The sequence below is a fragment of the Perna viridis genome, chromosome 11, assembly GCF_037379345.1.
Source record: "Perna viridis isolate PV_CMFRI_1.1 ecotype Kerala chromosome 11, ASM3737934v1, whole genome shotgun sequence".
NCBI lineage: Eukaryota > Metazoa > Mollusca > Bivalvia > Mytilida > Mytilidae > Perna > Perna viridis.
This window is the reverse complement of record NC_142455.1, coordinates 1,876,302-1,993,509: the sequence shown is the minus strand read 5'-3', so window position 1 is coordinate 1,993,509 and position 117,208 is coordinate 1,876,302. Positions and strand designations below refer to the sequence as shown.

Genomic DNA, 117,208 nt, shown 5'->3' with positions numbered 1-117,208 from the left:
ACCAACAAGAATTTCAGACAGGGACCTTACATGTGTATTACAGATTTTTAGTATATGTACCCGGTAGTCCCTGTTTCAGACTAAAAATCTTGTTTTTTGATGGCTGTCAACCAATATTTTTATTCCGCCACTCCTCACAGTGGATTCACTTGCAGGGTAACTCCTCCACTGTAACTCCACCAAAGTAAAAACTGAGATAAAATTGATCCATTTCAATGCTTATCAATATTTGTTTCTGTCCATATGAAATGTTATTAAACTGGCAGAACCTTTGAAAATATCTTGGTATAAAAATTGGAGAAGTAACTACAGACAATTTTTGAGATGGTGACTCCACTGTGTTAGATGGAGACACTGTGACTGCACTGACAATATTTTCACTAATTAAAATTTGTTTTGACAGTAGTGTATTTAATTGTTTATGAATTATGGATTATTCGGATATTATAAAACATTTTTCTCACATTTTAGTTGTGCTTGTATGTTAAATATAAATAAAGATGCATGTAGCAAAGTTTCAGAGCTACATTTAATGCATTATTAAAACTTTTTGATGAGGAAGGTCCTAGAATTTGAATTTAGTGAACCTTAAATATTACATATTATTTGGATCTGTTACTTGAAAGTTAGTCAAAATATTTTTGCATGATGTTTATAAATCAAATATTGGTTTTATTTAAGAATTTAAGATGTGTTATTGAAATGAGTGGTTTTATACTTTCAATACCAGAGACGACACGACATATATTTTTATTTGTAGATGTTTTGTTGTTGAATAAAAACAACAATTTTGAGGGTAATAATAGATCTTGCCTTTTCACTTTTTTATGTCCTGGCTTATTATTTCTTGAAAATTTCAAGCCTTCCTTTTTATTTCAAATTTGATCCTGGCCCAATTCCACCCCCTCATAAAAATCAAATGAGAGTTCCCTTAGTTTTGTTTTACTTTCAGCATGTTAGAGGTATCAATTCACAGTAGTGCATCCAACATTTAGGGAGATGTCGCTTCGTCTGACCTGGGATAAAATATAACCTGTTATTTGCAAATTATAATTCATGCATACCTTCAGATGAAAATTCAGTTATGTGACAGCATATTGAAACAAATGTTGAGAACTAATGTGGAAATAGTTTAATAAATGTAAAACAATAATTTGTACATATGAAACTGAAAAAAAAATATATAAATTTTTTTTCAATTATTGTGAACTTCTTTATAAAGAAAATAATTTGTAAGATGGCTCAAGTTTGTCTGAGAGATCATAGTGTGCATGCAGTTGTGACGCCCAAGTAGCAATCATTAGTTGTTTATAATCATTAAAACAACTTGAAATAAAATGGGGGAAAAATAGTAAGTAATCAATAAGAAATTAAAATAATTACAATATACCCTTGTTTACATGTACATGTACTTAAAAAAAAACAACCTTACGTCTTATCCATAAGTTCGTGTCTCTTAAGCAGAATTGGAGGATTCCCATTCCCTGTCGCCATCATCATCTTGTTCAAGTTTGATTTTATATAGAAAAGTAGAAAAATAAATCACTGTAGTGTCTTTGTAGTATTGTAACAGGGTATAGATTCTCGTCAATTAGCCTTAACAGTATGACCCACAGCAATATTATTTATTGATGGATAGAGCAGACGATTAGCAAAAGCTTTTGATTGGTCGTGTTTTATTGTTTATGTATCCTATAATAAAACATACGTACATGCATATGATGGTGTAACCCCCTTTTAATACTCGGTACTTTGCCTGTTTTTGAGGACTACTCGGTACTCCGGACATTGAGTATCGTACCCTGAATCTTAAAAAAAATGATACCGGGTACTCTAATATTTCGTATTTGGCACTAAATGCTTACAGTACATTAAGCAGTACTCGGTACAGTTTTACTGTTAATTTCAAAAAGTTTCTAGCATGTCTAATGATTGTTCAATTCCGCTGGCGTTTGATTTTTTTCAACGTTATTTTAAAACGTTGAAGCAACTACCAACAACGATCAACAGTTATAAATAGTAGCCTGCCCACCAGCCCGTGACTGGCTATTTTTTGGCAGGGCTGGCTAATTTTAGCAAAAAATTATATAGCCATATAGTAAATATACTGAACAATTTTGTATGTATAGGTATGGAGCGTACGGCACCGTAGCGTACCCTAACAACTGATTTTAATCAGATTGGTTTTTCCTATCCTGCGATCAATGACAAAAAATGTGCACTGAGAAACAAAACTAAGACATGAAATAAGCCCTCAAGCTAGGACACTGTGCGGGTGCTTGCTGATTTACAAAAGCAAGGATATGGAACCAACCATGAAAAGTACCCAATACGCTTCCTTAATTATATGAAATTCCGATTCTTGGAGTTTCCAATTCAAAATTGCCTTACCTAATCAATCACAACACGTGTAACGGGCAGTAACGACAGTAATATTACAATGTGATTTTCTAATATTACAAATTCATTTTCTAATATTACAAATTCATTTTCTAATATTACAAATTCATTTCCTAATATTACAACATGTGTGATATTTTATAATATTACTAAATCAGGAATTTGTAATATTAGGAAATGAATTTTTAATATTAAAAATGATTTTGCACTATTCAAAAAGTACGTTTTCTAATATTACAAAATAAGTGTTTTCTAATATTACAAATTCATTTCCTAATCTTACAAAATATTGATTTTTGACCGCTTTGGCTTGCCATAGTTAGCTTCAATTTTACAGAAAATGGCAAGAAATAAGGGTAGTGAAATAAAGAACCTTAATTGTGTCCTTGTTGTGTATTACATGTGTAATAACGGTACCCGACTCAACCTTCCAAACCAAGATTTCTTTTGACTTACAGAAAATTTAAATGCTGTTAATAAAATTATGTTCACATGTACTTTAAATATTGTAATTAGTATTGTTAAATTGCATATATGTTTTAAGGTGACAATCCAGTTGTTTCGATATTTATAGTAATAACATTCTAATTCTGATTCATATGCATATATTTAGATCATGGCAGAAGGTAGAAATGCTAAAATATGCCATATTGAGATTTGCATTGCTTAATCCACGTGGCTTAATCACTTATTCATTATCGTGCCTTCTAATTGTTATGTCGTGTCGCAGGCTTTAGAAAAAAATAATAAGTTTGAGTTAAGTTTAATGACTTTAGTTTTTTTGTCAATGGGATGTGGTTTAATTTGTTAAATATCGGATGAAGGAGCGTCTTTTTGTATGAGTCCGCCAACTGACGTTCGGTATAGAAATACCTCCGATTTCGAAGAGCGCTGTAAACAAGTTCAAGGCAACGTCAAGTCCGCACTGGTCGTTATATTTGTATATGTGTAACATTGAATATTGCGATCGGGAACCAGTCTAGAGGACGTGAAACTTTGCTTAGGGACGCACCATTTAAATTCCGTGGGGGGGGGGGGTTCTTTGGTTGTTAGAAATATTTCGATCCTCGCTATGGAGAAAAGACAAGTAGTGAAAATTAGAATAAAAAATAATTCGCTTACATGCGTTAGAAAAGTACATATTTTTGCGCGCTGTGAAGTCAAAAGAAAACCAGGTCCCCCTGAAAGGTTAATGGTCAACTCCTCTTACACCACTAAAGCAATTTGAACAAAACTGTACACCATTGATGTTCGGTAGATGATCGTAGATCCTTTACAACGATTACTATTTTGTTTGATTCATCAAATTAGTACTGTGTCGATCCACACCTTGCTTCATCGACTGCGATTTCGCGAGCACCCTCTGGTGTTGATAAAACAAGAACCTTATTACTTCATTGGCATCGCCAAGATATCCGTGATGTTGTTATAAGGGTAAAATCAAGATGGCCATAGTGTTGTTGAACGGGTATGACCAAGTTTACCACGGTGTTGTAGAATAGGTATGATAAGTTTACCATGGTGTAGTAGATGAGGTATGATCATGTTTACCATTGTGTAGTAGAACAGGTATGATTGTCTTTACCATAGTGTAGTAGAACGTGTGATCATGTTTACCATGGTGTAGTAAAACGGTATGATTGTGTTTACCATGGTGTAGTAGAACAGGTATGATTGTCTTTACCATGGTGTAGTAGAACAGGTATTATCAAGTTTACCATGGTGTATTACAACGGGTATGATAAAGATTATCATGGTGTAGTAGAACGGTTATGATTATCTCTAACATGGTGTAGTAGAACGGGTATGATGATGTTTACCATGGTGTAGTAGAACGGGTATGATCATGTTTACTATGGTGTAGTAGAACTGGCATGATCATGTTTAGCATTGTGTAGTAGAACGGGTATGATAAAGTTTACCATGGTATAGTAGAACGGGTATAAAAAAGTTAATTATAGCACTGTAGTACGATGATCATGTTTACTATTGAGTTGTTGAGTTTACCATGATGGTGTTGAAAGAGGCGTGATAGAGTTTACCATAGTATTGTAGAACGGAATGATCAAGTTTACCATGGAGTTATTGAATGGGCATGATCAACTTTATCATGGAGTTGTTGAACGAGCAGAATCAAGTTTACCATAGAGTTGTTGAATGGACATGATCAAGTTTACCATGCAGTTGTTGAATGGGTATGAAATTGTATTTTCTTTCAGTTGTCAGCATTGTGTGTTGGTCGTCTTTGTTCCGTGTTGTCAAGTTTTGGAATTTTTTTTTTGCTCGGTTGTCTCCGATTGTCCTTCTGGTTTAATTCATCTAGAATTCTTTGCCGATATTCTGATGTCTCCGAACTGCCGTTATGCTTTAGAGCTTCGATAATTGTTTTGTATATATTCGACATAAGTACAGCTAAAGTGTTTTCGTAGCTCTTATCATGAAACTGTTTTTTTAGTCCATGAACTGGGAGTGTCTACTCGTGCACCCTCCATCTCATCAGTTCTATGGTGATTTTTATGGTTTTTTTTATACATCCCATTACCGAATCAATTTGTCGCTAAAATAAAATATCGGATTCTTTTTCAGTATAATCCTATATTTGTACCCCACTGGGTCAAAAAGCCAAGATTTTTGTGACTCAATTGCACGAGCGTCTAAGTTTAATAGGAGCTTTACAGTGTCGGTATGCTGTGAATGAGAATTTTGTTTGATACTGAGAGCAGTTTTTTAGGGGTAGGGGTACTATGTTTAATATATATCGAATTATACCATATTTAAGACTTTTTAGTTGCGCAATAATTTGAATAGTCGAATTCATGCGACTTCTTGCTGAAAAATCGAAAATCTAATTTTTTTGCACTTTCCGATAAATTGTGACTACGAGAAGTCATCAAAAGAACCCAAGAAGTATTGTGATGATACTAAAAAGAAAGTTTCAAATGAGTCATTGTTTTACTGTGAGAAAATTTTTTAGAGGTTTTGACATTGAGAAGTATGTCAATTCAAGCGATTTTTCGGTGGGGTAGGGTATATTTTTTTTCCTTTTACTCAAAACCATAAGTGTTACCGCAACTTTCTTGATACCCTTGTAAAGCTCAGACATTGTGTTACATGTTTATATCTCTATATGCCAATTAACTTCGTTTTGTGGAAGGCTAGGAGTTCGAAGAATCAGAAAATATATAAAACAGATTTTTGCCTCGACGAGGTATAAAAACTAGCTAAAAATACAAAAATGTATCAGTTTATTTATCGGCGACAAAATGACTCGTCAATGGGACGTACTAGTATTTTTAAGGGTAGCTGAAAATCATATTTTGGTTAATGAGTAGGGTGTGAACGAAGGGTTATCTCGGCCCACGTACTTTTTCTTTCATTTTCTTTCACTATGAAATACTTGGTTCTTGATTTTTTTTTCAGAGTTAATATGTATATCTTATGTAATAAAGACCCATAATCAAATTATAATCACCGTATACTTACTGCAGTCCTACGACGGGCACGATAAACAAATCAACCATTCTATCTTCCGTCCCCGTGCAGGTCCGGGTGTTAAAAGAATAGGCCTGCAGCAGCGCTAAGCTTGTCGTAAAAGGCGACTAAATAGTGCTCAGAACCCTAGCCGGGGGCTAGGGCGCTCTGCCCACAGAGCAACTGGGATGTGTGCCCCAGGTGGTGGAATGGGGTACCCCTGGCGTGTTACATGATGGGGTTAGGCTATAATACGGAAAACCTGACTGCAAACCATAGTGGTTCACCGTGCTGGGAAAGATGCCACGTTCCTCGCACGTTAAAGAACCCTACGGTGGTATTCTCCCGGAGTAGGAACCATAGGGCTCCGCCACAGGAGGCTAAATTGCCCGACCCTACCCACCTCTCCCTATTTCCAGTGGCAATCAAGATTTCTCGACCCCATTGTCCTTGTGTCCCATCCTTTTTTTCATTTCATCATCATTTCATGTTCATATTATCATCAATTTCATGTTCATCGTTTGAATATAGCTGAAATATTGCTGCTCGGACGTTAAACTATCTTCCGTCTGTCTGTCTGTCTGTCTGTCAGACTAATCACAGTCTGAGACTTATACTAGTAACGGGAACCAAAATCGAATAAGCATGTTTGTCTGTCTGTCTGACTGTCAAACTCACTTTACTTTTACGATTGTATACTAGTTACGGGAAATATAATCAAATTAGTCTTCTGTCAGTTTGTCTGTCTACCTGCCTGCCTGCCTGCCCGCCATTGTGGAAAAATGAAAGTGTTAGAGTGTTAAATACAAAATAATTGTGACAAAATGTAATAACAACATTCCTTCAGGTTAAATAAAGTCAGTTTTTTTATTTTATTTTGAAAATTGGCACTGTAGCAGGACAAGAAAGACTAACACATCTATTAGATCCAACTCTTTACTTGACTGCTAAACAAACCTCCAGGGAGGGTGAAAAACTGAAAAAAACCAAAAATTAACAGTTCTCAGTAAACTTATCCAGACATACAAGTTATATTACATGAGATTGAAAACATACAAAATAGAAAACACGATAAATCTACTAGTACACTAAAAAATACGAATTTCCTATTCGCGCTATGCATACACTGAATGATTATGGCAATGTGAAAAGTATGAGATAATATGTAATATACAGTTGCTTTATAAACCAAAATACTGGTCACAATTGAATAATACAACTCGACAAAAAAAAACAACATAAAATCGATTCGCATATTCACCTACAGTGATTCAAATTCGACAAAAACATAAAATCGATTCACACAGTCACCTGTTGTATGGCCGAGTGGTCTAGGGCGCTGGACTTTGTGCAGGCGGTGTTGCCATAGATGTCACAGCGGTACGAGTTCGAGTCCCGCGGAGGGAACGACCAAAAATTTGCATCGCAAATTTGACAATTCTAACATCGTTGGGAATTTTTCAGACCTTTCTATGCGTTTACATATCTTCCCTGTATCAATTTGAACCGATGGAGCAGTGTAGCGAATAGAGTCGTCACATTCTGAGACGTTATATACACACACACACACACACACACACACACACACACACACAAAATTCTAAGGGTCATTATCTAGAACGTTAAAAAAATCGATGAAATATAGTTTCCCTAGATAAAAAAATACAAAGTCAGAGGGTAATTAATAATGGTAAACAATATAACAATTCATACAGGTAAGTATGTGACCACCAGAGGACGGGGAAATATGAAGAACGGTAAGTAAACTGGGATACCATGTGACCTGTCGAAGTGCTCAAAAAATAAAGAGAACACTATCTTGAACTATGATGGGTGACAAAGGTAAAATATCAGATTTCAGAGGCAATTTCTGTCCTAATGAAGCACATGTAAGTTCATTGTGAAATACCTGTTCCTGCTCAGTTCGGATAATAAATTGTTCTACCTCTTGACGAGACGGCTTACTTGCCTTGCGAAATCGCCTGACATATGACTTGATAACCAGTAGTGCCCTAACTAGACTATCCCATGACGAGAAACGGTCTGACAAGTTACCATTTTTCTGAACACTAGTTTTGATTGAGATCACTTGCGGACGGACATCTTTGTCACAGTTTGGTTCAACTAACGGATAGTCCTGATGATCAGATTCAGCAGTTTCTCGGAGAAAGGACGGATCACTAATGTAGGCTGAATCCTGTAAGTCAGATGCGTTAAAATGTCTAGTGGCGATATCAATCTAATTGAAACGAATGGTAAAACGTACTTTTGACGAGTATTCAATATTATAGTTTCAATAATAGATTTTTTTCACTATTCAGCGCTATTCAAAAGCAACTTTAAAAAATGAGGATCGATGTGCTAGTTCATGTAAAAATAAAAAAAAAAAAAACAAGCAGTAAAATGTTTTTTTTTGTTTCTACCCTTACCATGTTGATTTCTACTTTCTGGAGTGTTTACAGAAGCGTCAATTGTACCTTGAGATTTAACAAAAGAAACAGACTTTTCATTTTTTTTGGAAGTGTTTTGATTTCTCCCAGTTCTTGGTTTTTCTTGTTGATGGGGTGTCTTGTCAGATTGCCCAAAGGCCTGTCCATTTGACTGTTGACCCCCTTTTTCTTTCTGCTGTTGTTTCATTTTCTGTTGTTGTTTTATTGTCTGTTTTTGTTTTATTGTCTGTTTTTGTTGTTCACATTGTTCTTGTTGTATCTCAGGCTCATCAGCTTTTGTACTATCATTATCATCATTTTCATTTTCACTTAATTCAACATCATCATCATCATCATCTTTACCTTCATTGTCACTAAACATTTCTGGTGTTAATGCTTCTGGACAATCCATTTGTCTGTGCCCTGATTCATTACACCTTTTACATTTCCAATCATTTGGACATTCTAGAATCATATGCCCAGTTTCAAAGCATTTATTGCATGTTTTAACATTTGACTCATTTGAATAACTGTCTGTAGACTTGCCACTGTGTAAGACTATAGCACTGTATCTCCCCATTTTCATGAATTTAGGTAGAGGTTCTATAAAGGTTTTACACAATAGGATCCTGTCTCCATTTTCACAGTTAGTGAGTCTCCCATCAACTCTGATGTGTGCTCTTGTTATGAAATCCACTTTTACCCCTTTAAGTTCTATTGTTCTTTTAATAATGCCATCATCAGCACTAAGAGGGACCCCTTTCACTATAACTTTCATTATGGCCAGGTTTGCAGTCAAAGGGTTGTTTGGATTGTGTGTGTGAATGTTTATTTGCTTGCCCCCAGCGCAATGCCCTTTGTTAACAACGACAAACGACCTTCCTGGTTGTCCATATATATACGCCACATACGACGAATACGTTGGATACCTTTGATTGTACTTGGGTCTACTACTTCGCCGATAGCCTTGTATATTTCAACATGTGTGACAAATGATTCTTTTTTGGGAATTACAGAACCAAATATATCACTGTCTTTTACGAAAATTGGTTTCACGGAATTAGGGTCGTCATCAACTTTTTTATCACCACTAGCGTTAGTGTCTGTTCTCGCAACATCAGAATAGGACGCCTCCATGTTTGTTATTGTTGTTCGTTTAACGAAAAAAGTTATTTTACAATCAGAATACTGCCTTCTAATGTATCAAAATGCATTTACGTGTAAACGTTAATGTCTTAGGAACTTCCAGAACAAATCTAGATAAACAACACTCAATTGAATTTGTAATAAATCAATTTTTGTCGGAGCTATCCTCAATACACCTTAGCAGATCAAGGACTGTAACTCTCATAAAATGTTTTTTTTTAACTTAGGGCTGTTCCATCAAAATCTAAATGGGAAAGGAGGATGCTGATCTTTTTATATTTTTCTCTCTCTTGGTGGGGAGGGGGTAAAATATTTAGTTTATATGTTGGTTAGGGTATGTTTGAAAAAGAAAAAAGAATTATGTTAGTATGGGTGAAATGTCATCTCTAAAATTCAATACACATGGGGATTGAGAGATTTTGATGCTCTGTTTTCCCAAAATTTAATACTACTTGTGCGTTTTTAAACTGATTGATTATTTTATTTTATTTCATTTTTTTGCTGGTGGTGGGCGTATCATGAGAATCCATTATATGTTGGATGTGGAAGTTAGCGATATTTTTTTATATTGGTGGGGGATATTTTACAAGTTTTGCCCCCTCCCCATGTTAATTTAAGTGGAAAAGCCTAGTTTATCCTCTTTTAACGCGCTCTGCCATTACATTGTATGCTGATGGACCTCTTTTATAGGGGCGATTTTTCCTTTGGCGATCTTTTCCCCCTCGAACCTTAGCGTTTCTGTTACCAATCCACACCTAGAATGAGATAAATTATAGAGAGTTTGATTGAGAAGTTATTTTTTCCATTTTGTTTTCATGTAGATTTTGTCTCACAGTTGATATTTCGTTGTCATTAATATTTCATCTATATGTATATGTGTATTCATTAAATTCATAATTTTTTAAAAAAATCTTTGGCATGCAAAATGTTAATTTTTTTTTAATTGCTTTACCCAAAACTTGCCATAATTCTGTCTTCACTGCAGCAAAACTCTTTTGCAAGATGCTTGATTTTGTCCTGACAGGATTTGCTTGTATTTTTCATGCCATCTTGCCAAGCTAATTCAAGCTGTTCTTCCTCCTCTGTGGTAAAGTCCACCCTCTTTTTAATGTGAAATAAACATTATTTCAGTATTGAAGATTTTCTTGTTGTTTTCTTGATTTAATTTTGCTACAACGGTTAATATCAGTAATTACATGTAGTACACAATGACAGTAAATCAGATGTAAGCTTGATTTAAAAAAAAACCAAAAAATGATCAATACCGATTTGACACTTTGCATCACCTTTTTTTCTACTGCAACTAATATTAAAAAACGGTATAGAATTTCCCTATGTTAAAGCAAAAATGTTTTATAAGTTTGCAATATAAAGCTTTGAGTAAAAATTTACTTAAAGATTATATAATTTAAGAGATAGCCTGCTATTTGCTTTTTGATAATACTTTTTGTATATAATTGTATGCAAGGCGCTAAAGAAGTGTAACGTAGAGTATTAGAACTTTCTTTCGAATTTATAACATCGCTTCGAAGAAGAAAGAATATTTTGTTTTTCTCTGTCCGCCATTCTGTCTTCCGTCAATCCGTCCAAGAACTTTCGTAACATTTTCCCATGCACTTCTGATCACAACCACTTGATATTTGGTATGCAGTCTCATTTAGTGGTCCTATACCACGATTAACGATGTCAGCCCAGTTGAACAGGTTTTTTTTTAGAAAATGTGGGGCGTAGTTTTTTCTTGGACCTAGCATACAAGTGATAACAAATTTATAGCACACACCCTCCCCCTGACCTTTAGAATCAATTCATTCAAATTTCATGATTGTGGGGATCATTACTTTGTGTGAATTGTTTTAAGACATAACGGAATCTTATACAAGAATGCAACACTGAATATAAAGTTGTTAGTAGAAAAAAAAGACCGAATTGAGTACGAGTTTTTTTGTTGATGAATGTGTTTTAATGGTGTGTAGAAATTATTATTAGAAATTAAAGGCTTTCATTTAATCTTTAGATACGTTATATAATTGGACCCATTAAAATTAAAACAAAACTTCAGTAAATATCATCATAATGGTTAAATATAATACTTATTGAAATATTTCTGAATAAGTGATGAAATACTTGTAATCAGGGCAATCCAATTTAACTCGTATGAAATGAAAATATATATATGAAAAGGGGCATTAAAAGAAATAAATAATAAGACCAGTATTTATTTTTGCGCTGCATACTAGACCAACAGGGACCTGAAGAGGTTTGAACCAAACATGTTCCTTATGTCTGTACACATACAATAAAGGGACGGCTGGTATTGTTTTAGGGGTAGTTAATTAAAGTGACTAGAAATGATAGGCCAAAATAGAGGCCCGTAATAGTGTACTGATATTGGAGTAATAACTTCTGAAACAATCTAATTAAAATTAATCTTTAATTACGCTACACTCATGTTGTGAAGGGTCATTCCATTCTTAGAGTTACGTAGGCTGAAAGACTATAGTAAATCAACAATGGGTGAAGATGAGAGGGGAAATGTTCTTCCCAGGTTTTTTACAGCCAAAGATTATCGAATTGGGCCATTCAATTTTTTTTTAAAGTAATTCATTCTTAAGGAATTTCAGTCTGCATTCTGTTTAAAATACATATATTACTCAAGTAATGTGTCCATCTATTTAGCCTTGCCGCATACACGTTTGCATTAAAATTTTGTCAGAAAATGTACTGATACGAGTTCATTGAAACAGTGGTAGAGAAACGATAAGTCGTTTGAACCAAGAGTTCCTATAATTTCATAAATGGAAAAAAATGAAATTAAGACGCAGGTTGTCTTATAGTTCTATAACATAAGACCATTTTATGTTTATCTTTCATGTTATCATCGGATATTTTTGTTTGTTTGAAAACATGAAAGATAAACATAAAATGCGTGGTTTTATGTTATAGAACTAGTCTACTTAAATTGATATATTGGTTAAATAATCAAGATAAAAGGAGGATATTGTTCTGGGTATTATTTTGTGAGTTGGATTTCAAAATTATGGTCAAGACTTCCAATAATTATATTCTACCAAACCGTAAAACTATAAGTATTTGGAAATCAAATTTTCTATTCTGAAGACCCCGCCAAATGACCTCAAAATAGCTTGAAGCCGTTTTCCGTCGGAGGGGGCTTTGCCCCACTCGGACCCCACTAAGGCTTTCCTCTGGACACGTTTTGGACCATAAACTGCCCTATACCCCTTGCCAAGATGTCTCATATTAAAAATAGGCAAGCTACGCCACTGAGCTACTACATGTAATTTATACTATAACAGATAAAAACTTTAATTTGAAGAAATGATCTTTATGATTAAGACCACTAAGTCTTCTTTTGGGTCGATTTTGTCGGATGACTTCTTGTTAGAGTTATTGCCTTTGAAGGGCAAAAATTGAACTAGGTGCATGAGCGACTCCGTCTCCTTGGAGCCTCTAGTTGTTTGTCAACGTTTACTTGTAATTATATATAGGCTTCCAAATTTGTGGAATTTTCATAAAGTCTGTTAAATTTTGTAACTCGATTTACCACTTAATTAAATGATCGTTTTCTTTTGTTAAGGACTACCGTAAACCTGTTAATTACAGGTGTATGATACTAGGAACATGTGTAAGATATGCGATATGTGCAGTAATTAAGAGAAAAAACATATTGCGGAGGGGCTTGCTCCCACTATCAAATATATGCAGCCCTACTAGTATATGACCTAGGTTATTTACTAGTGGGGCTACGTATTGATTGTGGGTAACCAAAGGGAATACATAATACAGGGTGACGAGGAGTGACCAAAGGTAAAATGTTGATATAGGGTGACCAGGAGTAACTAAAGGGAAAAGGTACTAAGTTTTTTTTAACGCCCTTGACTACCCTGTCGGGTCTCGTACGGACGGTCCAATTTGTTAGGCTTCAATTAAATAATTTTGAAATGTATTTTAAAAACAAATAAAAGAAATAAATAAATCAGTGAATAAATAATAAAATTAAAATAAGTAAATAAATGTTTAGTAGAAAATTGTAATGAAAAGAAAGCAAAAGAAAAAGGAAAGAGAATAGGTTTGTAAAGAGTGATATTATACTCTAACTTACAAACGGAAGTAATGCACTATATTTTGTCGCGTAGTTATTAGCAAAATAACTTCTTTGCTAGGATGACTTGCGGTCACCTGTCAGCGGGTATATTATCCTTGTGCGTCCTATAGCGGAAATGTCCGAGAGGTTCCGATTGTACTCAGCTAATGCACACTTGCCTAAATAGTAGTCATACGCGAATAAATGTAGTTCTATCCACCAGATGAGGCTGAAAAATTCAGTTAGATATCATCAGAAATAAAGAACAATCAATCTTTCAAAATTTTTGCGTAAAGCTAGGTACTTTGAAAAAAAATGTTATAAAAAAAAATAATCAGTTAAACTCAAATTATACAACTGGTTAAATTCCGGACAGATTCTTCCACCTATTTGTTTTCAGTTTGTAACGAGAAGGTCTGAGGAGTTCCGAATGCTTCGAAGAAGGAATTTTAACACGAACTCAACAAGGAAATTAATTAGAAAGATCCTTGAGTAAACGCTTATGTCCAAATTTTTGGTAAGAGCCTGTATCAGTCTGCGACCAATTTTGCCTTAAATGACCAATTATCGTGGTAAATTTTTCCAGCAAACACTGTACTTCAAGTCATGATCCCGCGTTCGAAACCGAAAGTTGATTTTTTCCAATACATCAGATTTGATTATAACTGAAGTTAGAATGAAATCCTATTCTCTAGTATGTATATACGATATGTTACATGAATGTGTTTCTCAGTAGTGAAACAAAGACTTTTGTTTATGGTACTTAAACGTCGGTGGCACCACTAGTCTCTAGCCCACCACGGGCTTGCTCTCACTTTTAAATATGGGATCTCACTAATTGCCGACAAGAAATTTATTTAGCGACAAGAAACTAAAAAAAAATACCGACAAGAGGAGATAGACTTTATTTATTTGCTGCTTGAATAATAAAAATATATCTTTTTTTAATAGGAGAACTATTACATGCATAGTTGATATGAATTTGTCGTGCCTAAAGTTAACCAAAGTTCCAAAATGATTGGTGTGCGTTTTTTTTTTTAATTTTAAAATGAAATAAAAATGTTAGAACATTTTGAGGCATGTGTTTCGACTATTGAAGTCTCATCAGTAACGCTTTGCCAAAAAATAGAAGAATTCAATGCAAATTTAAAGGACCAAATTATTTTTTCAGATTTTCTTTGTTTTATAAATTTGTAATTTGTTCATTTTTTTTAATTTTGATATTGAAGTAATTTGTGTTTTATAATTTTTATTTTATTTTTGTTAGTCTCAAAATAGTGCTTTGCCAATTTGGAATAGGTATAAAACAAACAAAATGTAAAATACAAAGGAGACAGTTGTGTTGGTCTCTATAAGACCTTGAGCTCCAAATAAGTGTTATTATTTGCTTGGAGCCTTTCTCATTCACACCGACCTTGTTTCTTAAATGCCTTGACACGTTTCTGCTCAAGTGTCGTGTACATAGTATTAACTCGGAGTTAGGAAAGCTTGTCTTGAAAGCTTTCATGGGTGTCTTTTCCTGGTCTGACCCACTGACTATATCATTGACACACAGTAGAGTTTCTGATATTGTACACTCCAGCATAGAAGCAGTGTGCGTAAAGAAACGCTGGTACGTGTGATATAAGCCGTCCCAAAATAAATTGGACCCATTATAATGGGACTGGTACATGTAGTTTTGCCCTTTCGTTTCAGTTTGTTTTTTTGAAACACAGTTGTCGTGACGCAACAAGCACCAAAATTAAATGTTCTGTCAACACCAATGATAGAAGACCTTCATTTGAAAATTAGTATAGCAAATAACATTTGGAGGCTTGTCTGAGGTCTAAACTATCTCTTTTATAAAAGGATGCTCGGCAGAATTGATGCTAATAATGCTTTGCATATCATCAGCGACAACCACGCTTAGAATCATCAACAGTGTTTTTACTTTACTTAGTTTTCTGGTCTATGGCTTCATAAATTATGATGCTAAAAAAAAACTTATTACGGCCAATATTATTTTTAATTTTTACATCAAAATAATCAGTGTGTTTGATTCTGAGGGTTACAACACCAATTCAAGCTACCAAAACTCTTGATTTTGAGATCAAAGGGTGACTGGCTTCTTTTAGGTAATTAATATCATAACTACCTCAATTAACAATTTAGCGACCCACGTGTCACCATAAGTCAGTGATTAACACCTTGTTGATTGGCGCGTGGATAAATGTCATAACTTAATTAATCCGATTGGCTGATATGTGTAAATATACAAATCTATCGGAACTTAGAATGATCTGTAATCCTGACATATCTGCATTCTTTAAGAATGATTCCAAATATTTTTTTGAAAATAAAAATAGCACATAACATTAAAGAAATAGATAACGTAAATCTTAATCTTTTGATAAAACAGCATTTTTAAACTCAAATCTTTTCAAATTACATTATTTTTCACCCTTTTCATCAATTTATTTCTTTATAATATTTTAAAATGTCATTTAAAATGATATATTTGATAAATATTTGTTTCTCAAAATTTTAAACCTTATATGGCAAATTTTACCAGAGACATTAATGTGTATTAATGTCTCTGTTTTTATCAACTTTGCATGTACAATTTTTTTTTTAAATATAACCAGGTATTTATAACTTCTTACAATTATTTCTATTTATTCATCTTTTTATAATTCAAACTGCAAATAAATATAGTCTCTCTCCTGTTGTCGGTATTTTTTAGTTCTTGTGGCTAATTCAAACTTCTTGTCGCTAATTCAAAGTTTCTTGTCGCTAATTGAAGTTTCTTGTCGCTTCTTGACACTTGTTGTTGGTAATTATTGAGACCGCAAATATGCAACCCCACTGCACTTCTCTAGATGAATGCTTTCAGTGCCCTTCTGTGTAAATATTGGTCAATGTTTTCAGTATATCTAATCATAAGGCAGCTGTGACTGATTTTTTGACTCCTTAAAGGAAAAAGTGGGAAAACTTTCCTTACATTTTTCCAAGGTGCATTTCAACTAAATTTGGTCTATAAATATCTTACAAAGCAAAATTTATAAACACTTTGATGGTTAATTCTTGGGGTTAAGATGTATAAATACTTGGATAATGCAACAAACTCTTGGTGTTTTTTTTTCATGTGCCACAACATATTCAAATTTTGCCTGAATCTTAGATGGAGAAGTACTTAACTGTGATAACACTAAGAATACAAATTTTTCCATGCTTTCTATTGTCTGTCTAGTGATGTCAAGGTTACAGTAGTTTCACTTTGGTACAAGTGGTTGTAGAAATATGGAGTTCGAATGTTCAAATCATGGTTTTGATTTAATTAGAAGTATGTGATGGTGATACAATGTATATGTGTTTTCGTTAGATTCATCATTTGTCAGGTAATTGCTAATTTGATATTGAAAAATTTATAAGTCACGTTCTAGACTTACCAGAATTTTCGATGTAGAACATATTGAAATCTGAAGACCTACATTGTATCTGCATTTTCTTGTTTACTTCCGTGATCTCAGGATGCTATATTACAATGCAAAATCTTTTTATTGCTTTTCTTAACACTTTTAACATGTAGAAATATATATTTGCCACTTTTATCGGTATATTTACACAGAAAAATGGTAAACTTTTTAACTCAAACCTTTGTAAATGACAAATTTTAATGCACTGACCAATAACAAGGTAAATACCATGACAAGGTGAATGACCACTGACCTATGACAAAGTGAGTTATCTCTGACCAATCAAGAGGTGAAAGATCATTGATCAAAGAAAAGATAAATGATCACTGAGAAATGACAAAATGATTGATCACTAATCAAACTAATCAATGACAAGGTGAATGGTAACTTACCAAAGATTGGGTGAATGATCACTGACCAAAGATTATTTATTTTGTTATTTTAAACTTGTTTGTTTCAGGAATTTATGCCAACAACAATGATATTTGCATTGTCTGGATACAGAACAGTGCATTACAGTCATCTTTAACCCAGCTAATGATCACTTATAATATGTTAACGATTTAAAGTAAAGACAAAAACATCAGGATGTCATTGTCAGAAGAAGAGGCAGATTTTATCAGACTGGTCATTTTGGAGATAAAAGTGGCACCAAAAGCTGTCAGATATTTGTTTAATCAGAGATTTCCTCCTTCAAACCTAGCATATACCCTTCAGAATAATTTGCTAAACCTGAATAAACTAAAAAATTCAAGGAGACTCAATGCGGCCCAATGGAATTTACTGTTTCCTCCGTCAGGTATAAATTTAAAAGTAGATTTGAGTAGCAGTCTTTCTTTAAATCAGCCATAAGGTGATTCATGCATATCAAAAACCCACCAAATTCAGTTTTATTTTATTTTCAGATACAATTACTGATCAGGTATCCAGTTTTAGTTTTTCATTTGGTTGTTGCACTGTTAAGATAAAATTATATAGATTGTACATGAAATTGGCACTTTGTAAGAGTTGTCATTCTTGATTTGGTTGATTTTAGTGGGCGATGAATGTAGGATTTCCTGAAAACTGTAGATCTGATTGTCGTAATGTTTACCATATGTAGAATTAAAAAGCATTGTTTGTTTGGTGGGTTTGCCTTCACCATGAATCAATTTACCATTGGCAATGACTGAATTTTACGTGGACAGGTACTTAGGTAGTAGGTAAAATAATGTATAACATTTTTATCTTGTAGAACTACATTGTAAATACATGTATATTTGTCATTTTTATTGTCATCACTTTGCACCCACTGGTTGCTTTTTAGGGCATCCTGTACAAACTGATTGTTTAAAATTTTAAAATAATAGAAAAACATGGCTGCTGTTAATAAAGATAGAACATACTTGTAGGGGTTAAAAATACATTTTTTTTGCAAATAACTTAAATATCGTTGAATTTAGCAAAATTTGACTCAGGTTAACTACCGGAAGACAGACCTATGCCGAAACATTCAAGATGATTTGTTGCCTGATGCACTAATTATGGCTCTTGAAACATATTTTTTTGTTGTTTTTCATGTATACAACTTAGAAAATCTTCTCTGAAACTATTCAACAAAATTTTATGAAAGTTTGCATAAGTGTTCCTTAAGGTGATGACAGCAGTTATCAATATATGCTTTTTTTTCAGCAATTTTTGGGTGAAACATGGAAACAAATCATGATACATTTACTTACTTATACACTAATCAGTTAATAAGACATGGTTTGCCAGGTGAGCAATTCAGGCTCTTTGAGAGCCTCTTGTTGATCAGTATTCTTACACTGAAAGATATTTTGCTATTGGTATTGAACTCAATGCTATGTTTATGATAATTCTCAAGTCATTTGAATAGTAGACGAGGACCTATTCTCATGGAATCACAGAGTCGCGTGACAAAACTTAGATACCCTATTCCATAGCACTAAAATATTTTGTGTTCGACTTGTAGTCATGACAACATAAAGAAATTTTAAGATAACAAAAAATATAAAAATCTTAGGGAGTACTCTATTGCAGGGATATATAATCACTACCACCATAGAGAAATAGATGAAGTCTAAAAACATGAAAATGATAATACTCCCCCCCCCTTTTATGCACGTGTGATTTCATCTGTCTTGTGCTGATCCGGGTGTTGAAAGAATAGGCCTGCAGCAGCACTAAGCTTGTCGTAAAAGGCGACTATAGAGCAACTGGGTTGTGTGCCCTAGGTGTTGGAATGGGGTAGCCCTGGCGTGTTACATGTACATGCTGGGGTTGTCAGGCTATAATTCGGAAAAACTGACCTCAAACCTTAGTGGTGCACCGTGTTGGGAAAGAACCCTGCTGTGGTATTCCATAGGAGTAGGAACCATTGCGCTGCACCACAGGAGACTAAATTGCCCGACCCTACCCACCTCTCCTTTTTATCTTGTGGCATCTAAATTTGTTGTCACTATTATCCTTGTGTTTCATCCTTTTTTTTTCATTCCATGATCATCATTACTTCATGTTCATTAGATCATCCATTTCATGTTCATTGCCTGAATATACACATGTAGCTGAAATATTGCTGCTCGGGCTTTAAACCCCAACAATCAATCAATCTTCTGTTAATCTGTTGGTTTGTGTACATATTATCTAAGCACATTGGTTTCTTTGCTGGCTATTATTATATGATGGCAATTATCGTGAGATGTCATATTTGATATACCTTGGCAGTTTCATAAAAAATGTCAAATTGACATTTTCCTCAAACTCTTCCTTAACTCAAATTTCAACCAATTAGATCACTCAAAATAGAAGATTTGAGGTAAACTCAAGGATTTTAGGCAAATCTCAGTTAGAGAACTTTTTATGAAACCGGGCCCTGATCCCCTGAAAAGAAAAGCTGCTACATGATGTGGATCTTTAAAATTCTTGTTGGTCACAAGACTCTGCACATTTGAATTTCTGTACAACATTAATTTCATTTGATTGTTTTTATGTTTTTAAAATACAGGCACTTCAAAATTACTGAGATGCCTAGTCATAAATTTCAAAACTTTGTAGTGATTATATTTTGTTTCTTTTAAATGTAAATAATAGTCCATTTTGATTAAACAAAAACAAAATTGTCAGATCAATTAATGATTGACATGTACATGTATGGAAATGATTTAAGAAATTTTGCCTGATTCTTAATACCGATAATTGACATGTATGGCTATGATTTAAGTTGGTTTGCCTAAATCTTTCAACGGACAGGACTTAAAAAAAGATCTGTTTTTGAGCTTTAGACAAGATCATTTGAATTGAGTTATTTTACAGGAAATGCTTCATGTTCTTCGACATATGATGTAACACTGCTAATTTGCTTGTTACGGAATATTGTACAGCCTCGAGCAAGATTTCCATGTGTACTGGAACCACCAACAGGGTTTGACCGACTACCACCAAATGCTGATTTATCTGAAGGAGCTGACCTTGCAAGAATCAAACACTACAGAAACTATATATTTCACCATAATGAGGGCAAGATAGCTAGAACTGATTTCAACTTGGCATGGACAGATTTATCCGGGGTAATGTTTATTTAGTAGCACTCCAGATTAGAATCATGCAAATTGTGATTGGAAAGCCTTTATATTTTTATTTTTGATATTTTCATACCTGCCAACTTTTGAAAATCCCCATTGGGCTTTTTAGGAGGGACAACATATGAATGGACATTTTTTATAACATATTTTTCAAACTTCATGGATTTTACTATAGTAATATATGAATGAGACAACCACTATAGTGCAGATATTAATAGGCCTTTTTCAGTTGAACAACATGTGCATGCATGTTGTAATAAATTGAAAGAGTAATCAAAGGAACTAAAATTCTAGCAGAAATCAAAAGAATGTAGTCCAGGGTCAAAGACCAAACACAACAAAGAACATCGAATAACTAAAAAAATACATATAAAGTAACAAAAGTAAATGAGCACCTCAGACTCCACTAAAAACTGGGAGCATGGACCAGGTGCACTGATAGGGTAAGTGTCCTCAGTTTTGAAACACCTGCCGAGTTGCTCATAAAAAGTTTGCAAGCCCTTATTTTGTGGTGGATTCCTCCAAACCTAATTAAAATTCTGAAGTTTTAATTATAGCAAATAAATGAGAAAACTTTTTACTGGCTGTAGCTGAAGGGGATTTTAGTTTTGCAATCCATCTGTCTGTCTGTCTGCTTGTCTGTTAGTCTCGAAAAAAATTGGGCTATTGCCATTACTTGGCGTCCGTCATCTTCATCGTCATGACAATTTCTTCAAACATCTTCTCTGAAACTACTGAATGGATTTGGATGAAACTTAATATGATTGTTCCTTAGAGTATTCTGCTCAAAGTGACCGTTCTAGTTTTTTCTATTAAAAAACGTGGCTGTTGTTACTAAAAATAGAACATAGGGGTCAGACAGCAGTTTTTTTGCATATATCTCCGAAACTGTCAGGTTTAAGCAAATTTGGTTGGGTTAAATGTGTTCACCATGATGAGATCAATCTGTGATGGTAATTTTGGTGAAAATCTTTTGACCCATGTTGGAGTTATTGCCTTTTTTGGACATTCTTTTGCTGTTTTTGATGTTATTACTTTCAAAAATCTTCTCCTCAGAAACTACTATGCAGAACTCAATGAAAGTTGGTACTACTGTTTTTTTTTAAGGTATCCTGCACAAAATGACTGTTTGGATTTTTGATCAGTGTAAAAACATGGCCACTGTTACTAAAAATAGAACAAAAGAGTCAACAGCAGTTTTTTTGCATATATCTCCAAAACCGTTAGGTTTGACCAAATTCTGACATTGTGGTTAAAGTGTTTACTATGGTGAGATCTCTCTGTGATGTAATTTTGGTGAAGATCTGTAAACCATTGTATTACTATATATTTCTCAGTGTATCCAGCACAAAGTGACTGTTTGGATTTTTGATTGACAAAAAGACATGGCTACTGTTACTAAAAATAGAACAAAAGGGTTGAAATGTAGTTTTTTGGAAATAACTCAAAAACAGTTGAATTTAGCAAAATTCTGATGGAGAGTAATAATGTTCACCATCAGAAGACAGACCTTTGCCAAGATTTTCAAAATGATTTGTTGCCTGTTGTAGGATTTATGACCCCTGAAACAGATTTTTTTGTCATTTTAATGTGTACAACTCTCTGAAACAAGTTTTAACTAAAATTAATAAAAGTTGGGATAAATTTTTTTAGTTTTTTGTCCACAAATTGATCATTTATAATTTTTCATCAGTCAAAAACAGGGTTCGAAATTACTATAGGTCTGATAGCCTGAGTATAGATATTTTGCTGTTGGTCTACATAAATTTGACTTGTGTTGGACTGATTGTCTAAACGAAATTTACAAGTACCGATTTCGTGATTTTTGATTCCATTCTGACATCGGTTTTTTATTTCTTTTACCTGATCACAAAAGCGCTTTAAATACCCCTGATGTGAAGGCTACGATGTGGAAATACTAGATAGATGTATACTTTTCCTAATTTAAAAATATTTTGTTTTGCAAAAAGATGGGTGAATATCTGGTATTTAAACAAAGTATGTCAAATCATAGACAAAGAAAAACTCTTTAAGACATCACAATTATCTAACTACAAATTCATGGCTTTTCAACAAACAAAAGAAAAAAGACAATACTTCCGTCAAACATTTGTTGGGCTTAACATTTCTTTTCAGGGCTAGAAGGATTCAAATCTGTCTAGCCCTGTTGTCTAGAGTAAAAACCAAACTAATTTGTTACTAAAAATAGTACAAAATGCTTTTTTGCTTTTTTTTCCTCAACTATAGAAGAATAATGAAAATGAAAGCTACCCATAAAATGAACGTGATATTTGGAGTTGACAGGCACCATTGAAATTATTTTTTAAGGTGCCATTTTACGACCATTTTCACCAGTTGTTCAGATTCCATCTTCAGGAAACTAGGTGTTTTAAGTTGCATGGTGATGGCGAAAGATTGTTCTTGGCTGCCCATTTCCCACTAATCTTTAAACTTGCTTTGAATTCAATGATAATTTGTTTATTTATTAAATATGGTCTCCTGATAAGAATGGTAATGATGAAAATTGTTGATGGGCATGGTTTAACTTCATTTTATGTTCTTTTTCAGCAAATCTATACTGGGCTAATGTCCCCTCAGACCTGGTGAAACAATTTTTTCCAGAGGTTCTATAAACACTTTAAAGGCATTTCCAACATTTTATAGTGCCTTAGCTACTCTTTTACAGCATTCATCAATATATGCTCTTTTTCATCAATTTTTTGTCAAACATGGTAATAAAGCATGATACCTTTACTTACTTAGGTCTCACTAACCACTTCTAGCGTTTCCATCACTTTACATTTTAAACAAGTAATTTTCAATGTTTCACTGTGAATTCCAAGGACAAATGACATCTTAAAGTTACATACCATTGTGAGGCTTGGAAAATAAGTCTTTCAAAATCATTATGCTAATGGTACGATGATTGTAAAAATTCTTCACAAAATTTACTTGAATAAATAAAACTGAAAATCCACATTTTTATATTTTCTGCTAATTGACAGCATGGGGGCAAATTCCTCACACATTTAAACAATATTCATGCACTTTTATAGTAAATTGCAAATATGATTAAAGTACACATTCTGAGCTTTACTTTGACTACTTTTGATCAGAACACACACAAATAGTGCACTTACAATGCATAGATCTAGGTTCAGTGTGTTTTTGGTACTACATTGGGGGATGGCCATTTGACCTGGAAGTGGTTAGTGAGACCTTGGTTTGTCAGATGAGCGATTCAGGCTCTTCTAGAGCCTCTTGTCTAATTGCTTGTAGATATTGAGCTGATTTTTAGTATGCGAGTCAACCCTCATGTTATAGATCATGTTAACGTTTTGTTTCACATTGCTGATTTCTGTCCTAGGTATGGTCCTTGAACTATGAAAAATTTACCGAAATTTAGTATTTTTTTTGTATTTTTTTCTAAATGCCTGCAGATATTGAACTGAATTTTGGTATGTATGGGTTACAGATCAAGATTACATTTCTTTACACTTTGCTGATTTCTGTCCAAGTTACGGTCCTTGAACTATGAAAAATTTACTGAAATTTAAGTTTTTTGTATTTTTTTCTAAATGCCTGCAGATATTGAACTGAATTTTGGTATGTATGAGTTACAGATCAAGATTACGTTTCTTTACACTTTGCTGATTTCTGTCCAAGTTATGGTCCTTGAACTATGAAAAATTTACCGAAATTTAAGTTTTCTACATTTTTTTCTAAATGCTTGCAGATATTGAACTGAGTTACAGATCAAGATTACGTTTCTTTACACTTTGCTGATTTCTGTCTGAGTATTGGCCCTTGGACTGTGAAAAATTTACCAAAATTTAAGTTTTCTGCATATTTTTCTAAATCCTTGCATTTACCGTCTGAACCTTGGATCCCTTGATTACTCTTGCAGATATTGAACAGATTTTTGGTATGTGAGTTTAACCTTATGAGTTACATTTTTGTACCGATTTTTGTCCAAGTTATTGCCCTTGAACTTTGAAAAAGTTACCGAAATTCAAGTTCTCCGCACTTTTTTCTTAACACTTGCAGATATTGTGCTGTTTATTTGTATGTGAGTCTACCCTTATGAGTTACAGATCAATTTTAGGTTAAGTTCCGCTTTGCTGATTTTTGTCTGAGTTATGGCCCTTAATTTACCGAAATTTAAGTTTTCCACACTTTTTTTCTAAATGCTTGCAGATATTGAGCTGATTTTTGGTATGTAAGTCCACCTTTATGAGTTTCAGATCAAGCTTACATTTCGTTACCCTTTGCTAATTTTTTCCAAAGTTTTACACGCTATGCTAAAATTTCAATTTTACACACCTTTTACTAAAGACTAAAGATATTGAATCAGTCAACTGTTATTTGAAACCTAATCCATCCAATTGTGTTTGCATAAAACTTTGCAAATCTGCATCTGTTAAATGGTTTGGACATCTTTCATTTGTTTGTTTGTCCATATCCCTTCTTCTGTTCATAATCAGTCATTTCGTCAGTTAGTCATTCATACTTGATGATCCAAGGTAGTGTTTAGGTCAGTGATGTAAACAGCTGGCAGGGGACTATGTATTGTTTTGCAATACTCTCAGCATGCTTGTTGTTTCTCTCTTTTATCAACTTCATAATTTATTGAACTTTTAAATTGTCAATTTATGTAAATATTTACTATGTTTTTTTTTCACAAGACCACAGACTTGTTAACTTGTCAAATATGAACTAATTAATTTTTTACATAAAAAAATTGTTTTTATATACAAATCTTCCACATGAGACAGTGTCAGTGGGAAGAATCTCCTACATGTGTCAGTATCAGTGGGAAGAATCTTCTATATGTGTCAGTGTTAGTGGGAAGAATCTCCCACATGTGTCAGTGTCAGTTGGAAGGATCTCCTACATTTGTCAGTGTCAGTTGGAAGAATCAATCTCCTACATGAACTGTTCCAAAGGTTTACAAGAATAAAAAAAACCTCCAGTTCTACATTGTAACAGCACTTTTATATCTGAAATTACTGGATTTGGACTTGTATAAGTATAAAAATTACTTTTTTCCGAAGTTTTTCTTCTAAATGCTTGTAGATTTTGAGCTGATTTTTGGTATTTTTTCCACTCTGCTGATTCTACTGAAATAATTATGAAGACCTTGGAATTGCAAAATTTCATAAGAATAAAAGTAAACACTTTCAGGTATTGAGCTAATTTTTGGTGCAATGTACCATGATCAGTTACAGATCAAATTTAAAAGAATTTCTATGAATTAAGGCCCTTTGAACTTCCTTTTTTTTAAATATGTTTTATTTGAGAGTCCTATGTGTAGATGCGTGAGGTATGTTGGTGCACTCACTAAGGTTCTTCAATTAGTAATGGCCAACATGGCATTATATTGGTCTTGTTGTGTAATGTGATAAAACAAGCAAATAATAAATTATATGCCTTCAAAATTATGTAAGAACCACAAAACCAGAACTAATCAGAAATAATGTTACATCAAAGAAATGTTACATGAACCACAAAAACCAGAATTAATCAGAAATGATGTTCCATCAAAGAAATAACAGAACTAATCAGAAATGATGTTACATCAAGGAAATGTTACATGAACCACAAAACCAGAACTAATCAGAAATGGTGTTACATCAAGGAAATGTTACATGAACCACAAAACCAGAACTAATTAGAAATGATGTTACATCAAGGAAATGTTACATGAACCACAAAACCAGAACTAATCAGAAATAATGTTACATCAAGGAAATGTTACATGAACCACAAAACCAGAACTAATCAGAAATGATGTTACATCAAGGAAATAACCAGAACTAATTAGAAATGATGTTACATCAAGGAAATAACCAGAACTAATTAGAAATGATGTTACATCAAGGAAATGTTACATTTTCTTCTTCATCCAATTACAGGCAATATCAAGACTAGGTGCTGGTAACTACAACCAAGAATGTTCTGATTTGAGAGTAGCCTCCCTTGATGGGTCAGACAGAGAACTTTCTAGGGAAGTCCTTAAACAACAGTCAGAACTTGAAAGTCTTCAAAAGGAAGTAGAAGATATAAAGAAAGATATTGGTAAAGATGCTTCTTTATTTCCCCTTTTTAGTTCACCTTAAGTGATTTTATACTATTGTTTTGTATCTGTTGTCCATTTGTCTGTTGTATGTTTTCCATAAACTTTTCACGTTTTTCTCAACTTCATGAAAATTTCTTGACCAATTACAACCAAACTTGTTAGGACATCTTCAAATAATACAGTTTTAGTTCCATTTTATCAAACTGTAGGGATGCCAGAGGCTATATTAGCTCTAATTTTAAAGATCATCTCCTCTGAAACCAAATGTGCCATTGCTTTCAAACTTCATAATGTGTTGACCTCAATGCTTTCTAGCTACAAATGATCTGATTTTGTGTTGTGGAAGACAAATACATGTAGTTGGCACAGAGTCGTAATAATTTGTCTGAGTTGGGTGACGTGTACCTGCATGTGCAAGGTAGCACAATAAGAAATTGCAGAAATGATGCCTGATGGTGGTAGAAATTTTTCATCAAAACTTAGTCACCTGCATTTTCTGCAACTCATCCTCAACAATTGACAAGATTGTTATAAAACTTGATGGAGTGTTACAATACCATATGTGGATGTCCATGTTGTCAGGAATTTATATTTGAGCAAAAAATGTAGAATTGAAGCCTGGTGGATATAGGTGTTTTTCAGTAAAACTTGGTCTCACTTGTTGTCTGCAACCCTTTGTCAACACCTTGCAGCATTGTTATGAAACTTGATGGAGGGTTCAATTACAATATTTGGATGTGCATATTGTCAGGAATTTATGATTCGGTGATAATTGTGAGAAATGACAGGTGTTGGTCTTAGGTGTTTTCAAGCAAAATTTGGTCTGTTGTGTTGTCAGCAACTCCTCCTCAGTGAATTACAGGATTGTAATGAAACTCAATAGAGCGTTAGAATATCATTTTGTGGCTTGCATTTATGTTTAAAGTAATTTTGCAGTTATATTCTATAATTGTGTTGTCAACAAAAAAGCATAGTACTTATTTCTGTTTTGGAGTTGAGTGTTTTAGAATGGCAGCAAAATTTGGTGTCAAAAGTGCTCAGCCTAATAAGACAGAAATAAATCGTGTATCCACATTGGTCCCCAAATGTACAAGGTTCAACTGGCTGAGGGGGTATTAGTCCCATTAAGGGGGAAATGCCTAGTATTGAAAGGGGAGGGGAGGTCCAGGTGAGTTCCATGCTGTTATTTGTTCTTTATTGTTCCTAGGATTTATGCAGCAGGATTAACAAATATAATGGCTTTTTAGCTATTTAAATGCAATTCACACCGAAACAATATTAACAGACAAAAAAAAGAAAAGAAATTGTGGTCACATGTATGAAAAGTTAGGCTGTGTTGCTGCTTCTATAAATTTGTGTCATTTACTTGGAATTGGGCCACGTTAAAATTGGACTTGCTCACCCTATGACATTCTTTGGATTTTAGTACTACTGTTTTATTATATAATATTTTAGGATTTTATCATACTTAAGTATGTATTATCTATTTCAGAAAGACAAGCTGATAGTATCCCGGAGCATATGAAAGGTAAGAGGAATATCTAGAGTGAATCATTGAAAAATTGAAATAGAGGTGTTAAGTGAAAAAAACAAACAAAACAAAACTGTGTCTTGAAAACATTGACATCAGGGGAAAGATAACAAAGAAATGAGAGACAAAACAACACTGACAAGATTACCATGAAGGACAAGAAATATTGACAATAGGGACAAGACAACATTGACAGGAGGAACAAAACAACTGACATGAGAGACAAGACAACATTGACACGAGAGAGGAGACAACATTGACAACTGGGATAAGACAACAGGGACAAGACAACATTGACATGAGGAAGAAGACAACATTGACATCAAGGTCAAGACAACATTTACATAAGGGACAAGACAAAATTGACATTTGGGACAAAACAACATTGACATAAAGAACAAGACAACATTTAAATAATGTACAGTACAACACAAGGGACAAAACAACATTTGCATGAGGGACAAAACAGCATTGACGTAAGTGGCAAGACAACATTGTCATAATGTAAAGGACAATATTGACATTTTGACAAGACAACATTGGCATGAAGGACAAAACGTAAGTGGCAAGACAACATTGTCATAATGTAAAGGACAATATTGACATTTTGACAAGACAACATTGGCATGAGGGACAAAATAGTAAGTGGCAAGACAACATTGTCATAATGTAAAGGACAATATTGACATTTTGACAAGACAACATTGGCATGAGGGACAAAACGTAAGTGGCAAGACAACATTGTCATAATGTAAAGGACAATATTGACATTTTGACAAGACAACATTGGCATTAGGGACAATACCATACTGATAACAGGGACAATACAACATCACGAGGGTCAAGACAACATTGGCATGAGGGACAATACAACGTCTCGAGGGTCAAGACAACATTGGCATGAGGGACAATACAATACTGATAACAGGGACAATACAACATCATGAGGGTCAAGACAACATTCACATTAGAGGCAAGGCAACATTGATATGAGTGACATGACAACATTTACATGAGGTAGAGAAAAACATTGACAAGAGTGATAAGACAACATTGACAATGGAGACAATACAGCATTTACAGGAATGGAAAGTCATTATTTACTTAAGGGACAAGACAAAATTAACATATGGGACAAGACAAAGTTAACATGAAGGATAAGACAACAATGACAAGAAAGACTAGGCAACATTGACAATTTAAGGGACAAGACAACATTGAAATAAGATGAAAGACAACATTGACAAGAAGAGAGGACGAAATTGACATGAGAGACAAGACAGCACTGACAGGCATGGACAACATTTACATGAGGGATAAGACAAATACAAGACAATATTAACAAGGCGGTCAAGACAACATGGAAAAGACAACATTGACATGAGGGCTGTGTTTACAAAAGGGACAAGACAATATTGACAGCACAGGCAAGATAGACAAGACTACATTACCATGAGTGACAAGCAATATTGACATGAGGAATAAGACAACATTGGCAACAAGGGCGAAACAACTTTCAGTGAAGGGCAGGACAACATTGACATGAGGGACAAGACAACATTGAATTTAGGGAAAATACTTATTGACCTGAGGGACAAGACAACATTGACATGTGGGACAAGATAACATTGCATGTAGGGACAATACTTATTGAAAGAGTAATCAAAGGAACCAAGGTTATAGGGGCAATCAAAAGAATGCAATCCAGGGACAAAGACCAGACATGGAAAACAGACATACACAACAAAGAACATAAAGTAACTAAAATCATACACACAAAGTAACAAAAGTAAATGAGCAACTCCACTAAAAACTGGGAGCATGGACCAGGTGCACCGGTAGGGTAAGCGTCCTCTGCTTTTCTAGAAACACAGACATGAGGGACAAGGAAGCATTGATTTGAGGGACAATAGAAAACGGAACAGATATAGTGAAACACAACAAATGCACCATTGTATAACACCTATAAAAAAGTCAATACTTACAGAGATCACTAAAAGGTTTTCAGTAAGTATAAACATGCCTTTAAGTAAGCTCTAAAAGACCCCTACAAAGGGACAGTTTGGGTCTAAATGCAATGTAAAGACCAGTTGGTCAGCCCAAAAATTAAATGGACCTCAGACTTGCTTCAGTTCACATAACTTTTTGGGGCAACCAACCAGTCCATATATTGCCATATGGCCTTCGTCATCATGAACTATTTGCTTACTGCAGTTCCAAGGAGAAGCTTGCAATTTTAACATGGTATGCAATGACAGTGATTCAATTACATATACCTGATCTCCTTAACACATTAACCTTATTTGAATTCTCAATTTTCAGTTAAGTATGCCAGTCACATTAAGGAATGGGAGAAAGATGAAGAAAAAATTACTGTAACCAGGGCAACAGATCATGTGGCTAATTTAATTGAAGAGAACGATGTTGTTGTAGTAACTGGTAGTTCTGGTTCTGGGAAGTCATCAATCATACACCATGTGGCACTAGAATTATACAGAAATAAGGGGTACGATATCATCCCATTCGTAACAAGTGCTGCTGATATTATAAATTATCGTGACATGAAAAAGAATCAGGTGTTTGTGGTAGATGATGCTTGTGGGAAAAATTTCATTGATGAACAAGACTTACAATCATGGAAGAAAGAAAGTGATAAAATTGAGAAACTGTTTCCATCAGAACCAATAAATGAACAAGATTCAGAAAACCTAACAAGAAAAGAAAATAATGGGATGATGAAAATTCTTGTCTCGTGCCGCTTACAAATATCCAAGGATGACAAATTCAAGTCCTTGAAGATTTTCACCAAACAAACCGTAGATTTACAATCAGAAGAACATTGTTTACTTTTAAAGGAAAAACGTAAAATGATCAAGAAGTACATAGCTAAAACAGAATCTGATTTGCAGGAAATGGATAAAATGTTTGAAAAGTATTCTTACTTCCCCCTGCTCTGTAAGATGTCAAATGGAAAACAAGTAGAGCAGTTGACTGAACTTTTCTCATCTCCTGTTGAAAGTATAAAGAATGATATCAAAGACATGATAGAATTTAAACACTTTGAGTTCTGTGCCTTGGTATTATGTGTATTGTTTCCTAATGAATTAGATGAAACTTACATAAATCCTAGAACAACACCACAAGATGTTAAAGAGAAAGTAGCAGAAATAGTTGCTAATTTTGGAATTGATCTAAAAATAGAAATGGGAAGAAAACAACTTGTTGACACCTTCAATAAACTTGATGGAACATATATCAAGAAAACAGGATCAGTCTACAGTATAGCCCATGATAAACTGTATGATATGGTTGCTGTAACTTGTGGTCAAAAACTTGTAGAACTTTTTATTAAATATTCACCTTCTTCATTCATAGCAGAAGGATTCAGACTTTCCTCAGGTCAAAATCTAGAACAAGATGATTCCTTCCTGTGTTTATCTGAAGATACTGAGAATGTTTACTTTGACAGAATATTCAGAGATCTAAAAGAACAAGATGGAAAGTCCTTCTTTAATAATCAACAGTTGAAAGAAAAAAGATATAAAGACAAAGTGATGGGATATATAAAGGAACACACAGATTCATGTAAACAATTATTCCTTGAGTTGGATGATAAAGGTCTTATAGATAAAAATATATTTGATGATTATGAAAATCAATATTACACTAGTACACCAATGATTGAAGCATCAAAGATTGGTAGTCATGAATTAGTTAAATATCTCATTTCTATAAAATGTAATGTAAACAAAGAAGATAGTGATGGAGAATCACCTTTGTACTATTGTTGTGAGAATGGTCATGTAAATATTGTAGAACTGTTAATAACAAATGGTGTTAACATTCAACATGTTTTGTGTGATGCATGTTGGTGTGGTAATATTAATATAGTGAGAATGTGTCTAGAGAGAAATGCTGATGTGTCACAGTGTGGTAGGTGGGGAGAGACTCCACTGTGTGTTGCATGTCGGAGGGGTCAGACTGATATTGTACAATTGTTACTAGACAGAAATGCTGATGTGTCACAGTGTGGTAGTGGTGTGTGGGGAGAGACTCCACTGTATGTTGCATGTGAGGGGGGTCATACTGATATTGTACAATTGTTACTAGACAGAAATGCTGATGTGTCACAGTGTGGTAGTGGTGTGTGGGGAGAGACTCCACTGTATGTTGCATGTATGTGGGGTCATACTGATATTGTACAATTGTTACTAGACAGAAATGCTGATGTGTCACAGTGTAGTGGTGAGTGGGGAGGGACTCCACTGTATGTTGCATGTGTGAGGGGTCATACTGATATTGTACAATTGTTACTAGACAGAAATGCTGATGTGTCACAGTGTGGTGGTATGTTTGGATGGACTCCACTGTATGTTGCATGTGAGGTGGGTCATACTGATACTGTACAATTGTTACTAGAGAACAATGCTGACCCCAGACAGAGAGTGGGGAGGAGGGGTCTCACACCTTTAGATGTAGCAAGTAATGAAACAATTAAAAACCTTCTAATGAGTTACATAAAAGATTGATATTCATTCTTCATGTCTCAATAAACTACACATGATTTATTTATAATGACACTTTATTTCATTTATTTTAAATATTTAATATCACTTGTGGGGTCTTGTTTTAATCAACTTTTTGTGCTGAATCAGAAAATATAACTATTTTTAAGATTTGTGGAAAAAAGTTGTTTTTCTAAATTTTCTGGAATGTTCTGTTTAGTGGAAGTTTTATATTTTGAGTTGATTTTAGTGATTTATTTTTATATTTAAATTTTTTGACCCCTGTTGTGGGGTCTTGTTTTACTCAACGCATCGTTCTGCATCAGATTAAGGTGGAATTTTAAAGATTTGAGGAAAAAAAATATTTTTCAACTTTTTCTGTCCTTCAAAATTTTACAAAAATGAAGCAGACATCTTTCATGGTGGTGTTTATTTTTTTATTTTAAATATTTAATATGACATGTGGGGTCTTGTTTTAATCAACTTTTTGAACTGAATCAGAAATTATAATTATTTTTATGATTTGTGAAAAAAAAGTTGTTTTTCTAAATTTTCTGGAATATTCTGTACAGTGGAGGTTATATATGTGGAGTTAATTTTTTTAAAAAGAAAATAAACTTTACCGGTATTTACTTAATCATGTTAATAAAAAAAAGTGATACAAAATGTTATGAGTGGACTCAAACTATTGGATTTCCCTTTTTTTTTTTTTTTTTTTTTTTTGGGGGGGGGGGGGGGGTGGTTTTTGGAAGGGGGTGTTTTTGGCCTAGTTTTGTTCCCAAATTGTTTGGTCACCATCTGGAATGAAAAAAATTAGGGCCTACACTTTCTTTTTGGAAAAAATATTATTATCTAGATAAATCATTGGAAAAATTATGGATGTTCAAGTGGGTATACAAAGAATTTTGTCCTATGTGAAAATCCCAACGTTCCCATCCTTCCCAGGAAATCAAATGATGTAAGCCTTAAAAACAGTCTAATAGTACATATGGTTGGATCCTTAATGCTGTGATCATGGAGGTATGAATTGGTAGTCAATACTTTAGTGACTAAAAAATTAGTAATTTCTGCTTAGAAAATATGAAATTTGTTAGTCAGTTTTTTTTAAGACACAGGAATTGGTAGTCACAGCTTCAAGGATATAAAAATTAATCACTATTTTAAATTGGTAGTCACTGCTACGAAGATATTATAAAAGATAGTCATTGCTTCAAAGACATAAAAAAATAATTGTCACATAAAATATAAAGGTTGGTAGCTATTTCTTTGTAAACACAAAAATAGTCAGTAATTGCTGAACTGGGATACAATGTACGTTAAAATTAGAAATCACTGTTTGGTAGACCGAAAAAAATTATAGTCAGTGGTTTGAAGACGTAAAAAGTAATTGGAAGTTCATGTTAAAAAGTCATTATAATAGTCTGGCTGTCACTAGTCACAGTCGGAAGTGGTCTTGTCGCTCCAGTCACAGTCAGTGGTGGTCCTGTAACTAGTCACAATCGGGTAATCCTGTCACTAGTCATAGTCGGAAGTTGTCCTGTCACTGTAGTCACAGTCAGGAGTGATCATGTCACTAGTCACAGTAAGTGGTGATACTGTCACTAGTCAGTCGGAAGTTGTCCTGTCGCTCTAGTAACAGTCAGTGGTGGCACTCACTAGTCACAATCGGGTAATCCTGTCACTAGTCACAGTCGGAAGTTGTCCTGTCTCTCTAGTCACAGTCAGGAGTGATCCTGTCACTAGTCAGTCAGTGGTGACACTGTCGCTAGTCAAAATCTGGAGTAATCCTGTCACAGCAAGTGGAGATACTGTCACTAGTCACAATCTGGAGTGATCATGTCAGTAGTTAAAGTCAGACGTGATAATGACACTCGTCACAGTCGGTTGATCCTGTCACTAGTCAGAACCTGGAGTGATCCTGTCAGTAGTTAAAGTCAGACGTGATAATGACACTTGTCACAGTCGGTTGAACCTGTCACTAGTCACAGTCAGTGCTTGTCCTGTCACTAGTCAGAACCTGGAGTGTTCCTGTTTCTAGTCCCAGTAAGGAGTGATCCCGTCATTAGGCACAGTGATCCTGTTACTAGTCATGTGCAGGAGTGATCTTGTCACTAATCACAGTCAGAAATTGTCCTGTCGCTCTATTCATAGTCAGTAATGATCATGTCACTAGTCATAATCAGGAGTAATCCTGCTACTAGTCACAGTCAGTAATGATCCTGCCACTAGTCACAGTCAATAGTGACACTAGTCACAGTAGTGATCCTGTCGCTAGGCACACTCAGGAGTGATCATGTCACTAGTCACATTCAGTGGAAGTCCTGTCACTAGTCACAATATGGAGTGATCCTGTTACTAGTCACAGTCAGGAGTGATCCCGTTATTAGTCACAGTAAGGAGTGATCTTGTCACTAGTAACAGTTGGAAGTGATCTTGTCACTAGTCAGAGTATGGAGTTGTCCTGTCACTAGACATTTAAAATCAGGAGTGATCCTTCCAGTAGTCATGAGTGATACTATCACTTTTCACAGTCTGGGGTGATCTTGTCACTAGTCAGTTGGATGTGACCATACTTCTAGTCAAGAGTTGGATGTGATCTTGCTACTAGTCACAGTTGGAAGTGATCATGTCACTGGTCACAGTTGAAAGTGATCGTGTCGCTAGGCACAGCCAGGAGTGATCCTGTCACCACTCACAGGAGTAATCATGTCACGAGTTACAGTCAGTGATGATCCGGTCACTAGTCACAATCTGGAGTGATCCTGTCACAAGTCACAGTCAGGAGTGATCCTGTCACTAGTCACAGTTAGTAGTGATCATGTCACTAGCTGCAATTAGGAGTGATCCCTTCAGTAGTCACAGTCAGGAGTGATCCTGTCACTAGTCACAGTTAGTAGTGATCATGTCACTAGCTGCAATTAGGAGTGATCCCTTCAGTAGTCAGTCAGGAGTGATCCTATCTCTTTTCAGTCTGGATTGATTCTGTCACTTCTGACAGTCAGGGGTGATAATGACACTAGTCACAGTCAGGAGTGATCCTGTCACTAGTCACAGTTTACAAAAGATTTACAACACTTTCTTTTTCACGTTGATGGTAGAAATAAACTTGTAAACTACAACATACTGCAAATTAAACTCCGTTTGATTCCATGTAAAAAGGAAATATAAAAATATGACTATTTGAGATATATTTGAGGATTATTGCATTTTTATATCAAGTATAAGACTTGTACACTTTAAACTTCGTTTAGGATATTTGGGTTTTCGTCCTAATACGACTTGTGCCGTGTAGTTTTCTGAATAAGTATGTGAAACATTTGCCTTAAAACATAATTTTATACAAGAATGTCTTTTTCCCTAATAACACTTTTTTATTACCGTGGATTAATCTTTCATCATTTGTTCAATGATAACGTATATTACAGAGTTAAGAACCATACAATGATAAGAAAGTCAAATAAAATAGCTGACGTTTTATTTCTAGATAAAGCATTATCATACATGGCAATACACTTTCCTCTAGATGTCTACAATACTTAAAAAAAATTCAATTGGCAAATGTTACAGACATAAAATCAGTCAGAAGATGCACATCGATTATGAAAATAAATTTAATTCTAATCTTGTTAAAAGAACATAATATAATAGAATATTTCATTTCTCCAAATCATATAAAACACACTCTTTAGATACGATGATTTAAGTAATTAAGCAAACTGAATAATATTAGTTGACAACTTCAAGTACAATTTTAAAATTAAACCGGAATATTTAGGATTCAGATAAAATACAAAAATTCCGCTAAACAAAATACGTGTACGTGCATTTTAAAAATAAAACTTAATCATAAACCATTAACTCTGATTTCATGGTCCCTACCTGTCCAGTTTAGAAAAAAAAGGCTCGAACTTAGGTACACCAGAACAGGTCGAACTAAAAATAGACATCTTATACTTTCACTTTAATGCTGAAGCATTATTATTCATGAAAATATTTTTTTATTGTAAAAACAAAAGGGAGAATGTGATTTTTTTTAAAAAGATAAAATTATTCCAAATTTTAGCATTTTTTTAAACCTAAACATGGACAGAAAAAAATATGATTCAATATTTCCCCAACCTAGATTTTCAGATCAGTTTTTTTTTCAACCCCTGTTATTATCAAAATAAATTATTTCCGTTCCTGAACGAAAACAAAAAAAACAACTTTAACTCAACATGAAATACCAAAACGTCAAATTTATCACTTGAACACCCACTCGTGTCCAGATATAGGGTATGTAAGTCTCGTCATGTGACATTGTGATTTCACGAAAATGGGTCCTAGTCTACCATTCAAAAGCATAGAGACTTTTCATTTAGAGAGCGTTGGGTTCAGTGTTGAGGGAAAAACGTCTTTTTGTGTAAAAAAAAAATACCGATATAAATGACAAATATCTATTTCTACATGATAAAGGTATTAAGGAAAACATAAAATAGAAGATTTTGCATTGTTATACAGCGTTTCGAGTACCCGGAAGTAAACAATAAAATGCAGATCGGTCTTCGGTTTTCCATACGTTCTACGTAAATTCCGGTAAAGAAAATGAAACTAGAACGAGACTTACATACTTTATTACTTCTGGCTTTTCCCTCTGTGATGGTGCACCAGCTTTTCTTGTATTGTGCTGTCTTTTACTCCTCTTGCTGAGGGTACTCTCATGCTTGAAATCAAGCTTCTTTACTAATTCGTTAAAATCATCCGACCTCCGTGGCAGTTGTTTCACTACAAAGGAGGTTTCGTCCTCAGAGTCCGTTTGCTCTGATGACAAATAGTTTATATGCAGAGCATCCACAATTTTTTTCCTTTTCTTGTGCACTCAGTGATGTCTTTTCCGTCAGTGCCTTTTTTCTGCTGTGCAGCTTCTATAAAATTTAAGATAAATCACAGTATTAAATTAATGAAAAGATTCTAGACAATTACTTAGTATATTGGAGTTGGCGGGACTTCATCTGATTGAGAAACAATCGTTGGTAATAAGCTAGACGATTTATTGATACTGTCCCTACTTTTTAGAGTTTGTACATGTTTTGTTTCAAAATATCTGTATAACAAATAAATACATATATAATTCGTACCCTTCTCACTCTACAGTACACTGCCATTTTTCTGTTGTGCTCTTGCTGTTTCCGAGTCTCTTCTCTCCGTTTTTTTAGCTTTGAAGGATAATGTCCTTTTACAAAGTCTACTATGAACTGTGTCATCTCTTTGTTCATTGTCGAGTTATACCTTTAAAGTGAAATTAACAATTTTAGGCAGGTGTTCAGATTAAACTGATTTAAATACAATGAAACTGACATAATAAATATATTAAAGAGAATGGACGAGGAAATCTCACATCAATGGGTAGGCTGCAGCTGAACCCAAAACCTCACTGTACATGTACATATGTACAACGAAATACAAAATGTACATGTAGTTGCCTTCATATACACCACAACAAAATTAAACTGAGTGAAAACGAAACAAACCATACTGTGGCCATAAATTCCTGACTTAGGACAGGCACAAAAAAAAAAATGCGACGGGGATAAAGTACTTTGGCGTGATCACCTTTTTTGTGTCTTGTATAGACAGGTTCCGTTTCATTTTCATGGTAAACATGTAGTAATCGGATATAGAGAGTTAAAGATTGGTTGCAGAAAAGGGACTGATTATTGCAGGTTGCTACTTGCTCATTTGTCCCACATTTTGTAGGCTCCTTCTGTATCCGCCACAGTTATATCATTTCAAAAATTATCAATATTCTTATTTCGGTGAAAATTATTTCAAGTATATGTAGTAAACAGGAATGTAACTATATCATAGTGTGCTTCATGTGCAGCCTAGAATAACTATACATTCTTCGTCTTCCATTCTAAGGTATTCTGCTTTGAATAAGTCGATAATTATTATATGCTACAGACTCTTCATACGTGAATTAAAAACTTACTAGTTGTCACTAATGTACATATAGCAAGAGGTCATGCTATCAGCATGGAGAGCCGTCCCGCGAAGGGAACGTTAAATATTCATTTTTCTTGGTTTGTATTTATGTCTACATGTTAGTTTGCGCAATTTCAGAAAAAAAGGGTATTTGTCGAAATTTTAATAACCAGCAAAAATATCATTGAAAATAAAAACCTGCTCAAAATACTACCACCTTCCAATGATAAGGACAAAAGATCGTTCTGTATAAAGTCGTGTATTAGGTCTTATGCGCGCTATCACTACAGTTCGCACAAACTGTGCCTGGACCTGTGCCTGGAGATGTATTTAAGAAATTCATAATTTTCAGACAGCTGACCATACTGCCGTTTTTGTTTTACATGAAAACCGTAGCAGTCTAATTAAAGTATAGCCCTTCCATCGGTAACTTAATACCAGAGCTTATTCAGGCAAATAGTTTAATAATAATTCATACTATCTTAATGACGCACGCAATACTTTTTTGTTATATTTTAAATGAATATGGAAAGTCAATGTTCTCTGCTATTGATACTGGCCAACAAGAAATACTGTGCTCACTCAAAAACAGGGAGCAGATTCTTACACCTGTAATAACGTACTGACTTCGTGCTAAGTCCATAATCGATAAATTTACAGTGAAGTCTGTTCGACTGAACATTGTTAAAAATGATATAACATTTGCAATGATGTAATAAGATGTTTAAACGCTGTCAAGGTTAGACAGATTTTCGGATTATTTAGGGTTTAATTTAGACAGAATTTCGGATTATTCAGTGTTCAGTTTAGACAGGTTCAGATTTTACTATATATATATAAAATGACGTACATGTATACACGTAGTATCTTACTTTATTGGTTGATGCTGTTGTCTTCGACGTGCAGTCTTCATTGGAGAGAGTAGTTGTTCTGCTACCCGTAAATGGTTGTAATGCCCTTGGTACTGGAGTGCTGGACCTGCTCGAAGAATCTCCCAATGTGCTTGTTCGGCTAGAATGTCTCGGTGTAGATATTGCCCAGATTTGTTTCTTGTCCATTGTTAACAATAACAGTGGCCCGTTATCCTAAATATTTATGTAAATGTTTTATCAGTAATTAATTGTATGAAAATATTGCACAAGGAAGGAATTATCCATATAATGCCATTTCACAGGATAAACCTATACAATTAATAAGATAAGTAGGCAACTTGCACTGTATTAAATTCTTGGATCATGCACAGGTGTAATTGTAAGATATATTTATATATTTTCATGTGAAATTTCCCCTATGAAATGAGTTTTAAGGGGAGAATATATATAAGCAACACAGTGCCGAAAAAGACATTCAGTATCGTTGTACAATCCTTTAGACTTTTTTGTTTGTTGTATCGTCAAGAATCGATGATCCGATACATGTATCTATGGTGTAGTACCGTCCTTTCAGTACACGCTTATGCATGTAAAATTTCGTGACAACGTTGAATGGGGTACCAACGCACTTCCGAGCCTTCCATAGATATGTGCAAACGTCTCAGAATGTGACGACTCTATTCGCTACACTGCTCCATCGAATCAAATTGATACAGGGAGAATAATAGGTGTGAAGGGACAACACCGCTTGCACAAAGTCCAGCGCCCTAGCCTAGTCAGTCGTATTGCATGATACAATTGAATGTTATCAAATAAAAGAAGTATCACAATCGGAAAACACAGAATAAATCATTACTCACTCGAGACCATACAGATTATATGCATCTTGTGCGCTCATCATACGTGTACTTAATTTGTATTGTGAGCACAAAGTACATACAAAATGTTTCTTATACTAACAAAATAATCCCGATGTGAGGCCTTCATAAAAATGAATTGGCAAATAATATGCATGTGTACATGTATATATCTATATTGTGCACTCAAACTTTGAAGTTCTTGTTTCTACACGTAGAGATACACGTAGAACCAAGTAAATCTACAAGTACAGATAGAGGAGGTCAGCAAACTATCGGATTTTAACCACCAATGACGGTAGTTAGAAAGAAACTAAAACAAATTTTACAAATGCACAGTGGACAGGACTTTTCCGACTCTAATGACGAAAATGAAGAACTTTGGGCCGATGTCACACTAGATGAAATGGATATGGATTTCAGACCTGTTACCTCTGAACCATGTGTTGATGAACAGGAAACAGAACCAGGTCATAAGAACTATTGCAATTTTTCAATCAATTTGCATTTTTCTACGTTGTTGGCAGTCATTCCACATTATAACTGACGCAGCCCTGGGTAACATCCTTTCATTTCTTGCAGCCGTATTTCGAGCCCTCTCTTTTGAAAGTATTGCTTTCTTTGGAACTTTTTCCATGTCCCGTGTATATGTTATACATTGTCTAAAAAAGATAACTTTACAAAATGTGTTATCTGTAAAAAAAAAATGTTTTAAACTTTATAATTATGATGACTGTATTATCAAAATTGACGGCAAGAAAACTACCAAAACATGTAAAAATGTCCTTTTTCCAAACCATAGACAAATAGGCCATAGGAATGTTTGTGATGAGCCTTTACTTAAGGTTTTGACATTTAAAAACGGGGCAACTAAACTTTACTCCTACAAAACGCATTGTTATAAGCCCGTCCACGAAATCCTATCGAATATGGTGAAACAACCACGATTTGAAGATATGTGCGAGAAATGGGGCCAGAGTAGACAAGAACCGGGTATAATGACAGACATATTTGATGGGAAAGTATGGAAGGAATTCAGTGGCGACAACAATAGAAATTTCCTAAAGAGTGAGAGAAATTATGGACTCATGCTTAACCTCGGCTGGTTCCAACCATTTGATCATGTCAAGTATTCGGTAGGCGTTATTTACGCTGTTGTTTTAAATTTACCCCGAGAAGAATGGTTCAAAATAAAAAAAAACATCTTCTTGATTGATATCATTCCAGACATGTCTAGTGAGCCCAAAGTGCAGACTTTCATTTCTCCTTTTGTAATTGAAATGAATACTGCGTGGAAAGTTGGTTTTTCTTGGATTTCCCTCAAAAGTTCAAAGACAAGTTTAACGTTTAAATTGGCATGTATGTGTGTAGGTTGTGATATACCTGCAACGAGAAAAATTTGTGGATTTCTTGGCCATGGTGCCACAGGTGTATGTTCAAAATGAACAAAACATTTTCCCGGAGATATTGGCACGAAAAACTACGGTAGATTCGATAAAGAAACTTGGACCCAACAAACATTGTCAGACCACCGTAAAATCTAGACAAAATCATGTCTGCAACAACTCAAACGGACAAGAAAAGATTGGAGAGCAAATATGGCGTACGGTATCTCTTCTGTGTAAACTAGAGTATTTCAACCCTATCCGAATGTCAATCATTGACCCAATGCATAACTTATATCAAGGAACTGCAAAAAGAATGGTCAAGATATGGTTGGAGTTCAAAATTCTAGATGGCGACAAACTAAAGGAAATAGAACAACGTGTTGACTTTGTTTACGTTACAGCTAACATCGGAAGCATTCCAAGAAAATTTCCTCGTCATTTGGTGGTTTTACAGCCGACCAGTGGAAAACCTTGACAAACATTTTCTCTGTCGTTGCCTTAAAGGATATTATACCAACTCGAGAACTGGAAGTTTGGCGAAAATTTTTCTTGCTAGCCGATGTATTGCAACAAAAATCTTTTCTACCATTGACATTCTTAGGTACGATTAGCTAATATTACAATTTTGCAAGGGTTTTGAAGATTTGTATGGAGATAGCAAAGTTACACCAAATATGCATCTACATTGCCATTTAGGAGATTGTATTCGCGTTTATGGTCCTATTTATTCATTTTGGCTTCTCAGTTTTGAAAGATATAACGGCCACCTGGGATCTTTACCAAACGACAACAGATCAATTGAGTTACAGATCATGCGACGTTTTCTCCCAGATTCATTTGTTAACTATTTAGATGGACCGTCTGAATTTAAGGAGACATTAGATAAATCTATCTTCCTGAGAGAATCATCTTCAGAGAACATGCCTAGCAGCGTCGATATTTCTTGTGTTATTTATATGTCGAAGAGAAATACCCCAATCTCCAATCAACCCTGGAACAACATAAATCCTATACAATACCTAAAACATCGGTGGACAGTAGGTCGTCAGAGGAGCACGAGGTACTAAAAAAATGTACACAGTATAGTACCCGAACAAAAATGATATGATTATCCCAATGCCAAGTAGACGTTGTAATTCTGTATTCTTAGGTAATGGATCTTGGTATTCAAGACACAGTTGATCATCATATATTATGGCATACTGGAATGATTTCGATGAAAGTATTATTCAGAATTCCGCGACTGCTAAACTCACACCAGGAATTATAGTAAAGTTCGTTATTCACAACCTTATTGTCGATGGTAAAAGCCAGTTCATCTCTTAGTAAAATGGTTCCTACCCATGCGCACCCAGTTTCGAAAATATTGTGGCGATCCGGTTGAAGCTTGGAGCAAGGATATGTTTCAGTGTTTTGGTCCGTCTGCATTTATGCCAATACAGAGACTTTTATGCAGATTTCTTCAAGCTCATGGGTTTATGGGTATGTCCCCTGAATAATGGATTGAATGTGTAGTATTCTATAACATGTATACTTGTACACCTAATTTCAATTACATAACTGAATATACGGTTCATTTTTAAATATTGTATAACGTCATTTTTATTAAAGTGTTTTTTTTTTCTTCCTAACTTGATCTGTTGACTACATGTTGTAACATACATGTATTAATGTATGTGTCATGATAAATTAAATATTCATTTTCAGGTAAAAGAAATAAACAAATACTACTATTTTGAACACTATTACGTCACATGTTACTCTTTAAGGGAAGCAGATGTATTATGCATTCGATTAAAGACCATGTTGCCTTAAATCAACAGCCGAGTTTGCCTTTCAGATTTTTGTTTTTCTCAAAAGCTTTTCAAGTCGTTATAAAACGAGTCACGCATGTATGCTTTTTTTTTTTTTTTTAAATAATTCTTATCATTCATTTGTACATGTATGTATATATACACAGAATATATATTGTTTTTAGAAAGTCTCGTTAATTTAATTTGATAACATGGATACTCAGGTCTCTGAACAGTTCAATCAATTTGTTATGGACAATTTCTTCCTTTTTCATATCCACTTTACACTCCCATTTCCGCCCCAGAACAAATCTCGTTGAAAACTTAAATAGAATATGAGTGAAAACGTTCTTGCAAATGGGAGCAATAAATAGACTTAGTACCTGACTGGTGTTTTAGAAAATGTACGTAGTTACATTATTAAGTAACGGACAAAGGTGTTTGAAAACTTTGAAATAAAAAGATTGTGAAACAGTACAGTAACTACTTATATATTAAGAATGGTAATAATGAATGTGTCAAAGAGACAACAACCCCATCGGGATGAAAATACAGTGGCGGATCCAGACACTCCGGGGTTCCTCAGAAAAATGGGGATGCTATGACATTATTTGGATTTTTTTTTGTAAATTTTTCTAATGAAAATAGTTAAAAAAGGGGAGTGCCAACCGCCAGCACCTTCTTTGGATCCGTCACGGAAAATATCAAGTAAAGGCCATTCATTGGTCTTTAATGGACAACGAAAAAAACCCTAACACCCAGGGTAGTCTGCAGCTGCTCCCAAAAGCTCTTTATATTAATGATTTTGCAGGACATTTTACATTTCATTCAACAAAATTGATGGGAGCCTTCAAACAACCGATGTACATATAAATGGAGAACACCACTCTTTTCAAAATTTAAAAAAACGAAAAATTACAAAAAAAAAAGCTTAAGGGGGCGGATCGATGGTCGAGAGTTAAACAGTATACCCCAACTTTCTGTTTCTGGCGCATAACGAAATCAAAGTTAACTACTGTAACTTTATGCTTTTATATGTATACTCATTTTTTTCAACAATGTAGCCGAAACAACACTACGAATCTATAACTTCATTGCAACACAATTGAAGGGGGGCGTACAATCAACAATAGAATGCGAATATGTGAGTGAGCTCACATATCCAAGGAAACAAAACAGTATTTTTTCAGATGATAAATTAATGATAAAAATTTAACAGGGTTGTGTCGCTACAAGATTAAAGTCATCACTATAGAAATTTCATGATCGTTTTTATGATCTCGTGGGTTGTTTGGTGTATCAGACTGATTTGGGTCACCATTTATTATTGCGTGTTTGTGTTTTGTTTGGGTAAATCAGTGAAAATAATTGCAGCAGGTTCTTTTTGGAGGGTTCGCCCTGAAAACCCGATACCCAAATATTCTGACACCCAAATAATCCGACTCCTGAAACGTTTTCTGGTCATCAACTATAGACATTTTACTACAGTAATGAGTTTCATAGATGACTTCCACTGTTTCAACTATAGAAAAAAGTGTCTACGTTCCGGATGATAGATTGGTAATTGCTACTATTTTGATACATATCAGTATTCAATTACTCGTGGTATGCCTATCTTGCAAGCTCTTATAATCCTCCTATAAAGTTCTATTTTGGGGAATTGTAAGAAATCGTGAATTACTAGTTTTAAAGGTACATGTATTAGACCTAAGTTAGTTAATACGGTCGGTGATACAATGTACGTCTTACTACTGGTGCATGAAGGATATAGTAGAGACCCTAAAACTATTAAACTGTACTTAATGGAGCATGTACATTGAATATGGCAATATTTGTTATCCTGGTTTCTACTTGTGTGATATATGTATTACATACATAACTTTTTTTTGGGCATAAAACTGACCTGGAGCTGACCTGTCGGTTAACTGCTAGTAGTCCTTAGTTTGTATATTTGTGTAATTTTATATTAAGATTTATTATTTCCGCTGTAACAAGGGACTCAGACCTTATTTAACCGATTTTAAGGTATATTTAATTGGGTAAATACTTTTTTTATATTTTCCACAGTAGCCAGATTTATCAGGGGGTTCACGGATCCAGGATTTTCGCCGAGCTAGGTTAAATCTTTTAAATATTCTCCTAGAGTGGGTGCAATGTGATATCTTTTGTGGTAAAATTAGCGAGACATTATAGTTTCAACCTAAAATCGCCTAAATCTACCCCTGCGTTGCAAATTTTAGGCCTGAATCCGCCTCTGGTTGTTTTTGACTATACATCATACATATTCTTGTCGTATTAATCAAAAACGTTAATTACGTATATGAATTAAATTAGGAATGAACAAAAAAAAACATTTGTATTCTGCTTGAAACAAAGCATTAAAACGACGCAGGAAGATGTCATCTTGCAGACGAAGAGTTTCAACTCCCGCATTTGCTTTTTTTAGTTTTTGGCCAATAAATACATGTTATGCTAACCCATTGTAAGCCAGTCAATACTACTGTTTAACAGCTATTAACTTTAGGGTATTGGGGTGTAGTGTTTTTGGACTATCGGGATATCAGACTATTTGAAAGTCGGACTATCACCGTGTGGGACTAGTACTATCAGGGATGACCACATTTGGATTAGCGCAATCTTTTCGGATGTTTATATGTAGGTTCACAATTTATAGTTATAAATTGTTTTATTCCCTATGTTAATGGCTTGAAATTGTTCGACAGAATATAAGCAGCATTTTCTGTGTGTGTGGTGATATTAATATAGTGAGATGGGCACTAGAGAGTAATCCTGATGTGTCACAGTGTGGTGGTATGCACTCCACTGTTTGGTGCATGTGTGGAGGGTCATACTGATATTGTACAATTGTTACTAGAGAACAATGCTGACCCCAGACAGAGAGTGGGGTTGGGTTTTGGAGGGGTCTCACACCTTTAGATGTAGCAAGAAATGAAACAATTAAAAACCTTCTAATGAGTTACATAAAAGATTAATATTCATTCTTTATGTCTCAATAAACTACATATGATTTATTTGTAATGACACTTCACTTCATTTATTTTAAATATTTAATATCACTTGTGGGGTCTTGTTTTGATCAACTTTTTGTGCTGAATCAGAAAATATAATTATTTTTAAGATTTGTGGAAGAAAGTTGTTTTTCTAAATTTTCTAGAATGTTCTGTACAGTGGATGTTTTATATTTTGAGTTGATTTTAGTGATTTATTTTTATATTTTAAGTTTTTGACCCATGTTGTGGGGTCTTGTTTTACTCAACGCATCGTTCTGCATCAGATTAAAGTGGAATTTTAAAGATTTGAGGAAACAAGTTGTTTTTCTAAATTTATTGGAATGTTCTGTATCGTGGATGTTTTATATTTTGAGTTGATTTTAGTGATTTATTTTTATATTTTAAGGTTTTGACCCCTGTTGTGGGGTCTTGTTTTACTCATCTCATCGTTCTGCATCTGATAAAAGTAGAATTTTTGAGATTTGAGGAAAAAAAATATTTTTCAACTTTTTCTGTCCTTCAAAATTCACAAAAATGAAGCAGACGTCTTTCATGATGGTTTTTATTTTTTTTAATTTTAAATATTTAATATGACATGTGGGGTCTTGTTTTAATCAACTTTTTGAACTGAATCAGAAAATATAATTATTTTTATGATTTGTGGAAAAAAGTTGTTTTTCTAAATTTTTGGAATATTCTGTACAGTGGAGGTTATATATGTGGAGTTGATTTTTTAAAAAGAAAATAAACTTTACTGGTATTTACTTAATCATGTTAATGATAAAAAGTGACACAAAATGTTATCAGTTGACTAAGACTATTGGATTTCCTTTTTTTTCTTTTTTTTTGGGGGGGGGAGGGGGTGCTTTTTGGAAGGGGGGTGTTTTTGACCTAGTTTTGTTTCCCAAATTGTTTGGCCATCATCTGGAATGAAAAAAAATTAGGGCCTACACTTTCTTTTTGGTAAAAAAATATTATTTTCCAGATAAATCATTGGAAAAATTATGGATGGTCAAGTAGGCATACAAAAACATTTTTTCCTACGTGAAAATCCTAATGTTCCCATCCTTCCCAGGAAATCAAATGATGTAAGCCTTAAAACAGTATAATAGTACATATGGTTGGATCCTTAATGCTGTGATCATTGAGGTATGAATTGGTAGTCAATACTTCGGTGACTAAAAAATTAGTAATTTCTGCTTAGAAATTTGTTGGTCGGTTGTTTTTAAGAAATTGGTAGTCACAGCTTCTAGTCACAGTAGTGATCATGTCACTAGTCACAATCATGAGTGATCCTATCACTTTTCACAGTCTGAAGTGATCATGTCACTAGTCACAGTTGGTAGTGATCCTGTCACTAGTCACACTCAGGAGTGATAATGACACAAGTTACAGTCAGGAGTGATACTATTACTTTTCAGAGTCTGGGGTGATCCTGGCACTAGTCACAGTTGGATGTGATCATATTAGTTACAGTTGGAAGTGGTCATGTCACTAGTCACAGTTGGTAGTGATCCTGTCACTAGTCAGTAATGATCCTGTGACTATTCACAATCTAGAGTGATCCTGTCACTAGTCACAGTCAGGGGTGATCTTGTCACTAGTCACAGTATTCGTGTCATAGTCAGTAGTGATATTGTCACCAGTCACAATCAGTAGCCATCCTGTTACTAGTCACAATCAGTAGTGATCATGTTTCTTGACGCAGTAAGGAGTGATCCCGTACTAATCAGTTAGGAGTGTTATGACACTAGTCACAGTCGGGTGATCCTGTCACTTGTCACAATCAGGAGTGATCATGTCACTTGTCACAGTCAGTGTTGGTCCTGTTATTAGTCACATGAGTAAACATGTCACTAATCTCAGTCAGTACTAATCCTGTCACTAGTCACAGTCAATTGTGATCCTGTTTCTAGTCACAGTAGGCAGTGATCCCGTCACTAGGTACAGTTAGGATTGATCCTGTCACTAGGCACAGTTAGTAGTGATCCTGTCACTAGCCACAATCAGGAGTGATCCTGTCAGTAGTCACTGTCAGAAGTGATCCAATCACTTTTCAGTCTGGAGTGATCCTGTCACTACTGACAGTCAGGAGTGTTAATGACACAAGTCACGGTCAGTAGTGATCCTGTCACTAGTCACTAGTCACAGTCAGGAGTGATATTGTCACTAGTCAGTCAGGAGTGATCCTGTCACTAGTCACACTTAGTAGTGATCCTGTCACAGTTAGGAGTGATCCTATTACTAGTCAAGTGCATGTGTCATCCTGTCATTAGTCCCAATCAGGAGTGGTCCTGTCATTTTTATCATAGTAGTGATACTATCACTAATCACAGTCAGGAGCTATCCTGTTTCTAGTCATAGTCTGTAGTAATCATGCTTCTAGTCACAGTTAGGAGTGATCCTGTTACTAGTCACATGCAAGAGTGATTCTGTCGCTAGTTACAATCGAGAATGATCCTGTCACTAGTCTCAGTCAGGAGTGATCCTGTCATTCTACTCTCAGTTAGGATTGTTCCTTTTGTTCTAGGGACAGTTAAGATTGTTCTTGTTGTAAAAGTTACAGTCAGAAGTGTTCCTGTGGCAATTTTGAATAACAAAAAACTTGACTATCGTCACACTACGATCTTGTTGATCGGTTTAGAGTGTCGTAATACTGCTTCCAGGTTGATCGGTATAGACGACCATCACACTGTATCCTGGTCGATCGATATACAGTCTCAGGGTCTAATATACAACCCCCATCTACAAAAATGCTCTTCCCTTTTCACCGGTGGACTGGATCGATCTTCAACAAAAGCTCAGTTGGTATCGTACAAGAACAAACAAAAACAAAAAAACAAGAAAAACCGCCACGCCCGGTTTTACTCGAAAATTTTTGTTGATTATAGAAAAATCAATGAAAATCACTGGAACTGACCCCTCATTAGTCAGTCAACACCCCACTCCTTTACGAAAATTAATTTCAGCGTCGACATTGAAAAGCAAAGTCTGCACTCTCTTAATTCAAGGGAACCTTAGTTCATTGAGAGTATTCAGTCAGTTCATGCTGCCCGTTTCTGTATATACATGTAGTTTTAGTAATTTGTGTCGTATAACATGTCTTTGTTCTTCATATCAGGCTGTCTCATGGTGTTTTCGGTCTTTTTTTGTCGACAGATTTCCCTCCGTTTTATTGTTATTTCGGTGTTATATATCAATAAAAACGAGGCACAATCAACAACACAAGAATCATTCTAAAGCATACAAAACTTAAATCTAATTCAGTCACTACCTGTAGGGTCTTACGTCACTCCATTCTATTCCACTTTCTGTACAAATGACCGTTTCAGAACCCTCAAGCTCGGGCTTTTACCTTTGAATAATGCTTTCAAAGACATGAAAGAGGAATTCTGATTGGCTGATCAGAAAGGACACCAACACAGAAAGATCTACATGTAATGGCTGAATGGAACATTTTGATCAGATTGACGTACTCAGAATTTTATTATTTACTTGACGGTGATACAATGCATTTTCGATATGGTATTTCCTATGACCTGGAAACGGATAAAATATGATTTTTTATGAGAATAGCGAACCAGAAGTAAAGATATTGTTAGTTCCTAGGATAAAATGGGAAGTGCTTGTCGGAATGTGCATGTGGTCGTGTTGCTTTAACATATTTGGCCTACAATCTTAAAAATCAAAGTATTTCATATATATAAAGTGTGCCAGATTTCTCAATGAAACAGAATGCATAACCTTTACTTGACATGTTTGACAGTATTTGAATACGATGCACGTGAAGTGTGACCGGCCGATATTGTTACGAAGTCCGTCGAAATTATTCTTAAGATAATCAATAAAACTGTTCAAATACAATTGTCACGTCCTAAAAACAACTCCTTCCTACTTTCATTTCCTTTGATCTGGTATATATCGTGAAATATAATATAGGCTGTTCTGGCGGGAAACCTGCAGGGTATTTGAACGTAATCAAATTTTAAGTGTTAAAATATCTCCAATGGGACACTTTCATTTACATTTTTATTTTTAATACAGTTGATATCAGGCCTACTAAAGGATTTCCAATAAAAAAATATTTGAGATTTAGAATTGCACGAGTTTCTGCCGGGTTTTAAGTCAGAGTTGCACTTAAAATGCTTCAAGATATTTAATACTATGATTTAATACAATTTTGGGCACACTGTGATCAGCTACAGGAATACTGCGTTTGACAATTTACATATAATATCTGTATGTAAGTATAAATAACTGGTAGCAGCAGAAGAAAACCGAACAAACTTACATTTTTCTTCCACGTGACTAGCAGGCGCCGATACAGGGACGGGCGTTCCGGGCGTATGCCCCCCCCCTAAAATTGAGGAAAATTTACCTTGTTTGTGTGATATCTTGGTTTTTCGCAGTCTACGTCCAAAATTATTTGGCCTCGCACCTTCGCTCGGCAATTAATTCTATAAAAGCCCCTTAACCTGAATTCTTGGAACCGCCCTTGACTAGCGACGGAACAATGCACTAGCTGCTTAGAAACGACGCCGATCGTCTTTGTTGATGTGCAACAGCAACAGCAGACATGGGGGCAAGGTTGGTCAAGGTCAGCTGTTTTAGTTGTATAAAGAGGGAACAGGAAAAGTCAGACAATAACGGAAGTGAAAATATTGCATTAAGTGCAAACCGTACATCAGAAGAAATAATTGAACAACTTAATTATAAATGAAGGAATTTTAAAAGTAGAGAACACAACAGAAGCCAAAGCAGTTGTTGCGTTTGACGTTGTTGGACCGAACAACGATGACTTTTCAGCAAGGCCTCGAAGACTACCAGCATTGAAAAGAAAAAAAAATAAAAGTCCACCCCGCAGGTTGGTATCTTAGAGGCTGGTTTATTGAAACCACACAGCCTTAAAAATATATTTTAACGGATATGCAATTTAATCTCATATTATGGAACAAACTGTCTGAAAAATAAAGTCCACCTGCATATATGGTCAAGAACGTGTTTAATAGCGAACATTTCAATTTTATCATTTAAAGCACAATTTTTTTTTCATTTTCTTTTGGTTGCTGTTCAACTATTATCTCCGTTTTTTCATTTCAATATTCCTCAAGATTAATTTAATATTCCTAGAACATTCTTATAGTTTTAATCATAGCAAGACACATGATCTCAGTTTGTTTTTAATTTCTCATTTCAAGTCGTTTATACCAACGCTGAAAGAATGATGATGGCAGACATCAGACGGGATGGAGCTCTGACATCACGAGGTGTGTTTTAAAAGTTAATCTCTTGACCCTGAGTTAGTGTGACGTACTTGAAGTTTTTGTTCGCATTTTTAAGCTGCTATTACATATACATGTACATATACTTAGATGAACATGGTAATTTTACTTTCTTGCAATAATAGAACTAGAAATATCAACAGAGTCTCTCCATGTTTTCGTTCCTTGTTATTTTTAGGTAAACTTGGACGCAATTGTGAAGCTCGGGGGCGAGCAGTTCTCCAACGACAGAAGGGAAACCCCGTTCTTAAAACTGACACAGGCACTATGTAAAGAGAATAAGAATCAGTTGAAGGATGAACGAACTACAAATGTTAGAATGAAAACTGTACCGTCTATGCCTGCTGTCTGTAAATTTGATATTTTTTTTTAATAAAAGGGCAATTTTAATTTGATGTTATACATGTTTTTTTCTTTATATAATACTAGTCGAGCCGCATATTTGATTGTGGGAGCAAACAACTGGGGTAGAGCGTAAGTTAATAGCTTTCTAGTCTTTTCGGCCATAGAACATTTCGGCCATAGAACGTTTCGGCCCTAGTACTTTTCGGCCACAGTCCATTTCGGTCTGGTCGTTTCGGTCATGGTTTTCAATTTGCAATCAATTAGGAAATTTGATTTGTAGAAAAAAAATAATACACTACTGAGAACACAAATTGTAATTTCTCCACAGTATGTATTAATCATTATCAACGTCTATAGCTAGTTGACTATATGCAATCGTACTCAACTTGGCTTCGTCCCTGTTATATTAATTTGAAACAGTATTTGATTATGAACGATGGTTAATACTGTTGTCTGGTGCGTATCCTGCAAAAAGGGAATGGAATAAATTGGTTAAATTCATGAAAGTACAATTAAGACAGGACAGGAGAGTGAATGCCAATTTTTCCATAACTATGTTGGTAGATAATTATATATGATTTGATTGTAATAAACAGGTAATTGCACTAGGCATGAAAATTAAAAGGCTCCATTATCAAATTACCTAAATGATTAGTAATTAATTATCATTACCCACTAGATACATAGACTTTCTTTTAAAATAAAAAAAACTTTTCGGAAAAAGTGTCCAACCTGGCATTTAAGTTCGCAGTAAACAACTTTCCGAGACAGCTTACAATTGTGATAGGTCTATAATTTTTTGGATCATTCGGATCTCCATTGTTTTTATATATTGATTTAATCATCCCTATTAACCAACTACTAGGCAATATTCCTGTGTCAAAGACAACATTGAAAAGTTATTAATATATATCAATGAAAATATGATGTATTTTTGATATACTCATTATCTTATCTTCTCCGCATGCCTTACTATTCTTCAGGTTGTTAATACATTTAATGATTTCGTTCCTAGAAATGTAACCGTTTATATAAGCATCTGAAAATTCTACGGAAACTACAAATAACAAATAAATTCATTAAAAAAGCTAATTATGTTTTTACAAAAATTAGATATTAATAAACTATACCTTTTATCTGGGACTTTATATACACTCCCACCTTTTATATGTAACTAATTTTATGCTTATAAATTGCAATTGGTAAACAGTGGAACACGACTTTGGGGAGAATTTCCGCTGAACATTGTGGAATTGTTGAAAAGTACATTATAGAGAACTCAGAATATCACTATATAACACTTATTTAAAAAAAAAAAACATTTAAGTCTGGAACATGCATTATTACATATCCAAGCAGGGAGTGTTTACATATGAAGCCCATAAATCGAATTATTCAAAAAATGATACGAAGAAGAAGACGAGGGAGAATACACTGACAACACAAAATTGAAACTCATAACAACAATAACAAACAAACAAAAATCTATCATAAATATAATTGAAACGAAATCGGACTTTTAATCCAAGTGTGATATATAGACCTGTATTGACATATAGACCTTGGTCTAATAAAACAACACATATTCGTTATATTTAATCCTAGAAGACTTATAATCATATTTAATTACAAGTCTATGATTGACAGTAAAAATGCTGTATATGTATGTCTGATTTCCTAAAACAGTCAATCGTAGATTTGATTATGTTAGGTTCACAAATTTTATTACGTACTTCTGAATTTTGGATTCGACGATGATTTTTGTCAAGGAAGTCTATTTATAGACTGAACTTGACTTAGAGATCGTCGGCAACCAAATCACGTAACCAAGGTAGACATTTCAACATATAACTATCAAAATAACACTCCGCGGATTATTCTCCTTGTAAAGTTTGCATTAAGATAACGTTCCGCCGCCGATCATACTCCATGTCAAATGTGTGATGTTTACTTTACCTACGACATGGGCGTGTAACGATATTAAGGCTATGTGTAGAACTGCAAGATTTCAATTATTATATGATATTTTGACGCAGAGAGCTGGACCATTTTGTCAAATTGACCCGAACATTCGAATGTAGGAAAGCTCAATCGAGATTTGCCAATTTATTTCTCTCTTGATTTGACCTTTTAATGAAGATGTCGGGAGCTTCTAATGAAGGATTTTCGGAGCTGCAATGTAACCTCTTTGTGTAGTAAGTACAGATTACAGTGGCGGATCCAGGGGAGGGTGCATGGGGTTGGCACCCCTCCTTTTATTGGAAAATTTCATGTGTGATTAATTTGATCCCAGGAATTTAATTTCTGTACATAAAATGCAAGTACTATGTACACATATGTTAATTACTACATGTACATGAAGATGTACATAAATAATGTAAAATGGTAAACACACATGTACACACATGTAGCAAACAAAGAAGTATTTAAAATAGAAAATAAACAGAATTGTTAAAGCATTATGATTTCAAAGCAGAGACATAAACAATGTATCTGTTTCAACGGTAAGGATGAAAGGAGGTCATGTGGCATATTCATCACATTCAGTAGGTTAATCTTGAAAGAGTAATCAAGGGAACCAAGGTTGTAGCGGTAATCAAAAGAATGTAATCCAGGGACAAAGACCAGACATGGAAAACAGACATTCACAACAAAGAACATAAAGTAACTAAAATCATACATACAAAGTAACAAAAGTAAATGTGCAACTATCAAAAAGGAGGGGTATCCAGTGAAATAAAGTAATGTCCTTGGGATGCGAGTGGACACATAAGCCATAACATTACACATACACATGTAAAATGTTCCTAAAATCCAAACTTCCACACCGACCAAAGACCTTTATACATACCCTATATCACGCCTATAGACCTATATCGCATACCCTATATCACACCCCTAGACCTTTATCACATACCGTATATCACACTCCTAGACATATTTCATATTGTATATCTCATATTGCATTCTATATCACACCCCTAGACCTTTATTGCCTTCTGTATATCACACCCTAGACTTCTATCATACACCCCTAGATCAATATCGCATACCGTATATCACTCCCCTAAATCCATTTCAAGTACCCTATGTATCACACCCACAGACATATATTGCATACCATATATCACACGCCTAGACCTATATCGCATACTGTATAGGACCTATATCGCATTCTCTAAATCACACCCATAGACCTATATGGCATATCCTATTTCACACCCATAAACCCATTTCAAGCACCCTTTATTAACCAACTACCCAAAATATGTTAAAATATATAAAAAACTGACCAATTGATATGAATTCAAACCGGGCATCTATACGGGGCCAATATGGATCAAACCAGGCCCAATACGGCATCATAACTTCCGGTTGTTTGACACCGCCATATTGAGTTAAAATTGGATTTCATGAATTTTGATCACCAGGACTAAAAGCTGCAGAAACACAAAAAAATCTTTCATTTTACACAAAAAGGATATTTAAGACTTGTAAATGCAAATAAATTGACCTACATTTTCTTGGTAAAACACAAAAACAACTGTTCTACAAATCATCTAATTGAAATGGTTAATAAAATTGTCAATAAGTATGTAATTTCATATTGGCCCTGTTATAGGTTTCGGTCAATCATATTCGCCTGGACAGCCGTATTGGCTCCTAACCTAGAAGGAGAAATGAGCAAAAACTTCTCCCCGTTTGTGCTCACTTCTACCATTTGTCTTTGACAGAGTGTTGTTTTTGAATAGATCACATAGACAGAAATGTCAGTATTGTAATTTTTCAAATAGAATTTACCAAACCTCCTCCTTGTCACTGATGTCTAGATTAAGCCCCGGAAATATAGGTCTAGGGGTGTGATATAGAGAATCCGATGTAGGTCTATGGGCTTGATATAGGGTATGTGATTAAGGTCTAGGGTCGGTGTGGAAGTTTGGATTTTAGGATTGTTTAAGTCTGCTTTGAAATCATAATAATTCAACAATTCTGTTTATTTGTTACTTTAAATACTTTATCCTTTTCTACATGTATGTACATGTGTGTTTACCATTTTATTTTATTTATGTACATGACATGTAGTAATTAACACATATGTACATAGTGCTTGCATTTTATGTACAGAAGTTAAATTCCTGGGATCAAACTAATCACACATGAATTGTCCAATAAAAAGGAGGGGTGCCAACCCCATGCACCCTCCCCTAGATCCGCCACTGTATCTATACTTACTACACAAAAAGTGTACATTGCAGCTCCGAAAATCCATCATTAGAAGCTCCCGACATCTTCATTAACAGAGTCAGATCGGGACAAATAAATTGGCAATTCTCGATTGAGCTTTCCTTCTTGCGAATGTTCGGGTCAATTTGACAAAATGGTCCAGCTCTCTGCGTCGAAATTTAAATAGTTAATATCATATAATCATTGAAATATTGCAGTTCTACACATATTAAATAGCCTTTTTATCGTTATACACCCATGTCGTAGGTAAAGTAAACAAATACATATTTGACATGGAGTATGATCGGCGGCGGAGCGATATCTTTACGCAAACTTAGCAAGGAGAATAACCCGCGGAGTGTTATTTTAGTAGTTATATGTGGAAATGTCTACCTTGGTTACGTTATTTGATTGCCGACGATCTCTAAGTCAAGTTCAGTCTATAAATAGACTTCCTTGACAAAAACCAGTAAAAACCTGGTACTGTTATAACCACCCAACCTTTATTTTTGCCTGATTTGCACGAAATTATATGTACATGTAAAAAATATTTCCCAACAATAGGAGGTTTCTCCATATCATATGGTTAAATACATGTATATTTTCATGAAATTTACATTGTAACATTTTGCATATATCAGACACTGTTATGATTTTTTCCCTTGATTTCTTTTTAGTTGTTATCACTTACAATTTTCACTAGATGAAGTGAGAAGAAAGCAAAAGTGAAACAGACCATTTCTGTGCTGGGACACTATTTAAGCATGAAACAAAGTTCATGATTCTCAAGTCTGGTACATGTATGTGTAGCATGAAGCAGCTGTAAATGTATGGGTCAACATCTCTTAATAAAAAAACTATAAAAAAGAACCATTGGCACTTATATATTTGCAAAACACGAGAGTTACATGAATTGTAATCTCATTCATATTTGTGAAACAATCATGCAGAAAAAAAGTGAAAGAAACATACATTATTGAAGGCAGACAGGTATAAAACACTCAGCAAATAGTGTTTCATCATAAAAAAGTGGTACTCATAAAGTAACTTTTTTGTTATGGAGAGAAAATCGAGGATTTATACTCGAAGTGCATGTTTGATTAAGACATCATACTCCCTGTATTCACCACATACCATTGACTTTTCAACTTAATTGGAATCTTAAATGGCTCAAATCTATGAGCTACAAAGTTGTTTTTAGTTTAATGATCTTTAAACTACATAGTAATTTTTACAACAAGAGTTTTTATCCTTGTTTAAAGTGAAAAAATCCTAGAGAAAGGTAATTATTTATTGTACATACCATAGCCTAATCTAGACAACAATGACGAGAACAAAGTTTAGTTTTAATTTATTACAAAAAAAAATCTACATCAAAGTGAGTACAAGCAAGGAAAAGTTTTTTGCTCATTTCTCCCTTGATATTGGGCCTCTGTTCAACTTGCTCTAATCTGCAGGATTCATTTCTACTTCATGCATCTCCAAACCGAAATTTCAAGACGTGGGTCCATTCTTACTTTGAAAATTCATTAAATATTGATGGTCAGTGATTCTCAGTGGAATTCATATTATGTAAGAAATACTGATTTAAGTATTAGGGAATTTGAGGACATCAACGTACGTGTACAGCCAATTATACAAAAGAAGGCCCAAAAATATATATTGATAAACGGACTGCATAAATGTACACTGCGTTAAAACAAATGGTTATTCTTTAAAAGGACTGTTTTGATCGGTTTATTTAGCTTACAAGTTGGTTATATGAATATTTTTGATTACTTTGCCCCGTGCAGGCCCGGGTGTTAAAAGAATAGGCCGTCTGCAGCGCTAAGCTTGTCGTAATAGGCGACTAAATAGTGCTCAGAAACCTAGCCGGGGCTAGGGCGCTCTGCCAATAGAGTAACTGGGATGTGTGCCCCAGGTGGTGGAATGGGGTACCCTTGGCGTGTCACATGCTGGAGTTGCCAGGCTATAATACGGAAAACCTGACCGCAAACCATAGTGGTGCATCGTGTTGGGAAAGATGCCACGTTCCTCGCACGTTAAAGAACCCTGCTGTGGTAGAAGTAGGAATCTTTGCGCTCCGCCACAGGAGGCTAAATTCCCCGACCCTGCCCTTCCCTCCCTTTTATCTTGTGGCAATCAAAATTTGTCGACCCTATTATCCTTGTGCCCATTCTTTTTTTTTGTATTTCATCATTTCATATTCATTTTGTCACCCATTTCATGTTTATCGTCTGAATATAGCTGAAAAATATTGCTGCTCGGACGTTAAACCCCAACAATCAATCAATCAAACGATCACTTTGAGGTCTTCCTTGACTCAGTGCCTTAGCACTTTGATTTAAATAGTTATTACAGATACACCCTTTATTGAACCTCTGAGTTTATCAAAACCGGAAGTCTATCATAACGCCGCCTAACGATAAAAATATACTCACCTGAAATAATTTGTGGATTAATGGAAATGTGATACCGGTAACAGAAAGGAATAAAACTTGCAGAATGGCTGGAAGCATCCATGAAGGGCCAGAATTTGGCATCGGAGACTTTGTTCTCCTCCGCGATGTCACGCTTGATGCTTTCATGGATAATTTGAAACTTCGGTAGGTAAAAATTTAGAAACTGACCACACAAGTTTTCAATCGATACCTGAATGCAGTCTTTAAGTTATATATAGACAAGTGCACTTATTTTCTAATAGATCTGCATTTTGTGTCACTGGCCTACTGTCATTCAGATCTGTTTGTAGAGTTATGAGTAAAACTTGTCACACCTTAAGGGTTTTTTTCAGCAGTTTTAGTTACTTTAGTTACATGTACTTTATTTATATTTTTTAGTTTTTAATTTTGACTGTGTCACAAGTTTTACACGTGCGACTAATCAACATGTTTGCAATTTATTTATTCCTTTACCTATAAACTGTTAGTCACAGTGATGCCTGAATAACTTAGATATGAGAAGGCGTTGCCCTTTAAAATAAAATAGTCCCTTATACATGTACATAGTGTACATGTACATTTATATGGCATAACTTACGTTGAAATGATCCATGTTGTCCTGACAAATATGTATTTCATATGTATTTAACATGCAAAGTGCTTAAAGTAATTAGATAATGCACTATTACATGTAATGTACAAATGTTACATGCACACAAATGTATGTATGATATTATAGTATTATTTAAGTTATTTGGGTTATAGTTTATTGACATGAATTAGTTCTTGTTCCTGTATGGTCATCTGATTAAAAATGTGTGTATCTAATTTGTCCAGAATTAGGAAATTATCAGCTTTTGGTATTTAGTGTACATTCACATTTTCTGACAAAATCATGATAACAAACAGGCTACAAATGTACATACATTAATCAGAATATCATTTGTAACTTTTGAATATCATTCTTTTTTAGATTACTATGTTCAAATGAAATTTATAAAATGTAAAACTCAGATTTTTACTCTTTAGCATCAATATCATTGTTGAAAATGGATGATTGTAAATGGGGAATATTGATTTATACATGTACTTATACATATAGGTAATCAATTCTGCATTTGTACATGAATACTGCCTTTGTGTTTAAGCATGTACATGTATGGCATGTAACTACATGTAACACTGTTGACCAACCTCTCACTCCAATTAATTTTCCTTGCAATCCATTAAAGTAATCATTGCTTCATTTGGAATGAGAAATTATATATGACCGGTTAAATATTTTATAGTTTAATAACAGTACTAAGAAATTTTGGTAAGCAATGATTTTTTTTATCGCAATATGACAAAAATAGTCCTTCTAAAATTAATTATGCCTAAAAATAACAGAGCAATCAACGTATTGGTAACACGCTTTTCAATAATGGTCCCAATCAGAACACACTGTCATTCTATGAGAATTGAAGTAAATGTTCACAGTGTTCAGAATGAAATCTTTGATTGTATCTTTATTTAATAAAAAGAAACTTCCTCTGACGGAAAAATTGAAGACATACAAATGTATATACATGTATGTTTTCAAGGACTAATATAACACATTTTGACCTAAATAAAAACAAAACATTTGTTACCAGTGAGTAACTTCTGATTTGGTTTAGCGAATGTATTACATGTACAGTAGTTATCTTTCCTGCTTTTTACTAGTAAATTTGTTTTCTATTATTACATGAATTTTTTGTATTTGCAACTACATTTTGAACTGACAAGTTTCCAGTTACATGTACATGTATGCCACTAAGAATGGTCTGTCCTTTGAAAAAAAAGACTGCCTTTTCTGCAGTTCAAACACACCAAAAGAAAATCGAAATGTAGAAGGCTTACCCATAAACAGTCCCTGGAAAAAGTTGGGGCAGCAAAAATTAAAGTGGGTCGTACCAAATTGAGAGAATTGCTAAAAAAGAATAAATCTCTTAAATGACTTTATAGATGATTTTCTTATTCTGTATAGTCAAAAACTGATATATTTTAAGTTTTCATTTGTATATTTAACTGAAACAAGTTACATTATGGTACATGACCACAGTTTACCAACAGTTTTTTACCAAGTTTTGGATGTGATTTCACTTAAATCCCAAAAGGGGTTAGAGGTTTCACAATCTGTGCCCAATACAACAGAGTGGTTTTATTTCATAATCATAAGGCCTTTGCAGGGATAATTAATGACCACTATGAGCATAAATACAACAAATTCAGTCACCAAATTTAGCTAGAAGCCCTGGCCCTTAAATTATGTTCTTAGGAAGCCCGACAGACTTCCAAAAATTTTGGGGTGTTGTAGTGTTCTGTGTATTTTTGAGTTCTTAATCATATCTAAATAGTCTGAATCAAATGAGTGTTCACAAAAGCATTCATTACTGATTTTACTTAATTTAACACATTAAGACGTAAAGTAATCAGAAAAAGGTTATATGTTTATAGTTGCCATAGTTTTCCTGTCCCTTGATTCACGGCTTTTGATTACCCCTTCATATTTTTTCAACTCTGATAGTAGGTTTTGTAAAAGCTCTGAAGGTCCAGTAAAAGTTTGATAATTACAGGACCAGTAAAAAAAAATTGAGTTTGGCTGGAACTAGATTTCTGTTGAGATAATGCATACATGTACAATATATACACAAAGTATCAGACCAGATTTTCTTCTGCTTTAAAAAAATTGCTTAAAAAAATATTGAAAAAAAAATTATTATTATTATTTCTCAATTGATAGACAAAATGCTGAATACAGTGTTTTTGTTCAAAATTACAAGTACATGGATTATGGCTTATGTTTAAAAATAATTTAAACTACAAAATTTAATGTTATGAACTTTGTTTCATCACTTGAAATGTTCTAATAACAGGAAAGCCAATGCACTTTTTTTCTATGAAAAGAAAATGTGGACAAATTTTGAGAAAGGCCAACCAAAAACCAAATCTCTGGGTTCATGTACATGTAGTACAGTACAGAAAGAGACATTCCGTGACTGATGACTGACATATTCAAGTGGTGCACCACTCTTAGAGTGGTAACCAATAACTTCATCATTTCAAAAGATTTCTTGCAAATTCTTTTTGGAAGTTTTTAGGCATAGTTTACAAATTTGGAATATACATATACATGTATCATTCGATAAAAAGTAAATTATGGGTTAGTGGTGTTATCGCTATGTTAGTAATCAGTGTCTCTCCTGTACATGTAGATGTTGGTTCCTTGGGTAAGGGCACTGGCCACTTAGTTGTCTTTATTAAGGTCAAGAGTAAATAATTCTTTTCTGTTTCTTAAAAAGGCCAAGAGTAAATAATTCTTTTCTGTCTCTTAAAAGGCCAAGAGTAAATAATTGTATTCTCAGTTGTACATTTTATATAAAGGGATAATATCCCTATTAGTGTTTACAGAGTAAAGTTAACAGATTGTATTTAAATTGAATCAGTCAAAGATAAGAGGGAAAATGTAAACAAATAAACACTTAACTCAATGTTGACTTACCGTATTTAGACCCTTAGAATTTGAAGGCTGTTAACAAATGTATCTTATGGTCACTGCAACTACTGTTAGGATTGACTGCATTGACTTCATGTACATGTGTGTACACATAGCTATACATGTACATGTATGTAACACTTACATGTAAGTAAATACTTTTTTTATTGTTTACATTTGCATTGAGTAAATATTCAGTGCTCTACAAGTTGGAATGAAAAAAAAAAAGGTATAACCATGTATGTTCTACAGTGAAATTTTGAATGTTTGAAAATTTAGTTTGCTACCATCAAAATATCCTGCCTAAAATTTTACCCTGAATTTGTAATTGGAATGCCACAATTCTGATACAGTACATGAAAATTACTGTTACAGTTCTATTTGTATGCTTACTTCTGATTTTGAAAATTTCAGCTTTTTTGGCTTTCAAGTAAAACTGTGTCTGCAAAATTCCCGGAAGTTCTTACCCCTTTTAACATGCACATTTGCTCTAGAAAAATGTGGTTTTAGAACATATCAGATCAAACATTCATTGTTTGAAAAGTTAGTTGAGTATATGAAAAAATAAAATGAAAATCACTGATACTGCCTAAAAGAGCAACAGAAAGGTGTTATAATGGCCCTCATGGAGACATTTCAGTAAACTTTCCCTGTTCTGTCCAGGAAATTCTCTGAAAGTGGTAACCAAATACACGGGCAGATTTAAGACAGGGGAGGCCAAAAAAATGAAATGTCTGTTTCCTGCTACCCTACCTTAGTCCTACATTGTACATTGTACCCTTAAAATTACATTTACATTTAAAAAGACCAATTTGGCTCAAGCACTTTTTAAAGCCTGAATCATTTACACATTAAATTCAGTGTAAAATGTTTTTTTGAAAAATGAAATAATAATACCCCTATCCTATGTACCTGTCCTACTCCATTTTTTTCTTGCTGATAGCAGGAAACAAGACTATTATTATTTTTTTTAATCATACTTAAGTTTCATATACATGTTTGCAGTGTTTTCTATGTACAAATTGTAAAGCTTTTAATCTCTTTCTCTACAAAGTAAGCTGCATTAATGAGGTAGACCTAAGGTAAGGGATACAACTCATACAAATCATTTGAACGTTTGAATTAAGTAGTTTACATCCATCTCATGTACCCCAGCTAAGTCACTTTGATTGATTTCATTCTTTTTCAAATGAAAGCTTGATAGGCTTTGGTGAAATTGAATGTGATACAAACATATCACTAATTTCAAGAGTTATGTTCCTTACCTAAGATCTACATGTACCTCCTTAAATGAGTGTACAATGTATTTACAAATGTATGCGTTTTTTTCTTGAAATCACAGTTGTGAGTAATATTTTAAGTAGCTGGAAAAAAGCTGCAGATTTTGCAAGAGTTTCACCTATTATCAAAAATAGATTAGCCGACCAATTTTGACAGCTTCTATTGACATCCCTGGTAATGCCATTATGGGTTGATACTCTCATGGATACATGTAGATCTAAACACTAAGAATATGGGTTAATACTCCCATGGATACACGTAGATCTAAAAACACATAAGAATATGGGTTGATACTCCCATGGATACACGTAGATCTAAACACGTAAGAATAAGGGTTGATACTCCCAAGGGTACACGTAGGTCTAAACACGTAAGAATATGGGTTGATACTCCCATGGATACGCGTAGATCTAACACATAAGAATATGGGTTGATACTCCCATGGATACACATAGATCTAAACACGTAAGAATATGGGTTGATACTCCCATGGATACACGTAGATCTAAACACGTAAGAATATGGGTTGATACTCCCATGGATACACGTAGATCTAAACACGTAAGAATATGAGTTGATACTCTCATGGACACACGTAGATCTAAACACGTAAGAATATGAGTTGATACTCTCATGGATACACGTAGATCTAAACGCGTAAGAATATGAGTTGATACTCTCATGGATACACGTAGATCTAAACACGTAAAAATACTGTGGCATTTGATTATTTAACAGATTACCTTCAATTTATTGTGATAAATGTTCGATTGCCATCTTTAAATTTCAACTGATCTTAAGTCAAGGTAATTTTAATCTGGAAAATATGCAGAAAATTTTTATTGCATTTTTATTCTTTTGACCTTTGATTGAATTCAGTTTCATTTAACATCAATTATTATTGGTTTTTTAAAGTTCCATTTTATTAAGAAGAATTTATGGTTGACATTAAAGTCTCATCACTTGAGTACTTTTACATATCTTTGTCAAACCGGATGCTGTATCACTCACCTTCATAAATTTTTAGATTATCTCATAACTGTTTAAATTGATTTAAGAGAAGTTATGAAAATAGCTCTGATGTTCTGTGAATCATCTTTGAGTTACTCAACACCTACTTTTAATATCAAGATATTTTTGTAAGAGCTTAATTTAATATAATTATTAATATGAATGTAGTGAAAAATATAAATTCATTATATGATAATTTTGGTACCATTCTGTACAAGAATCAGGCAATAGGTGACAAATCATTTTTCTCAATTTGGTCTATTTTGCCTCAAATATATTCAATACATCTAGAAAACAACCAAAAAGATCTTTGAATTTATTGTGAATCATCAATTAAAGGCCTTTGCCAATTTAAAAGCTAACTCACAATTAATGTACATTTGTACAAATGTACGTCCAATTAGATGTGACCATTTTAAAATGAAACACTCAACTTAAATTTTGCATGATTTTTACATAGATTGTACATGTACGTGACGAGTAATGAGCATATTCAAAACTGTTTATTATACTCCTGATGTACATGTACTGGTATTTTGTAGTAAAACCAATACAATTTGTAGAAGTGTCAAGTTAAAGAAATTTTTCAATTAAAAAAAATGTGAATATTTGAGTATGAAGCATTCTACTTCATGCTATGGAATCAGCTACATATGTTGAAGGAGTTTCTATATCTCCATCGTGATTTTACTACATTTTATCCTGTCACCAATTGATAAAAGTATGATGAGTAGCTGCTCAACTCTGTCTTTCTGTCTGTCCATCAATCTGTCACATGTAATGGTAGCTACATGTACTTACATGTAGTCTTAATTGTAATTAGAAAGGTATTGAAGGAATATTATTTCTCATACATTTTTTTCACAGATTTTGTACATTGTACATCCAGGGCTAGATATTCATATAATATCACATCAAATGCTGAAAGGAATTTTTTTATTATCATTTATATACTTGTACATTTTGTACAGGTGTATAGTGAAAACATTCTTTATAATGTCCCTCTTTTCTACAGGGGTAAAAAGTATGAAATACAAGCATATTTTCTAAATCTTTAACTAAAATTTACTCAAAAGTTTGGTAGCCATGGTCTACTGGGCAACTATGATTTTTATCACTGTTCTAGGCAGTTAGGGGAGAGATATTAACCAAACATTTTATTTTTTGGCTTTAAATCTGACAAATATTCTGACTGAAGACAACACCCTAATCTTGATTCTGAACTGGGTGGGTTTTAGATGTAAACAATTGATTATGACTCACTAATTATCGCAGATTGCTTTGACATGATTAAAAAGTCTGCTTTCTTTCCTGTTGAAAAGTATCTCCACTGTATGCTGGTTGTTGTTTGACTTTTGTATTACATGTATTAATGAAACTTTCCAACAAAAGTGAGTTCCCTTTCCTGTAATCCCCCATATTGATCACTGATAAGTTTAATTTGAATAGAGTACTTGTGTACTTGTTTATTGAAGGTTTTATTAAGTTAAAAACTCTCTTGAAAATTGAAATTTGAATTCAAATTACATGAATTAGGGAAGATATTTGTAATTGAATGTAACTCCAAAAAATACAATTCAATTGATGTAAAAGATAATAATGAGTTTCAGATTTGGTTTCTAATTCTGATTTTATGTTAAAAATTTAAACTTAAAAAAGGGAAGATATTTTTGAATTAAAATGGGACATCTAAAGTAACAGTTTAAAAATCATTAATTCATTTAAATTTTACTGCAAATACATGTATATTTAGCTCTACTTTTAAGTTGATAATTTATTTTATAAGTTAAATGATACACTTGTGTATACATTCATTGTATGTACATGTCTTACTGAAGTCTTCAAAGTGGCTTATCATCAAATATTTTATGTCACTGATTTGGCTTACTTTCAACATCTGAAATGGCATGAATGCGATATGATCTAAAATTGGGTGACTTCTGCTAGAATCTTGGTTCCCTTGATATGATTACTATTATAACCGCGATGACCCGGATGTTTTTCAATCAAAACACTGGTTACACGGAACTAGATTAAACAACTGGCAATGGCTATATACAGAAATCGGGGCCCTACTAATATATGACCTATATAGTCAGTTGTAAGGAACCCCTGTGTCTAAATCGGAACTGAGTAATGTTCAGTGCTAACCGATCATTTCATCTTTTTATATAAACTTCCCGTTCTCATACAAGCAAGAAACATGCGTAGAACATATGTGTATGATATTTAAGAGGTACATCTCGTTTATCTCGTATGAAGCTAGAACTATGACACTATGGTGGTAAACACAGCGCAGGTCTGTAGCGTAATGTGGAGTAGTAATATATAATTATTCAAATCATATGCGAATATAAAGTACTGAAATTAGGTGTGCAAGTTGTCACTAACAATATTAGCGACTTAAAAATGTGATTTTGAATGAGTGAAGATATTTGTTGAAAAGGGCAGGGTAATCCAGGAATGAAAAGGTCACTCTTTCACATTGAAGACTTGAAGACACATCATTACAATAACTTGTAACATTTATCTAGGGAAAATCGACAGAAAAGGGCAGGGGCTTATGAAACTCATCAAAAAGGGCAGGGCATCTGAAGCTGTATAGTATACTGGCAAACTGTACAGATTTGGTGTTGGATTTCACTGCATAGTTGAAGGGATTTTTTATGATTGAAGATTGATGAGTAGATAAGTAAGTTATAAAGAGCTTATTGAATTTATTGAGTGACATCATGTTTATTTTTCGCTGCAATTGAACACAGGGAAATACCTCTCAATCTCTTGTCAATACACCTTCTCTTGTTTGTCAAAGCTTGATAAAAATACACCTTGTATGTGTCTAGTGGGTGTTTCCTGACAAGAACAGAACAAATTAAAAAGTTTGATGTATAAAGTACATAAGGAAATAGTTCTTTTTTTGGTGATAAATTGATTGATATTTTTTCTTTTCTCTTTCTGTATTTAAATTAAAAATCTTTTCTAATGTTATGTATTTTAGTAGTTGCAAGGTCATTCAGGTATTGGGGGGGGGGCAGGTGTCAGGCTATTATTTTTGCCCCTTTATGCCCTCATTACAGTGTTCTAGGATTCTACTTTCTCATCACCCGGGGCAAGTGCAATTTCTGTGTGGGAAAGTTGTATGTTATACTTTGAAAGTATTTTTATTGTGGGAGGGAACCAGTTTTCTTGATTTAAGGTAAAATTATCAGTATGTAGATTTTGACTAATCTTTCATACGACAATTTTTCAATTTGTCAAATGGGAAAATTCCCTGCTCCTGTTGCTTACTTATGGGGGCTTATAAGAATTATAAAAATCTGCATGTACATGTAGTTCAGACTTAAGCTGGAGGCAGGTTCTGTTCCATTCATTCATAAAATGTTCTTGTCCTGTAATGCTTGAATTTTCTGCCATAGTACTATCAATCAATCAATCAGTCAATGATGAAATGGAAAACATGTACAAAGTTTAACAAGTGGGAAAATTACAGATCTCAATCTTAAAAGGTCATTGGTGAGCCCTGTGTCGAAAGTAGACATATACATGTACATGTATGATAAAACTATTGAAGATTCAAGAAAAATTGTACTAAAATGTTTTAATTTCATGGGTCATTTTGATTTACAGCTACTAAATGTTATAATTGTCCTTGTATTTAGTGCAGAGTTTCTTTGAAAACACATGGATTTAGAAGGTATTTCTCAGGTGAGAATTTCCCTCATACATTAGCAATAATTTATATTGGAACCTATGTATTTATTGATCAGTTTGCCCTGGAGTGAATTTTTACATAGCATGTATGGTTAGCATGTCATAAGCAAGTACAATGTAATATTGTCAAATGTGCAGAATACCTTGATAACATTGACAAGAGAAAGTGATCATTAGTAATTAAAATCCAATTATTTATAATCAACCTTTGTCCTATTGATCATCATTAAAAACTGACCCCTTCATTCATTTGTTAACAAGAAACTGTGTGTATAATGTACAGTGTATTGTTACATGTACATGAATAATGGATGAGTAACTTCTCTTCCTTCCTGGTAAAATTGTTTTATGGATTTGTCATTTTCCTTGACCTATTAAGGAGAGTTTTATCTTTTATGTTTTTTTTTCTTAGTCACGCCAACGTTATTATTATATTTTTAGTTTTAAGAATTTTTTTTTTATGAAACCCATGGGTAGGAGGAAAAAAATCAGCTGCAGTTGATTTTATTTTTTGTCAATATCAACCTTGTCAGGACCAATGTAAATGTATGTGTATAAGTGTTTGTTATTACTTGTAAAAGTAAAATTTGGCTGAGGGAATGTCCATTTTTCCTTAAGCAGATAGAAACTGATTTAAAAATGTTTGAAAAGCAGCATTGATTGAGAGGAAGTTCATTTTGACATGAAGATTTCCTCACCAAGATTTTCAAAAATCTTAGAACACTGACACTTTTTAAAAAATGTACATTTGCTTTGATACTAAAGAAAAAGATCCTGTTCTATGGCATAACACAAATTTTCATTAATAGATGGAATTAATTTTGAAAAATAGGGGTACATTTGTAAAAGAAACGTAGGCTACTGTTGTTCAATAAGGTCAGAAGTTAATGACAGATTGCTATAAATCATTGAGATTTTTACATGCATGACATGTGACCGTATAAAGTACAATTTAAGACAATGCCCTAAAATCTTTGCACTATAGGTTACTTTTGATTACTAAGTAACCCCATTTTTCCATCAAGGACTTTTTGAAAACTAGAAATCAAAATAGAAAATGAACTTCCTGAATTTGTATTTAAATGAACCACATAATTCAACCAAGTGTTACAAAAAATCAAAAATCATTTTTGTAAGTTATTGACTTCAAAGAATCCATGGAAATGCACTTCCTTTTTAAGAAATATGCATGTACATGTGATTTAAAATAAAAGGTACATGTACATGTATCTACACGGCTGATAATCATGGAGTTAGTAGTATTGATAGTTGACCGAGGCGTCAAATTTTAACTGAAAATAATTGATAGTTATAATGTTTGTGGTCAAAAATTAGGACACATGTTAGGACTGTTATGGTCATACATGTACATGAGGTGTTTTTGTTGTTGTTGATTTTTTATATGGCAAAATAAAGAATGGTTATTTCTACATAATTCTGCATGACACTTCAATCAAATTTGATAACTTCAACTGTTTATTGGTAAATTTTTAAAATACCTTTTGTTCACCTTGAATGTATCGGTAGTATCAGGTTAAAGTCTTCACTTGGTAATTTGAATCTTTCGTATTACCCTTTCCATTAAAACTTTTCACAAAATAAAGGAGTTTTGATTCTGTTTCAATCTTAAAGATTAATTTCTTGACCTGGAAGCTTGAAGTTCATATTTTGATTGACATTTTCAGGTAGTTCATGACATGTTAACATACATGTACTACCTAACTAGTTTTGGATGTAAATGTATTATATACATGTGGGGCCAGAGATTTTCAAAAGAGGGCTTAAACCCAGGGCCCCAAATTTTCTCTAAAAATGTGAAAAAAATATGCATCTTTTTCACTCCTGTTGATAATATAGTGCCAGTTTTTTAAGACTTTTTGTTGAAGTATAAATTACAACAGTGAATAAAATATATATTTCATAATGGGGAGGGGTGGTTTGGTCTTACTTTCCATATATGGAAGTCTGACCTAAATATGTCCTGCTTGAACTCAATGATTTGTGTCCTAATTTAAAGGCTGTTTTTGACAGGAATAAATTGTATTGTTTTCCAATGATCAACTTGCCAGCAATCAATGTTCACATTCTGAATAAAACAGATCATTTCTATTGAGTTGTATGATTTTCCAGTTGCTATAAGAGAAGTACAATATACATACCACTTTTCTGGTTGATAGGAAACCAGGAATCCTAGGACAATGATTTGTCAGATATTTTACATGCATGCAATCTTCATAAGTCAAGGATCACCACAGGCTTTTCATGGGTGGGGCTGCCCCACTCTTAAATTTACCAGCCCTGCCCTTGAATTTTGAGCTACACCTTTAAATTTTAGAAAATTGGTAACAAAACCATATTTATAACCAAATATATGTAAATTCACTCAGAAATCACAATTTGTTTTTTTAATTTTAAGCAAAATATAAGCTAAGACCATAAAATTAGATTTATGGGCCTATAAAATGTTAGAAAAATTTGATTAGATATTTCAAGGACTATTTATGAACATGGAACATACAATGTAGATTGATTTGCCTCACTGTTAGGATTTTATCTTTGGTGATCCCTGTATTTATGTTCCGAGGTCCAGATGTACATGTATAACAACCAGTAGTACAAAGCCAACCACCATTTAACCAGCCTTGGGCTGAGGCCACTCAGCTAACCCATGGTCTTTTTATGAATGAATATTAAATTGTTTATTTTGTAAACACATCATTATTATAGTAGACATAACTCGTCATCAGTCCAGCGTAACCTATATTTAGGTATAGATAGATGAGATCGTAGAGGCCTCAGGGGGAACTTCTATGTCATATATGTAATTAAAGTTCATAAACTCACCTACCAATTACATATAAATATACAAATGTACCTTGAAATAACATCTAGGAAGTTAAAGTGTTGTTGATTTATATCAGTACAATTGTACCCATTATTTAAAATCTGATGTATTCAATGATGTAGTAATATCTGAAGATACAATAATGGAAATTCTTTAGACAAATGTACCTTAAGTACATGTAACTGCTAGGAAGTGAGAGTGTTGATGTACATGTAATTTTGCAGATCTATATCAAAACATCTGGCTGTAGAGATATTGTTTTTATATTTAAAACATGGTAAAAAGTAGTCTTTCAGTTCTACCTATTTACATGCATCAAGTCTATACTGGACCCTTAGTTTTAGTGGAGTCTGGGTTGATCATTTACTTTTGTTGCTTTGTACATGTTATTTTGGTTATTTCATGTTCTTTGCTGTATGTTTGACTAATTCCCTACTTGCGGAGCTTGGGATGCAGCCATATTTTATCCTGTTTTTGCAGAGTTACTTCCTGTAAGAGCAGGTGTAATTTTGAAGTCTCTCTAATCAATGTTCGGATTCAGGTACAGAAAAAAGAGGTAACTCGAATGAAAATGGAATCCCCAGCAGACAAACACAACAGTTTCTAAAATTTACAGGGTGTTTCATTTTGTTGGTAGGTTACATAAGGATGATTTTCATTTGTGTCCCGGGTAAAGAAAATTTATGGCAGGGTCAGTAGAAGAAGAAATTCCCTTTTGACTTTTCTAAAGTATCGTCGATATTGGATGGAAAACCTTGCATGTTCCGAATAGACACCTGCTCCAGAGGGATATAAATGTTGACAAAATGTTGGTCTGCAAGTCGGGAATAAGATACATGTATTAAGTATTAATTTGATAGCCCAAAGGACTACCAATTAAAATTTCAAGGTAGTCCTCTCTCAAATTAGGTAGGCACAGGACTACCAGACTACTGTTAGTGTTGAACCCTGCTCTTACAGGTTTTCTGTTATTATCTGCCTTTGTGGTCTCTCATGACAGGCCTCATACAGGTTTTCTGTTAGTATCTGCCTTTCTGGTCTCTCACGACAGGCCTCTTACAGGTTTTCTGTTAGTATCTGCCTTTCTGGTCTCTCATGACAGGCCTCATACAGGTTTTCTGTTAGTATCTGCCTTTCTGGTCTCTCATGACAGGCCTCTTACAGGTTTTCTGTTAGTATCTGCCTTTGTGGTCTCTCATGACAGGCCTCATACAGGTTTTCTGTTAGTATCTGCCTTAGCAGTCTCTCACGACAGGCCTCTTACAGGTTTTCTGTAAGTATCTGCCTTTGTGGTCCCTCACAACAGGCTCTTACAGGTTTTCTATTAGTATCTGCCTTTCTGGTCTTTCACAGAAAGCCTTTTACAGGTTTTCTGTCAGTATGTGGCTTTCTGGTCTTTCAAGACAGGTTTTCTGTTAGTAGAGGTCCCAGTGATATTGGTCTTGTTAATGTTTGAACTAATCCTTTGGGATACCTAACCAAAGATCTGTCATAATATGTACATGTATTACAAGTGGCTGGGCTGCTGTGTTGATACTCTGGTCTACTCCAATACCCCATGTATGTCTGAGAGCATTTCCCCACTCTTCATGTAGATTGTTTATAGCGTAGGATTTTGGTAGTTGACAAATATCCACTTCCTGTTCAGTTGCCATACAAGTAGGGGTATAGCATGGGATTTTGGTTGTTGATAAATTCATTCATTCAAATGATTCTTACTTAGAAATAACACACCAATGTTGACATGTGGTCACTTACCTGGTAGTTACCAATGTTGACATGTGGTCACTTACCTGGTAGTCACCAATGTTGACATGTGGTCACTTACCTGGTAGTTACAAATGTTGACATGGCACTTACCCGGTAGTCACCAATGTTGTCATGTGGTCACTTACCTGGTAGTTACCAATGTTGACATGTGGGCACTTACCTGGTAGTTACAAATGTTGACATGTCACTTACCCGGTAGTCACCAATGTTGACATGTGGTCACTTACCTGGTAGTTACCAATGTTGACATGTCACTTACCCAGTAGTCACCAATGTTGTCATGTGGTCACTTACCTGGTAGTTATGGTAGTTACCAATGTTGACATGTGGTCACTTACCTGGTAGTTACCAATGTTGACATAGGGTCACTTACCTGGTAGTTACAAATGTTGACATGTCACTTACCCGGTAGTCACCAATGTTGACATGTGGTCACTTACCTGGTAGTTACAAATGTTGACATGTCACTTACCCGGTAGTCACCAATGTTGTCATGTGGTCACTTACCTGGTAGTTATGGTAGTTACCAATGTTGACATGTGGTCACTTACCTGGTAGTTACCAATGTTGACATAGGGTCACTTACCTGGTAGTTACAAATGTTGACATGTCACGTACCCGGTAGTCACCAATGTTGACATGTGGTCACTTACCTGGTAGTTACAAATGTTGACATGTCACTTACCCGGTAGTCACCAATGTTGTCATGTGGTCACTTACCTGGTAGTTATGGTAGTTACCAATGTTGACATGTGGTCACTTACCTGGTAGTTACAAATGTTGACATGTCACTTACCCGGTAGTCACCAATATTGACATGTGGTCACTTACCTGGTAGTTACCAATGTTGATATGTGGTCACTTACCTGGTAGTTACAAATGTTGACATGTCACTTACCCGGTAGTCACCAATGTTGACATGTGGTCACTTACCTGGTAGTTATGGTAGTTACCAATGTTGACATGTGGTCACTTACTTGGTTGTTACCAATGTCTATTGACAACGAATTGACAGTTCTTTCATCTTAATAGAAGTGTTAGAGAAGGTAGAAAAGTGAGTTCAAGGTTACAGTGGAATGGTACGGGAAAGTGAGTTGCACGTGTAATCACTCTTTGAGATTAAGTTACAATGAATTTCATGTAGTTTATTCCTTTAATTACTGATGCTTGAAAAAGAAATGAATGCCCAGGGTTCTCAATAAGTGCCGGCGACCGGAGATTTCGTCGTCTTCTTTGACATTGGTGCCGGCTATTTCGTTGTTAAAAAAATTTAAATTGAAAAAAAAAACGTTTGGTTATTTCACGTTTCATACATAAAAAAATGCGTCAGAAACCTTCGATCGTGATGTTTATTGTAATGCAGATTAGTTTCCTTGATAATTTCTTTTCTTTGTCGTGATCAGCAGTACGAATGAATAAACAAACTTTAATCGTGGTTAATTCGGCCATTTTGTAATGGACGTGATCCATTTTTTTCAACGCAGTACTGATTCCATATCACGAATTCCGTATGTGGGAAGTTTTAGAATCAATTCAACATTTTCAGTCATCATTGACCAAAGCATGTCTCAGGCAGTGCAAGTACAGAAAAATATCATCTTATTTTACTAAAAAAGCAATAGATGGTGTGTATAAACAAATGTCAACATCTTTCAATGACTTAACGTTATTTTTTAGGTGTGATCAGGCCAAACTCTTTTGCTTCACATAAAAAAAAAATTACATAAATTTTCAAATTTATGCAAAATGAGCTTAAAAACTGGAATATTTGCATCAACAATAAGTGATCAAAATCAGCTCAGAACAGCTCAGATGCCAACTCATGCACTCTAGATTTTCAAAATTTTCCTGGACCCCTTGCGTGCCGAGCATGGTGCCACCTACTTTTAACTTATTGAGAACCCTGGCATAATGTCATTTTATTTAAGGAGGTAAACCTAGGGTAAGAGACACAACTTTTACAAATCATTGGAACGTTTGTATTCAGCATTTACATCAATCTCATCTAAGCATCAAAGTGACTTGGACTGATTTCATTCTGTTTCAAATGGAAGCTTCATAAACTTTAGTGAAATTGAATGTGATACCAACATATCACTAATTTCATGAGTTATGTCCCTTACCCTTGTCTACCTCCTTTAGACAACAATTTGAATAAGATTTTATGGAAAGACTTGTGTTTTTTTCCACCATGATTCACTTTGCTTGATTCTTACAGTAGCACTTAGTTTTGCCTGACATTGTTCAGACAGATTTCACTGTGAAGGCTACAGTGAATTTGATCTGTGATCCCAAAGGCTTTCTAAATGTAGTCGGTGGATGATAGAGTAATCAAGGGAACAAAGATTCTAGTGGAAATCAAAAGAATGTAATCCAGGGACAAAGACCAGATATGTAAAACAGTGGATAAATACATTTGAACTTGAGAGGGTCTCAATGAGATTAAACCTTGGAATTTTGCTGAGATATACTTGTTTCTTTTTAAAAGTTTTAGGAAGTGTGTGTCAAATATATAAATTAACAAAATATCTTTTCAGTCTACATATTGTTGAAGGCCATTAGTTCTTTAAACTTTTGTTTATGAATGACATTGGATTCAATATGAAGAATGACTATGTTATGTTATGTTTACAATACATGTACACTATAAGTTTGGAAAGCTGATATTTATACTGTGTTTAAAACCCCATCAAAATGCATTTACACAAATATAAATTTAAACTGGAGTCTAAAAGTTTGATATTATGGAGGTAGAAAATAAGGATATGGTGATCACATACACATGTACATGTACTAGTAGTACATGTACCTCAGCATTCCAAATTTTTGAATTGAAAAGGGCTATTTAGTTCTTGAACTACTTTGTATGGCCTATGATCGGACATGTTCTGTATTTTATGATTATATTAAGTTTGAAAGATTTGGTTTATATAAATTGTATATCTAGCGTTTTTTTTAAATTTTCAATTGTGATGGGAGGAAGAAAACATGTGGGTGTACAGTGAAATGGACATATGGGTTGCAATGTACAAGTTTAGAATCCTAGGATTGGTTTGGGTACAGGGATTTTTTAGTTTTTTGCAAACATGCAAACATTGTTCAATGATATCCTTGAACCCCTCTGTTCAAAATTTCGGGTTTTGCTCATGCCTGTTGATTTGATACATGTAGGTAGAACTGATAGACTGACTGTACAATGTTTTAATTGTTAACAAAATTGCACTAGTTTGTAGTATACATGTAGGTCCTTTTTCAATTAAGACCTGAAATTTACAAGTTAAAATCTTCAGTTTAAACTCTTGATGATGATACATGCTTAATGAACTTCACTTTTAAATTTGACTGGTGCTTTTTAAATTTCATCTATTCTGTCCATTGCATTGTGGGAAGCCATTCATTAGGCCTACATTTATATTTACAAACTATGTACAGTGATATATTTCATGCTGAGGTGTTCCCCAAGAAATCTGCATTTGGATGTAACTAGGATCTTAAAAGTAACTAAGTAAATATCGTATCAAACTTTTAATTATAATGTATGTGGTCTAATTTTGTTTACATTATACAGTTACCTTCCATCAACAGGAAATAGGAGTTAAATATAACAGTACAAATTTGTATGGAAGCCAAACTATCAGAAATTTATCATTAGATATCATTAGAAGTCTTGTTAAAATGATATGGTGTTAAGTCTGTCTGTCTGTTTGTCTGTTAAGTGTTTATACAATGTATATTAAAGTAGCAGTCTTTATCAAAATCAGACAGGAAGTGATTCATGCATGTAAAAAATCCACCTACATGTAAGTCGTAACTCCCTTTTATTTCTTATTTCCTTCCTAAAACAGTAGGAATATTATTGTCCAGGACTATATCTACACATACATTACAGGAAGAGACATACTGTGACTGAAAACTGACAGGGTGGTGTACCACCTTTAGAGTGGCAGTAAATATCTTTTTAGTGTTTGAAGATATTTTGATATTTTTTTCTGCATTTTAAATGGTAGAGCTTACCACTTTCAATACAAAAGAAAGGAACAAAATATTTCTTATAGAAAAAATATGGAGAACCACTCTAAAACTGGACTGTAGTACACCATGTTGGTATGTCTCTTTCTGTACTGTACATGTATAGAAATATGTATTTGTGAATATTTATTTACAATAATCATACAATCCTTGCATAACTGGAAATTTTTGCAGCATTTATTTTTGTGTTATTCAAAAGACTGCAAAAATTAAAATTTTAAAATATGAATTATTTTAATCATAACTAGAGATCAATGACAAATTTTCCTCTGTACCAGTATACCAGTATTACATCTACATGCATTGTTCTAGGATTTTTCAGGAATTTAGGTTTCGTCGGGAAAAATCCATGTAAAATCAACTTTCCCACAGTCAATGACTGATTTCCTAACAAAACAAATCCTTACAGCATATGAAGTTTTCAACTTGCCATGGGAAAGTGTAACTAAGTACCTAATTTTCCCTGACCCAAATTTCACTTGCCCCGCGTGACAGGAAATAGGAACCCTAGAACACTACATGTAGACGATCACTTATCGTAACCAATATTTAAGTTTGTTGATGCGAAAGCAAATTAACCCAAAACAAATAAAGCAGATCTAACAACTAAGTTTTATTTAGTTTTATTCTGTGCTTCTTTTACTGTCTGGTATATTCCTTTTCTTATTATGAAGCAGCAGTTTTAATTTTTGTGGTACAAAGGATAATATAAAAATTCAGTGAAAAAAAAAATACACATAGAGGCATTTTAACACCAAACTGCAAAAATGACATTCCATGAAAGTAACCAATTATATGGTAACACAGTGCACCGCTATTACAGGTATCAGTGTAATTAATTCGTGGAGTTAGTACATGTCTGACTAATAAAAACAATTTCTGTTTAATCCTGACTTAAGTAATTAACCATATTACCAACTTGAAACAAAATGTTCAAGTTGAAAAAAAGACAGAGCTTTAGGTTAACATGTAAAGTTAATTGACTGTGTATAAAGTAGGTGTTCATTGTTCAAGATGGTTCAGTGTTATGTTTTCTGCATCTCTATAGACTATGACTATTACTGTTTCTTATGATTCATGTGCATTTACAATGTACATGTATACATTTGTGTTCATATTGCACAGGTTCATTGGAGAAATTTTCAATTTTCTCATGAGAAAATATATTGTGTGCTTCAACGTTAGCCAAATCAGTACCAGTCCATTTCAAAATGCTATAATTGCTATTTGCCCTGAAATGTGGCAGACTTGGTTTCAAAATATTAAGAAAAATGAAATCTTTTCATCTTATAAATAAATAATGTAGCCGTATTAATGCCTACAGTTAATTCCACATCAGTAGATGAGTATACCAAAATGGGAAAAAGCTTTTTTTCCATCTATGTTGGTCTTTAAAGTATTTGTATTTTTGTGTTACTAATACTTGAAGTCTTGATCATTTCAAATTTTTTTTTTCCAGATATGAGAAGAACAGACTTTACACATACATTGGAGAAGTCGTGGTCTCTGTCAATCCTTACAAACCTGTTGATATTTACAATAAAAACTATGTTGATGAGTACAAAGGGAGAGAACTCTATGAAAGACCACCACATATATTTGCCCTTGCTGATAGTGCATATAAAACGATGAAAAGGAAGAGTAGAGATACATGTATTGTCATATCAGGTATTATTCTAAATATAGAATGGAGTAAATTGTCTTTGTATTTTTTTGTTCACTATAGTTCTTTGATTTTGAATTTTTTCTGGCTCCTTGGAGCCTCTAGTTATGGTTCTTTTACACCTTGTGTTCATAATAACAAATGTGTAGAAGTGTAAGCATCATACATAGTCATTTCATTCTGAAAACATAAGAGCATTTTTATACTAGTCAACAAGACAGCCTTGACATTTGACCTTCCATAATTTTAACCTATATTTATGAAAAAATTTCTATTCATTTTACAGGAGAAAGTGGGGCAGGTAAAACTGAGGCCTCTAAGATCATCATGAGGTATATCGCTGCTGTCACAAATGTTGGAGGTCAGAGAGAGGTCGAAAGGTCAGTAGAAATTTGAGAACTTTTTTTTATATTAATACAGCTAAAGGAAATGAAGGTTCACAAGAATTATTTATTAGTTTTGTATTGAAATTGTCATACTCTTGATACAATATATTCTATAGTTTACATTTTTTTACAAAAATTTTATTTTTTGAGGAATCATTTAATGTTCAATCTTTTTGTTTTTAGATCACTCATCTCAAGATTTCAATGATGATGTATTTTTCTAGCTACTACAGTTTAATTAAGTCATAGTTGTAGGGATTTAATAATCAAAATTGATTTTCATACCCTGGAACCCTTTAAAAATGTCAAACTCTTTGAGTCATTGCAATACACAAGTAAAATAATAATAAAAATAAATTGTGGATGGATGATAAAGATCATTAAAAGTTTAATTAGGTAAAAAAACAGTTTTAAATTTTTGCATTAAGAATTTTTGTTTATCTAGATATGCACCCATACTGTATTTGTTGTGTATATGATTAATGCATGTTTTAATCACTAACAGCCCTTCAAAAGAAATAGAGAGGTTTGGTTCATTTTATCACATCTTAGAATCTTCTTGACTAGCCCTTTACTATGATACCTTGCCTTTATGATTACATTCAGATCATGTTACAGCGAATAAAATAGTTAATTTATGGCAGAAGAGTGGTTCCTTGATTAAATCTTAGGTAGTTCACTGGTCGTCAATTTTCCAGTTCATTACACTCCTTGAGACTTTCAGGTTTCCCATTTTAGCATTCATGCATTGTTTATTGTGCGTTTAAATGGAAAACGATGTGTAAACGCACGATAAATGCATGATAAAAGTGTTTGTTTAAATGCACGATAGGAGCATTTGTTTAATCACACAATAGAAGCGTTTGTTCATTTTTATACTTTGAATATTTCCTGGATTTAACTGTTATTTTTATATTTTTTGCTATTATATTTATATAATTTCATTTTATTTTCTATTTTTTCTGTCTTCTTTATATGTCAATATTATTATTTTTCGTCGTTCGTCTATCGTTCTTTTAAATGCACAATATGAGCGTTCATCTATCGTGCGTTTAAATGCACACTAGGAGTGTTCCTTTATCGTGCATTTAAACACGCGCTGGGAGCGTTCATTTATCGTGTGTTTAAACTCACGATAGGCGCGTTCGTTTAAATGCACGATAGAAGAGTTTGTTTATCGTGCGTTTGGTGAGCATTTAGCATTCGTTTGGGTAACGTGCGGGAAACCTAAACGTCTCAAGGAATGTACCCAGTACAGTTCATCAGGTGTTAATGTTCATTCAATCAAGGGAACACGTATACCAACTATTTTCTGAAGTTAACCATTTTACTTGCTGTAAATAAATCTCGGATTGACATTGGACTTGCAAATTATCTACTTTTACATTAAAAATACATGCAGCTTAAATGCTAATATGGAAATGATAGCATGGAGTTGATACTGTTTGAGAAAACAATTCTGTCCTTGCCTATTTCTGTGAAGCAACCTTTTTAAAGAATTTATAATAATGCTGACACTTAAGACTTGTGCTGAGCTGATTACAACCATTTAACTTGGTTTGCTATCCAACATCTCTCTGTATTTAATGACTGTCCACTTCTCTCTTAGAATAGAATTACAGGTAGAAGTAAAATCACAAAAATCTGCAATCTGAAGGAGTTACTTTGAAGGGAGAAAAGTTTGGGTTATATTACAAGCCTATCTATTGACTGATGTATTATAATGGTATAATGCTTTCATCTGTTGGTCTATTTTTTCATCCAAGTCATCAATTTTTCACTGAAGGAAGTTTCTTTTCCCTTTTTTAAAAAGGGGGGGGGTTTGTTTAATCATGTTTAAGCAAAGCTATTTATTAGATATACAATTTATGACAGGTTTTATCTCTACTTTGATTTTAAAATTGTTTTTGTTTGTGTCTATAGGGGTCTGAACTGGTATGTTATATGGAGTTATATAAGTTTGTACATATACATATAATGTAATATAAATTTTGTACTTGTATGTTTACAGTTGTTTTAGAGGAAAATCTTAGATTTATTTAAATATTCTTTCTCTACAAATATGAAATATTGGCAAAAAAAACCCCCAAAAAACCCTGAATCATGAGCAGAAAAGGAAAACAAGACATCACTCAAAAAACTAATGCACTAGCAATATGAACTCCCACGAAAAGCCAGGAGGGACTTAATGTGTTCGGAAGGGTAAAAATGCTTTCTGTCAGTGTCATCTTGTACAAATGTTGTGGCTAAAACATTAAATTTTAAAAATAAAATGAAACTGCTTACATCTTATTTTAGTCATGAACAATATATTGCTGATGACAGTGTTCTAGGATTTTTCAGAAATTGAGGTTTCCTCGGGAAAAATCCATATAAAATCAACTTTCCCACAGTCAATGACTGCTTACCTAACAAAACAAATCCTTACAGCATATGAAGTTTTCAACTTGCCATGGGAAAGTGTAACTAAGTACCTAATTTTCCCTGACCCAAATTTCACTTGCCCCGGGTAACAGGAAATAGGAACCCTAGAACACTGCTGATGTAGTTTTATTTCCTAGTAAAAGTAGATTTACTGTTATTAGTTAATGTTAGATGAAAAACAGATACATTGTTCTCTTGTATTATTAATGTAATCTTATATCATGAGATTTATCACTCAATAGCTGTGTTTCTTTAGTACAAGCCATTGGGAAAATCAGGCAGGTGATGATGGTAAAGTTTTGTTAAAATACATTCAACACAGCTTAAAAACTTGAGTACTTACACAAATAATGTTGGCTGAGATTGTGTGTGTCAAAGAAATATAATTTCATTTGATAGTAAAAATGGCTGGATATTTTTTTGCAGCTTATCACAACCTATTTAAAAATGCAGTTATTCTTTCTCGATCATATTAAATCTTTGTGAAGATGAATATATGGTTTGTTTCTGAAGTGAACAGACCCTTTTTTCTTAGCTTTAGGGTAGTCAATGATCATGCATGACATATACATGTACTTCTGCAAGGTAGGACAAATTAATTTTTCCTCTTAGAAGTATGTTTGTTTGTTGGGGTTTAACGTCCGAGCAGCAATATTTCAGCTATATTCAGACGATGAACATGAAATTGATGATAAAACGAACATGAAATGATGATGAAATGAAAAAGGGATGGGACACAAGGACAATGGTGTCGACAAATTTTGATTGCCACTGGAAATAGGGAGAGGTGGGTAGGGTCGGGCAATTTAGCCTCCTGTGGCAAAGCCCTATGGTTCCTACTCCGGGAGAATACCACAGTAGGGTTCTTTAACGTGCGAGGAACATGGCATCTTTCCCAACACGGTGCACCACTATGGTTTGCGGTCAGGTTTTCCGTATTATAGCCTGACAACCCCAGCATGTAACATGCCTGGGGTACCCCATTCCACCACCTCTGGGGCACACATCCCAGTTGTTCTGTGGGCAGAGTACCCTAGCCCCTGGCTAAGGTTCTGAGCACTGTTTAGTCGCCTTTTACGACAAGCTTAGCGCTGCTGCAGGCCTATTCTTTTAATACCCGGACCTGCACAAGGCCTCTGAAGTATGTATTTGACCAGCACTGCCGCACATTTAAAACAAAAAAAATGAGTTGCTGATAACTTTCAGTAAAGAAATGTTAGGCAATAGAGTTTTTGCTGTATCGATGGTTCCTGTTACTTTTGAATTTGCCCGATTTTTATTTCGGCCTGTACTTAAACATCTTGTACAATTCATTTTAGTAATGGGATAAATTCTTTCAGACTGTATAAATCTCTGTTTCTTGTACACATGTTGCCGAACAGATCAATCAAGTCATAAAATCTATCGATCTGTCGCAGGATGATGTATCAATGCATGGCCTTGTCAAAGACCTTTAAATTGAGCTTCATATTAATACATACAGTAGTCCCTCTATCGTTCTTGAATTTCATTAGTCTTTTTTTCTCAACTTTTGCATTATAAATGCATGTACATGTAGTATGATAAAGAAGTACTTCAGATATACATGTAGTTACAGGTGAATATTACAGTGTCTCAAACTTAGATTGCATATGTTGATGTTACCATAAATACCCAATATTATTCAGAAATAATGCTTTTGACCTTGACCTCATCATCATAGTTCATTGACATTTTAATACATGTAGTTCATGACATGATTAAGGGTATCTGTTATTTATAGCTGTTAACTTTAAGTACTTGTCAGGAAAATATTTTGTATTTTATAAACATGTAGATACTCATAATGTAAAAATCCTGTGAAGGGTTAAGTAGCCTCATCACTTAGTTGGGACATAAAAAATAGGAAAAAAGGTCTCTCTTTGGTTCAGTAATTTTCATGAAAAATTACCAAAGAACCAAATAAGATATTTATGTATAGTACAATATGAGAAAATGAGATAAGAATTGATTTTTTTTCAAGATTCAAATTTCTATTACTGTAAACCCACTTATTTTAGGTGATGAAATTAATTTCATTTTTATATAACTGACAATTTATCAAAAAGAAATTGTTGAAAATTACTACAAAAAATAAGTGGGTTTGTAGTTTTACCAAAGTGCTAGGGTCAATAATTCCATTATTACTGTAAAGTATACAGATTGAATCTCCAGTTTTTAAATATTTTTGATTTTTTTCTTTCAGGGTAAAAGATGTACTTATCAAGTCTAATATAATATTAGAAGCCTTCGGTAATGCAAAAACAAACAGGAACGATAACTCTAGTCGATTTGGTAAATACATGGACATTAACTTCGATTTCAAAGGAGACCCAGTTGGAGGCCATATAAATAACTATTTACTAGAAAAGGTATTGGAAATAATATAAAATGCCATCAGTTTCACACTTAAAAATCCAGACTTCAGTCACTAGCCCTGTGTCACTAGCCCTGTGTCACTAGGCCCTGTGTCACTAGGCCCTGTGTCACTAGCCCTGTGTCACTAGGCCTTGTGTCACTAGCCCTGTGTCACTAGCCCCCGTGTCACTAGCCCCCGTGTCACTAGCCCCGTGTCACTAGCCATGTGTCACTAGCCCTGTGTCACTAGCCCTGTGCCACTAGCCCTGTGCCACTAGCCCTGTGTCACTAGCCATGTGTCACTAGGCCCTGTGTCACTAGCCCTGTGCCACTAGCCATGTGTCACTGGCCATGTGTCACTAGGCCCTGTGTCACTAGCCCTGTGCCACTAGCCCTGTGTCACTAGCCCTGTGTTGATGTTGGATCTAATACTTGATGTAGTTTTTAGCAAAGAAAACCAAATGTACACATTTATTGTTTGCATTGTGTGTCTACAACTTCAAAGAATTATGGTCAACTTTCCTTAGAATGTGTAAATGTATTGCAAAACCTATTAATTCCTTTGAAAAAATGTGGCAAGTTTTATTTTAAATTTCAGATTTTAAAGGCAAGGAAAAAAACATTTATTTGTGTTTTTTTTATAGTCATTCAGATAGATTCAGGAACTGTATGATTCTCATGGAAAATTCTTCAATAAAACTGTTAGTAATACACACTTAAATCATGAACTATCCTAATGGATTAGATATGGTCAATTAAGAGTATCAATATTATCACTGTGCTTTTTTAATGCAAGTGAAGAATTTTTTTTAGATTTGTAATTTTCTTTTTCTTTATTTCAGTCAAGAGTTGTACATCAGCAGAGAGGTGAAAGAAACTTTCATTCATTTTATCAGGTAAATACTGAATAGTTGGCAGTTTTGAAGTCAAGACAGAAAATATCACAGCCAATCTGACAGGGCGTGATGTGATATTCTGTCAAGACATTCAAAACTGATGTTATTCTGTTTATTGGTCATGTCACATTAGTTGTTACATAATGTTGTCTTTGGAATTTGCCGATATTTTTTTAGTATTACAGCAGTAGCCTGAGAAAAGTAATTATCAGGCAGTTGATACAATGAAATATTGTTAAAGTTGTTGATAAAATCTATTAAGAAGCTGATCAGAAATTGATAATCGAACTATTGCATAAATATACCACAGAATATTTCCTGAAAAACAATGCATTTCACAAAAACAGCTTATTGCAAGCTTATTCAAAATGCGAAATTCATTTGTAAAAGGAATCAAAATGAACATATTCCAAGAGAAAGAATGATGTGCTTAACATTAATATATTTTATGAATATTTGTGATTTTTTTCTCTTGTTGAATGTATTACATATTTAAGTATCATGAAAAATGTGATTCATAGGAAAAAAGACTATATATTTTTATTTTTGACATTTTGTTTGAATTGCCATAGTAAACAGAAATTAATATTTTTTTCAGTTTTTCATATAACCTTTGCTCTTAGGAGATAAAAATTATATAGAATGCACTGTAGATCTCAAAATAAAGGGAGATAACTGTGTAAATGACACTCTAAAAAGTTTGACATTCGATAAATAGAATCTACTGGATTTTCAATGTTGGTTATCTCCTAAGAGCAGGCAGATTTGAATGAATAATTACACATTTCGTAGTATAGACCCATAAAACAACCTACTGGTAATTACAAAAATAAAAATATGTAGCCTTTTTTGGGGTGTATCACATTTTTAGATTTTGCATGATTCTTCTTAAATGTTAAAAAAGTAATGCATCAACACTTTCTGTGCTCTTATCTGTAGCTTTTGCTATTGTAAATTAAGAAATTAATGGCCACAATTTCGTCACATTATCATCACAATCTCATCTTCATTGACAAAGATATTAAGATGTAATTGGGACTACTGACTATGTACATACACATGTGTACATATGCTTGTTGATTAAGTATAAATGCATTTAGATTCATAGTTATGTGTTTTTTCCTCTTTCACTATGAAACGGCAGATTAATTTTTTGCAGCATGTGGGTAACTGCAAAAATTAAATTCAGCAAAAATAAGTTGCATATATTTTAATTCCTAACCACAAAAAAATTTGTTCCACAAAAATTACCTGTTGAATGGTATTGTCTTGATAAGTCTTGTATTTTTTGGCTACTAATCATATCAATTTATTAGATGTTTAAGGAAGATACCTGCTTTAGTATTGCTGAAAATTCCTACATTTCAATCACAAATATCAGCATCATTGTAATTTTTTATTTTCAGGTTAAAATAACAAACATGTTTCATAAATATTTCAGTTGATATATGGTGCCAACGACCAGAAGTTGTCAGAATTGAAGTTATCAAGAGATCCCAGTAAATACTTTTATATAAACCAAGGAGGTGAACCTAAGGTAATGAGCTCAGTCCCTCTAACTACATTTGTACATGTAGTTTACTCAGGGATTTGTATACTTTCTTATAACTTTAATATAATTATGTGGAATTATTGGAGAGATGAAAGGTTCAGTTTTTGATGTTAATGCAAAACAAATCTTTTGTATTGCAAGCTTCTGTTAGAAATGTTTTATGAGATTTTTTTGATTAATAAATGTTTCAGTGAATCTTATTTTTACTATACCCCCACTCCATAGCAGAGGGAGGATAGTTTTACCTGTGTCCATCATTCTGTGACACATTGTTTTCGTGACAGATTTCTCAGCTTCTATTGGAAGGAATGCTTAGATATTTGGTATATTGCTTTTACATGGTGACTTGTACCATGTCTTCCCATTTTGGGTTCCTTTGTCATCTACTTTCTGTTAACTGAAACAGATTTCTTATTCAACCTCATGATTACATGATTATCCAAAAAGTAAGTCCCAAGAAACCCCAAAAAGCACACATAATAAAATAACTTGTTTTCTATTAAACCAAAAGAATGTTCAGAATTTATTTTGTTTCAGTGTCATACAATAAATGATCGTGAAGACTACAGAGCTGTGATGGGAGCTATGAAGACCATGGGCTTCGGATTTGACCAGGCTGAATGTCTATGGAAAATCTTATCTGCTGTCCTTAATCTGGTAATAAGAAATAGATGACAGTGAAATAATTGAAAGGATATATTGATATTTTGACCAGAATTGTTTATACATATCATTCATAAATATTACATGAATATTGATGAGGTGTGATCTTGCCATTCAAAGTTGTTTTATGTAATTATCACATGTTGAACTTTATGTAATTATCACATGTTGAACTTTATGTAATTATCACATGTTGAACTTTATGTGTCCAAAAGATCACACAGGTGTTCTTTGGTAGTTAAGTAGGACACATTGGTATACTGTAAGATAAATGTCTGTCTAGGGAGCTATTTAAAGTACTCATTAGCCTACTTAAATTTGTATTGAAATTGAAACTGGTCTATTTCAACTATCTGTAACCTTTACAAATATACATCATATAGATTCTTCTGCAGTTAACAGTTATGAGTAATTGAAATTTTTTTTACTCCATTCAGGGTGGTAAAATTAAGACTCAATATGCAAACTTTAATGAGCATGTTAAAATCTTTAATTTTACGATAGAGAGTGGAGAAATAATGAAGATCAATAATAATTACTGCCATGAAATCAGTAGAATAAATTTTCGTGGAGAAATGACTGGTTTGAATAGTTTGACATGGTTGAATTTATATTTAACATTTGAGTATTAGTAAAAATATTGAAATTGAAGTCTTACCTGAGAGACTGGAGATGTATTCTCAATCGAGTCTACCCTGGTGGGGAATCAGTTTCTCCCATGAAATTTGGAAAAACTTGGAAAATGTGAAAAAGCACGAAACTTTTGCAGGAATTTAAGCACTGTTTAGTTGTTGCTGTTGTTTTTTTTAAAGCTTTTTTTTAGAATAAAAAAAATTAAGTTTTACCATAGAGCGTAGAGATATTAATTTTTATCGAAGTTTTACCATAGAGAGTGGAGAAATTAATGTTAATCAAGACAAGGCTGAAGGTGGATTTGTGGAGAACTTCTTAATTTTAAAATCACTGGTTTAGAATGGGAAAAAGACTTATCAGCACCATGATGCTATTGCTGACAATGACCTTTGAACTTTGAATGTCTGAACTATTGTATATTTTCAGGGCAATCTAAACTATGATGCTATAGATGACCATGATCATGCAGGAGCTGGTGATACATCTCTGTTAAACAATATAGCACATTTACTATCAGTAAAACCTGAGGAGCTGGAGAAAGCTCTGTGTTCCCGAGTGATAGCTGCTGGTGGACAGATTGTAGAGAAAGGGTTAACTGTATCTGATGCTGTGTATGCCAGGGATGCTTTTGCTAAGGTGAGGCAGTAGAAATCTCTTAAAAAAATGGAATATACAATCTTCTCTAAAATGAGTGCCCTATTCATATTACAAAAAAAATAGGCACACAATTTTGGCTTAATTTTTTTATACTGCATAAAGCTTTATCTGCTATTTATATGTATTAGTAATACTATGTATTTAATCTTAGAAACATGAAGTGGCAATATTCCATTTTTTTTCTGTTTATGGATGACCTGTCAGCTTGATTAACTGCTGAAAAGATATTTAAATACCATTCTGTGTAAAAATCAGGCAATAAGTGGCACATCATTATTCTCAATTTGGTCTTTTTTTGCCTCTAACATATTCAAATACATCTAGAAAACAACTGAAAAGCTATTTTAATTTATCCAGACGAATTAATGACGTAGATATTTTTGACTGCTTATATGAGAAAAAAGTTTGGGAAAATTTTCCCGCCAATTTTCCACAATGCATTTCAACTAAGTTTGACCTACCAATATCTTAAAAAGGCAGACTTTACAAACTTTGACAGTAATTTCTTAAGATTATGAGGTGTAAATACTTTGATAATGCAATAAAATATCAGCATTTTTTTTCTTTCATGTGCCACACCTTATACGCATTTTGCCTGATTCTTAGACAGAGAAGTACTTAAATCATGCAAAAAAAGAATCAGCAATGCTTATTAAGGGATGATATAATTACATTTTGTAGAAATGAGTTGATTGCTTCTAATTTATATGCACTGAGATATTTTGAATAGTTTAAATGATAATTCACTGACTGTTGTTTTTTGCACATATCCCTACCTGTTATGATATAGCTGTTCAAAATATAATTTTGTCTTATCTAAAAATAAAAAAAATCAGTCTCTCATATTTTAGAACTTAGACACCTGTCTTTTCAATGAATCTGAAGATTATTTGTGATCTGTTGTAAGATGAAGAAAGAATATGTGATGTTGAAAACGTGTACCTGTAAAAAGGTTTACAATTATCTCAAGAAGACATGTACCTGTATAAAGGTGTACAATTATCTCCAGAAAACGTGTACCTGTACAAAGGTGTACAATTATCTCCAGAAAACGTGTACCTGTACAAAGGTTTTCAGTTATCTCCCTTTTACAGGCCACATATGACAGAATGTTTACCTGGATTGTACAAAGAGTTAATGAGGCGATCGATCCAAAGGCCAGCGGAATGAGGATTGTGGGTAAAAACACGGTCATTGGTGTACTGGACATCTATGGATTTGAAATATTTGACAACAATAGGTATTTCTGAAACTGATTAAATTGCTAATTACTGTTGGGTTTGACTTTATATGACTTTTAGAGGTGTGACTTTTAGGGTATTTGTGGATTTTTACGATTACAAGTTTTAATTTTATTGTTTACTCACTGCTGATTTTTGCCAATTTCCCTATTGTTCTTATGAGCTCATCCCTGAATTTTGTGAGGCAAAAGTTTCATACATTTGTTTAGTAATGAAATGCTTCGTCTAATTGTTTGGATACACAAACCAACTTATTTTATTAGTAATATATTTTTCTTAAATTTGTAAACTAGAAGAAACTGTGAGAATTAGTTCATCTTGGGATGCATTTTAGAGCTGGGAAGTTGAATTGATATGTGAAAAAAAATATCCCCAGTACCAGCAGTATTATTATACAGTACTAGATTTAAGTCTTTAGCTGATAATATTATTAATCTACTTCCAATTTTGAACAGTTCTGTGTTATTCTACTTTTAATTTTAAATAATACTGCATCCTTCTACTTTCAGTTTTGAACAATTCTGCATCTTTCTACTTTCAGTTTTGAACAGTTCTGTATTAACTATTGCAATGAGAAACTACAGCAGTTATTTATAGAACTTGTCCTAAAACAAGAGCAGGAGGAATACATGCGTGAAGGGATAGAATGGGTCCATATAGAGTACTTCAATAATAAAATCATCTGTGATTTAGTAGAACAGCCACATAAAGGAGTTCTTGCTATACTGGATGAGGCTTGTATCAGTGTAGGCAAAGTTACTGATGAGGTTTGTATTTGATTGAATTGTTCAATGTTTCTGTACTTTCTTGAAAAGCACAACACACTAACGGGACTATATGTAAGTTTCAGTCTCTGTAAGAATCAGGCAGTGGGTGAAACATGGTATAAAAAACCCCACCAATTTTAAAGTCTTAATTTGACTTTTTGCACCATCAAAGAAAAAAGACAAGGTTTTCCATATCATTTTGTTAAATTAAGTTATAGTTTCTTTATTATAATGAACATTTCAAGGGAAGATAAATCTGTCAAAAAATCTCATTTTTCTGCTTTTCCATTAAAAAAACCTGAGCAAATTCAGTGTTGCAGAGATCAAATAATGGTCTTTTCAAATAGAGAAAGTATCTTTGAGTTAAATTATATTGCCAGATATGCATGTTTCTGATTTTTCTCTTTTTGCCTGGTTCTTCAACTTATTCGTACATAAGCATCAATCATATGACCACAAATGATAAAAAAGGGGGGCATTGTACTCCTGTGCTAACGTTGTTAATTGAAAATTAATAAAAACTGACATCGCAATAAACAATCAGAAGTATGTAAGCAAAAGTGAATTTAATATCATTGCTTGAAATGACTGATGTTGACTTTAAATACTATAAAATGAACTTGAATTCTTAAAATATATGATAACCAAATTTTTTTTTTTAGATGTTCTTGAATGCCATGTCACAGAAGTTAGCCAAACATGAACATTTTACATGTCGAGCTGTAAGTACTGACCAACCTTATGTAACAGTTAACTAGCTTAGTGACCAAGTGGTTAGAGTATTGTTTATCATGTAACCATTGACTAGTTCAGTGACCAAGTGGTTAGAGTATTGTTTATCATGTAACCATTGACTAGTTCAGTGACCAAGTGGTTAGAGTATTGTTTATCATGTAACCATTGACTAGTTCAGTGACCAAGTGGTTAGAGTATTGTTTATCATGTAACCATTGACTAGTTCAGTGACCAAGTGGTTAGAGTATTGTTTATCATGTAACCATTGACTAGTTCAGTGACCAAGTGGTTAGAGTACTATTTAATATGTAGCTAAATTGCTGTTGTTTCCAATAAGCTAACTCATGATATGCTGGAACATTTTATTGCTCTGGGGTTTTGTATTATTTGCAACATGAAACCTTTGGTTTTCCTGAGCCATAAACTTATATGGCTACTCTTTCAGAGGTCTGAATAGTGAAACTAATTGCAAATGATATGCACATGGCCTGACAGGTTCTTATTTATAAATTTGATGTTTTCAGTTATTTAGGACTCTTATCTTGAGGATTGAGAGTAGCAATTGCAATTACAGATTCTTTAGTTGGTTCATCACTATCCATGAAATTGCAAAAAGATTGCAGCCTGTAAATAATAATGATACCTTTGTATAAGATAAAAACATTAAAAGGGATTCCATACAAAAACCAGGCAGTAGGTGGCACATGACAATTTTTTCACTCATTTCATATCATAACTGCATCCTTTCTCAAAGCCAACAGTTTGTTTTTGATTACCTTTAGTGATTAAAGAGAAATAATTTACATAGAAAGGATTGAAATTCATTAAAAGAAAGGGAGATAACTTTGTAATTTGAGTAAAATTTGGTTGCTTTCTTAGGGAACCTAAAAATCATTTTCTGAGCCATCTATTGTCGTTTTAAAACAAACTTGATGCTTTTTGACATTCATATGATGTATTAATTGCATTAGATAAAAAAAAAATGATAGGAGTAAAATTAAATCTGTGCCACCCATAGGATACACAGATGATGATAGGATCTGCCTGATTTTTACATGGATTGTCTCAAATGTTTGAATGACAACAAAAGAACAGTGAAGTCATGAATTGTGCAAATACATGTATATGTTTATAACTATAATTTAATTTAATTGTTTTTTTCTCTTCTGGCCAAGATGTTCCATAAATAAAATAACTTGGTACTGCGACATCATTAAAGTTGATCGACCTGCAGTCCACAATTCAAATTTTTCTGCACTAAAGTTGAAAGCTTTTATGAAGGCACAAATTTTATTTTCAGCTTAATTGATTAGAAATTAAATTATAAGAATTGTTTTTAATTTTTAACCAAGTTATGCCAGCTTAACCAACTTTTGGGCAGATTATGCTTGTTCATAAACTGATTACATTGTAACTAAAAACCTCCCTCTAAATCTTACATTTTTATGGGGGGAGATTCTAAATTTTTCATTGATTTTGAGAGAGGGTTAACAAGTATAAATTGTAGTTTCATTTTTTTCACAGTGATATTTAGTGAATTTTGATTTAATTCTGAATTTTATTTATAGCTGCAACCAACTGACAAGACATTAGAACACAAGAGAGACTTTAGGATCAAACACTATGCTGGTGATGTCATATATTCTGTGGAAGGTTTTATTGATAAGAACAGAGACACACTGTTCCAGGACTGGAAGAGACTGCTATACAACAGGTATTATCATCATTCTATTTTTATACCCGCCACATTTTATACTCGCCACACTTAGACAGTTTCTAGATGATAATTTGAGAACAGATCAATTTAAGGCTATGATTCAATTACAAACATGATTTTTTTCCTTTTTAGTGGAATTACTTCTGATTTTGCCAATTTCCTCTTGCCTGCAACTACACAGAGTACTTATATGTTTTTATATTTGTTCATCATACAAGTTCTAGAAATACTAGACAGAGTTATAGTAGTATGTTATTTGTGCCAAGAGCCCAAACAGAATATTTTGAATGATCATTCATTATATCAGGTAGTTTATTATGGAACAATATCCAAACAAATATTAGAAATTGTACAACAAAAGAGTGTTTCAAAAAAGCTAAAATGATATTTTTAAAATGTTACTGCTGATATTTAATACTGTGTAAGTACTATAGTTTGTGGGTACCAATTTTTGTGGTTTTCATGAGTAGGCAAAACCATGAAATTTGGTTCCAACAAAAAGGAGATTTCCATTAATGTGTATACGGAAAACATCAAAACCACGAATTGAAGAAACCAAGCACTTGTGTTTCTTCCCTAATCCACAAAATTGGTATCCATGATTATGTGTAGTTATATATATATATATACAAACACTTAGCAGATCCATCAAACTCGTACCGCTGTGACATCTATGGCAACACTGCCTGCACAAAGTCGGGTGCCCTAGACCATTTGGCCAGCTAGCCTAGCTGGTCTAGGGTGGTCTAGGGTGCTGGACTTTGTGCAGGCTATGTTACCATAGATGTCACAGTGGTACAAATTTGAGTCCCATGGAGGGAACAAACAAAAAATACAGGAGATTATTATTATTACAACAATTAAACTTTTGTCTATAGTAAATTAAGGAGGTGGACCTAGGGTAAGGGACACAACTCTTACAAATCATTGGAACGTTTGTAGTCAGCATTTTAAATCAATCTTATGTTTAGCATCAAAGTAATTTGACTGATCTCATTCTGTTTCAAATGGAAGCTTGATAGATTATGGTGAAATTGAATATGATACCCTAGGTCTATCTCCTTAAACCACAACTGTATATATGAATGGAATATGGTGTTAAAAATAACATTTTTACATTGAAATGTTTCATTTTAGCAAGGAGCAGGTTTTGAAAGAGATGTTCCCAGAGGGTAAACAACACATTACAGAGACAACTAAAAGACCAATTACTGCTGGGACAAGCTTTAAAAACTCTATCATAGCACTGGTGGATAATTTAGCTTCAAAGGTAATTTTTCTATTGCAGAGCAGATGGAATTATTGCTTCATAAGTAGTATTTTATAGCATAAACTAAAACATAGTGATAATGATAGCGTTGTTGATAACTTCTAAATGTAGGCAGAAATTGAAAAGGGTGATGATTGTATCTCATTGTTTATAAAATCTTATTGGTGGAAAGTGATTTTTGTAACGTTGTTCTCCCGTAATAGCTGTTGATACCACAGACAGAGGATAGCTAGAATTTCTGCCATGACACAGATGCCGAATGACATCTAAGTACTTGTATTGAAATAGAAAAAGAATCTACAACTTAAGCTTGTTGAAATTTCCATGATCAACTCCTTGTCATTGTAGATTGTATAACCATAGTTCATATGTCTGATGTTCTTATTTCATGTTTATTGTTGTGTGTGTCTGGTCTTTGTCCCTGGATTACATTCTTTTGATTTTCGCTATAACCTTGGTTCCCTTGATTACTCTGAAATACAGAAGAAAAATTAAGAAAATACTCTAGGTATCAGATGTTGATACACATTTCATAGTATAGACCCATAAAATAACTTAATTACAAAAATAAAAATATGTAGCTTTTTTTTTAGGCGTATCACATTTTACAGACTTTGCATGAGTATTACAAAGACTACTACTTAACAAAAATTAATTATAGAATTATGTTTCAGGAACCACACTATGTTAGATGTGTAAAGCCGAATGATATTAAATCACCAAGTGTATTTGACCGAGAGAGAGTGAAGCATCAGGTCCTGTACCTCGGTCTGTTGGAAAATGTCCGTGTCAGGAGAGCTGGGTTTGCTTACAGAATGCACTACTCTAGATTCCTACAAAGGTACAAGGTTTTTCTCTCTCTGATACCTTCTACATTGGAAAGTTATATATTTTCAAAAATATACAGGATTCTACACTACAATAATGTAGAAAATTTATTTTCATAATTTAAAATAACATTCCAAAATTTGCTGTCATAAATAAAAAAGCATCCGACAACTTCAAAATAAGTACTTTCTTGGAAGGAAATAAAATCTGTGACAAGAAAATCAATTGTAATGAATATCTTAATTCTAGAACATTATTTTTCAATTTCATACATGTTAATTCTCCTGCATTTGGGTAAACTCCCACAAAGTCAATGAAAAATTTAGAATCTCTCACAAAAAAAAAATTAATATTTATGGATGAGTTTTTGTTATAATTACTTCATTTTCTGTGAAAAATATTAGATAATTGAATACTTACATCAAAATTTGCTTTTACATAAAAATCTCTCACATGATGCAGTGGCCCACATTTACTGTTCTAATGATTAACAGGTACCCGATTTGAGGTTAAAACTAACAGAAGATTCATCTGAAAAGCCATGGGAAAAAAAATGTAACAAACATATTTCCTGGTTTTGCACAGTACTCCATGTTTTTATTTTCCAACAGATACAAATGTCTGACTAGTCAAACTTGGCCCAACTTCCGTGGCAGTGAAATTGATGGGGTCAAGGTCATATTAAAGATGATGAAGTTCCAGGATGATGTGGCCTATGGAAAATCTAAAATATTTATCCGATCTCCACAAACGTTATTTCAACTAGAGGAGGCTAGAGATAGAATGTTACCTGGTATCATAGTCTTTATGCAGAAGGTGGGTAAAAAATTTCAGATGAGTTACTATTGTACATGAATTTAAACATTTCAGGATTGTTTTTTTAATTTTGACCAAATTATCAAAGTAACACTTAAATTCATGCAAGCATAACTTGGTCAAAAATTAAAAACAGTCCTTGTTTTTTTTTTTTCTAATTGATTCAGGACTAAATTAAAATTTATTCCTTCATCAGTGGAGGTAGCCCTGGGGTAAGGGACACAACTCGTACAAATTATTAGAACATTTGTATTCAGCATTTTACATCAATCTTATATTTAGCATCAAAGTAACGTGGATTGATTTCATTTTGTTCCAAATGGAAGCTTGATAGCTTTAGTAAGATTGAATATGATACAAACATATCACTGATTTCAAGAGTTACGGTCCTTACCGTAGGTCTACCTCCTTAAAGTCTTATTTAGTTAGAATAATTTGAATTGTAGTTGTACCATACTGAAGTTAATGACATCACAGTAACAAGTTAGTCTATGGAAAATAAACTATCCAAAAGAGAAGTAACCAACCAAAAAGCTTATGACACATCAAATTAGATTATTTTCTACTGAACATGATAAGCAGGAAGAAAAGATTTTTCTGACTGAAAGTATTCCTTACTGAATTAAAAATAAGTGTGGTATTGTTTGATATCTTGTTATATAATTTAATGGTTTTAACAAACTGGCCAGTGATTAACATATAATTTTCAAGTGTTTTATAAATTATATTAAAAATATATGTTGCAATTTTTCTGTGCACATGTACTGTAAACATTTTACTTTTCACGGTTTATGTCAACTGAAGATATTCACGGTTAAAAAAAAATAGTTAGTACTAGATAGTGTTAAAAGTGTTTTTTTTGTGAGTGTTTTGTTCATAGCAAATACACTGAAAATTAGAACACCGAGAAAATGAGTATGATTACAGTATCATGTTAATTTTCAAGCGATTCAACTAGATTTCAGAGTAAAGCTTAATTCATACTATTTTCTTTTTCAGATGTGGAGAGGAGGATTGGCCAGAAGAAGGGCAAAGTTCATGAAAGCCATTTATTTCATCATGAATAAATTTAGAAAATACAAATTGAGGCAGTATATTTTGAGTTTAGTGGAAAAATTCAGGTAAATAAATATTGATATAGTAAAACCTGTCTTGAAGAACCATTCTGAATTGATGACATTGTTTGCATTATGCAGAGGAAATCATAGGAGACAGGATTTGAACATTACTTAAAAAATCATAGTCCAAAAATTATGACTAAACAGGGAAAATATACATACAACAAAGAACATGAAATAACCATAATAACATATACAAAGAAACATAAATAAATGAGCAGCTTGGACTAGGCTGAAAACTTAGAGCATGGACAAGGTGCATCGGTAGGGTAAGCATTTTCTGCTTTTCTAGGAACATCAATCGACCAGTTACATATGTTTCTAGTCTATTCTTGGTTTGCTGTATACAGATTTCATTGTACTTGATCTGGTAAATAACTTCCAAAAAAAATTTGAAACTTCTTTTCATTTTAAGTCCTTAATTGTAAACCTACAAGCAAGTTGTAATTTTGAAAAAAATTGTATGTGTATTTGATAATGTTTTTGGAAGTGTAGATTAAAACTGGTTCTGAAAAACATAGAAGAAAAACATCACACACAGTGAAAATTACTGTTTTAATAGAATGGGCTTTAAATAGAATGGTATATTTGGAAAAAAAATTAATGGAAATGAAAAATGACAATTTTATGAGTTGTAAGTTTTAATTTTGTTTTCTCAGTGTAAGCTTTTATATTTTCTGATTTTTATACCTGCAGAAATGTTAAAAGAATGAAGGATTATGGGAAGAGTATAGAATGGCCGAAGCCCCCCATGGTTTTGGAAGGGATGGTAGCAATGTTACTCAGAGTACACCATAGGTAGGCATAGACAAATACATGTAATGTAACGCCCAAAATAACCATAGATGAGCATGAGCCTTGCTTCCTATGAAAGGTGGTAATATTATTCACAGTGCACCTTTTTGTGGGATTAGAAGTAACAAGCACACCATTAGTCAAAGCGAGCCTTACTTCCTGTAGGTGGTAGCAAAAGTACTCAGATTTCACTATAGGTAGTCATAGAATATATGCCCCACTACTCTGCTCCATTGACAATTTTAGAGGGTGCATATTTCCTTAGGTTCGGTCCTGGGCAAAAAGGGGAACAAGAAAAATATAAAAAAAATAAATATTTTATATAAATATCAATGTACAAAGACAAGTGGTGCCCTCAATTCCTGATGCAGTACCTTCAAAATATCATATACCTGGGCCCTGGGCCTTCTATTTTTACATTTACTCTTAGTTTAGGACCTTTCATTAGAAGTATTATGAACTCCTGTCCAAAATTTCTCTTCATTCAATATTTATTTTCAATTTTGACTTTTCTGTTTCTTTTTTGGTGGTTTACTACCATATCTAGAACCTCTTTTACAGGTGGAGGGCAAACATGATATTGAAAGGACAGCCCAAGTCTGATTGGCCGGAGTTACGACTGAAAACCGTGGGTCAGGAACTATTAAGAGGCCAAAGACCTGAGTGGGGATTCAGACGGAAATGGGAGGGGAATTATCTCTCTCTCGTAAGTTTAAAATTTGTAATTGATGTGATGTTTATTTCATGTTTCTTGTTTGATGTTTTGTTTGACAAGCATGTTTTTTATTTAATTTTTGAGATGGTTTATTTTTGCTTTTAAATCATCATTGATTTGGGAAACAAGATTTGAGCATTGGATCCACTTAAATTTTACAGTTATTTTAATTACCTTCTTCCATTTAACTTCAGAATACGGTCCATTGCTATTCATTAATAATTATAAAATTAAAATAATAAAAAAAAAATTAATGTTAATTTTTTTACCTGACATACATACCTGTTAACCCTCCCACTACAGGAGGGGATAGACAAAATTAATGACAAATTTTGAATCTTCCACATAAAAATGTTAGATTGGTGCAAGTTATTGGTTAAAATTAATATATTTTCTGTGGAAAATACTAAATAATTGAATTTTTACATGAAAAATTTATTTTACCAAACAATATCCCACATGAGGCTGTATCAGTTGGGGAGGTACTCCCACATGAAATGTTCCAAAGGTAAGCAGGTAGGAACATAATAAATGTATACTCAGAGTTAACTTTTAGAATTTAAAATTTCAAGTATTCTGAACCTTACTATGTGGAATTTTAAATAACTGAATCCATCATTTTCTGCAGTTGAAGGGAGAGGTAGGAAATTTTATTTCAACTAAGATAAACTTGAAAAATGAGTTGATACTCATTGAAGGCTTAAAAACTTTTTGAGTTTGTCGCTTTACCTCAGCAATGCATTACGAAGTAATCATTTCTAAAGCTATTAGTGTTAACATTTGCAGACTAAATACCGTTTTTTGAAAATATAAATGTAACATATGCTGTTGGACTTACTACAAAGGACTGTAATTTTAGATATCATGTTCTAATTTCCATGGTTTGAAATTCAATGTAATCAGCACTGTACTCAAACTTTACATAGATAAACAAAAATTTTCTTACTGGCCAGCCTTGCCAAAAACTCTCCAAAACTTCTCAGACTCGGGCAAACAGCATAATATACTCAACTCATATTTTGTTGTAATACATGTAATTTAATTTAAGGCTTTGCCTATGAGTGCCAGTGCTATCTGTACCCCCCAAAAAATACTTGTTGATGATGCATCTCCATTTTGTTCTCAGAAAATATACAAGACATCCTTGTGCCTATGTTAAAAGTTCAAAAATCACTTTTGAATTATTAATGTTGGTTCCGAAGGAATGATTTTCCGCCATTCATGTTTCAGATCTGCTACTTGTATATGATCCCTGCTGACAATCTGCCCCTAAAATTTACTACTCTAGCCCTTAAGAAATTTATAATTTATGCTTAGGCTTCTGAAAGCTCAAATAAAACCTCTTTAACTTTGCCTTTCGCTCACCTGATGACATTATTTGTGTAAGTAGTGTAGCATTTATGTATGAATACTTGAAAATTTTGAACAGGAGTCAGATTTAGCCAGTGGGAAGGTAATTGATTTAATGCATTGTGAACTACAAGTTTTAGTGGAAGATGTTTTTTTTCTTTTTGGAAAATATGATTTCTTTAGCTACTTATTTTCACATTTTTGGAAGGTATTTTCTTTTTGGCTAATTATTTCTGCTGTTTTTTTTGTTTTTGTTTTGTTTTTTTTTTTAATATTTTCTCTTTGGTTGCCTTTTATTGCTGTTTTAAGATGTTTACTTTTTATTTTTGCTGTTTTTTTTTTGGAAGATGTTTAATTGTTGGCTACCTTTTTTTGCTGTTTTGATGTCAGGTCTTTGTTTTTTCATACATTTTAATAGCACATATAGTTGGTTTAGTGAAATGGTATTTTATTTTGTATTTTTTCTTTTAAGTGTTCAAAACAGTAATTCATTTCTTAATGGTACTTAAATTGTATGTATAATAGTTTATATGAAAGCAAAAAAAACAAATTTTTTTTTCTTGGCCTGATGAAAATTTATGATTTTTCTTTACCTTTCTTTTATTTAATTTTATGTGAAACAAAAATGTTTTAAAAGTGTTTAAATGTTACCCTAGGTCTACCTTCTTATAATTTTTTGAAACTGTGAATATGTTCCATTGACTGTATCTGCAAAAATTGATAAGTTTATGGTATCTTGATTTAGCACAGTAAATCTTCCACCGAAGCTTTTAAGATTTGCACACATTCTCTTGTACTGAAAACCATTGTTTATTTGCTAGGTTGCTGATTATTTATCTTGACAATAGCTTGTTTTCTTTTTTAAAAAGAATAAATAAAAAATTTCTATGAATTACATTTTGTATTTACAAGTGAAATCTGTTTAAACCAATTATATTCTGATCTGGGTTTGATAATAATTCTAAAACGAGATTTGTCTCAAATCCTTGAATTTTAATTTGAATCTTCAATATCAAGTGATTTGATTGGTCGAAATTTGAGTTGATGAAGGATGTTGCATAAATCCTAATTAGAGTTCTTTTATGAAATTGTGTCATGATATCTTCCATATTGTCTTGCTTGAAGGGGGAAACATATGGTTTCAAGTGTTCTAGCTAGGACTTGAGGGGGAAACATACAGTTTAAATTGTTTTAGCTAGGATCTGAGGGGGAAATATACTTTTCAAGTGTTCTAGCCAGGATCTGAGGAGGAAACATACGGTTTAAAGTGTTCTAGCTAGGATCTGAGGGGGAAACATACATTTAAAGTGTTCTTGCTTGGATTTGAGGGGAAAACATACATTTAAAGTGTTCTAGCTAGGATCTGAGGAGGAAACATGCATTTAAAGTGTTCTAGCGAGGATCTGTTAATGGAAGGGACAGGAGGAGGGGAATTTAGCACATAATGTGCTAATTGTACTGCAATTGTTTATATAAACCTCGCATACATGGCACTTGGTGGAAAAAAAATATTCCTGCAATGGTTTTTTTTCGTAAAAGGATTGTTTCATAAAGACACTAGAACTTTGAAATTGTGAAGAGGGTCACAGGGTATTTCAGAGGATGGGGTCGGGGGGGGGGTGGGTGGGGGGGGGGAGAGGGGGTAGATGTGTCCCTCCAGTTTTATTTGGCAAGGACATTGGTTTGGTTTAGACAGGGTTTACTGTATATAGTTGAACCTGTTTAAAACAAAAAAATTTTGTATTTTAGATAGATATCTTGATTCCTCCCGAAAGAAAACGTAAACATCAAATTTGAACAAAAGCAAGAAATTTCTTTGATTTGTAATACTATGAAAGATGTTTGGTTAATTCAGAGGAGTTGGTTTAGACTGGTGTCACTAAGATATCATATGTATTTTTTTGATTAACTGGAATTTTAAATATATACATATATGTGTAATTTATATATTTATTATGTATAGGGCTAGTAACACATTATAAAATTTATTTTTAAACTGGATGATTTCAACTGTTAATTTGACCATAGTATTGCTAATTTCTTCATCTATTTTCAACTTGTGAATTTTTTCTTGAATTGATTATTTTCTTTTATTCTTTATGCTAGTATTTTTTAGAAGATTTGTTTTAAAATTTATAATTTCAAGTCTGAATAATTTCACCATCTTCTTTTGTGCCATTCCTTGGTTTGCTGTGTCAGCACGTCTTTTTGACTTCACTCTGACTAAACACATCAAATTCCATTTTTTTTGTAGCTGGGTTTATAATTTTTAAGATATACATGCTGTAGTATAGTGTATTGGGCATGTATGATATTGACCGTTTGGGTTTGCTCTTCACAGCAAATTGAAATAGAGTGGTCACACTTTCAGTAAATTTGAAAAGAGTTTGAGATAGCTCTAAAGATAAAGTTTATATCATAGATAGGAAAAGGTCTTTTTTATGACTTAAAAAAAATAATGCTGTTATAAAATGGTATTTTACTGTCATCATTTTTGCCCAGACATCTTGTTCCAGACAATTACTTGAGTATAAGGGTTTTTGTGGGTAGGCCTAACCACGAAATTTGGTTCCCAAACAAAAAGGAGAATCCCATTGATGTGTATACTGAAAACCTCAAAATCACAAATTCAAGAATCCACAAACTTGTGTTTCATCCCTAATCCATGAAAATTGGTATCCTCGAATTAAAGTACTTTCACATTATTTAGTTATTTGGGGCCTTAGAAATCTGGTCAAATCCTTATCCTGTGGTTAATGATAAAGTACAATCCAAAACAGAGCTGTATAAATGTTCTATATTTTGTTCATGTCCATCATTCAATCTCTGGTATAGTTTTAAGCTAGACCCTGCAAGGTATTGAATGACTCTTGAATAACCATGAATTCAGGGTTGAATAAAGTGGGTTATGTCAACCTATGTTAAATTTATTTATGGTGATCAATATGAAACTTTAAATTGATAAAAAAGGGGGTAGGTTATTATCTAGTAATCTTATCATAACTTATAAAGACTTTCTGGTAAACAATACATGTTGTTAAACACCAAAAAGGGGTAGGGGTGGAGCTAAAACAGGTGTTATATGGGCTAATTCATAGCTGTTTATTATCAGTAGAAATGCATGTTAGTGCCAGCTTAAAGAAAGGCTTACACATATTTTTTCAAGTAACAGTGGTCATTATTTACAGGTATATGTAGTCAAAATAAATATTAGGTATGGAGAGGAAGTTACATTACTTTCCTATACAGATTTATGGCTTAAAACAGACTGAAAATGTTAATTGCTTTAGGGTGACCAAAGGAATGAAGAAAAAGCAGCATATTTTGAGTGTATTTAATGTTTAAAAATGACTTTATTTTTGGGATTTAATTCTTAAACTGTTATTTTTGCTACCTTTACAACTATAATTTGAAATCTCCAAAAAATCTTGGTTTAATTTGATTTAGAGGTTGTCACAAAAATACATAAAATGCGTAAATTAGATATTTACCTGTTTCGGGCAATTAAGTCTTGCATCTACATACATGCAATAACTTATGAAGGAAGTTACTGATTGTGATCAATAGAAATAACTTGAAATGTCTTCAGTTAAGTTAACTTCCTGTTGTATTTCATCGCCATAAATTTTTTTCAGAGCAAAGACAATAGTAATACCATGGATTATGTGGTTAAAATGAACCAGCTGAAAACACAAGACAAGTTTACGAAGATTATCTTCTCATGTATGGTCAAGAAGGTAATAAAAGTTATCATCAAATTATGAATTTGGTTCTAATTTTTAATTTTTAAATAAAACAAAATGAATTTTTACTCAATTGGACCTGATTCTACCCATTCAAGTGGAGGTAGACCTAGAGTAAGGGACATAACTCTTGAAATCTGTGATATATTTGTATCATTTTAAATTTCTATCAAAGCCCATCAAGCTTTCATTTGAAGCAGAATGAAATCGATCTGTGTTACTGTGATGCTTACATAACACCGATTTACATAAACATACTTAAGATTTTTAAGAGTTATTCCTCTACACCTAGGTGTGAGTTCTGTTAATTTAAATCCAGAATTGTTTCTTATAATTTAACCAAATTGTGCTTATTTGCTTATTTCTACATTTTTCATTGCCCTCGTTTCTTCATCTCTATTAATGTTTGCCTTATGAACACTTGACAACCACTTAAGAAATTATTAAATTTTTTTTTTCATATTGAAAGAAAATTTGAACTTTATTGGCTCTTATCTGATTATGGTCTGCTTAATTCCAACACATTTTAAAAATCATGCTAATAACTAGTGGAATTGAATGAAAGGGGTAAATTCACTAACACTAGTTTCAGACCTACTATTTGCCAAAGTTTTAACTCACTATTTGAAAATTTCTATTTGCCTATTTTTAAGCTAAAGTACTATCTTAATACTGATTTAAAGAAAATGTAAGCTGTTGTGTCATAATTTAGTCATGAAGAGGGCACAAAACTCTACTTCTACATAGTTTTAAAAGAATTTTCACAAAAACGAGAGGATTAGGGGTAGTTTTTCAATCAAAAAATTTAAAACACAAGCTACGAACAACAAAATCTGTTGTCAGGAGTTGTAATGTTGTGATGGTACAAAGGTCTTTTTGTATAAATATCAAAGAATTTAACAAATGTTCTCTATATTTTCTACATAAAAATGTCTCATGAAACAAGCTATTTTAACACAATACGGCTAAATTTTCTAATTTTGCTTTGTTTTCATCTACAATTTTAGTGCACGCATTTACAGGAACTTTGTAATGAAGGCATATATTCAACTAGTAAATTACGCAATTTTCAAATTTATTTGAAATACATAAGTTTTTGGGGCAGATTTTGATACTTTCTGAACATATTCCTTAATAAAATCGTTTAAAATATGATGTTAACTAACATACTTGGTGTTCTGTTTAGATCAATAAGCATTCTAAGCCTGCAGATAGGTCTATATCAGTGACTGATAAGTTTATCTACAAGTTGGATCCAAAGAAAAAGTTCAAACCCATGAGGAAGGGTATACCAATGTCAGAGGTAAGATTCTATTCTAATATGACATGTTTCTAAGACCACAGCCATGGTAAAACAGTGACAAACACATGACCAACATTTCATGCAACACGTATGCTGTGTCTCATCAAAAATATGAAGAAACTAGGCCTTTTAGAATTGAAAAAAAATCACAGACACTTGTTTTCGCTCTGGGTAAACAATGCCACATAGATGGTCATCCTATGGTAAAACAATGATAAAATGGAGTTTCTGTTATTTATTTCTTAAATATGACATGCTTTAATCTTTACAGTCATGGTAAGACTGTTAACAAATGGCCAATGTCATGGATGTATGACCGTCTTATTTCTGATGTCATAGATAAATTTTACCCAATTTTACTGATGTTACAACAGAATTATGCTCCATGATAGTGGCTATTTTGTGCAATATGTACACTGCATCTTTAAAAAAAAAAACCCCAAAAAAACAGTCCTGTTACAATCTAAATAAATCACTATGGTTTGGGATAAAATGATGCAACATAAATGGCCTGCCCATAGTAAAACAATTATTAAATGGAGTTAGCTGATTCATTTTTTCTAAACATAATCCCATATATATATATATAATGTAACAAATAATTGAAGCTACTTGTAATTACAAATATTTTAGAAGTAATTTATGAGTTAATTTGTTCTTATATCTAAACTAAATAAATCCTAAATGAACCATTCTGGCTGGCTGTCAGTTTGCCTGTCTACATTTCTTGTTTCTTTTATGAAGGTAGCAAATATCTCATATTACTTAAATATTTCACCACACAAAGTGGCCAGGTATTACCATATTCTTCTGTGTATTACACACAATCATGTATTCTGCGCATGGGAGATTGACAAAAAAAGTTAGTTTCCTTGTAAAACGCTCACTGGGAAGTGAGGAAAAATCACCAGGAGAAGACCGCATCAGTTGGAAACAGTTCATCAAGCAGATTAAAGGATCAGTGACAATTGTTTTCAGCTTTGAAATTGATCCATTGTTACTTTAAATGACAATGGGCCCAAGGACAGGTTGGCAGCCTCATTATTGTGTATTTGACACTCCATCCAGGTGAAAAAGTTATAATTAGGATGGCGCTTTTTGAGAGAAAATGAGAAGCTAATCTTGTTTTTTTTTGTACTATAAAATGCAAGAAAACAGCATTGATGGATGAAACATCTATTAAATAGCAGTAAAACTTGATTTGTTTATTTCACTGTCCTCAAAAATACAAAAAGGTGCGATGTCGTCTTTTGTTTACAACATCAGTTCTGATTCCCAAAAATAATTTGTGTCTCCAGAAAAAAAATCTAGAAACTCACTGTTTTGGTGTACACTGTGCCCCCCCCCTCCTGGAACAAAGAAATAGTTGAAAAAAGTGTGTGGTATATGCTAAAGAATACAGTATATGATACCCTTTAAAAAGTTGTCTGTCCTTCTATCTGTACCAAGTTGATAACTTGAGAATAGATAAATGAATTTGAAAAAAAATGCACATTTGTGTAGTACCATAAAATACAAGTTCAGTTCAATTTTCAGCAAAATCCAAAATGCAGTTTTTGAGTTAGGCTATTTTGAACATTTTTTATATCCCCCTTTTTTCATCACTATGTGGCATGTTCCATTAATGCTCTGTATTAAATTACAGGTAACAGGAATCAGTGTAAGTCCAGGCAAGGATCAGTTAGTAGCTATTCACCTGTCGTCAGAGAATGATCTTGTTGTTTGCCTACAAAATCCAGCTAAGGAAGAAAGAGTAGGTGAATTTATAGGCTCACTAGGCAGGCAATTCCAGCTGTAAGTAATTTAGTTTTATGTAGACAAACTGAGTTAAAACTATGGTAATTCATAAAGGGTTTATGAGTTTTGTCCAATCCACAAGAGCCAAAAAGAAAAAATACATGTATGATTACTAAAAATTTGATAAAAACTTCTTTTTTTAAAGTCTTTATATTATTATATCCCTACTCAACTAGTGGGTTATATATTGGAATCACCTTGTCCATCTGTCAATTCTACTGTCTCGTTAGTCCATTGTTCAATAGTCCATCTGAATTTCGTAGCAATTATCTAGGCTCCCAATAAATGGATTGATTTGGTGTATGGCTTTGTACATATCTGGTGTAAATGATTTTGATTTCTGTACTGTATCAGCTTCCTGTACAAGTGGCTGTATGCCTAGCACGATAAAGTGTGCCACATCGTGTCATTCCTGTGTATGCCTAGCACGATAAAGTGTGCCACATCGTGTCATTCCTGTGTGTGCCTAGCACGATAAAGTGTGCCACATCGTGTCATTCCTGTGTGTGCCTAGCACATTAAAGTGTGCCACATCGTGTCATTCCTGTGTATGCCTAGCACGATAAAGTGTGCCACATCGTGTCATTCCTGTGTATGCCTAGCATGATAAAGTGTGCCACATCGTGTCATTCCTGTGTATGCCTAGCATGATAAAGTGTGCCACATTGTGTCATTCCTGTGTATGCCTAGCACGTTAAAGTGTGCCACTTCATGTCATTCCTGTGTATGCCTAGCACGTTGAAGTGTGCCATTTCATGTTGTCCCTGTATTGTTGCAAGAGCCCAAACTTTTGTTGAAATTTGATGGTGACAGTCACCAGATTCTAGGATTTTTTAAATTATAGGTTTGCAATATACATGATTGGTATATTTGTATTTCAAAGGGGAAAACTCCAAATGAAAATTAACTTACTCCAGACATGATTTTTTTCCACTTTTTAGCGGAAATCTGCTATTTCAAATCAGGATTTACTATTACACTTCTTTTTTTAACTGTATATTTACTACTGATTTTGCCAATTTCCACTTTTTTTTAGCTCACCTGGCCAAAGGCCATGTGAGCTATTGCCATCACTTGGCGTTTGTCATTGTTGTCGGTGTCCGTCGTCGTTAACAATTTTTCAAAACTCTTCTCCTCTGACACTACTTGACCAATTGAAACCACACTTGGTATGAATGTTCCTTTGGGTATCCAGCTTAGAACTGGTGTGGGGATTTTTGATCCATCGAAAATTATGGCTGGTGTTACTAAAAATAGAACATAGGGGTCAGACAGTAGTTTTTCACATATATCTCCAAAATTGTTAGGTTTAGCCAAATTCTGACAAGGATAAAAGTATTCAGCATGATGAGATCTATTTATGGTGTAATTTTCATTTTCATCTGTTGAGCCATGTTGGAGTTATTGCCCTTTTTCAACATTTTTTTTGTTGTTGTTTTTAATGTTATTTCTTTCAAAAATCTTCTCCTCTGACACTATTTGACCAATTGGAACCAGACTTGATATGAATGTTCCTTGGGGTATACTTCGTAGAACTGATATGGGGATTTTTTATCCGTAGAAAAAAAATGGCCACCGTTACTAAAAATAGAGCAAAGAGGTCATACAGTAGTTTTTTGCATATATCTACAATACAGTTTGTTTTCACAAAATTATTTCAATTCCTGAAATGAGCCTTATTATAAGGCCTTCAAAAGTATTCAGGGAACAAAGTTGTCAGGGGACTCCTTGTAAAAGTTATTGTCCTTGAAAGATGAAAAATGAATTCTTTTTTTTTTTTTTTTTTTTTTTTATATACAGTTTTCAGCCAATATTTTGAAAACTGTAATAAATAAAAACTTTAAATTGCTGAATTTTATAATTTTATAATTTTCAGCCAATATCTTGAAAACTATAATAGATAGAAGAAACTTTCAGTTGCTGAAATGATCATTATAATAGTCCTACCAAAGTCTTCTTGAGTCAAAATTGTTGGACAACTCCTTGTTTAATTTATTGCCCTTGAAATACAAACTTGAACAAGGTGAGCAATTCTGGCTTCTGAGAGCCTCTTGTTGGGAAATGCCTTAAAAAACAACAACAAAACAAAAACAAAACAAAAAAAAAGATAAAACTTCAGTAAGATTCTTATTAAAACAATAAGTATTTGTAAGAATCAGGCAAAAGTGGAAAAATCAGAACATACATGTCAAAACCTCACTGATCTGACAACATGATTTCACTCAAGGATACTTTCTTTATTTGAAAAGATCATTATTTCAGAAATTCTTATTATTTGCACCATCAGAATCAAGGAAAACAGACAAGATTTTCCATATCATGCTGGGCCATGTAATTACAATTTCATTGAAATGAACTGAAATTGAACATTTCATGGGCAGATAACTCTGTCAAAAACGTCATTTTTCTAACATTCTATTGAACAATTTCTGAGCAAATTCAATGGTGCAAAGATCAAATATTGGTCTCTTCAAACAGAGAAAGCATCTTTGAGTGATACTTTATTGTCAAATTGATGGGGTTTTGACATGCATGTTTCAATCTGATTTTTCCCATTTTGCCTGATTCTTGCAAACACTTACACTTAAAGGACAAAAAAAAATGGCTTCTGTTTAAAGATATGTTGTTGATGAAGTCATCCATAGATGTGAGGTTTTCATTTGATGACTTGAGTTGAAGTCAGTTTATTTTACAATTTAAGTACCAGTCCATATAAGATTCAGACAAGTTGATTGTAAGGTGATTCATGGTGTAGAAAAACCCAGGGATCAGACAATGTTTTTTTTTATGTTACAGTAGTTCTTTCTGTACTATACTTTAACCTCCCACTACAACAAAAATTGCAATCGGTCATTGATCACCGATCAGTTTCTGGTCAATTATCAATCCGTCAAACAATCCATTATAACGGTGATCGCATCACGTGACTATGTGGTCACTGTATTTTATGGTTTTTGTTGTTTTCTTTGTCAATTTTAGACATATTTACATAATGTAATAGATTTAAACATCAATTTATACTTTTATTTACATTTCTTTTATTTCAAACAGATCTTGCATCATTTTACGGAACAAAACTGCGATCCGATCGGTCATCAGTCATTGATCTGTCAAATCGTTGCGTGGATCGGTTCAAGGACTGTAAAATCAACCAAGTTAAACCTATTCAAGAAAGATAACTCCTGCAAAGTATTAATTTCATGTACAATCTATGTAAATTTTATTCTCAAAAGTGCAACCCCAAAATGAAAAACAAAGACTGGTCATGTGATCTATAACAGTTTCTGAACAAGAAATAAAACTGAATTCTATGGTTTTTTTTACATGCATGAATCACCTTATGTCTGATATTTAGAAAGACTGCTACTTAACACAAGCCTCCTGGCCACAAAAAGAATGATGGGATTGATTTTGGCCTTAAATATTTGGGAATTCGTAAATATGGACCAATAATTATTTAAAAAAAATAATATAGTGCATTTATAAAACTTTTTGTCATTTCTTATGGTTTGTTTTAACAGAATGAACAGGCAGTTAAAAGTCCAGGTGTTAAAACCGGTTGCATGTATGCTTGGTGGAAAAAGACGAACAATCAATATAAGACCGACAGCTAACAATGGAGGGCCAACATTTCAAAAGGATGGTGTTGATATAGCCTTGTTAGTGCCAGAGTCTGGATAAATGGTGTTCTTGGGTAGTTATGCTGGGCAAAGCTACTGGAAAAAAAGGGGGAGGGGTAGATTGTGCTACTTTTAGATCAGTTATTAACATTGTCCTAAAAAGATTCATTGTACTGTAAAATGTCATTATTATGGGTCTGGGAATGAATGCTTAAAACATGACAATTTATGAGAGTCCATTTCTATTATGAGACAATTACAAAGTACTAGTAAAATAGTTAACTTCAGGGAACTGAGTTGGTCTTTTTTGATTGAATTACCTGATTAATGATTAATTTACATAGGAAGTTAATGAACAGATTCAATAGATATTGATAGAAAGTTTAAATCTTCTGAATCATCTAGTAAACTACCTAAGGAAATTCATCAAACGATCATCGAGTAATCAGAGAAAGATTATCTCTATTCCATGAACATCATTATAATATGTGCTATAATATGTTGGTCATTGAAGGCTAAGAAAAATTACTCCATTTTGACTTCTGTCAAGCCAAAAACTAGAAGGATTTCTAGCCTGAGGTCCAAAGAGCTTTTCATTCAAACTCCTTGTTTTTAATTATATTTATGAAATGTTACAATTCTAATTGTTTTTATGTTTTGTTGAAGAATCTCACTTCTTTGTGGTGTATACGTGTATCTATGCAAAATCTGCACTTTTAATTTAGCAATATCAGAAATATGGTGATAAATTCATATGCTTATGCTGATACAAAGGTCCTTATTATATTTTTGGTGAAATGTTTACTTTCAGTTTTGAATTTTTGTATAGTTAAGTTCACATTCATTAAGGTGAAAACTGTTGAGAAATAAAATTTTAAAATTGTTTAGGTGAAATGTTTGTAGTTCTCATGAAAACATATGCAATAAAAATAAAAAAACCAATAACCTGAAAAAATATACAATGGTACAATGTAAATGTAAAATTACTCAGAAACAAATCGCAACCTATGTTTAAAAACATATTGAAAAATATGTTTAGGACTAACCATATTTTCCGGACTATAAGTGGATGTGGTGTATAAGTTGAATTGCCTAAATTTGACCAAAATCGACATAGAAAACATAAAAAAAAAACGTAGATAAGTGGAATTCGGCAGATAAGTCGAGGGTCAGACGTGTACATTTTTATTGTACGTGTCAGCGGAGGTCCGTCATCCGAGTTGAGCGGTTTGTTTTCAAAAGCATATTATTCCAGTGATGTTACCAAGTATGAGATTTCTGAATTAAATAAATATATATGTTTTTGTTAAAGTGTACAATGTCTGGGAGTTCAGTTATTTTTATTGAATGGCAGGTCATTGACTTTGAAGCCATATACATTGTATCATTAAGAGTACGAAATCGTAAATATGTCAAATGTGGGCAGCCACTTGAGAAAGAAGCGGGAAATTCGTTTGATGAATTGGTCATAATTACGAGCGGTAATTAGCGGTAATTAGTAAACAATATCACCTGGTATTACGAAATACAATAAAAAATAATTGTTACCTGCAAATTTGGTTGCAATTAGCAATTTAGATAATACCTTAATTGAATTATAATTTGAGCCACGTGCGAATGTGTTACGACATACCGTAAATGAGTATAAATTTGCATATTAAAAGACCAATAACTCATGAACACTCAATAATGTTTTCCAAGTTAAAAAAGAGTCTAGTTAACGTGTCGTTTAGAGTTTATTTATATATTTTAATGGTTTCAAAGTCCCAGAGTTTTTATTAACATCATCGTATTCATTCATAATAGCGGCAATGATCAATAATGTTCGAATTCAAACACTGGTTCGAGTGACACTTTTGTTGATTGCAGTGTACCAAAATTTTTGAATTTAAGCAATCGAAAGTGAAGTAAACAAATCTAATGAAAAGCATTGTCAATGAACGTTATTCTTGAAAAATCCTTAGATAAGTCGAAGTGGACGATAAATCGAAGCTGACACTTGACTGAAAAAAATATCAACTTATAGTCCGGGAAATACGAAAAATTTAAATACATCTTTTAATTAAGATACAATGTACCATATTTAAGTGGATGACTCTTAAGGAGGTATACCTAGGGTAAGGGACATAACTCTTACAAATCTTTGGGACGTTTGTGTAAAGCACTTAGCATCAATCTCATTTAAGCATCAAAGTAAATTGGATTTATTTCTTTTTTTTTTTCAAATGAAAGCTTGATAGGCATTGATGAAACTGAATATGATGCAAACATATTACTGATTTCAAGAGTTATGTCCCTTACCCCAGGTCTACCTACTTAAACAATGTTTTGATGTGTTGATTATAAACATACGAAAAAGGTGTTGCAAGTCCTAAACACATGTTACAGTCAATCCTGTGTAGATTTAAGGTTGAATCTGTTGGCAGAATAAGGATATTATAGCTTAAACTAAAATTACTAATGATTATTGCAGTCACAGTGTGATTTAAACTTCCCTTATATAAATGTGATATTTGTTATAACATTTTTATTATATATTATAAATGAAATTTATATCATTATAAATGTACATTTGTATTTATTTCTGTATAAATATGTAAATTCTATAGATATTGTGCCTTGTAATAAAATAATAAGTGCTTTTATAGTTAAAAACCTTATTCAGAGTAGGTCATTTCTGCATAACTGCAAGTTTTCAAATTCTTGCTTGTGTGTGTATTTGATAAATGTCGTATTTTTACACGACACTGGAACTAACTGTTCAATCAAATACATGTATTTTGTCATAATTGGAATGGATTGTTCATGGAAATATGTATCAAGATCTTTTTAAAATTTGTACTATGAATTGACACTGTTATATTATTTTTAGGCCATGTAAAATTGATTGCTTGGTTCTTCGACCCTTCCTCTTCTTTTCTAAGATGCCCATTTTGATTGCCACGTAAATAATAGAAAACAAAACAAAAAAACTTTAAACTTTTTTTATGCTATGAACAGTGCTAAAAACATGAAGACCAAATTTTTTGTGGGCTTCTATCCTTTTAAAAGGTGAAAAGTAGTGACTCCTGTCTTCATTGACTTTCCTGATAAATAGCCCGAGAAGCAAGTAATTAAATAGAAATGGCCTTAATGCCTGAAAAAATATAAGAATTATAAAAGTTCAAGAAAACTTATTTTTGTAAAGAATTGCCTTGTGTATCATTCCATTTTTTTAAGAGTGAGAAAATTTCTTTATTTTCTATAGTGTTTTTATTGTGTCTCAGGTTGATGAAACTAGTGGAACATTTTTAAGTTAAATTGGTTTATAATTTATAGAATTTTTGCAATGGGTTTTTGTGATAAAAGGGAGTATTGACTATGTAATAGTTGTAATTTGACCTCGTGCCAATAGAAGCATAAAACCCATTTTTCTCCTTTCATTAGACCTGATTTTCTTCTGCTTTAAGCGGAATTCTTCCTTTTTTAATCCTAAATTTACCTTTACATTCTATTTTTTATTTTATACTTATTGCTGATTTTGGCAATTTTCACTGTGGTTGGCTCCATAAAACCACATCTGTTCTAGATAATTTTGTGCAAATACTTAAAAATATTTTATGCTGTGTATAATGTATATTGCACTTTAGAGGTTGAACATTCTGCTTGCCTACAATTTCCCAGAATTCAGATCTATACTAATAAGTGCAAAAAAAGTAAAATATGTATACAGCATTTTACATCTGGCTCTACTTGGGTGCAGAAAAATAAATTTTATTGTGATTTGTTGCTTATGTTAATTTCTAGTGTTAATTTTTTTCGTAATCTCATATAAGTTTTTAATTCTGTAACTGTAGCAGGTAAAGTGCTTGAAAAGTTGCTTGATACACATCAAATAAATAGTTCTAGAAATACAGAATACCATTACAACCCATATAGTTCAAATTTAGTAAACTCGTACCCTTTTCAGTGGCTAGATCCATATGAAGAAATTTCATATTTTAAGTAGTCAATTTAAACATCATTTATTTGTGTCTTCTTTCCTAGAAGCAGTAGATAGGTAAAAATAAAGATTTCTTTATGACATCAAAATATAATTTTCTGAATCTAGTCAATAGAGAATCAAATTGTCTTTTCCTTAACCTTTGACTTTTTACATGCATGCCAAGTTTTGTTGAATCTGATCAACATTTGTATCTTGTGTTTTCATTTTGTTGCTTAGTTTTTGTTATGTCTTTCTATTCATTTTTACCATATAAAAAAGACATTGTACACATTTTCATTATTGCATATAAAATGTTTGTTTGTCTCCTCAAATCTTACTTCATTGCCTGTAACATGACAATTGTTTTCTTTGAGAGAATAATCACATGATCTTTGAAAAAAATATGGTCACATGATCATGAAATAAAAAATTGGTCACCTGATTATGAACAAAAAAAAAAGATGGTCACATGATCATGAACCAAAACTTTTGTCACATGATAGCAATACAATTTATTATATTGAGGTCATCCATCTTCTAACATCTACTCTTATGATTATTAACAATCATAGATTTTGCTTGGATGAGAGAAAAATCCTTGTAGCCATATCTTTGTCTTCTGTATTTTCGAATTCTACAAGGGACCTTTATTGTGCAGGGTAAAACATTCTTTTCCCAAACGTACCAGACATTTATGGATGCGAACTCAACCCTCTTAGCACATTTTCTCAATAATATCCTCGCTTATTGAGTCCTCATTTTGACAAAAGCTTTGGAAATTTTGATATTCATTCAAACTTTTACATCTGTTTGGATAGGTGTCTAGTAAATGATGTTTTTTGTAGAACTCTTACTGACAACCTGCTTTAAGAAATAAAGTAAATAATATAAGTTTTTTGCTCGGTGGGATAGAATAAAAAGTGCCTTCCGAAAACCCCATACATTCATTTCTGGAATAGCCCCAATTTAGTCGCTGCCCTGAATGGGACATAGAAATACTGGTGTCTGTCCATGCATCCATCACACTTGATTTTGTGGACGCAACTCAGAAAGCACTCCATGGATTTTGTTCAAATTTTGTAGGATTGTTAGTCACCCAATGTAGGTGATTGTATTGCATTGCCATTCTGATTTGACAAATTTTACAGGAGTAATGGGACTTGGTCACTTCATCTTTTTATTAGGTGGTGTGGGATATGTGGCTAGTCGTAGCAGTCTTGTTCCTTCATGTCTTTTAATCAGAACTTTCCATGTCTCGTACTCAATATCAAATTTAACAAAATGTAAATTCAGACAGAAGATCCATCAAAAATTATTAATTATAATAGAATACAACTTCAAAATTTCATAAATAAATATTACCTGTTTTATTACCAGGAATTACTTCCCATAATGTCCAATTTATCTTTCAACAAAGCATTTATAAATAACCTTTTCAAAATGGTTCAAAACTGAATACCTTACTCAGCATGAGTTTGTGAAATTGTGTATTAGAAGGATTCCATGGGAAACACATTTAATTAATTTGCTATATTTAGTAAGAATATTTTAAAATCAACACTTAATAATTTTTTTTTTCAACAAACCTGCTGTTAAGGGGAGATAACTCCCAAAAAAGGGAGGTAAATCTAATCATGAAAATGTCATTGATCCATTTTTTTTTCAGGATATGCTCATTTTTTGCAAGGAAATCCAACTTTTCATTGTCTTTTCATATACCTACATATCTATACAAGATTGTAGTCAGTACCTTTTTTTCTCTTTACTATATATTTTTATATGACCACACAATTTTAAATTTTTTTTTTCAGTCCTCAATTGAAAAATGGCAATACATGGAATAGATGATTTCTGCCTGAATCTGATTTTGACCTTTTCACCTTTCACATTTCATTTTGTTTTCTGGTCATAATAAAGGTAAAATTTTCTGTGCTATAATTACATAAAACTGAATAAACAGAAAATTTGAGTGAACTGAATTTATAGTTTTGCACATTAAACTAGTGGAAATAAATCTTAACAATAAATAATCAAACTTGTCTAAACCAGCCATGTTAACCTGTGTATACCCATACACCTCCCTAAAAAGAACAAAATCTTAATTTAGTCCCAAAGGGGTTCTTTGCAATGGCTATTTTAATTATACAGGTAATTTTGTATGTATTTTTGTGTTACTTTCTATACTTAGTCATATTCTTGTCATATTCAGTATTCAGAGAATGAGAAATTGAAAAGTAGTTTGTTGAAAGGCACATTTCAGATTGAAATTTGTTTTAAAAAAATTGGGCGTCAATTTATATTCATTCCGTTGGTTTAAGTTGGAACAAGTTGTTAGAAAATGAAAATCTGTTGGTACATTTTAATATGAAAAAAATCTTTTTTTTTCCTATGTTTTGTTAAAAATCATTACAATTTAAGTTCAAATTACTTCTAATATCTTTCTTATATATCTAGTTATATAAATCTGTGAACTAATAGATAGATATATGAACCATTTTCATGAATATAAACTTGAAAAAAAAAAACGCACTGAGTGAATGAAAATTGTAGGTACATGTATGGTATTGTTTCTGATGTAAATGGGAATTTTTTATTCTATTTTTAGATCTGACTTTGCTATTTATATTTATAGGCTTGGGATGTTTTAAAGCTGTCTGGAGAGGTTACATTTTTGTGCTTTATTTACATATTTGTTTTGTAAATGTTATATTATTATACATATTTGAAGATGGCTATTATACATAAATATTTATACCTTTTCTGTAGTTCCTTTGTATTATTCCATTGAGGACAATGTTTGGGCTACTCCAGTAATTCAAGAAACTGGCTGCCGTGCTATTTTCATACAACTGCATACATTTTTTTCCCGGTCATATAATGGTATCACCTTGTTGTCATTGTGGTCCCTGTCGTATAATGGTATCATCTTGTTGTCATTGTGGTCCCGGTCGTATAATGGTATCACCTTGTTGTCATTGTGGTAGTTAGTAGTGTCTATGTCTTGGGCGTCCATTAACTTTCATTTCTTTACGACAACCTCACCTTCACCTTCACTCATCATCTTCGTGCCCACTTTCACATTAGGTCTGGATACACTGTATCTTCGTATGTCTATCCATAGCAGCCATTCTTGCTGACC

The 117,208-nt window shown here is 33.4% G+C and overlaps 2 protein-coding genes, 1 long non-coding RNA gene and 2 pseudogenes across 10 annotated transcripts; 4 read left to right on the top strand and 1 right to left on the bottom strand.

Moving 5' to 3' along the window:
• Nucleotides 1-13,919: 13,919 nt before the first annotated feature.
• On the top strand, nucleotides 13,920-33,331 carry LOC148602286 (uncharacterized). Its single transcript, XM_088552131.1, has 6 exons — nucleotides 13,920-14,065; nucleotides 17,464-17,802; nucleotides 20,316-20,569; nucleotides 26,500-26,662; nucleotides 28,156-28,191; nucleotides 30,517-33,331. Exons 2-6 carry the CDS (start codon nucleotides 17,592-17,594, stop codon nucleotides 32,721-32,723), a joined length of 2,871 nt encoding a protein of 956 aa, XP_088408257.1. The 5' UTR covers nucleotides 13,920-14,065; nucleotides 17,464-17,591; the 3' UTR covers nucleotides 32,724-33,331.
• Nucleotides 33,332-34,782: 1,451 nt separating this feature from the next.
• On the bottom strand, nucleotides 34,783-39,721 carry LOC148602285 (uncharacterized; annotated as a pseudogene).
• A 923-nt stretch (nucleotides 39,722-40,644) lies between these two features.
• LOC148602284 (uncharacterized) lies at nucleotides 40,645-43,295 on the top strand (annotated as a pseudogene).
• Nucleotides 43,296-51,168: 7,873 nt separating this feature from the next.
• On the top strand, nucleotides 51,169-52,301 carry LOC148602283 (uncharacterized). The gene is made up of 3 exons (XR_015916916.1): nucleotides 51,169-51,448; nucleotides 51,783-51,851; nucleotides 52,045-52,301. It is a non-coding gene; the product is annotated as an uncharacterized LOC148602283 (long non-coding RNA).
• A 6,540-nt stretch (nucleotides 52,302-58,841) lies between these two features.
• LOC148602282 (unconventional myosin-Id-like) lies at nucleotides 58,842-116,828 on the top strand. Of its 8 annotated transcripts, none has more exons than XM_088553686.1 (24): nucleotides 58,842-59,041; nucleotides 78,500-78,708; nucleotides 78,990-79,083; nucleotides 79,595-79,615; nucleotides 83,738-83,903; nucleotides 84,732-84,785; nucleotides 86,227-86,322; nucleotides 86,875-86,994; nucleotides 88,060-88,269; nucleotides 89,385-89,530; nucleotides 90,073-90,298; nucleotides 90,961-91,020; nucleotides 92,602-92,747; nucleotides 93,888-94,020; nucleotides 94,695-94,861; nucleotides 95,460-95,664; nucleotides 96,664-96,785; nucleotides 97,479-97,580; nucleotides 98,139-98,283; nucleotides 99,722-99,745; nucleotides 103,278-103,379; nucleotides 104,572-104,688; nucleotides 106,334-106,482; nucleotides 110,007-116,828. In XM_088553686.1, exons 1-24 carry the CDS (start codon nucleotides 58,941-58,943, stop codon nucleotides 110,164-110,166), a joined length of 3,075 nt encoding a protein of 1,024 aa, XP_088409812.1. In that variant the 5' UTR covers nucleotides 58,842-58,940; the 3' UTR covers nucleotides 110,167-116,828. The 8 variants fall into 8 exon arrangements, with proteins under 8 accessions (XP_088409812.1, XP_088409816.1, XP_088409819.1 ...); XM_088553685.1 differs by lacking the exon at nucleotides 58,842-59,041 and adding an exon at nucleotides 62,401-62,540; XM_088553690.1 differs by lacking the exon at nucleotides 99,722-99,745 and having other exon boundaries at nucleotides 58,843-59,041.
• The last annotated feature ends 380 nt before the right edge of the window (nucleotides 116,829-117,208 follow it).

Excerpts from the sequence above, each read along its gene's own strand:
- LOC148602286 (XM_088552131.1), top strand. The coding sequence starts at position 17,592 with ATGTCATTGTCAGAAGAAGAGGCAGATTTTATCAGACTGGTCATTTTG. Across the intron at positions 20,570-26,499 it reads CATGGACAGATTTATCCGGG|GCAATATCAAGACTAGGTGC; the intron begins GTAATGTTTATT and ends ATCCAATTACAG. Across the intron at positions 26,663-28,155 it reads AGATATAAAGAAAGATATTG|AAAGACAAGCTGATAGTATC; the intron begins GTAAAGATGCTT and ends TATCTATTTCAG.
- LOC148602282 (XM_088553685.1), top strand. The coding sequence starts at position 62,437 with ATGTATCTTATGGTCACTGCAACTACTGTTAGGATTGACTGCATTGAC. Across the intron at positions 94,021-94,694 it reads TGGATAATTTAGCTTCAAAG|GAACCACACTATGTTAGATG; the intron begins GTAATTTTTCTA and ends ATTATGTTTCAG. Across the intron at positions 104,689-106,333 it reads AGGGTATACCAATGTCAGAG|GTAACAGGAATCAGTGTAAG; the intron begins GTAAGATTCTAT and ends ATTAAATTACAG.